Source organism: Onychostoma macrolepis, chromosome 02 (genome assembly GCF_012432095.1).
Source record: "Onychostoma macrolepis isolate SWU-2019 chromosome 02, ASM1243209v1, whole genome shotgun sequence".
Taxonomy (NCBI): Eukaryota; Metazoa; Chordata; class Actinopteri; order Cypriniformes; family Cyprinidae; genus Onychostoma; species Onychostoma macrolepis.
Genome location: NC_081156.1, coordinates 19,891,364 through 20,035,542, shown reverse-complemented (window position 1 = coordinate 20,035,542; position 144,179 = coordinate 19,891,364). Strand labels below are relative to the sequence as shown.

General features: G+C 37.0%; 7 protein-coding genes across 9 annotated transcripts; 2 read left to right on the top strand and 5 right to left on the bottom strand.

Annotated features, from left to right (window-relative positions):
- The first annotated feature begins 67,384 nt into the window (after positions 1-67,384).
- emilin2a (elastin microfibril interfacer 2a) lies at positions 67,385-80,004 on the top strand. Its single transcript, XM_058759622.1, has 9 exons — positions 67,385-67,730; positions 68,192-68,317; positions 69,975-70,162; positions 70,249-72,153; positions 77,084-77,434; positions 77,526-77,579; positions 77,658-77,708; positions 78,802-78,939; positions 79,102-80,004. The coding sequence occupies exons 1-9, from the start codon at positions 67,594-67,596 to the stop codon at positions 79,428-79,430; spliced, it is 3,279 nt and encodes a 1,092-aa protein (XP_058615605.1). The 5' UTR covers positions 67,385-67,593; the 3' UTR covers positions 79,431-80,004.
- A 371-nt stretch (positions 80,005-80,375) lies between these two features.
- lpin2 (lipin 2) lies at positions 80,376-103,397 on the bottom strand. 2 transcript variants are annotated; one of them, XM_058759637.1, is made up of 20 exons: positions 102,750-103,397; positions 96,704-96,904; positions 91,262-91,357; positions 90,808-91,112; positions 90,622-90,729; positions 90,317-90,446; positions 89,485-89,824; positions 89,090-89,189; positions 88,786-88,973; positions 88,549-88,642; positions 88,368-88,437; positions 88,155-88,247; positions 87,507-87,592; positions 86,759-86,909; positions 85,016-85,164; positions 83,948-84,034; positions 83,673-83,825; positions 83,172-83,286; positions 82,666-82,769; positions 80,376-82,474 (listed from the first exon to the last, which is right to left on the bottom strand). In XM_058759637.1, the coding sequence occupies exons 2-20, from the start codon at positions 96,893-96,895 to the stop codon at positions 82,327-82,329; spliced, it is 2,709 nt and encodes a 902-aa protein (XP_058615620.1). In that variant the 5' UTR covers positions 96,896-96,904; positions 102,750-103,397; the 3' UTR covers positions 80,376-82,326. The 2 variants fall into 2 exon arrangements, with proteins under 2 accessions (XP_058615620.1, XP_058615626.1); XM_058759643.1 differs by having other exon boundaries at positions 90,317-90,443.
- A 146-nt stretch (positions 103,398-103,543) lies between these two features.
- On the bottom strand, positions 103,544-126,672 carry myom1a (myomesin 1a (skelemin)). The gene is given in 39 exon segments (XM_058759614.1): positions 103,544-104,943; positions 105,036-105,091; positions 105,346-105,368; positions 105,616-105,652; positions 105,920-106,083; positions 106,295-106,400; positions 106,546-106,584; positions 107,111-107,198; positions 107,441-107,512; positions 108,568-108,693; positions 108,779-108,846; positions 108,921-108,980; positions 109,610-109,754; positions 109,867-110,003; positions 110,111-110,155; positions 110,419-110,525; positions 110,695-110,851; positions 110,958-111,072; positions 111,350-111,525; positions 112,506-112,632; positions 112,755-112,951; positions 114,886-115,007; positions 115,140-115,230; positions 115,233-115,313; positions 116,124-116,307; positions 116,393-116,517; positions 117,306-117,362; positions 117,842-118,041; positions 118,115-118,256; positions 119,471-119,632; positions 119,799-119,960; positions 120,139-120,174; positions 121,197-121,285; positions 121,496-121,588; positions 121,681-121,838; positions 122,045-122,222; positions 122,422-122,544; positions 125,634-125,833; positions 126,503-126,672. Coding segments are annotated over 38 exon segments (4,455 nt in total). The 5' UTR covers positions 125,780-125,833; positions 126,503-126,672; the 3' UTR covers positions 103,544-104,682.
- Positions 126,673-127,484: 812 nt separating this feature from the next.
- On the top strand, positions 127,485-130,094 carry myl12.2 (myosin, light chain 12, genome duplicate 2). The gene is made up of 4 exons (XM_058759683.1): positions 127,485-127,641; positions 128,225-128,432; positions 129,333-129,494; positions 129,641-130,094. Exons 2-4 carry the CDS (start codon positions 128,249-128,251, stop codon positions 129,811-129,813), a joined length of 519 nt encoding a protein of 172 aa, XP_058615666.1. The 5' UTR covers positions 127,485-127,641; positions 128,225-128,248; the 3' UTR covers positions 129,814-130,094.
- A 262-nt stretch (positions 130,095-130,356) lies between these two features.
- Positions 130,357-133,440, bottom strand: bag1 (BCL2 associated athanogene 1). 2 transcript variants are annotated; one of them, XM_058759664.1, is made up of 7 exons: positions 133,297-133,440; positions 132,838-132,963; positions 132,536-132,618; positions 132,346-132,459; positions 132,130-132,237; positions 131,883-131,945; positions 130,357-131,054 (listed from the first exon to the last, which is right to left on the bottom strand). In XM_058759664.1, exons 1-7 carry the CDS (start codon positions 133,331-133,333, stop codon positions 130,965-130,967), a joined length of 621 nt encoding a protein of 206 aa, XP_058615647.1. In that variant the 5' UTR covers positions 133,334-133,440; the 3' UTR covers positions 130,357-130,964. The 2 variants fall into 2 exon arrangements, with proteins under 2 accessions (XP_058615647.1, XP_058615655.1); XM_058759672.1 differs by lacking the exon at positions 132,130-132,237.
- Positions 133,441-133,545: 105 nt separating this feature from the next.
- On the bottom strand, positions 133,546-136,809 carry chmp5a (charged multivesicular body protein 5a). Its single transcript, XM_058759651.1, has 8 exons — positions 136,646-136,809; positions 136,428-136,532; positions 135,892-135,938; positions 135,620-135,713; positions 135,324-135,395; positions 135,107-135,215; positions 134,917-135,032; positions 133,546-134,804 (listed from the first exon to the last, which is right to left on the bottom strand). Exons 1-8 carry the CDS (start codon positions 136,709-136,711, stop codon positions 134,754-134,756), a joined length of 660 nt encoding a protein of 219 aa, XP_058615634.1. The 5' UTR covers positions 136,712-136,809; the 3' UTR covers positions 133,546-134,753.
- A 1,531-nt stretch (positions 136,810-138,340) lies between these two features.
- oprk1 (opioid receptor, kappa 1) lies at positions 138,341-143,397 on the bottom strand. Its single transcript, XM_058763808.1, has 3 exons — positions 143,150-143,397; positions 142,059-142,411; positions 138,341-141,072 (listed from the first exon to the last, which is right to left on the bottom strand). The coding sequence occupies exons 1-3, from the start codon at positions 143,392-143,394 to the stop codon at positions 140,537-140,539; spliced, it is 1,134 nt and encodes a 377-aa protein (XP_058619791.1). The 5' UTR covers positions 143,395-143,397; the 3' UTR covers positions 138,341-140,536.
- Positions 143,398-144,179: the final 782 nt, after the last annotated feature.

Sequence of the window (144,179 nt, the reverse complement as noted above, 5' to 3'; positions counted from 1 at the left end):
ATTTTTAAAGTGAAGTCAAATGTCAGGGTTCCTAATTAGGCCCGAGGATCGTTCTATTGTGTTAATTGGTGGAAAGACCGCTGACATCTGATCCAGTTCAGCAGGGCAGTGGTACCAGGACGGTGGGGGTCTCAGCAGTCATAACAGCCTTATCTCTAACAGTAGAGGGTCTCATTTAGCTTATGAACCAGCATGCATCATTGCCTAATGAGCGAGAAGATATGGAAGGGCAAACTGTGACAGCGGCAAACAAACAATTCAACGAGATCATCAAACTATCAGAGCGATGATCGTATCGTCTAGGTATCTGACGGCAATAAGGCCAATTAAGTTGATGGCGAATGATCAATACATTTGCGGTACTGAATGCATTTTCCGAGTGCATTATAAATATGTGAAGCATGTCTGGGGTGCAACAGTGGGGTGGGATTTCATCCAACATACTGCCTCTGCTTCCTCTAGACAATTGGGCAACAAAATGGGATGTTTATTTTGTTTTCGTTAACAAGACCACACTCTCCCCATTCGCAGCATGCATTACAGAGCAGTCTTGAGTTTCAGTCTGACACCCCTGCCAATTATGTGTGTTGGATGACTTCAATATCATCGTTTTATTAGAGGGATGTAATTTGTGCTATGGATTTACAGTCAACGTAATAAAAGTCCTGCCTTCCAGGTCTGTTCTGTGCTATAAAATAAGGCAGCTGTATAAATCTTACTTACTGCATTAGGCTGATTTGGGTGAGTGTGGGGACTAAGGTAAATTTGTTTTATGTTTTGGTTTTTGTTTTTTGATTTGCTAATTTATTTATTATTTATTTTATTTATTACTCGGTTTCGCTGCAAGGCTGTAATCTTTACCCAATCAGTAAATTAGCCACATAAGTAGCCTGTCTGTTCTGTTTCCTCACCCCTGAATCTCCTCATGAATGTTGAATGTTTCCTCTAGAAATATTTCCGATTTCCACACACTTTCTGTGCCTTAAAAGGCATCCCACACTGACAAGCCTTCAGAAATGAAACTGTCACTGTTATTGGTGAGTCACAGTATCCGGAAGCACATGGCCCATGCTGACAATTATCTCTCCAAATAACAGATCTAAATGACAGACACTAATACAGAGATACATTTCAGACTGGGAAGAGGTTGTTTCTGTGCGTGCTGGAAAATCTTCTGGCACCTGCGCTTTATTGGCATTAAGCTATCCGTATAAGATCGGCAGCCTCGCTTTAAAGGGTATTCAAGTTGCCAGAGTAAAGAAAAGTCAATATTGATCCAGAGTCGGTGTGCATTTTGTTGGGCAGATGCTAATTTGTAGGCCCTCTCTCCTCTGTTCAGGTCAGGAAGAACGGCTTGTCTTAGAATAGCGTGCTGAGGATCGAGCGCGAAATGCACACTGCCTATTTTAGTGCTTGGCGTGAAGCCGGTAGAAGAGCATGGGGGTTTGGACTGAAGACGCTGTAATCAATACTGCTGTTTTTCCAGAGGACTCTGGACGTCTGTGCTGGGATAGAAGAGTAGAATAATTACAGTTGTGTATTAGATAATTCTGACCACCTGGATGTAGGCCATGAGACTGACTGATTTGCACACAGAGTGACGCCGTCACTAAAATATTGCACACATCTGTCTCACACATATGGCTGAAGTAAATATCTGCCTTAAAAATTGGCTTTTGCCAATAAGATCCATTCATGCTTGCATGTAGACATGAAAGAAATGAGATGATTGTCTAGCATATTCTTAAAAAAGGGACCAGTTGGATTTATGATAGATATGGAATAGAATATTCAAGTTCGAGGGCAAATGTGCCCCCTAAAGAGAGCTAAATTTGACAAAATCTGCCTCAGTTGGAAAACTGATTCATAAATCTATGAAACGTACTCCAACAATCTTTATTTACAACTTTGAAAAATATTTTTTAAACAAGAAGTGTATAGAAGAAGTGCATTTAAATGCTGTGTTAGCTTTATATTATAAACATATTGGTACAGCTACATTCTTCTGTTATATATAGATATCTTAACCACTGCACAACAATATAACAAAGCATTGAGCAAATAAATATACAAATAAATAAATAAAAAGAAATAAAGTTATAAATAAAGTGGTGCATATGGCTTGTGTGCAATGTTACAATTCTTCAGAGCTTTGTTTGAGGAAAGGAGCAAAATGCCATTTTTGTCACGATAGTCGCTAATTCGAAACAATAAATCAACACTCTGGCATGTTGCAGTCACAAGATGCCTGAAAGCGAATGGCATTTGATTTACCTCACATGAAATCTGTCATAAAGTGTTTTGAGATGGCAACGTTTGAATGTTGACCTAAGATTTGGCAGAACAGAAGATGCATAAATGTAACACATAAAAAGTTTTTTTTTTTTCTCAGAACATGTATGTAATAGTTTAGAGTCAGTGAGATTATACTTTTATTCAACAAGGATGCTTTACATTGACAGTAAAGACATTTATAATGTTAAAAACAATTTCTTTTTTCAAATACACTTGAACTTTCTATTAATCAAACAATCCTGAAAAACATTAATCAGCACAACTGTTTTCAACATTTATAATAATAAGAAATGTTTCTTGAGTACCAAATCATCATATTAGAATGATTTCTGAAGCATCATGTGGCACTGAAGACTGGAGTAATGGCTGCTGAAAATTAAACATTGCCATCTCAGGAAACAATTACATTTTAAAATACATTAAAATAGAAATAATTTGTAATATTTCACAATATTACTGTTTTGGTGTATATACGTGTATGATAAAATAAATGCATCCTTACTGAACTATGAAGCTCACTGAAAAACACTTTTCGAAAGCTAGTGTACACAGGATGCGTGTGAATCCACATTCTTATCTAACACTGTTGAGCAGTTGACAGAGGCCTCTCTCATAGACGTCTCTCAGGGCTATCAAAGGCCGAGTGTAATTAGGCCTGTTGTTAAAGTGTGTTGTGGTCTCTGTGCTGCACCCTCGGAGGACAGAGTGATGGATGTAATACAAATATCCTTGTCCTGGTGAGATTATCCCTTCATCTTTTGACAGAGGAGGAGGAAGTGAAAGAAGTCAAGACAGAAAAACTGGGCATTTAATAGCTGTATGAACGAATACATACTCCGTGCTTCGAGTTCTGAATGGGGCAGAGGAGCAGTGTATGTATTCATGGGCTGTGATGGAGGAGGGAGAGATTTGTGATGAAGTGAGAAACTCCGGTGAAGGGCAGAGAACAATTTGAGATACATTAGCCACACCTCCTACCCCGCACTTCCTCCCTTGTTTCAAGTGATTGATAGCGCACCTCAGCAGCCTCTCCTAATAGAAAGCTCGGCTCTTCATGAGGGGAACAGCATATGTCTCATTTTACGCAAGAGAATAGAAAGGCTATAAATGGTGCGGCCAAAAGCAAGCCAGCAAAATCTGCGATGACGATCCTTCCTGTCTGCAAAACATTAAAAAAAGCAATTGCAGACTTTTTTAAAGCTGACTTTTATCACAGCACGTAATCATAACCCCCAAATCAGCAAAGATCTCCTGGAAACGGTGCTAAAAATGTTGCTTACCTAGTGCTGGATGCTGAATATTCGTCTTTTAACACTTTTGGACAGTTCCAACCTGGACTTTGATCCACGCTATCGAGTAAACACAGTTCAAGGGCGTAGTTGCTGCTCTGCGCAGTCTGTTGCATGCTGGGAGGGCTTGTGGTGTATGTCATCCTATCAGTCTCGCACATCAAAGAGTAAACACCAGTGTCTTCTCATTAGCAGCTTCTAAGTAATGATCCCTTTAATGATTAGGTATGCAGAGATGTTAAAGTGATAGGGCTGAATGTCACTAATGTGTTTTGTTGTCCGCAATGTCTAGTAGTCTAGTAGTCTTTCTGCAGCTGCACTGAAAAAAATGCTCTGAAATTGCTAGTAAATTTGAAAACTTACAAAGAGACAGCAGTTAACACAGTGAATTAAATATGACATTTTTACTTGGTCATACTTTGTTTTTATTTACAACTTTGAAAATTTTATTTTGCAACTTTGCTTTATTTGGTAAGGCTGAATTAGTGTTCTAATTTTTGTATGGCTATTATTAGAAAGTAAAGTACAATTGAATCTGTTTTATGATAAGAATTTTTTTTTTTTTTAATTACTTGATTAAAATTTGTTTTGATAAGTTAAAGTGATTTAAAATTTGGGATAAAGTAAAAAATATCATATGTAGAATTATAAAATATAAAAAATAATATAAGCAGAATTATTAGCACAGTTCTTTAAAAGAAACCTGTCTGACATAATATTTTCTTACTGTTTTCTTATTTAAAAAAATGCAGTATTTTCACTTAATGCTTCAGTGCTTATTAATATTTGGGGAAATATATTAGTCTGCCAAATCAAAGACATATGGTGCAGCCAACCTTCAGAAACTTCACTGATAAAAATGATTTTTTGGTGAAGTAAACACTACATAAAAACAAATGTAATTTCTACATTAAATAATTTAGTTCAGGCAAGAATTAAAAAATTTAAGTAAATTCTATATTAGTACTCAATTTAAGCTTGTAGAAATTAAAGTTTGAACTTATAAGTATATTTTGCTTGGAATTGTTTATGTTTACAAGGATTCTTTAAGTAAATATCAAAGTTATGATCCGGTTTTTCCCATCATGCACTGGGGCATGAATAATTAAAAAGGTTAAATTTGTCACTGTTTTTTAGTTGGTTGTTTCCCAGTGCTACATCGTTTGAGTAAATTTTAGAAGCCATGACTGAGTGAAATATACTTAAGTATTGCAGATTTAACTTAAAATAATCAAGTAAAAATTACTCCTCAAACTCTAACTGGCCATGTTAAATTTACTTATTTTGTTTGCTAATTTTACCTAACTTAGCCAAGTAGATTTTACTTAATTCAGTACTTATATTTTACTTTAAATTTATTTGTGCAAAAACTTGCCAAATAAAAATTAAGTAAATTTACTTATTGTTTTTTTCAGTGTTGCAAAAAATTTAAATAAAAACTAAATAAAGAAAATAAAGAAATAATAAAAAAAAAAAAAAACAGGAAACTACTGTATATCATATATTGGGCCCCTGCAGACATTCATGTGTCACAATCAATCTCTCAAAATACTAAATAATTGGACTTTTTTAATGACAAGTCAAGTTTGTGAAATGTCAAATGACTTCTCAAAAAATTATATTTCTGAATTTTTATTTATAAAATAAACACTTTTTACATTGAAAAGCACATTTTAAAATAATAAAAGGTTGATATGTATTCAAAATGTATGTAAAAAATTTCTTAAGTTTTACTTGTTTGTTATTGACCCCAATATCAATTGGACATTAAGAGAATGGTTAAAAACGTCTTGATGGATTTGTTTATTACTAACACACAGCTTTTCACTTCACAAGGCGTTAACTGATGGACAGGAGATGTGTGAATTATTTTCTGGATTTTTGTGATGTTTTTATCAGCTGTTTGAGCTCTGACAGTACTCATCCACTGCAGAGGATCCATTGGTGAGCAAGTAATACTACATTTCTCCAAATCTGTTCTGATGAAGAATCAAATTCATCTACACCTTGGATGGCCTCAGGGTGAGTACATTTTTCAGTGAACTATTCCTTCAAATCACTGCATTTCAGCATCTTTATGAAAATACCTCTTCTACTCAAAACAAAATATATTGTTTATAGATCTGAATATAAAATGTTTGTTTATATATATGTTTATATGTAATAGCAGTAAATTGCTGTCTGTCCATTCCAGCTTCAATTCTAAGTAAAGGAGGATCAAATGAATCATGAGGCCCTTCCCCACACACTCATAGGGATACATTTTTATGAAGTGCACATTCCAGTGTATTTGGACACATCATCAAACGCATTTCAACATCACTTGTACGAGCACAGCCTCCAAGCGAGCACACTTACAAAGCTATGAGGGATCGATCAGACTTTTCAGTAAGCAGTTATCTGTTGAGTATAGATGGCTCTTATGTGCAGAGATAGAAAAACTCCATTAAAAATACAGCTCTGGGGGAGTAAAAACCTTGGATTAAAATGCTAAATTTCTTAAGAAAGCAGTCCGAATATCAATTGTTGTTACAGAAAATATATTCAGTATGCAATGGATATCGTTCCTTAGAGACAATACCTGAGATCCAATTTCACCTAAAGTTCTGTCTTGATTTCTATACAAGGTCATGCTAAACACTCCATACACGCCACGCACACAGATAAATAAATGACTATTTATGGGTATGACAGCCACATTATATAAAATGCATATATGTCAATTCTGCATCTCCGTACACTAATATTATTTTTGTCCAAAAGGTTCTCAAGGTTCTTTATTATTTGTCACATACACAATCATACAGGGTATAATCAGTAGTGAAATGTAGGTACACCAAACAAATTAAATTGTCGGCATTCTTGCAATGGTTATTATCACTTCAGTTATCACATTTCGGAAGCACACACTTCCAAGGGTTATTTTGGGGTTTATGGTGTTGCATTATCATGGAAAAGGTCATCATTTTAAACATAACTTCATGCAGTAAAATTTCATGATTTTTTCATTACCATTAATATTGTTCACGTCTTTTGCTATACTGTTGAAATTGCCCCATTCGCTTTCATAAGTGCCTCACTATAACCCAGAATTACAGATTTTTTTATTTAAAACCATGAAGAAAACAATTGACAAGTGTCAATTATTTTTATAATAATCAACAGTATGTCACAAATGCTGTCAATTGAGTTAAACTTGTACTTAACCTAGAATATTCTTGTATGTCCCATGACCTAAGGGATCAGTAAAAGTAATTTTAAAACAACCTGTTCTGTGAAACTTTGAATATGAAGAGGAGAGTTTGTAGATTTAGAGTTTGAATTTTCATATTGAAAACTGCTTCATAAATTCTAAACATCTCTGCATGAATCCAGCACTTTTGATAATTAAAACAACATTCTCTAATCATTATAACAAACCATTTAGCACACTTACAAAACCCTCCTCTACTGGTAAAATCATCTCTCTTATTAGTTTTTCATTAATTAGTTAGTGCTCTCCGCCCATTCCTGTGATGTCACACAGTGAGTCACTCACACAGCTTGACAGAGAGCACATTTAAAATGAATAGCTTTTGACACCTCATTTATTTATTTTTTTTAACCAAAAAAGAAGCTGTTAAATTGCTTTCAAAGAGAAGACTGATCACAAGTGTGTCTTCTTAGCAGAGTGAGTCTTGTGATGATTTGTGACGCACAAATATCTGTATGTATAACCTTTGAAATACATTACAGTTTCATAACATAGGCTACCCAACAGATGTGCCATCTCATCACTCAGACAAACAAATTATTAGTTTGTATAATCTGAATTTTACAATGACTGGGGTTTATCTGACAGATGTGTGGGCTTCAGCACAACCAGCGAGGAACGGTTTTACAGCAAAGTCTGATTGCAGAGTCATGTCTCTATCAGACTGACCATGAAAATCTCGAAGGCCAGCATCTGTTGTAGTCTGTCCGCCAAGAACAGGTATTCAGATTTCAACCATTGAGCGCACACTGTGAATGCCATCTGTAGAGAGTCAGCCTTGGACAATCTGCGGCCTTGATGTGTGCTGCATCTCATCCGTAGAATAATTTCTCCAAAAAAATGCTTAGACCATAAAAAAGCAACCTTTCAGAATTATTCTATTTATTTTGCAGTCGTCTGAAAAGCAAATACTTCACTTGCTTTGAGAGTCAGTTCTCAAACAACCTTTGCCTTGCTCAGACTAAGACTGTAGAACGAAAAGGAATTTCAACTATTTTAATTGCCGTCGTCTGAAAAGCAAATACTTCACTTGCTTTGAGAGTCAGTTCTCAAACAACCTTTGCCTTGCTCAGACTAAGACTGTAGAACGAAAAGGAATTTCAACTATTTTAATCTTTTTTTTTTTTTACTGCTAAATTCTGAAAAAACAGAGGTGTTAATTATCGGACCTAAAAACCCCACATGTAACCTAGAACATTATCTAACACTTGACGGCTGCTCTGTCAATTCTTCTTCATCAGTTAGGAACCTAGGTGTGCTGTTCGATAGCAATCTGTCATTTGAAAGCCATGTTTCTAGCATCTGTAAAACTGCATTTTTTCATCTCAAAAGCATATCTAAATTGCGACCAATGCTCTCAACGTCAAATGCAGAAATGTTAATTCATGCGTTTATGACCTCAAGGTTAGACTATTGTAATGCTTTATTGGGTGGTTGTTCTGCACGCTTGATCAACAAACTACAGTTAGTCCAAAATGCAGCAGCTAGAGTCCTTACTAGAACCAGGAAATATGACCATATTAGCCCGGTTCTGTCAACACTGCACTGGCTCCCTATCAAGCATCGGATAGATTTTAAAATCTTGTTAATTACTTATAAAGCCCTGAATGGTTTAGCTCCTCAGTACTTGAGCGAGCTCTTATCGCATTATAGTCCTCCGCGTCCGCTGCGTTCTCAAAACTCTGGCGTTTGATAATACCTAGAATATCAAAATCGACTGCGGGCGGCAGATCCTTTTCCTATTTAGCACCCAAACTCTGGAACAGTCTACCTAACACTGTTCGGGAGGCAGACACACTCTGTCAGTTTAAATCTAGATTAAAGACCCATCTCTTTAGCCTGGCTTACACATAACACATTAATACGCTTCTATTATTCAAATCCGTTAAAGTTGTTAGGCTGCATTAATTAGATCAACCGAACCGGGAACACTCCCCATAACACACGATGTACTCGTTACATCGTAAGTTGAATAGCATCTGCGCTAATGTTTGTCTGTTTTTTCCTAGTCTGTTTCTCGGTCCGTGTCCGATCAGATGGTGGGTCGGCGCCGGAGGTGGCGTCTGCGGCCCTGATCGTCGGCGGAGACCAGGACGCCCGGATGACCCCCAGAGATATATCCCCAGATATATCAACCAAAAATAACAAAATAACTAAAATATAATAAAATACCTAACTACATAATACTACTATTGTTAGAAATTGCAACAAAATTAAAATAGAAATAGAAACTTTTGAACTGCGGGTTTCGTCTGGTCAGAGGAGAACTGGCCCCGACTGAGCCTGGTTTCTCCCAAGGTTTTCTCCATTATGTCTCAGAGGAGTTTTGGTTCCTTGCCGCTGTCGCCTCTGGCTTGCTCAGTTGGGGACACTTAATTTCTAGCGATTATCGCCGATTTGATTGCACAGATACTATTTAAACTAAACTGAGCTAGACAATGACATCTCTGAATTCAATAATGAAATGCCTTTAACTGAAAATTGAGTGTTTAATCTTATCATTATACATTACTGACACTCTATCCTCCAATTTGATACTGTTAAGTGCTTTGACACAATCTGTATTGTAAAAGCGCTATATAAATAAAGGTGACTTGACTTGACTTGACTTGCCTTGAGGACTAAACTCAAAAGAGCTGAACATTAAGCTCTGAGCAAAACCCTCTTCACGTTTTTCTTCTCTAAAAGTGATCAATTTGGGAGTAAAACAGGATTTTCGATTCTAAAAATGTAGGGCATTTTTCCATCGGCAATTAACTGAAAACATGAAAAGTAGTCGTTACACGAAAATACCTGAATGAGAGTTTGCTAAAACGATGCCCATTAGTAAACATTATCGAATAGTTATCCAAAACTACTTACCAAACATTTTGAACAATGCATTAACAAAGTAAACTGAATTTAATGTCGACTGTAGACTGTAAGTGCATCTACTTCTCTCTATAATGGTTTCTTGTTCACCACTACATACACTACCATTCAAAAGTTTGGGGTTAGTAGGTTTAAAAAAAAGAAAAGAAAATAATACTTTTATTTAGCAAGGACATAGGCTATTAGACTGGTCATCAATGACAGTAAACAACTTTATAAAGTTATAAAATATCTCTGTTTTAAATGATTACTGTTTCAGATATTTTAAGTTGTAAAAATACTTCACAGTTATTACTGTCAACTGTAGTATGCACATGAACACAAGCAGAACACAGGGTCCAGAGTCTATTCCTGTTTTGGGTAAAATTAATAGTCATTGTCATTGAGTTTCGACCTTGTTTAGTCAGCTTCTAAGCTCTGGAATCATTTCATCAAAACTCAGCCAACCCTTCCCACACAATCACGCAAATAGATAACCCAACCATCATTAGATCTGTCAAGCTCAACCACCATTTTCCCCTTTGCCTCAATGAATCAGAGCACAGTTCCCTCTCAACACATACGTCACAAAACAGTCGTAATTTCCCTCAGTATGAAAATGTCCGTATCAACATTTTTATTTAAAAGGGTAATACGGTTTAAAACAAATCATTAATTTAGTCTCACAACGCTTGGCAGCTCTATAATACCTTGAGAAACCTACAGTACTCGTTAGCATTCCCATTCATCTCATCAATGTTAGTTGCTCAGTTGCCACAGGACCCCATACCACCCCAACCCCCCGGAATTATGTGGTTTGAAATTTGCCGCCTTTGCTCATGAGAAGCAGGTTTTCTGAGCCGTAAACACTTTGTGGCAAATTGCTTAGGAGCTGCAAGAAAATAACATCATGACAACATTTAAAAGACCACAACAAAAAGTTAAAACATATATATAGTGTTGAAATTAAATCAAGTTGAAATTAAGCAGAGATGAAAAACTTTTCTAGAAAAACTAGGAATGTTGCCTTGGGAACTAACTGAAATAAATTATGTTAAGTTTTAAATATTAAAATTACTAAAATGCTATTTATATTTTAAATAATTGCATATATAACAGACTTCTGCAAAATATGTACAGCATTGTCAATGGAGAAACACCTTTCTTTTTTTAACAAGATAGCATGGTTAACTGGGGTTAACTCGGCTAATTTAACCAGCCATCAAAATATTAGTAAACACCTTTCCGATTTGTCATTTACTTCACATTCATTTACAGTTAATCAAAGTATTGTTTTACACTCATATTTACTGGACTTTCTAGGGATGGCTTAAACCACTGTCACCCTTGACAAAAAAAAGGTTCAGCTTTTGCTATTAAAAACCAGATTCCTTCAAAGTCTGAGAGGAGGAACGTCCGGCTAAGATTCCGATAGTGCTGAAAATAAATGGAAAAGCACCAGGAGGATGACTCACGCTCACTGACTGACCCCTCCTGAGCTCTTCGCTTTGCGGTGTTATATTAGCCCAGTGCTTCCAGTCAGCGCATTCTCTCATCTCCACCGCTCACTTTGTCTGCTGTTTCATTCTGAACTGCCTGCTGTTTCATTTGTGCTCCACCAATGCTTTGTCACAAAACAGACAGTGGTTTAAAAATAAAAATTCATGGGGAGGTGGAAGAAGTTGTGAAGTGACATGAAGAGTAGGACTGGTGAAAGATAGGGTTCTTGCTCCCAGGCAGCCGAAACTATCTACCAGAATATGTTCCGGAAATTAACTGATATATTGTGCGCACAGGGAGTCCCGGCGGTCAAGACTATATTTTTATAATCTCATATCAATTCTAAAAGAGGCCATTTCATATTCAGTGTGATGACTAATTAATGATGACTATTAGTTACTTTTATTCATATTAGTGTCCCAAATTGAAAATGAATGGGAATCGTGTTCAAAGGCAGAAGATGGGAGTATTTCATGCCCGTTAAATAAAGATCTCTGGGGGAAGAAAGAGTCGGATGGAATTAAGAGTGTTCCAGGAGTGTAACTAGATACATTTAACTTCAAAAGACGAGCACAGCCCTGGCAGTTGAAATGAATTACTTTAAGATAAGACACAAGGTCAGACAACAGCATGCAAGTACATACATACTGAGTCAAATTTTGGGAATTGTACAAGATTTCCAACTTTGGCAGTCTTTGATCGTTTAGTACGACATGCTCACAAATGATTGATTAATTGCCTGTGTGGTGAATCATTGGCCTGAAACATAAGTATGTGAATGCCAATGTGTCTGTGTGCAAAAGCAACGCGACTAGTGTGGTCCGACTCCCTAAAGAACTGACTCTCAGCTCACTTTAGTGAATCAAAAACATACAGATGTTTTTTCACTAATTAAACAAGTATATGTTCAACTCATTGTCAGCCTCTTACATGTATGCTTCTCAAAGCCAATTAGTGGATATGCAGATAAACAGCTTTTTAATTAACAGAGTAGAATAATCATGGCTGATAGTAATACATGCAAACGTAAAAAAAACCCGCGAGAACAGCTGTTACTTCTTGCCCAACTGGTTAAAGGGGTCATCGGATGCGACATGCACTTTTACAAGCTGTTTGAACTAAAATGTGTGTTGGCAGTGTCTGTACACAACCACACTATAATGATAAAGATCCACTCAAGTGTTTTTTTTTAAAAATCTCATTAAATCATTTCCCCTTTCTCAAATCGAGCCAATCTCAGATGCCTGTCTTTGTGACATCACAGAGACAGGCCCCTCCCATGATTGTTTGATTGACAGTAGCGTTTCAGCACAGACTGGACTGGTGTCTTACCTTAGACCCGCCCTGAGTGAGCTGTCATCAGTCCGCCATTGTTTCACCGCTGGAGCAGATGTAGACAAGAATGACTACTAAGCGACTACTAATGAACATAACAATCTTCATTTACTCCAGAAATCTGAGTCACTGAAGACGCAGTGGATTACATTTGTTTCTGAAGGGAATACACCCCTGATCTACCTTTAATGTGTATATCTTTGCGTGAATCATTCGTGATCCAGCTTCACCACAAGAAGAAGTGGGTATATGGTTTTTTAATGAATCTTTGCAAATCGCCTTTCCTAATAATGTGCGATGAGTTTCACGATGAATGTGGCTAAAGTTTACCATCTCTCAGAGAGCGAGCCGGCTCGGAAGAAAGTGTTGTTTTACACTACCATTGAGAAATTTTAACCAATCTATGTTACAAACTTTTCATTAAGACCCTAAAGAATCATATCAACTTGTGGAAAATGTGCATCCGATGACCCCTTTAATGAAAACAGGGATACAATCAAAGGAAAATTTGGAATTGGGGAAACTTCCAAAACCAAAGGTGATACTTTTGGTCATTATCATCAAATGTTTCTAAAATGTTTACATTCAGAGACAGATTGGCGGCAACAGCCATTGTAGGAATAGTTTGTGGCTTGGTCGTAGTGACTTAGGAGTCCTCTTCACTACTCCTAACCTTTCACAGATTTAGGAGCTAGTTTTAGCTCTAAAACACTTTGTGAAATACTCTTAGAGCAAAAATTTAGGAGTCCTAAATTTAGGATTGACACACCAATTATTTTAAAGATTTACTCCTAAATCGGCGAGTTATGAGCTACTTTTAGCCTTAAGGAGCCCTATTTTAACGATCTAAGCGCATGGTCTAAAGTGCACGGCGCAGGTGCACTTAGGGCGTTTCCGAATCCACTTTTGCTAGTTTAATGACGGGAAAAAACGGTCGGCGCTCCCGGGTCTTGGGAGATGTCAGTTTTTCCAATAGTTAAAATACTGAATTATACATGTTCTAATAAATAAATAAAAGAAGCTTTTGAATTATATGACACAATTACATTTATTATACTTTTTTTCAATATAAATAAACGTATTTAGCCCATAAAATGAGATTATAGACAGAGACCTTCTAATTCACCATTTAATTAACTGTATGAAAATGTAACTGATTGGCTGATGCATCATTCTGCCTAACATCTCCTTTTGTAAGTCATATGGGTATGGAACAATTTAAAGGTAAGTGGTAAGACATTTAATTTTTGGACAAAACTTGAGGTGGGTGATATGGCAAAATTTTTTCAGGAAAATCTGATTTGGGACAACATGAGAGTGAGTAAATAATGACAAAATAAAAAAATGTAGTTTGAACTATCCCTTACACAACAAGCAGCAGCAATGTTTAGTTGGTATTAGTCGGCGGTCACTTTAAGATCTGCATGCATCTAGGCTACTTAATATACAGGCACTGTTTACTTTCACTTTAGATGCAATCAACTGTTTATATGTTAACCATGTGTGTTTTTGACATTTTTATCGGAATCAGGCACAAAAGATAGCTTAGTCCAGTAATCAGGCACTGTTTGACAGGATTTTTTTGGAGAGTATCACGACGTATGTGCGTGCTTTGATCTGAACGTAAACAACGTGTATACGTTCTGTGTCAGCAGCATCACGTACATACGTTTTACGTTCAGATCAAAGCATGTGTATACGTTGTGATACTCTCCAAAATGGTGCCAGGGTGACGCGGAGGAAACGAATTGTTGAATAAAGTCGTTATTTTTGTTTTCTTTGCACACAAAAAGCATTCTTGTAGCTTCGAAAAATTACAGTTGAACCACTGATTTAACATGGACTATTTTAACAATGTCGATACTACGTTTCTGGACCTTGTTCGTGGTAGTATCCACACTTTTCACATAGTGTAGTTTGTCGCCTACTACTATATAGAGAAGTATGCGATTCTGTGTGCAGTTATACACGGTGACTAGCATAGCCTGATTCCCAAAACAAATTACTCTTTTTATTTTCAGTGAATCAAAAACAAAGCATAACCATTGTAGCCTAATTCTTGAAACGAATGACTCCTATGAGCTGGTTCTTCTGAGTAAATCATAAATATATAGTTTGACCAATGTAGTCTGATTCCCACTTTGATTCAGTAGCTGCCCTTTATCATTTCCAGATCATTTTAAGCAAATAATACATAAGCAAAATGGACCTCACAACTCAAATAAACCACTACTGAATTAAATCAAATTGAAATGCTTATGACTCAAAATCAACAGAATCAAATTGAAACAGGAAATATCAATGTTTCAATTCCCTTCCCTAACCAGGTGGAGCAAGATTTTGCTCTAGTAACATTTGCTTCACATTTCATTTCACAGTCTCATACCTCTAAAATCTTGCCCAGGTTTGACAGGTGATAGACAGGTGGCACAACCACTAACAGAAGCCGTGTTAAAGCCCACTGCAAGGTGCTCAGCACTTCCTGTTCGTTTCCTTTTTTTTTGGGTGTCCATTACAGGTGAGGAAATAGAGGTGTGAAAATCTGGTGGGATGTGTGACTCCACCTACCTCCTGCTCTGGATCTCAGAGGCCGTCCAGCACTGCTGTGACACTAAAGTCACACCACTTATCCCCCCTCTGCCACCTTGGCACTGGTGGGCTGGTCCTGCAGCGTTAATGCTCCATCACAGTCTGCTAGTTGTCATTAAGCTACTGTACCATGTCATGATCTGCACTGCTTTTGAGGTACATTAACAAGAAGCAAGTGATAATTTTGAGGTGATTTTCTTGTTGAATTATCAAAGGCGATCTGTTTTCATTTAATGTCACACAGCAGGAAGAGAATAATAAAGGAACTGGAAGAAAGTGACATGCAACTCTTGTTCATTGAATAGTGAATGCAAATCTGTCACACCATCCTCCAATAATGATGGCAAAACAGTTGCTAAGTTATAACTTTCTCTTTTTAGTGAGAAAGAAACAGCACAGTGCCACTAGTGTAGCCCGATTCATGAAACAAATGACTCTTATGAGCCGGTTCTTTTACATGAATCAAAAACATAAAGATTGACTGGCACAACCTGATTCCCAAAACAACCGGCTCTTACGAATCAGTTCTTTTTAGCCTATTCTTTTTAATGAATCAAAAACATGTGTGACTAGCGCAGCCTAACACCCAAAGAATGTCACTTATAAGCGTGTTCTTTTTAGTGAATCAACTGAATCAAATTTTGAGGCTATTTTCTTGTTTTATAATCAAAGGTGATCTGTTTAAGTCAATGACACAGCAGGAAGAGAATAATAAAGGAACAGGAAGGAAGTGAAATGTGAGTCTTGTTCATTGAATAATGAATGCAGATGTGTCACAGAATTGTCCATTAATGATGGCAAAACTGTTGCTTTAACAACGCTGACCAAGTTGTGACTTGCACAAGGATTACTGACATATTTCTGCTGAAATAGTCCTGGCTGGTGTTTCCGGAGCTCTGAGAGAGCTTGTAAATGGGATCTAATTTGGAGGGCAAGGCAAGCGACCGCAGTGTGGCTGTCACTGGCACTGCAACAACAACAACAACCAACAAAGAAACACTGTGAATAGTTTAGGTGCAAGTCAACAGGAGTCTAAGCTATTAGGATGCTGAAATGAAAGACTTTAAGTGCTTAGATCTCTAGCTGCCCAACTAATAAGGGAATATTTTGCCCTTAGTTCAAACCTCTGTGGAGGTGGGAGCAAGGAAGTCCCATTTAAGCACGTGCCATTATGCTAGCTGCTGACTGGCCCATACGTTACACAACTTTCTGGCTTTGATGTCACAGAGTTTCTATTAAAGATTTAGTCGTTTCCCCTCTAGCACTACCCACAGGATCCTGAAGCTGAACCATCTCCTTAAGGTTCACTCTGAATAACAAATCTGCCTGGCAGAGATTCATGTTTTATGTTGGGCTTTAAAAAATGCAAAAATGAGATGGCATATCACAGTATAAGAGAAGGCTTTCCTTTTCCATCACCCTTGTCGCTTTGAAGATTAATTAATATTTAATGCTTTCATGATTGAATTGCTTTTTACATGGTACATAATAGAAACAAGTTAATTGACAATTTTCAAAGCATGAATAGGGAGTGAATGCCTTATAACAACTAGTCAAATGCTTACTCTTTTAAGTGCTAGTTTTAGTTTATTTTACTTGTGGGTTAATGACAAGCAAGACTGTCCAAGATGTAAAAAAAAAGAAGAAGAAAAGAAAAGAAAAAGAAAGAAAGAAAACAAAGCTGCTTAAAACACATTAAAAACTTTTTATGGCCTTAGATGGTTATGAAAAAAAAAACTCTAATACAATTAAATTGAACTAATTCAAAGTAATGTCACGTGGTGTAACCAAGTAACAAGTGCCTCTTTAATCATAATTTGTGTAAAAAGGAATAAACATTGTTGTTGTTTTTCTGCCATGTTTATTTCAGCTGGAAACTGCAGTGGATTATATGTATACTGTAGGTACATTTTGGAGTTTCTCAAAAATATGTCCAGGCAGGTTTTTCCAATGAGCCTAAATATTATGTACCATATGAAATATTTCAGCTTTGTACTATTTTGTACATTTACAATACTCTATTAGAGGAATTGCAACATTTCTATTGTTGTTTGACGGGTCTAATTGGTGCATATCCAATTATTGTCCAAACATATAAGCAGCATTACACACTCCTGCATAGTGAAGGCATCAAAATGAGTAGAAATAAATGGTAAAACATGTGGTCAGGTCTAGAAATAACTCATTACGAAGTTCTCAACATGTATTCCTAACAAGGAAAATATGGATCTAGAGAGAAAGAGTCCAGATGTCATGGAAACACATCCACATGAACTGATCAAATGGCAGAGCCACGAGGCAGCATGAAGCTGCAGAACGCCATTGAGACAATTCCACATGAGCTACCTGATACCATGGAAACAAATCCACACAAAGCTAGCAAATGCCGTGCAAGAAAATCCACATAAAGTCAAAGGGAAATAGAGACAGATCCAGTGAAACAGTTCAAAATGACAAAAAATACCACAAGTTAATATATAGCCACAGGTCCCTGTTGTATGGAAGAAAACATTTATCAGAGACATTGATCAATAAACAATCTCATGGTGAAGTGCTGAACTCTGAAGGCTTACGTATTATAATATTTTATTTTGTAGATACATGCTGAACTAATTATCTTCATGTGTCCTGAAGGATATGTTAAATATGTTTTCCTTAGACAAGCTGATTTGCTGAGCTAATGTCACTGTGTCTGTTATGAAACAGTGTAAAAACGTCTTTTCAGTGCTATGCCAGCTGCAAAAAAGCACATAAAAGAGTGTACTTTCTACCTCTCAATCCATGACAGGATAAACATATTGCTGAATCTGGTCACCACCACTGGAGCTACTTTCCCGTCTATTAACAAGAGAACAGCAGGTGCCATTGACCCAACACCCACTGAGGCTTTCAGTGTTGCTTATATTTTTAGTAGTACAATGGCCAAAGAGCACAAGGAGATGTTATTTGCATATGTCAAGTAAGAATATAATTGAATCGGTGGCCTCCTATGACCCCAGCTATGATCACAGTCTCCTCAAGATTAAATTTATTAATGAGGGCTCCATGTGTCACATTCTTTGGGGGGGAAAACAATCTTGATTAACCCAGAAATATCATTAGGAATACTTTTTAGCAAAAGCTAAATATTTTTAAGCGTAATACATTTTTGATCCTCACATTCCCAGACACCTACTCAGAGGGAGGAATAAAAAGTGTACTTGGGTATTTTTGGATGCAGTATCTGGACTTTATTGATTTTCCCAGAATCCATTTTAAGACGTCTCCAGTCCAGTATATGTACTGTAATATGACCTATTATAGCAAGTTGGTGCTATCCATCCAAACCCAATAGTGAAAAGGTCTCGACTTGGATGCACAGTGTCCAGATAATTTATGTTCTCCTGATACTAGCCCAGGCACTTAGGGCCTTAAAATGGCAGAAAGAAAAAATACCTGGACTTTTACTGTGACCTGATTCTGGTGAGAAGTGACCTCTCGTTATTTTCTGTGCTAAGCCATCTCCTGTTGATCATGCACAGCTTTGCCATATGTCAGTGAGAATGTGCCTAGCCACAAATTAATTGAGAGCACAATGATCGGTGTGGCAAACAAACACACAATGGGTGTCTTCACTGCAGCAGATTTTAATGGAAATCATAGAAAGGGGGTCCATGATAAACAGAAATTTCAGTTATTTATACATGAGGTTAATTTGCTCTATAGCTTTTAAAAAAGACAAAAAACACTTTTATCAGCTATGGTTGATTTGACTACTTAAACCAAATGTAAATTTCTCCCTGACAGGAGTCAGAAAATGAAAACGAATGTAAGTATGTTTAAGAAACTACAGGTCAACATTAGTTTAGCATTGATGATTTATATATATATATATATAAATCACTGCAGTTTGCAGTCATGAAACTCTAGATGGCGCAGTCCAGTTCTAACTGTAAATCTGACATAGTGACATCATTATTCACATGGCACCGCTGATTGGTTCATTTCGTATCAGCAGCTTGCTGTTTAACATTCAAATACTCTAGCAGTTGCAGCATGCTCAGAAACCCTCCACCTTCCCTAGCTCCACCTGTATAGATCTGCTACAGGGTAATGTCATGTATGTTATATATTGGGGTTAGGGATGTGCAACTTCATAACTGAGGCCGATGCGATACGCATCTCGATGCATAGCCAACGATACAATACATTGAAGATTGGGGGTTATTTCATTTATGGTATATATGTGCAGCAGCAGTATCTCTTACATGCTCACAACAGCAGGTCTGTGGATATATTGGCCATAGCAAATCTATTTCGCCAAGACCAGACCCATTAACATTCTCCTGTACATAACCACAATAAACTAGAAAGTTGTCATGACAGAAATAAGTTAATATTAAGTAAATTTTAGACACAACATTTCCAGTTACCTTGTCTATTTTTAATCCGCCAACAAAAACATTCACAAACAAAGTCAAAGAGGAATAAATCGTTGTGAGCAACACACAGTAGTGCAGTTCCTGAATGATTTACTGTTCTGAACAAATCGGTTAAGTGAATGATTCAATGAGTCTCTCCTAAAGTCCATCAGCTGTTTCTCTCCTAAATTAATCAGTGTTTTGAAATGAATCACTAGGCTGAAAGAATGATTCACACATAAAGACAGTCGCCACCTACTGGCAAATCAATGTTATGTGCAGCAAGAGTCACTGAACAATCCGAATTATTAATGTACAAATAACCTATAAATGTGCAAAACACATAAAGATGAGTGAAAAGTGTGTTATATGCACACTCTCTGAATGCAAGGACCAGAACTAACTAGTATAATCTTTACTAATAAAAACATTAATAATGAAACTTATCATACTAATCTGTGATTTAATGTAATTGGGTCTGGAGAGTAAGAAAAGATCAATAACCTCCGGGTTATAGTAAAGAAAGCCTATAGTATTTATTCACATCTAGCAAAGGGGAATGTTAAAAGTAAATGTGAAGTTGATGACTTGCTATTCTTATTATTTATGGCAGCGTTCATATTGCTTATTGGATTGAAGAACTGTCACAGAGAGCTAATCCAATATTGAAATGTCAGCTGCTTGATATAATCTATGTACTGCTATGTTTCCGTGCAGAATTATGCATTTATGAGAAAAATGTTTTCCAACACGTCCAGACTTGATTGGTTGAGATGTCTTTACACCTTATGTTCATCAAATCGTGCCAGTTTATTTATGTCACATTCACCAAGTGTGAACTCCCCCTCTAGATCTGAACAGACACCGAGGCAAACACACTCCTGCTCTCTCGAGTAAAAATGCAGTCAGCGAGTCGGTGTCTAGATCACAGATAAGCAACGAACCCTTTGCATTTTACATTGCTTGATAAAGTCAGTGATTTGGCAAGCTGTGAATACAAAACAAGGCACATTGTCTCCAAGGAAAACCAAATGATACAGCTTATTCTTTGACACTGCTTATAGATGCCAGACCATCAATGCTTTTCCAGATCAACAGTGTTATTAATTTTAAAGTCAACATTCATAATATAACATACTTCCAAGTGAAACAGAACATTAACTGACAAAAAAAGTAGCATATGACCTGATGGGATGGTGAAAAATAGGTTTGATATACAAGCCAGAACGTATAAGAGTTTGCTCAAACGATGCTTAAATACCTCTTTGGCTTCCTTATTAGAGATCCAGAAGACAACAAATCTGTGCATTTAGAAAATGAAAGGGTCGATTTTGATTTCCAGTCAACTTTCACAGTTTTGTAAAGCAAACAATGTAACTTATCTGTATTAATCTTAAATTATGAGTCTCATATATGATGTAGAATTATGAGTCAGTTATGACGATAGTGCCGATTTGGTGGCATTGTACGTCCAACAAAGGTTCCTCCTCTTTGCGACATCGCAGGTCATAACGTGAGTGCTGTACTAGGAGTCAATGAAAAGAAACATCTTTATCGCTGAAGTTATATCAGTATCTGAAATATGAAACATCAGTTATCCACTTCAACAGATCACAAAAGACAGAGCCTGGAGTGAACTGCATAACCTTGACAGAGGCAAGCGTCATGCTCATGTTTTGTTTTCACCTAGACAAAGAAGTGCAGCACTTTTAATAATGTCTAAGGGCCAATACATTTGAAAGAGATGAAATTCAATTAGTGAAAGCCACATCTCCACCTCCTCTGACAGGAACTTGGTTGTTAGGCAACACCAAGGACATTCCATTCTCTCAGCCAGCGCAGTTACTTCCAAACGATTCAGCAAATAAAAAAGTCTCTGTGCGGTGGTAGCAGCCAGTCTCCTCCCAGACAAAAGAAGAGGCATTCAGACGCCACATGACTTCTCTTGCTGTGTAGCCTTGCTTGTTCTACCTAAGAAGTCCATAAAGTCTTTCAAAGTGGAGTCTTTCAGAGAGAAATCGATTCTGTCAATCAAACACCCAAGAGAGAAACGGACTCAAATAGAAGGAAAAACTCTAGATATGTAAAGCAGGGAATATAAAGTATGTTTAAAAAACATCCAGTGCTATTAGATGAGACATAAAAGTTCAATCAATCTGCATTAAAGATTTGAATACACTACTATTCACATGTTTTGGCTCAGTCAGATTTTATAATAAAAAAATGTCATTTATTCAGCAAGAATGCTATATAATTGTTGTGACAGAATGTGACAGAACATACTTTCATACTTTTAGAAAAATAGATTTATATGTCAGATAAATGCTGTGCTTTTGAACTCCATTAAATATTAAGCACTTTTTTCAACATTGATAATAATAAAAAATGTTTTATGATCACCAAATCATTATTTTAGAATGATTTCTGAAGTGACACTAAAGACTTTAAATAATGAGTGCTAAAAATACAGCTTTGCCACCAAAGTAATAAATTACATTTTAAAATATATTTAAATAGAAACCAATTATTTTAAATTGTAATTATATATTTATAATTAAATATTATAAATATATAATTTATCTATCTATTTATCTATCTATCTATCTATCTATCTATCTGTCTGTCTGTCTGTCTGTCCGTCTGTCCGTCTGTCCGTCCATCCCTCCGTCCGTCTGTCTGTCTATCTAGCTGTGAAACATATGCTGGAATGCAGTCTATGCAAATCATGTGTAATGCTAATCTTTTCTGCATTTAAAGGGCACCAGGATTTAACTTTAATTTCCTGCCAGTGCAATAACAGCGGTCCACATGTTGATGGACTGCATCAGCATAACCAAGTACTCATAATCACCATACAGTGTTGTGACTGTTTAGGGCCGGGTATGTTTTTCTTATTAATTATGCTAATGTGTGACAAGCCTCCTTTCTAATTACTTCACTGTTGGAGGAGTGGGCCTAAGCAGTGAGTCAGGGGGATATGGAGGCTGGGCTGTGGGTGGGTAGACAAAGAGATTGTTTTGATCATGCCATTTTAGGCATCTTCACTGCACATGGACTCATGCACATGCTTTTGAACTGCTGAAAATATGTTGGACTAAAGCTGTCAATCGAATAAAACTGTGCAAAGGAATTATGTGATATGTGGATTAATGGTAGTATTTGTCTGCAGTAACAGCTGGGCTGTACTGACTAAGGAGTCACACAAGCACAAAAATGGAACTGCTTTGATGGAAAATATACGGCCTTATAATACAATAAAGAGGAGAAAGGAAAGAGAAGTAAGACAGGGAATGGAATCAGCACGTGAAACAGGCCAGAACTGAACCAGCATCGCTATGAAAACAGCTCATGTGTCGCCAACATGTGCCACAACACCGACAGAGCAAACAAAAGGTGACAGACACAATGGATTTAACCTACAACATAATTAGTTCTGTTGTGTTGTGGAATAATTCTCTAGTGTTATGGACTTTTGTTTGCATTGCAAATGGTGCCTCCCAGGCAGGCCCGGCGCCACGGGGAGGGGGTGGCATTGCCCCCCCAGAAAGAATTTGTGCCCCCCCAGTTTTCTTAACCAACTTTAGTTATTTAGATCGGGAATAGATAATTATTTTGAGGAGCATATGCGCACCGTCTGAGCGCATATGATGCATTTTGATTTGCGCAGATCGATCAGCGTCTGACTTGAAGCAGTGTGTTTCATCAAAGTAGGCAACAGCAAGAGCGGCTCGAGCAGACACTGATTACTGTCATCGCAGTTTCTCTGGTGCTGCTGGCTGCACGAGCTCTGATGACCTCTAATTCACGATTTACCAGACTCACCGTATTTCATGTCGTGCTTTAAAATAGTAACAAACTCTTGTAAAAATTCTAGTTATATTAATGCAATCAGGGGCGAATTAATTTCTTCCGTGGGTACGCACTTGTCAGAATTACCTGAGCCCGTCTTCCCCTTCTCCCAAAACAGACTAGCTACTGTTATTAAAATAGTTCAGTTTTGTATGTAATGGAAAAGTGTTTTTTTTTTAATTTTTTATAAAATTAATTTAGAAAAACGAATGGAGCATTTTTTGTTCGTTAAATGCATTTTTTTTAAGCAAGGACCAAGCAGCCAGTGGCAGCAGTGAGTTAATCAGCCTGTGTTTGATTAATTTAGCCATATAAAATCATCACGACTTGCCTAAAATAAAATCTTTAGATATAAAACAGTTCAAGCAAATCCCAATGTTAGTTTAAATGTTTAATCTATATAAATGTGCGCTGTTAGACGCATATCCAACAGTTTGTGTGGAGAGTGTAAGCTGAAGCGCGCTGCAGGACATGGAGGCACCAGCACCATCACTTGCATTTTTTTCTTACAGTAGAAACAACTTACAACAGGCCTACACCGTAATTTTTGCTCATTATGGTAAGAGAAATACATCATTCGGAGCTTTAAAGGGTCTACTTTTATTTGTGTGCATTCACAATATCAACAATATAGGAAACAGAGGATGCGCTTTCTGCCGGTCTTGAACAGGAGCGCTTCACAATGATGAACCGAAACTCAGCGAAACTGACTCACAGATGTGATACATATATCTATAGAAAGCTTTAAATTACCATTTTAAAACGAAATAATTCAAATCAATAGTAAAAACCCTTTCATTATGTAATCCGTAAAGATGCATTTCTCTCTAAAAGCATGTACAATGAGGACATGGCAAGTCATTTTTCTCATCACCATGACACCGTCTAAAATATAAAAAAATGGAAAAGCCTAAAACAGGCCCGATTATAATTTGCGTTTTATTGTATAATTGTATACAATATATAAAATAAAACACAAATTATAATGGCATATGTAAAACTTTGTCCTTTAATTGTATAGCTGCGTATATTTTCTGATATTTATGTTGCTCTGTCCTGAATACCTTAAAATTTAAAGGATTAGTTTAACTAGCTACTTATAGCCTTCTATTTTTCATTAGTTTTCTGAATACAGTTAAATTTAAAGGATTTATCATCATGAGAACAACTAAAAAGCTTTTAGAAATGTTTATCTGTATTTATAAAGTAAGTAAACATTTAGCTTTATTTACCAGCATTTTACATTAGGCTATTCATGAATGTAATAATAAAATGTGACTTGGCCTTAGCCTACCTTTTTTTTTTTTTTTTTTAAAAATGCAGTTTTTTAAAAGTTATTTTTAATTCATGCAGCAAGCGTTTAAAACATATCTTTAAAACTTTACTTTAAAAAACTATTAACTTTTTTATGTGTGCGCGCTGTCGCCCGTGTCTGTTTTGTCATTGGGCATGTAAGAAGTGGCGCCCCCCCATGGGATTGAAATGCCCCCCCAGCCATAACATCCTGGCGCCGGGCCTGCTCCCAGGGAAACCATACAAAAAGGTTCAGTCACGATTTAAAAAAATTAAAATTGAAATAAAGCCTGAAAGCCATAACTGGGATTGAAAATCATCATCTATCTTTGCTAAATACCAAATCAGCTCCTTCCATGCAATGGTGAATGGAGATCCCTGTATTGTAAAAATAAAATAAAATACTGTATAAAACTACTGCACTTACCATAAATCTATGTAAATCTATTACACTACTATACAGACTATAAAAACATTCCAAATTATTTATTTCAGATAAAAAAAATAAAAAAAATATTCCCCCCTGGTGGAGTGGTGGCCTTAGTCCATAAAGGATGACACAGCCCTGTCACTATATCCTGCATGCATCATGTCATATGTCTGTTTGTCAATCTGGCTATGTGCATGCATAATGAGCAACTGTATGTCGTTCTTATTTTACGACTCATGGTACCAAAACATGAATCAGCCTGGCAGATGGACAAATAACCCACTCACTGGAGAATGGCACATTTCTGACAGCCTCACCAAAGGGAGATTACTGAAAAAAACAATGAATTTTCCTCCGTGAAAATAATTCACGAGTGTAAATTAAAAGAAAAAAAGTGCAACTATACAGGAAAATCAATTCATCGGCCCTAATGTTTGTTATAAGTAGCCATCATGTTGTCATTGAACCCACCATGAACCCAGCAGTTACTCGCCTCCTCTGCCTTCGACAAGGTCACCGGACCATTGAGGAATATGTTGTTGAGTTTCTTGAACTTTCCAACCAAGTGGATTTTAGTGAGGTGGCACTTAAAGACATCTTTCGAGTGGGTTTGAATGAACCCATTTGTTCTAGATTGCCAGGAGGTAAAATCCATTTTTCCCTGGCTGAGTACATTGACTATGCCCTGTTACTCTGTGGATCATCTTTTACTGTGGGTGTTGTGGAGGAGGAACACGACACTTCCTCTAAGCCTGCTCGCATCATGCCAGTTAAGTCAAAGTTTACTCATGTCGTGTCTACTAAGTCAAAGCCTGATCACATCATGTCTGCTACTCCAGGGCCTGCTCACGTTATGCCTCCCAAGCCAGAGCCTGCTCACGCCATGCCGGCCACTCAAGAGATTCTTCACAACATGGCCACCATTCAAGAGCTTCATTGCATGATGGCCACCACTCAAGAGTCTCTTCGGAAAATGGCCGCCATTCTAGAGTCTTGTTACGTCTCAGCTGATCTTCCAGAGTATCGTCACGTAACAGCTGATCGTCCAGAGTCTCGTCATGTCTCAGCTGATCGTCCAGAGTCTCGTCATGTCTCAGCTGATCTTCCAGAGTCTCGTCATAACATGGCCGCCATTTCAGAGTCTGCTCACGTCAAACCTGCTATGCCGGCCAAGATGGCCACCACACCATGGGCCACGACAGATTGCCAGTGTGATGGACCCACCACTAATGTCAGTGCGAGCAGCTGGCATCCCCAGGGCCTCAGCACAGGCTGTCACAAAGACTGTTCCCCTGACCTCAGTGCTTCCTGTTATGGCGGTCGCCATTTTAAGCGTGTGGGCTGCACACTGCACTCCTGCGGCCTCTCCTGTCCATGAATCTGCTCCTGAGGCCTCTTTTGTCCACGAGCCTGCCTCAGAGGCCTCTCCTGACCATGAACCCACTCCAGAACCACCAGAGGTGGCGGCTTCTGCTGCAGAACCTCCCGAGGTGGTGGCGCCCACTCATGAACTCACTGTCTGTCCTGTCACAGCCACGGGAGCCGTTCATGAACTCACTGCCTGTCCTGTCACGGCCAAGGAGGCCGTCCATGAGTTCCCTGCTCTGCCTGCTCCGCCATGGCTCCCTGCTCCGCCTGTTCCGTTTCATGGGCGTGGCCCTCCATCCCTCCCCCTGTTCCCATTGGTTTGTTCATGTCATGTGACTCTGATTGTTTGTTATAAGTAGCCATCATGTTGTCATTGTTCCGGTTTGTGTATTGACGTTGTAACCCTTCTGTCGGTGAGTCTAGTTTGTCCATGCCAAGTCAAGTCTCGGATTATGTTTGTATTTTGGATCACTTTGTAAATAAACTGCACTTGGGTTCTCACTACGCTCGCCATTCAGTGGACTGAATCGTTACACATAATTACAAATATGAGGCACTCCAATTTTGCTATTGCAAACCCTGGACAAACCCATGCAAATGCAAAACTCCCTGGGGGCTTCAATGAATAACTATGCTGCTTGATATAATTTCTCAGCATTAGGGAGAAATGGTCATAAATAATGTATTAAATATAAAGTTAAATGGAGAGGATATTAAATTAATTAGACTGAAATGACCTGCCATACTCCTGAATATTCAGTGAGCTGCTTTCTCTGTCACTTGAAATGCTACTTGACATAACACAGATTTATTTGAGAAAAATTCCAGACAAATAATTATCTTTAAACATATCCTAAGTAACAATTTAAATGTAAGGTCATTTAAAGTCATTTTGTGCGATACATATAATTCACCTACACTACCGGTCAAAGTTTTTTTTTTTTTTTGTTGTTGTTTTTGAAAGAAGTCTCTTATGCTCACCAAAGCTGCATTTATTTTTTCAAAAATATAGTAATGTTGTGAAATATTAGGCCTACTACCATTTAAAAGAACAGTTTTCTATATTCGTATTTCTATATTATTTTCTATAATATGTTTAATATATTTTTAATTGTAATTTATTCCTGTAATGGCAAAGCTGAATTTTCAGCAGCCATTACGCCAGTCTTCAGTGTCATGTGATCCTTCAGAAGTCATTTTAATATGCTGATTTTGTACTCAGTTATTACTGATGCTTAATTATTAACAATGACTCTGATTATCAATGCTTTTCAACATTGTGATACACTGTGATACATATTTTCAGGATTAATTGATTTAAAAAATAAAATAAAATAGGCTATTTTGTAATAATATTTCACAATATTACGGTTTTACTGCCTTAATGAGCATAAAAGACTTTAAACATAAAAAAAAAAAAAAAAAAACACAATCATTCCAAACTTTTGACTGCTAGTGTATCTTCATGTTCTGTTTTTGTAATATGTGCATAAAATCTGGTAAGGTCCAAAAAGCATACAAAAAGGCACCATAAATACATGTCTTGTGCATGGTTTTTTAAAGCCCTATAGGATATCTGTTCTCTGGTAAAATTGTAACATCTTTGTCTAATATAATTTGATAACACAGAGGCATTGTAGTTACAGTATGTTCATGCACCAAGAAGTCCAATATCAGTTAACAGTAGACTAACATGAATGCAGGGATATTCAGTTCCCCCTGGTATATGTTACTCTCTCCCCTTCTGCTGCTTTGAGCTATGCTCATGCTTTGATTCCATAATGCCTTACAGGCATGTTTCGATCCAAGTCAAAGGATGCACACTTGAGTGATAACATTCGTAGTCAATATTAATGTTTTCATATATGACAGCCATTGCAGCCTTTAAAATTTTATGTTATGATAATGATTCATGAATGAAGAATGCACTGTCTATTTGCTGTGCTCCATCTTAAAATAATCATGATTTTCGCATTTACAATTACTGGATTTACAATTAAGTATTTAGATTTGATTTCAGAACAGTTCGCTAACAGATCATTCTGATTTGTGAACATTTGACTGATTCATTAAAAAAACAGACGCGAAAGAATGATTAGCAATCATCTGGCAAGTTTTGAGACAAGAGCAATATCAAACAAACATATAAAATATCTAGAGCAAGTGTCTCTAGATATTATAGATATTAGAGTCGGATTTGTTACCCGAAGGTCACGAGTTCGAGTCTCAGGTCCGGCGGGGATTGTAGGTCGGGGGAGTGAATAACCAGCGCTCTATTCCGCCTTCAGTACCGTAACTGAGGTGAAACCCTTGAGCAAGGCACCGAACCCCCAACTGCTCCCCAAGTGCCGCAGAAATATGGCTGCCCACTGCTCTGGGTGTGTGTTCACAGTGTTTGTGTGTGCACTTGGATGGGTTAAATGCAGAGTACAAATTCCGAGTATGGGTCACCATACTTGGCCACACGTCACTTCATGTCACTTTCACTTAATTGTCCAGAGCTGAAAACAACGTTTTTGTTTTTGTTTTTATTTTATTAAATATACTATTTTTTTCCCCTTGATCTGTGAGCATTCATCTTTTGGGATACAGTAAAAAAGAGATGTACATAACAACTTTCAGATCTCACTTCATCTCCAGTCCACAAAGACCAGTTACAGAAACTACAACAAACTCCTGCAGCCTGACTTGAACTTGAACTTGAAAAACGGTGTACTGACGTCTTTCCGTGGTTGAAATAAAATATGTTCTGATGTTCAACTGTTTAACTGTTAAATTATGTTTTATTTGTAACGCTAAAGACACATTGTAAACATTGGTTACACTTTATTTTGAATGTCCACTTTAGACATTCTACTAACTATAAGTTCTTTGTAACATGTCAACTACATGTCAACTAATTCTCATTCATTTGCAGCTACATGTCTACTAACTCTCAGTAGGGTAGGTTTAGGGTTAGCAGAATAAGTTGACATATACTTGCAAAGTTTCTCATAGTCAGTATGTTGTATGTTGTGGTCCCATCAAAATAAAGTGTTAGAAGATATTAAGCAGACAGTCTACTAATACTCTAATGACTGCTAGTTGACATGTCTAAAGTGGACTATCGAAATAAAGTGTTACCAATAACAGGAGTTTAGTATTGTTGGTTTGTTGTAGTCATGAAACCCTAATGTTTAGATTTGATCATTTAAATAGATTTTGTATAAACAAAATTGTATTATTTTAATTCCATGATGTTACTGATGTCAGTCACAATTTTTGCCCTAAGCTAAGCTTAGTCAAAACCTTGCCATCTTCCCCATGTCTGTTAAGAAAAGGTTAAAAGCACAAAAATTGACAGACCAAACAGATCAATTAAACCCTTTCTGTCCACTTAAAGAATGCAATACAATTCATTTAGCTTTAAATGAGGCTTCTTTGAGTGATTGTCTCATGGGAGCTTTTACACACGTCTTATATTGACAAAGATCTCAGAGTTCATTTTTGTCACACATCAAACACCGTCTACTCAAAATAATCAAAAGAATAACTGTAAGAGTTGGCTTTGCCTGCTAAGTCTAGCCGTAGGGTCTCATTAATTATCTATAGCAGCCAAAACAAACTTGGCAACAGTACTATTAAAAAATATGATCCATGAGTTGGATACCTAGAGCTGCCCTCCAACCATGCTGATATATCATAGACCTGTATGTAATTCACTTAACTAAACCATGCATTCCAATACATTTCTGTTTTGTTTTTAACTCTCAATTTAAATTAGCCGAGTTATTTGACCACTCAAGTTAAACCAATATCGGGTGGAAAAATCATGAGTAATTTAAGAATGGGTGATAAAATAGTCATGGAAGAAGCCAGAAGCCATGACATCCAATCCGTGTGTATCTGTCCTTGCGATGGTAGGTCAGGAATCAAAGTCGTATAAAGGCCACTGAGGAAGAACCGGAGTGGGTCATCGCCAGACACCCACACCTCTCGCAGTGACATATCAAATCCGAAATTGTTTTTGCTTTGATAAATGCCTGATGTTATTTCTCCTCCACTGAATGCAACACCTCAAGGGCTGTTTACTTGGAGATGAGTCATGTGGCTTGTGATTTTGAGAAAGAGTCAGATGAGGGCTTTGTCAACAAGGAAAATTATTCTGCTTCTCCTCTTCCTTTGATTAACATGAATAACCAAGGAAGAAACTAATGCAATGTTGGCTTTGTGCTACTTGAATGAATATTTAGCAGTGATTTATGAAAATCAAAGCAATCCTATGGTATTTCAAGTGTTCTTGAATAAATAGGAAAACAGCAGAGCAAACCTAATATTGTGTGAATGTAATTTTCTTAAGAACAATTTCAATAAATCGCTTGCGCCTTGTGTATTTTTTCTTCCACTGCAGATCAATGACTGCGAGAGGTGGAAAAAGAGACTCATGAAACAGGATTTTCCTCAACTTAACGAGAGCGTGCGCTCCAATATCGAGCTTTCCACCTGAGCCTGTCTTATTATAATGACTAAAGTGAATAAACTATTTCATACCATTTGTTTGCTTTCTTAGCCCACCCTCAGCTTTATGGAACACCAACACCAATGGAATCTATTCATCTCCAGGCTCACCTTTCTGTCAAAATTATGTCCATTTCATCCCATGAGTTATTGGATTTCGTGTGCTTGGCAGTTTATTAAAGTCAGCAATGTTGGTCAGGGCAAGGACTTAATTGACTCGGTCATAAGTTGACTCATAAGCCTCTCGGTTTTCTCGCTCAGTGATCTCCCTCGTGCACCTCTGGGCCTGTCAGTTCGTCTTAACAGGCAGGAGTTTTGGGCTTCTTTTCGTCCTTTGTTGATTGGACTGAAAACATCCTACACCGGGTCTCTGATTGAGTGTCTCTTCGGAGCCCAGAGGTGACACTCTCCCCTTACCGCGCTGTCTAAAACAACCACAGCTCTCTGTTAAAACGAAATAGAAGTGTTTGAACGAGCAGAATATAAAGAGCTGTTTTAAGAACCGGCCAGAGGTGCCGGTCACCGGTGGAGTATACGGATGTCTCGTCGTATTGGAACGAAAACAAGTGGTTTAGATATCTTAAGGGTGCTTTCAATTCAATTACGAATTTGTCTGCTACCATTTAGCATGCATACGTTTTTTCAAACAGGTGTGAGGCTGTGAATAAAGGTTCACACTGCAGTAAAATGTGGAGGGTGGCTTCAAGCTTTCTTCTTCTGTCCCATTAAATGTTGCTTAAGTTTAACTGGCAGAAATGACGACGTCTCATTGCCATGAGAGGTGATAATTGGAGCTGCAGCCTAAAAGATCAAGTCAGTTCTAGTTAATACTTTTCAGATTCAAATAAAACAAGAGCACCGGTGTCACCGCAGTGTGTGTGTGTGTGTGAGTGTGGAGTTGGTTCCTGCGCCTGTGGGAGCAGGTATTCAATTATTAATGCCTTATAATGAATATTTGTCACGTTTGGAATGGACCTCAGGCAACATATGAACCCTTACATGGCGCCTCACTGAACCGACGTCGCTGACAGAAAGAATACAGATATACAGGTCTAATCTGACACCGTTTGCATAGGTTTTTTCATCATGCAGAGATTGTTAAAAACAGACATCGGCTCTTAATCTGTCTTTTCCTGAAATCTAGCGACAGGCTGCCAGAAAGGAATAATGTTGTTGTCAATAAAGTTCTGATGGGCTACAAAATAGCTTGTCTAATTGGCATTCTACCGCTTGAGTGTTGAATGGGAAGCTCCAATTACTGCAAGGAAACAGACAGTTCTTAGAAACAAAAACATTCTTCTCCCAGAGAGCGTTGGTAAAGTATGAGAAAGACAGATTTATGCCTCTTTATGTTTCTATATTCCTGGATGAGTATGCATCTGTTATCCTGCCTCATTTTACTTTTGATTTAGAGTGAACTCTAGTGGCATTGCCGTGAAACATCAGCTCCTTCCTCTGAATCAGCTTGATGCTTTTTATGTGAGAATGTGAGACCTAACATGGGAATTTTCACGTCGAGGTTTCATTCTCGCTTTTGAACACAGTTAGGGGGCTCATTCAAAATGTGCTCACGCTGTTTTAAAAGAATCAACATCATTTCTGGAATGGAATAATGGATAGAAGTGTCTAACGCTATAATTAGAATATCTGTAACATATCACACACACACACAGGTACTACACTATTTCCATGTTACTATAGTAACATAAATTGCCATTAACTCCCCAGCATTCTGAAATAGGTGTACAATTTAGGTTTTCATTTCATGATGGAAGGCTCTGAATAAAACTGAAACAGAGACACTGGGACTATCATGTATCATTTCTTCATAAAGCAAGTTTTAGTGAAGGGGGAAGGGGTTGCTAATGAGTGAAATTCATTTACAAAGCCACAAGGAATAGGGCGAGAGTGGGATTGTGCCGATTGAGCAGCACGTTAAGATCTAATAGGTCATTATATTGAGACAACATTGAGAAATCCTGGTGAGATTGCATCCTGCAAGCCTTTAGAGTTTCAATATGGGGATTTATCAGCGACATTTATGAATAGTAAACACATATGTTGTGCCACCAACCTGAGTTTTCTTTTTCATATAGAGCTTGAGCAGAATCACCAGCTAAAATGAGAAAATGTCTTCATCAGATCCGGATTTTGATTTGCAGTCTACCTGTATTCATATTACATCACAATGAATTAATTCAAGGATTTGGTTTAAAAATAACCACGTCTTTTCCATTAATAACTCTAAAAATGTGACGTAAGAAGGAGGTCATCATTTTTAATATTTTTCAGAATCTCAAAACGATTAATGAGAGGTTTCATCTTCCATGGAGCACACTGAACGCTCTCAGCTGACTAGCAGGATGATATCTGTTTAAATCAGTAATATTAATATATGGGGGGTGGGTCCCAATAGATTTTCCTCATATATATGTGTCTGTGTGATCACAAATATGCAAACCTCCTAGGATTATTTTCTTGGAGAAGTTGTTGTCATATTGCTACCAGTGCATCCAACCTCCCCCCAGTAAAGCCATTATTCTCTATAGACTGCCAGTGGGGATAAACACCTAGAAATGGCAGAAGCTGGTGGGGGGCTGACTGCACTGTCAAGTGATCTGTCTGACGAGGGAATATAAAGGCTATTAAATGCTTGTTGAATCGTCTATCAACCACTCTTTACAGAATGTCACCAAGGACAATTATGAATAAGATACGACTTAAAAAACCCCATCTAATTCTCTTGGCCTTACGTTTTTTCCTTCCTTATCTGAATTAATTAAGCACAAATGTCTTTTGTGCAAGTACGACAAGCACAAAAGCTTTCCTCAAATCCCTTCACCAAGGTGCAGCGGCAAAATAATTAATGCCAAAGCTAAATATTAAAAGCAATAATTAAGCAGCCTGACTATAGTTTGCACAAATAATGCAGATCAAACCTAATGTTGCTGAACTCTATTGCATGTCAGAGTCATGAACTGTCCATTGTTCACAGCCACTGCAGCTGTACAACGGAAAAGATTCACATTATATATGAGGGCCTTTAAGTAAACTCATCTGAGTCACTTGAACTCAAATCAAAGCTCAAGAGTCACAGATCCCACAAGGGTAGTTCAGAACACTCTTATCCTGTAGGGATTTGCCATAAGATTTTCCTAAACCTCCAAATCCTCCTTGAAAACTTGTTTGGAGCACAGCAGGTAACTTAATTTCCAACACAAGTTCTTGGAAAACATGTCTTTACTTCTAATATATGATTCACATGTATCTGCATGTGTTTCATCTGTGATAAATAAAAAGGGAAAAGGCCAAAAAGCAGTTTTTAAAAAGCAGATGGAAAGAGTTGATGTGACTTAGAATAAATAATAAATGAACAACTGACATCATGCTCCAGTCCGCTGAGACTATTGCTCTTCTTGATGTAGGAGTGTGATGTCATAAGCACTTTTCTTGTGAGCAATGCTTCCATCATCCTAATGTACTGTAGTTTTTCTTTGTATACTTTTCAGATGTCAGCCAATTGCTCATAGACAACATATAGTTATTTAAAGGCATACAGTGCTGATACAAATCTATCTATCTATCTATCTATCAGTCTATCTGTCTGTCTATCTATCTATCTATCTATCTATCTATCTATCTATCTATCAATCTATCAATCTATCAATCTATCTATCTATCTATCTATCTATCTTTCAGTCTATCTGTCTGTCTATCTATCTATCTGTCTATCTCGGTCTGTGTGTCTGTCTGTCCTTCCGTCCATCCATCTGAAATGAAGAAATAAATTTATTCACATTCAGTATTTACAGATTTCAATTCAGTATTGCACTCATATTCTTATGCGGATATATTTAGTATGTTATCAGTGTACTAGCTGTAAACACTATGAAAATGATTTTTTGACCAGTGGCTATACAGTCCTCACAGGAAGACATTATTAATGAGAGGGTCTGGAGATGCTGAAGTTTTGATATGCCGTCTTCTTCTCAACCCAGGACCACCTCTGTCTCCATGTCAAACCCTTCAGCCCTGAAATTTACTTGCCTCCGGCATGTTGAGAAGTGCAGCCTCGGGGGACAGAGGTGAGAACTGTCGTAATCCCAGAGTGGTTCTGACAGTGGCGCAGGAGTCACCGGAAGAGTCGGCATCTGTCATCAATTCATTTCCCATCAGTCAGTCATTCAGTCACCCAGTATCTCATGGGTCCTCAGAGTTCATAGTCAGCCCCACCCCTGCCAGTAACACGGGTCGGGCAAGAACACACTTTGGCCCACAAACCCCTCCCCAATGGAGAGTCACAGTGGTCTCATTTGACTTACTCACCAGCAAATTACTGTTAGTGTGAAATGGGTGAGACACGTTATCACTTCCTTCCCATTAATGGTGACCTCCTGATAAAGAGAGCAGTGTAACTTGCTGTCGTCCGGCTGTGAGTGTAAAGTGCTTTAAACGGGGTACTTTGGTAGAGGATGTTATTTTAAGGTGTTTTTAAACAATTACCGCTTTATTGGCAAGACAGTTTACATCGATTTAGCTATGGAAGGATGTTGAGACATGTTGCCTAAGTAATTATCTTTGACAGGCAATTAAGGAGCAAATTAGATGACTTGACATATTTAGAGAGCTTATCTTATCATTTCTGTTAGCTGCCATGCAGTTCAATTGTAGAACAGAAGTTGGTAATAATGTCAATCAGGAAAGCATCAAGCCCATTACGGAAATGTTTTAAAACACTTTCTAGTATCTATCTGTGGCTCACTGCAGTCATAACTAAGTTTCTCACTATCATATATAACAGGCAGGACAAGCAGATGAGTCATCACAGGGAGTGTGCGTGGACCATGACGGATTTGCTCGCACGGTTGGATTCTTTCTCTCCTGTCTTTCCCATTTTCACATGTGATAGTAAAGAGTATGGTTTGGTTTTTTGGATTCTTTACCAATCTCACATGTAGCAGGGTTCAGGAGTAATGAAAACAGGCCTGTAATGAAATCTGAAATAAGAGGAAACGTATTCAATTAGTTGCAATTTAAATTAGTAATCAGACATCAAACGCTTTATCCTTTAACACTGTATACAAGTAATATATTTAGTAGTCAAATGATTAATTGTGATTAATCACATCCAAAATAAAAGTTTTTGTTTACATAATATATGTGTGTGTACTGTGTATATTTATTATGTTTATATAAATACACACACATGCATGTATATATTTAAGAAAAATATGTCATGTTTATACATTTAAAATATTTGCATATAATATCAATTATATGAATCTAAATATATACATGGAAATATTTTCAAAATATATACTGTATGTGTGTGTATTTATATATACATAATAAATATACACAGTATACACACATATGTTATGTAAACAAAAACTTTTAATTTGGATGTGATTAATCGCGATTAATCGTTTGACAGCACTAATATTTAGTAATATATAGCTACAAATAATATATTTTCTGATAATAATAAATCAGGAAAAAGCCGTTTTAAATGCTTATTGGGTTTTAAAGTATGTTTTAGAAATAGTTTAACTCCTGTAAACTGTCATGTAAACATTTAGCCTTATGCTTAGCAAAAATGCTATTTCTTGCTCTTAAATGCAATTTTTGAGCTCCTGAGTATTTTTGTCTAATTTTCCAGTTAAAATATCAGATGTTCGTTAAAACATGAAACTTGCTTGCAAAACAACACTACATAAGATTTTATCTTCAGTAGTGTCTTGTGTCTGGCAGGGTTTTTTTCACCTGTTTTACTTCAAGTATAAACAAGTTTAAAATAACTTAAAAAAAATGTACCAGTGCTATAAAAACAGTCTATAAAACACACACAAGATACTGCACATAATATTAAAATGTGATTTAGACTGTTTCTTGAATATGTTCTTGAAGTGTTTCATCTTCTTGTTTCTCTAGTAAATTTATCTTGTTTCAAGTATATATCGGCTACCAAGGAAACCAAGTCAAACAAGACTAATTACAACAAAAAACTCATTGGGTGGTGCAATGCTGTTCCATGCATTCAGAGTTGTTTGCACTGTTAAAGAGTTGGATTCTCATGCTAAATATGGACAAAGTTTCAAAAAACAATTTGGACGTATAGGGGATGGGGGCGTGACGTCACTGCTCTAGCGCCGCGGTGGCTGATGGGAAAAATCGCCATTTTGTGAGGCCACTTGTTGCGACGCGCCGAGGAAGTTGTAATATGAATGTTTCAAATAGGATACAGAAATTGAATAAACTGTAAATCAACATATTAAAGTTATTCAACAAAACATTATTTAGTCAAGAGCAGTGAGGGATTTCCTCTGTCTTTTGTTGTTTGATTAACATTAATGACAGACGGCACAACTTTATTAGGCTGCTGTCACAAGACCTGTTTCACGGAACCAATACTTATACATATGCGTTCGCAACTTAAGACAAAACCGACAATGCTTATGAGGATATTTGCCATGACGACCATTTTGACGCTATTTTGTGTGTATTTGGCCACTTAAGCGCAACAAGCTTTGTTTGTTCGCAGTGCGCGCTTTGGATGTGACTGCAGAGCACAGAAAAGCGCCTCTGGAGCGCACAAGTACAGAAAGACTTAAAAAGACGTGCAAATAATACATTTCTGTGACGATGCAACAATGACCGATTAGGCAATTGACAATTCTGTCAACTGTACCGAAACGCGAGCTAAAGATCGGGTGCGGTTATCTAAATCAGACAAAAATATAGGTGCGGGTGGTTGGCCATCTTTTCCAGGTACCATTTTCTTGCGTCCGGTAGAAGTTTGTCTCTGTATAGTACATTTCATTCTTTTAATCGACTTTTCAACATTGTTTTTCGTTTTAAGTCTCGCCCGATGTGGCCTCACAATATGGCGGCGCCCTCTTGTTTACGTCCCAGAATGCACTGCGCAGTGACGTCGGTTGCCAAGCTCTATTACAGAGTATCTGTGCCAACAATTCTTACTTCCGGGTTCATACAAATTTCGGAGAGTTTTTTTCGATCGTGGCTCTTGATGACGTAAACGAGGGTGGAACTCCTTATATGGGCATTTCTCCAGGAAGAGCGCGCCGTGCATCGACCAGCTCCAGAGCTAAAGGACGCCCATCAACGCGCTTCATTCGGCTGCACTGCACTGGACTCGTGCAGGGCTCGGGAAGAATGTCTCTGAAGAAGTGTGTTTTTGGTTGTGAGGGAAAGATGACCTTGTTCAGCTTTCCGAAGAACCCAGCATTATGTAAACAGTGGATGCAGTTTAGAGTTTCTCAAGTGTGTTTGTTGACGAACGTTTTATAAACAAGGGCTGGATTTGCACATCGTTTGATACTGAAAGATGTAGCAGTCCCGGCTATAAAAGATCCCGGTCATGATTCAGACCTGCAGATGATAAATGTGTTTTGTTGGTGATGGGCGCTCAAGTGCTCGTCACTCTTCAGCTCCGCCCACGGCGAGCCTCGGGAGCTCGGCTTTTTTCGGAGAGAATCGTAAAGCTGTAGGCTATCTTTCTTTTATAAATATGATAAAACTAAAGACTTTTTGGATATATGAAGGATACACTATCACTCTATTGGTACTCGAGATTAACATGAAATTGGGTGAAACTGTGTGTGTTATGTTTGAAGTGCAAACTGTAATCAGATTGTAAATGTTTTTCGTATAGCAACACATTTAAAAGGGGGGGGGGGGGATGCACACAAGAAATCCTTCATGAGGATTATTGTCTTGTAAAAATACAAATATATAAAAATCAATTAAACAAGATTTACTTCAAAAGCAACAGTGCTTAAGATGTTCTAGGCTTGTTTTCAGAGAATATATCTTTAATGTAAGTGTACTGGGGTGTATTCCAGAAAGCAGGTTATGTGACATACCCGGGTATGTTTGAGGATAAGAGAGCGGATAACCTCCGCTTTCGGTTCCAAAATCGGAGGTTACTTTCAGGGTATGTAAGTAACCACAGTAACTTGCTCTCTGAAGATAACCTGCTCAGGAGCAGGTTATGTTCCAGGGTTAGTTCACTTCAGCGCTATCAGCGCACGCGTGATCTACTGACGAGCCTTCAGTGGGCGTGACAGATAGCGCACAATATTATATAATATTAGATTATGTAATATAGCCTATTATATATATACATATGTATATATATATATACGATTAAGCGCTAATATAAGTAATAAATAAGGTAATAGGCTATATTATTGTAATATAGCCTATCTTATTATATTTATTTTATTGGCATATATAACAGTTATCTGTATAAATTATAAAACACTATGACAAGGTAATGTTTAATTTACTTATATATTTATTACATTTTATATTATCATCTCACACATGGATCTGCATTTTCTATAATGTATTTCTATAATAAAAATATGTAGGCCTGTCTGATATAACCTAATATATAATTTGCATCAAACAAACAATATAATTCATATTCAATCTTAAGGATTAAAGATTAAACGGGGGAAAAAATTAGAAATGATTGCACAACCATCAAGTAGGTGGCGGTATACACTAAGCATGTAAATGACCATTGAACAAAAGAAGAAGAAAGAAACAGCATGGCGCGCTTTTTCTTAGCGTCCATTTCCATAGTGATTCGTCGATTCGTCGCTCTGTTGAGAAAGTCTTGAGTCTTAACCAGGAACATACTCTAAGTTGAATGAACTTACTCCACTTTTTTTTTTTTTTTTTTATATTTTCTCAAAACAAGAGAAAAAAAAATCTGCCTATGTTAAAGACACAATCCAAGTATTCCAATCACTTGCGAAATTGAATGGAATACATTACACATGACATTTCACAGGATGTATTCTTTAATCTGTAGTAGAATATATTTTAAAAGAAACTCTTCCATCACTGCGAGTGGACATACTCCCACGCGCGCAGGTTCGTGGCTCTGGGAAAGGATTAGCTTTGAAATCTACCGCCCCCTTCATTCTCACGGGGTAAAGCGGCTGAAATGAGAGATTGAGTCAAAGGAACGTTCCTGCCAGAGAGATCCAGTCTATGGGGAAAAGACGGCTGACGGGCTGAGAAACGATATTAAATACGTCCCTGTCCTTTATTGATCTTGTGCATTGACACTGGCCTCATCAGCCTCCCGAGCTTTAGAGCTGCAGGCCAGTTCTCTTGTACAACCTCCCACTCTTATCACACTAATGATTATTTAGCGCCAATCCAGACCGGATGATTTGTAAATAAGTACAGTGGACGATCCATTTATTTTGGAATATTCATGGAGCAGTCAATTCCCACGGGAGTGCATAATGATGTCTGTTCTGGTAAGAAAGGCAATGGCTGGTAAAAATAGTAAGCGCCTTTTAAGGAAGTGATGATGCTTACAAATCCTTCAAATGCATGCATGAATTAGGTAATGTAAATGTAAGATGCAAATGAAGTTGTTTGATGTAAGTGTGTGCATGTATTAGTAGACAGAAATAGATCTTCTAAATACTCAGACAGTATGTAATTAAAGAGGTGATTCTCCCAAAAATGCTAATTCTGTCATCATTTACTCACCCTCATGTTTTTTCCAAACCTGTATGACTTTCTGTTTTTTGCAAACACAAAAGAATATATTTGAAGAATGTTTCAGCTGTTTTTGTCCATTTTAGCTCCTAAAAGAACATATGATTGTTTGACTAAGTATTTAAAATTTATTTGAGAGTTATTTATTCACTCTCAAATGAAAACATTAATCAGCTCACACATACCAAGACTACATCAAATATGGTGACACAAACCTCAAACATCATAAAGTTTGGTCAATGCCATTTGACTTTAGTTTAAGTATTGGAACATGAATAAACCAAATTACAGTGTACAGAAACATCTACCCAGTTGGTTAAAAAAGAAAAAATATTAGTCTGTTTCATTCTTATTCGGAGGTGAATGTAGCCACCCAGATCCAGTCCGTATCCAGATCAGATGGTGGATCAGGACCTAGAGACGACGTCTACAGCCCTGAATGTCAGCAGAGACCAGGACAACTAGATGAGATGCAGAGACAGATCCCCTCCGAAGACCTCGTTGGCCATCGGGACAAGACCACGAGAACCAGACAAGTCCTCTGCTCAATCTGACCTATGTTGCAACCTAGAATTAAACCACACCATGCTGGTTTCCTCTGGCCAGAGGAGAACTGCCCCCCAACTGAGCCTGGTTTCTCCCAAGGTTTTCTACTCAATCTCTGTCACCGATGGAGTTTTGGGTCCTTGCGGCTGTCGCCTTTGGCTTGCTTGTTTGGGGACGCTTGGCTGATTGCATAGACACTATTGGAAGAGAGCTGAACTGGATGATGTCAACACTGAATCACCAATGAACTGACTTTAACTGGAAACATGACTTGTTATTGTCCTCTTGCATTATTGACTAACTATTTTCCTGTTTGACTCTGTAAAGCTGCTTTGACACAATCAGTATTGTATAAAGAGCTATGTAAATAAAGGTGACTTTATTTGATTTTATACACTGTAACCTGGTTCATTTGATTTATTTTTTTAACTTCTCCCTTATTTTAAAGATGTAATTGTGAACAGTAATACTATTTGTAAATGCTTGTTTGCTACCATTTTGTTTAGCTTGTTTTAGTTTTTTCTTAGTTCATTAAATAAAGTTTAAACTGAATTTTGCAGTTGTTTTAAAGATGTAATGTTTGTCAATTGGAGCTTTAAAGGGATAGTTCACCCAAAAATGAAAATTTGCTGTTAATTTACTGACCATCAGGCCATCCAAGATGTAGGTGACTTTTTTCTTCATTCCTTTATGTTTAGTTTATATGAAAAATGTTATAAATGGAGATTCTTATTAAATAAAGGCTATTGTGTGTCGTAAAGTGTCTTTTTAGTTATTGATAAACACCAGTTAATCATTTTTAATAATTTTGTTAAACTAGAAAATTTTACTACAGCAATTTCTTATGATGCCCAAATAATAAATCTTAGTTGAGGTAATATATAAAGCACATAGAGTAAACAGTTAAATTTTAATTGACATAACTTGCTGTAGTCTTCTAAATGTTTGACCAATTAAAACATTTTAGTTGAATGGACTATAAAACTAGTTAACTAAAGGTTGAGCCAACTAAAAAATAACAATTCGGATAACATTTTGAAGTCAGAAATTGACTGAACGTAAAATTTCTGTGGAACTAGTTACTAAATAATAATTAGTTGAAACCGCTTGAAATGTTTTACAGTGTAGCCAAAATGTTATTCAATATATTTTTGTGTTTTGCAGATTAAAGTTGTGCAGGTTTGGAATAACATGAGGGTGAGTATAATGACAGAATTTTCATTTTTGGATGAACTATCCCTTTAAGAGCCTTTAAATATTAGAACATAACTTTAGTTTAAAGGAATTGTTCAACCAAAAATGAAAATTCTGTCATTTATCATTCACCCTCATGTCGTTCCAAACCCGTAAGACCTTCGTTCATCTTCAGAACACAAATTATTTTTGGTCAAATCCGAGAGCTTTCTTAACCTTCATAGACAGCAACGCAACTAAAACGTTAAAGGCCCAGAAAGGTAGAAAGGAGTCGGACATTGTTAAAATAGACCAAATTAAAACCAAATTACGGTGTGGACAAACATGTATCCATGTGGTTCAAATTTAAGCATTTATGATCTGTGTGAACCAGAAGTTGACTTACTTGCAGCTGACTTACTTCAGTATTGTGATTTATTTCCAAGTGAAAGGGAATATTGAATGAGAAAAAAATTGAGGTTGGGGCTTGATTTTGGTGCATCTCCTTGCCATATCTAGCTCGCAGCAGATTGCATATAATTGCTTAAGGATGTTCTGCCCAAGCAAATTTTGAGAGTTTAACTAATGATTAAGAAGACAAACACATTTGTTCTGTGGATTAACTAGACTAATAATGCGCACTAACAAAGTAAATAGAATCAGTTTTGATTTAATGCTGACTTTAAAGGTATGTTCACCACTGAATTCCTTCAACTGTTCATATATTGAATGTGAACAGTTTTCTTGAGTTCAAACATCTGTTCTGAAAAGGCTCGTAACAGGTGTAAAAGTCGGTGACAGGTCTGAACTGAGCCCCCTTCACATATGTTTTCTCAGACCGTGTTAGGGTCCCTGCCTGCGAGGTATATTTATAGTCAAAGCATATCGGCTCAGTGAAACCTGTCTTACTCTTCGGCTGCTTTTGTAATATGCCTCTTTTAGACTAGTGTGATTATTTCCTGTCCTGAAAGCTACATTCTGCTGAATCCTCATATATTTTAAGGAGCTTCCAAATGTGGCATGTCAAAATGGCCTTAGGCAAGTCTGGCAGAAAGACAAAACAGGATGTGAGCTTTCAGCACTCTTTAGTGTGTGATGCACCGCTTGCAATAAGATGATTCTTTCTTTTACAGAAACCCATTTTATAGGTTCATTAGATTACGCAGCCTCTTTCCCTGTATCTATTTTTGAAATGTCGTTCACTGTTGTCACACAAACACTCTTGTGACATTTTTGCCAAATATCAGAATGCAGCTGGATGAGGTTATACACCGGAGACCCAAATAAAGATCCAGCTTTGTCAATCTAGCAGCACAGCATCACCTCTCCTAATGTCACTCTCTGCCCTCCCTAGAAATTAATTAAACTCACAGTCCCCCTAATTCCTCTTGACGTCTTTAGCAATGACGAGGTGGAGACTTGGTTCCTGAAATTAAGGGCACTGAAATGAATTGTCTTTTACACCCAGACTAGAACCACTGGTGGCGACCTTAAGCTAAGCCAAAGGGGAGTCATGTCCGCCTTTGTATTCTGCCGCCGTGCAAGCCATCCATCAGATTTTAAGGTCACTGTCGATTCTTAGTCATTCTTGTAAAAGACCGAGACACGTGTGTACACAAAACCACACACTTTCTCTCTCACACACATGCACACATTAGGTTAACATTATATGCAAGCTCACTTGAACACACACACACACACATACATATATACATATATATATATATATATATATATATATATATATACTGTATATTATATGAGATCCACATCTGAAACCAGTGAAAATGCTTGTGTTTTGCATTTTTTAATACTTTATTTTCCACATTTAAATTAGATTATATTTAAAATTTTGAATATTCAATGGCTGGGTTTCATCCATTTTGTGTTGCATTAGAACTAGATTGAAGCTGTAATATTTACAGAATATAATATTTACAGTTCGTAGATGTGCATAAAAAAAAAGCCATGCTACTTTGTCTCATGTGACTCAAATTTTTAGATTAGTTTTAGATCCTTTTTTGTCTATGGGCTCTAAAATCATTTATCAAAAGATTTTTGCAGTATTCTGATTTTTTTGCAATTAAAGTGGCATATTGAATGGAAACATGGATAATATAGGTTCAGATGTGTGTATCCCACTGTAAAAGCTCAAATTTCATATGTATCACATGTTTTACAAATGTATCGCCTAAAGAACTATGTAAAAATGCAAAATACTCAAAAAACGCAAAAGAAGCCATGCATGTGGTGCTGAGTTCTGTGATCAAAGTTTATAAAAGGCTGTATATAGGAGCTATTTCTGGTGATGCTTGCTCGGGGAGATTTCTACCTGTTTAGTGGCAGACTGAGATGCTGAGAGGTTCCTTTGGTGTGCATAGAAGCAGAGAAGAGGAGGATAAAGAGGAAGATGCCAGCGCAGGCTTCTGATGAAACCAGAATAAGGGATCCCTCTGTGGAGAACACATAAAATCTCACAGTATTCACTGAAGTCCCACTCCTTACTCACCTCAGCAGCTCCCCAAGAAAGAAGAGAAGAAAGTGGCTCTCACGTTCACAATAACAAGTGACAAGAGGCACTGAGTCCAAACAAAGTACACTGCCAACACCCCCTACAGAGTGCGAGTTGATTACGAAGAGTGTGATATATGTACAGTATCAGCCTGCTTTGTAAATCTGATCTTGCAATATTTTTTTTTCTGTATCAGCCTGAGAATAAAAAAACACTGTTTTCTTGATGAATTAAAAATTCTGTTTCTTACACAATGTGATTTTTTTTCTTGTAATTACAACCTTATATTTCACAACTGCTACTTTATTTGTCAGAATGTCACTTTATATCTTGTAATTGCAACTGTTCCTCATCATTCCAGCTTTATATTTCACAATTGCATCTTTATTTCTCACAACTGAGTTTACTTTACACAACTGTAACTCTGTCTTGCAATGTGAGACTTTGTCGCAAATTTGTCATAAATTTATGACTTTTTATCTTACAATATGGCTTTTATCTCACAACAGTTGCTGTTTTTTTGCAGTTGCAACTTTTTATGTCACATCACTTTTTTGTGTCTTGTAATTGTGACTTTATATCTCACAATGTCACTATATCTCATATTGTGACTTTCTCATAATTGCGACTTTGTCTCGCAAATGTGATTATATTTCATATTGCAAACTTGTTTCTCATAATTGTGACTTTAGATCACACATTGTGACTTTATGTCTCATATTGTTACTTTGTTTCCAGTAATTGTACTTTATATCTCACAATGTGACTATATATTTTGACTTTCTCATAATTGTGACTTTAGATCGCATAATGTGACTTTATATCTCATATTGTGACTTTGTTGCTGGTAATTGCAACTTTATATTTAACAATGTTACTATATCTCATACTTTGACTCTCACAATTTTGACTTTACCTAACAATGTGACTATATTTCATATTGCAAACTTGTTTCTCACAATTGTGTCTTTATATCTCATAATGTTATTGTGACTTTCTCATAATTTTGACTTTGTCTCACAATGTGACCGTATTTCACATTCCAAACTTGTTTCTCATAATTGTGACTTTAAATCACACAATGTGACTTCATATCTCATATTGTGACTTTGTTTCTCATAATTGCAATTTTATATCTCACAATGTGACTATATCTCATATTTTGACTCTCATAATTGCGACTTTACCTCATAATGTGACAAGATTTCATATTGCAAATTTGTTTCTCATATTTGCGACTTTATATCTCATAATGTGACTATATCTCATATTGTGACTTTCTCATAATTGCGAATTTGCCTCACAAAGTGACTTTATATCTCATATTGTTACTTTGTTTCTGGTCATTGTAACTTTATATCTCACAATGTGATTTTCTCTTAATTGTGACTTTAGATTGCACAACGTGACTTTATATCTCATATTGTGACTTTGTTTCCGCTAATTGTAACTTTATATCTCACAATGTGATTTTCTCTTAATTGTGACTTTAGATTGCACATCGTGACTTTATATCTCATATTGTGACTTTGTTTCCGCTAATTGTAATTTTATATCTCACTATGTAACTATATCTCATTTTGTAACTTTCTCGTAATTGCGACTTTACGAATCTCGCATTGTGACTTTGTATCTCATATTGCAAACTTGTTTCTCGTAATTGGGACACCGTGGCTTTATCTCACAATGAAACTTTATTTCTTATTTTAAATTTTCTCTCACAATTGCCTTCTTTAAACTCTGAGATTGAAATGGGCTTCCATAGAAAGAGACTTTCATTGATATAGACAAGCAGGGAAGATTAGACAGTATAATCAGTTGTTTTTCCATTTCTCACTTGCTTTACCAAACAAAATACGATAACATTGACACATTGAAAGAGAGTCATCAGATTTTCTTTACCGCTAAATCGGTGAAAGTGGGAGAGAGCCGATATGATTTTCAAACAAACTCTAAGCTTACTTTCAGTGTGTGTTTTCTGATTAGGCTGATGAAGTGAGAATGTGGGTATTTCTCTGTACTGAAAATTGAGTGTTTAATCTTGTACATTACTGACACTCTATCCTCCAATTTGATACTGTTAAGTGCTTTGACACAATCTGTATTGTTAAAAGCGCTATAGAAATAAAAGTGACTTGACTTGACTGCTGTGTAATTCTGTGTGAGAGAACCATTAAACAGAGTCGTGTCCAGTTATAAAGCATGGTGATGGCCAGCACAGCATGCAAAAATGTGTGAGAGATGCTGGCTCAAAGGCTTAACCCCATGGCTGTCTGTGTGATTGATAGATGACCATTACAGCCACAGCCTGTTATCCTCAGCGCCTCTGAGACTCGGCAATTTATACACCCACATGCACACATAACTACATAGACACATACACAAACAAACAAAAAAGTCATACACACTATTTTAAACATCAGTTATTAACAATGGATGTTTGTTTTCAGTTTCATGTAATACTTTGGAGGGGACTTGTATCTCTGTAATCTAACTATGGTTTATTGGAGATGTGCGTTATATTCTGGATGCATGATGAAACTCATTGAAATAAGATGCTTAAATGTTATATAGTTATATAATTAAAATATTCAATATATGCAGTAAAGCAATTAATTAAGGTGAAGATTGTACTTGACTCTCACAGCTATTGATGCTACAGAGGTTGATCAATTTATAATGAAGTTGCACCAGGCAATGCAAAAAGAAATTTAACATCAGTTACAGTTTCCGACAAAGGTCAAAATAAATGTGGAGAAGCATTAAGTCAAAAAGTATGTTTGTGAAACAAATTCAGTTGACATCCTCAGGGAAAACTATAGAGCTGTAGACAAAATAACAACAAACAGACACTGTGTATGCTTTGGAAGAAAGGTTGCTTTCAATCTTAAACTGTTTTATTGAAAGTTTGTTCTTTTTATATCACTGACTAATTCAAGTGCAAATGCAGTCTCCATTTTAAATAACAGAGCCTGCGTGTGATGCTGAGAGCAGAAGATCAGTATGATTCTCGCTGTAAGTAAATTCTGTTAATGATCATGCCCTCAAGTCTCTTGAACTGTTACTTTACTGCTCCACATAATAATCGTCTGAGTGAATTTCTTAGGGGTACTGGAATAAAAATCAATGTTTTATTCAACTTTTGTTTTTTAAATATACTTTTATTCATGTTTTATGTCAAAATACTTGAGTCATTTGAAGGTTGATTTCCGTCAACATAGTTAACATCCTCTGCTGCAATTAAAGTATTGATCTGTTTGTCTGAAGATCATGACACAGTAACATCAGCGTGAGCTTGGGGCAGGACTCAACTCTTTCTATCTTCTGTGATACACAAAAGGAGTAAAGATTCTCGCAAATTTCAAGTACACAGAGACACCATAAAAGTATTCAATTTTTTTCCTGTGCATTTTAGGCATTATTTACTCACCTGGCTCTCCAGAGATCTATATTTCTCCTTTTATTTTTCCACAGAAGAAAGCAGAAAATGAGGGGTGAACTACCCCTTTAAACAATTAAACATACTTCCTCATGGTGATTATCATCATTTATACTTTATCTTAACAATCTTTGTAATTGGCAGTATGGTCATTTATTACAGGCATATTACCTGTAAAGATAATAGAGAGGAATGTTCAGATAATACATGAAATTTCAAAGAGATTAATATATTAATGTAATCAAATGTTATGCACTGCTAATCTACAGTCCATGCACTGCATCTCTTCTGTCTCAGGCTGTAGTTAACGTTGTTGTTCCGCATGCCTCATAGTATCACAGACTGCCAGCCTAATGATTGCTCTAATTAAAGTGAATGTATTTGTGTAGTGTTTTCATGCCAGCCAGACAAGCATGATGGTGTCAACAGCGTCCAACCCGTCTCCTTCACCAACGACTAGTGATGCATTTAGACAAATATAATGATTATTGCCGTTGCCTCACAAATGGGCAAACACATTTGGTTGAAAATGAGAATTAAACGGCGAGCTATCAATTTCACTTTCTAAAAGATCATATTGTCGTTTTGCAGAATGAATACACAAGTTCTTTAATACCTGCAGGAGTATTGAATAAGAATTATAGGCCACTATAGTCTCATCTGATAATTGAAATGAATCAGCCATTTACAACCACATGGCAGTTTAAAAATGAACAGTTAGCTCATACAGACACCTGTTGGGACTGACTAACAGCTTGTTCTTACTCATTGTACTCATCTCAGGAAGAGAGAAGACTGACTTTCTGCCAGTTAGCCAACGAGGGCAGAAGGATAAAAGAATGTGACTTTCTTACTGATCAGCTGAAAAATTACAATAGATTGATGTTGGTTCAATTAGACCTTTTAAAAGAGATAATTTGGGCCATTTTAAAGGAGAGAGCACTTCATTTAAATGTTCTTTTGAGATAATGCGGGTGACATTAAATGGCATGTGATCTTCCACCTGAAGCATTTTAAAAGCCATTTGGTATTTTTCGGGTGGGAGGGGTGCAATTAATGATTCTTTTTGGAAGTAATTATAATAATCTGTGTTTCTGTGATTAGTGATAGCATGCTAAATTGTTTCTTGGAGAAGAAACACAACTTGACCTTTACAGAAAAGCACCTTTGAGAATTCAGTGGGCTATCTTTGAAAAAGAAGAAGAAGATGTAATTTTGAAACATTTAAATCAGCTTTCCAGAAAAAGAATCTACTTTAAGTATCTAGCACTTGAGCAAATATGAAGCTGATAAGATATAATTAGTCAACTAAAGTATGAAGATCCTGTTTAACAGGCTACTACTTCTAATCCTAATAGTTGCACTAAAGCTGTCATAACGGTAATAGTGATTATGTTATTAGGGATCAAACATCCTGTGTGAAGAGCTGAAAGGGAATCGGGTAAATTCATTCAAAACACAGTCCTATTTGACTTACTCCGCTGTAAATTGTGTATTAACACTTTCCAAATCTGTTATTGTCACATAATACTAATGTTTCCCAAGTTTTAAATTGGAAAAGCTAGTAGGCACTGATGAGCTGAACAAAAGGATTGAGCTAGCATCACGTACATTTGTTGTGTTTTTCATTTTGATGGAAACATTGCAGATGCGTTGTTTTTCGCAAATGAGGCTTTGAAGTGCATTGTCGTGTGTAGAGAATCAGGATCAGAGACTTTGCATCATTATATCAGACGGTGGATAAGTGAGCGTCCGTGTCTCCGGGGGGCCTGGATAGAGCTGGGCGGGAAGAGAAACAATGCAATTATGATTGATGTCGGGATTCCCCTGCTCTCGAGCAGAAGTGAGCTTTTGATGACCCGCTGAAGCCAGAGGCCTTCCTTCTAGCTACACTTCAATGTAAATTTCTGTCAGTTTTCTGCTCTGTGCATCAACTCAGATGAAATCCTCTCAAAGGAGGAGATCTGATCTAATGAAAGCCATCCCTCTTTGTGATGACTGTTAAAATGTCACCAGCTTCTTTTTAGGAATACCCTTTATGACATTAAAGAGAGGGAGAGAGAGAACCGCATTTGGTTATAGGGGAGAAGATATCAGTTAGACAGTGAAAACAACCCGGGTTTGTCTGTTTCATTCGGGTTTTTGAGGATTCTCGAGTTTGCAGTGGGTCAGCAAAGGGTGGCAGGGGAGCAGATATTCTCACAACTATGAGAGATCTTCACACTTCTCCAGAAATGTGTGAATATGTCTGGGCGATATTCACACATCTCCGGGAAATGTGATTATCTTTGAATGTGACTGCACTGAATCTTATCAAACCACTGACCATCAAAGCCTGCTATTCTCCAGGGTGAGCACGCAGATACAGCTCTCTTATTATCTTCTGTTGAGAGCGGCGTGAGTGGGAAATGCCTTGTCATTTATTTCATGACTCCCGGTCGAAGTCATTTAAAATAGGATTCTGACCCTGAAGATTCGCTGTGGGTTCTGAGGCAGGAAAGCGAGGAAGGTCTGCTCAAGGCTAATGTATTACTGAAGATGATCATTTCAAAACCACATATGCCTGCCATCGTATCGTAATTCAAACAAAGTAATCACTGCTCATAAGCATGACTCCTATTGGTTAGAAGGTGATTATTTTTCTACCCAGCAACCTAAAGGAGTTCTGGCATAGTGGATTTCAACAGCTTGTATAATGACTAAGCTTTTGGAAAAGAACATGTGATGATCCATTATTGTTTTTCTCTTCCTGTTTGCAGATCAGATTGAGAAAACACTACGCCAAGACATGGGTACATCCTGTTTGAAGTCAGCATGTCCTGTTGATTTGTCTTCATTTTGAAGCACATTGCCCGAATGTGGTACACATTAGCAGTGTATTACTTTACAGAGCTTCAGAGGCACAAAAAGCTTCTTACAACAAATATTTTTTGTTCTATACTGAAAACTAAAAAAAGAAAATAATTGAGACACCCAAATTACATTTTATATATATATGTAATTATATATATACAGTGGGTAAAATAAGTATTGAACACGTCACCATTTTTCTCAGTAAATATATTTCTAAAGGTGCTGTTAACTTGAAATTTTCACCAGATGTCGGCAACAACCCAAGTAATCCATACATACAAAGAAAACAAAACAAATAAGTTCAGAAATTAAGTTATGTGTAATAAAATGGAATGACACAGGGAAAAAGTATTGAACACATGAAGAAAGGGAGGTGCAAAAAGGCATGGAAAACATGGAAAATTAGAAAGCAATCCTGCCCCTAGTCAGTGGAAATTATTAATAGCTGGTTCAGTCCCAACAACTACAGTACCAAGATGATGAAAATGAAACAAGGGTGGACATTTCTGCAAGACAATGATCCCAAACACAGCCAAGGAAACTCCCAATTGGTTTCAGAAAAAAGAAAATAAATCTGCTAGAATGGCCCCAGCCAATCACCTGACTTGAATCCAAAAGAAAATAATAACTAAAGATCGGAGTTCATAGAAGAGACCCACAGAACCTTCAAGATTGGAAGACTGTGTGGAAGAATGGGCCAAAGTCACACCTGAGCAATGCATGCGACTAGTTTCTCCATACAAGAGGCGTCTTTAAGCTGTCATCACCAACAAAGGATTTGGACAAAGTATTAAATAAATTTCAGTAGTTCATTACTTTTTCCCTGTGCCATTCCGTTTTATAACATGTAACTTAATTTCTGAAATTATTTGTTTTGTTTGGGTTGTTACCAATTTCTGGTGAAAATTTCAAGTCAACAGCACCTTTAGAAATATATTTACTGGGAAAAATGGTGACGTGTTCAATACTTATTTTACCCGCTGTATAAAATGACTAACAAACTATTGACACCCAAAGAAAATATTATTTATAAGAAACTACAAAAAATAACAAAAATTATATGCTATTTACTTTAACCCCCTTTTTTTTTTTTACTTTAACTTTTTTTTTGGAAAGTACCTTAAAGTTCAGGGATACCAGATAATACGTTTTCACTCATTTTTTGTTCTGTCACTGTAAGTTGTGATGTTGCTTATCACACACTGACTTTTGTAAATTTCTCTGGGGAAATTAATCATAGTGAAAGGTTAAATGTCACAGCATATATTTTTCTGATCTCGATGAGATTTTTTGTTTGTTTGAATGTCAGCATGATCTTCAGATTCCACCGTAAAAGAACTGAATCAATCTAATCTGTCTCTGACATCAACTCTACAAAAATGTATATTCAAGTACTAAGTGACACTAATCAGTTAACTGGTGAATCGTATTCCCTTCCTAAATCTACTGCAATGTAATGCTACACTGATTGATTTACCTACTTTCAGACCAAGATGTATTAAAAGTCCATCAAAACTTTAGTCATTGTTGTTATTGTGTCACCCTCCTTTTGTTCTCTTTTCCCATTCTCATAACCAGACATTAGTGAGAACACATTTAATGAGTACAACATATTGATCTGATTTATTTGATCGATCACAATGTCAAGACTGGCATTTTCTTGTCCACTGGGATGACGGCATTAAGAGAGATTACCCACAAGAAATCTGATTTTAAAATGTTCATGTTTTTTTCCTACCCTGAAATATTTAATCTAAAATCAATAGCATTCCTGTGAGATAACATTCATTCATTTTTAATGCATTGGGTGTTATTTTGGATCATGTTGCTTCTGACTGAAATGATCGCGCACCACCTATTAAACAACACATTCTTAGATTTTTAACTGATTTTTCCATTGCACTTCATTACTTATTTCATTAATATGCTGTTTATTCATTTCAGAAACCTTACTTGACCGCTATTTCTGCTTTGATAAGCAGCTCTTAGGAGTCCATCATCATTTACATGATGTATTAGTTAATAATTGAATAATCTATCTATCTATCTATCTATCTATCTATCTATCTATCTATCTATCTATCTATCTATCTATCTATCTATCTATCTATCTATCTATCTATCTATCTATCTATCTATCTATCTATCTATCTATCTATCTATCTATCTATCTATCTATCATCTGTCTGTCTGTCTGTCAGTCTCTATCTATCTATCTATCTATCTATCTATCATCTATCTATCTATCTATCTATCTATCTATCTATCTATCTATCTATCTATCTATCTATCTATCTATCTATCTATCTATCATTTTGTCTATCTGTCTAATCTTTAAGGCCTATAAAACTTTGAAAACTATAAAAAAAAAAAAAAAAAACCTTGACTTTCTTAAATATTTCAAACTTCCAGAACTTTCAGAGATTTGTCGAGCTCAAACTGCAATTCTGCATTTCAGGTTAATGGCATAATTAATATTTTGCTGAGCGACTGACCTCTGAGTGATGGAGCACATCACTTTTGGTTTGTTAAATGAAACTCCACAACTAGTGTCACTTGCTGACAGAGGTGCATACTCATGAACCGGTGCATGCTCAGAGCCGGGGTGTTTTGACATGGTCTGCAGTGCAGACGGTTAATCGGCTTCTTGACCTGCAGCATGTGATATGGTGTCTGGCCCTTAACTGGCTCGGGCTCTGGCTTGGGATTTGTCAGGCCTTTTCAAGAGGTCCCAGTGGGGTCTACGGCACCATTGACCCCAGCTCAGATGCGCTTGATTAAGGCATGGGTCAATGTTTTAATTCAGCTTGAGCTATAGTTGCTATTCTGCCCTTCACACAGAGATCAGGGCCTGGAATAATGAGATTTTCTCCTGCAGGTGATTATATGGAGCAGTCAGCCTGAAAGGCTATGATCCTCGGGGATGTTCACCCTTCAGGTCTGGACACCAGCATTACCCCAGATGCTAATTTTAGGCATGCCGTTTTTAGGGTGGGCTGTGGGAGCGAATGTAATCACTTCCTTTTCTTCAAATACGTCAGTCTGACTGTCTGCTCCAGTCGGTCGATCATTGAACTGTCCATGGACCATTGCTACTCCCTAAAATTGTTTGCAGATGAAAAATCTTTGATAAGTAGATTACGTTTTTACCTTTTCGTTAAAAAATTATGACATGACGTCATCGTAGAGTATTCGTGGTTGTACTATTTTGGACGGGAAGCAAGAGCTGCTTAAAGTCTGGCTCAATAAAGATGACGAATATGACAGCACCTCTCGGAGCGGTGTCAGCCAATTCGTCATCCTGTCTGATGACATGATGAACAGCCCCATCCACTAGTCCCATATGACTCTTCACACAGCGCCGCCGAGGCGCATGTCTCGCCCAAACGCTGCCTGCCAGTCACAGCGTTGCCTTCGTCGCAGATCTGTACCTCGGAGCTGCATGTGACAGTAGGGGTCACATCTGCAGTCGGGTTTTATTGTGTTAATATAGCCACTTGACTGATGATGGCAAAACCCTGCGGATGAGAGAATTGAAGTTTGATGCAATCTGTCCAACACAATTGTCTTATTGTCATTTTACTATTATGGCTATTGTTTGCATCCCAACTAATGTCTTAGCCTGAATAAAAATGCCTGACCTGTGTCAGAACAACTGATATAAGTATGATGCAAATACTAAGAAATTTGAAGAGTCCAAACACATTAGGAGCATGTAGCTGGCTTTATTATAGCCAGATAGAGAGGCACTGCAAAATTATAGTTTTTTATGATGCATCTAGCAGATATGAAACTAAATTTTGCTGAATTCTTTAAAATGATTTAATTTACAGGACAAAAACTATTTTGATGTGCAAACACATTAATGTCTCATAAAGGACAGCTGATCCCTAGTAAAAAAGTAATATATTTCAAATAAATTCATTTCATACTAAGTATAGTTCAAACCTATTACTATACTTACTGACATAACACTTGAGATTTATATATAAAATTGTCTGAAGTATACTTGCAATAGTTCCACTTTAGCACAATCAAATATGCTTCAGTATATGTTTAGTTGGACTTCAGCACTACTTCCGCACAATTAAAGTGCATTAAGTACAAAATTTAGCAGACTTTATGTATACCAGTTTAGTATACCAAAAGCACAGCTGCAGGGTATTTTAATTTAAGTACATATTAAAGTAAATATATTTGTAGTATACTCAGCATGAAATAATGTATTTCAAATCGATTTATTTTTCACTAGGGAAATCATCTGTATCAGCAGATTCTCTTGTTTAATTTAATATATAACAAAACTTTAACCAAAATGTAAAAAAAAATATCAGGTCTAATATCAGATCAGCCATTTATTACCCATTTATTTCTAATGGACTGACAAAAAACACTGAACAAAATGGAACAGTGTATACACCATATTTGGCACAAAAATGTCCTTTAATTGGTTAACCCTTTAATGTATTTGTTAAATTTAGTTTTTTTGTTTTCTGTTTTACTATCATTTTATTATTTATTAATAATAATAAATGTTATTATTATTATTGTTGTTGTTGTTGTTAAAAAAACCTCCAGCTTACTGCAACTCATGAGGGTGTTAAATAAATGTATGTATACATACATACATACATATACATATACATACATTTATTTTATTTTACCCTCATGAGTTGCAGTTGGAGTTGGAGGATGTAACAACAGCACTTTTTGTACTTGACATTAATTTACACATAAACTGTCATTTAAAAAAAAAAAATTTAATTTGCAATCTGTACAAATGATGGGAATTTCTAAGATAACAATTCTCACACTCTTTATCAAAGTCTGTGTTACAGATGTTCAAGCGTAGCGAAGTGTTACAGCCATAGTCTCCACTACAGATTAGCAAAGTGAAATGTGGCAAGGCTGGAGTTACTCATCACATTCATTAAAGCAGAGAAGTGATTTAAGTTCAAATAATGAGAATGATTTGTTTGTGATGCCTTGAAAGCATGCTGCCTTGATTAACAACCAAGCGTTCCAATTATACTGAGATGCACATTAAAAAACAACCGCATTAGCTCAAAGTATATGTTTCATATGGCTCTATTTCTGTAATTTCCTGATGCCATAAATCATGCACACAGTTAATTAAATACAAACACACACACTTGCACACAGTTTCTACAGTGCTGCTAAATAGCACAAGATGATACAACGGATCAATGGTAAGAGCCGAGAAATGAATTACTATCATAATATCATATAATCACGTTTGGCTTTCAGTTATTTATTACGAAGGCATAAAGCTTCTTCTAACCAATGAGATAACTCCATGAGCACCCATATATTCCACCTGAGCATATTTCACTGCAGCGTCTGCTGTCCTTTATGTGGATTCATTTATTTCATAAATTTTTGTTGTCTTGTTTACTTGGTAAACCAAAATATACTTTTTGAGATCAGGTTTGAATATGACGCAGGCTGAAATGGTTTCCATGGTAACACTTCAGAAGAATAGACGGATGAGAGGGGGAAAGTTATGAGCAGGTGTGGCGTGAGGAAGTACATCAATTACTGTTCCCTAGAGTGGATCTTCATCTTCAAACACCGAGAAATAATAATGCCGTGAGATATTGGCAATATTCACTGAGAACAGGCTAATATTGATCACAGTTATGTGTTGTAAACAGAGTAAATCTCCAGGTAGACTAAAAAGACAGACAAGGAGACTTACAATGACAATGTCTCTGCAGTGTGGAGTCTTCAGTAAGAAGCTAATGAGGCCTGCTGGATATTAATGTGATATGTATTCATTATTTAGTATTCAGGTTCACTCAATCATGTACTGAAAATAACTTTAAATGTCTTTGGGAGGAAGTACGCTGTCATGTTTCTGTTACAAGGATATTGAATTCAGCCATGATGATGATGAATGTTCTTAGTTTTTAGGTGATTATCTTTTAGGGAAAATATCTTTTAACTTAAGCAAATTATGTGCTTTTTAAACAGTCCAGGTGATTTACTTTTAAAAGGAAAAAAGAGCTGCAAACTATCTCATGACCAAGAAAATATTCATTCATTTCTTCTGCTTCATGAAACTAAAAAGAGAAGCGCGTAACATGGAACACAGATGTTGCCTCCCACGTGCATGCAATAATCTTAAAACATTAAACTCAAATAAATCATTCTGCCACCGCTGGATTCACGTGAAATCCATTTGAATACAGCAATTCATAAAAACAATAAAGACTTTTTTGCTGAAATGCTAAGCCATCTCCTGCTATAAGAAACATAGCTTTCTCTACGACTTTCATTTGCGGCCCTTTAATTGTTTCTTGTATATCTTGCGATATGAGGCAATAAAAGACAGACATTTTATTTGTTTAATGAAGTTTACAAATGTAAAACCTAGCCTAGTGTTTCCACCCATAGGAAATATTCTTTGATTATGGGTTTCAGAGAGAGAAGGAAAACAGCAATAAAAGTAATTTTATCTGAGGCATGAGGGAAAATGAAAAACTCTTAGTGACACGCCTCTCTGTAATTGCTCTTACTGAGATGGCTCATGTTGTCTCATCCTTGGAGAAACATCAGGGAAAATTGCAGCAGGGGATGAGAAGAGCGCGGTTAAGAGAATAATGGTATGATTGATAGCTCTCAAGAAGTGATTAGCTGATTTTGTTTTTATTTGGTTTTACTAGCCATTTCCTTTTTATGCTTGCTGGGTTTGACATGCAGGACAGAACATTTTCAATCGAAAGGGTTTCAAAAACTAGACTACCCAAGACTCATTTCAAGCAACAAATTTGTTTTCTTTCTTTAATTATTCTAATTTATTTAAATGATCTGATTGGCAATGGAACTGAGTATCCTTTTCCAGATATTTATTCCTTACAAGTACCAAAAAGAATTGTTAATTGAACCACTAAGGGATTAGAATCAAAGCCAGATTGTTAAATTCTTTACAATTCCCATCCCTATTCTTCTTCCTATGCTTGTGCATCTAAATGTCATATTTTCATATTTATGTTTCATGAATATGAATAATCATATTGCGAAATGATGAAAGATAAGGCACTGGGTTTTTCAATTACCTATGAACATGTGCATTTGAGGCATGAGCTTCACGACCAAACGCATCCTTTCTGTTTGGAATGAACTAAAATCCATCATTCAAAATAGTATAAATATTTGTCATCCTTTGGTGGCCTAAAAATAGGGCTATTCAGTGGAAATGGCAACATTCATCTAACAGAGATTTATATCCGGTTGATGAACAGATTTTGCATATCAATGCAGGCATCAGAGATTGAAATCCATTCCGTTTTACAGATAGCTTTTTGATGCCTTTCCATTATAAGGATGTCAACCTAAGGTCGAATGAAAATGCCATCCCAGTCTAAGCCGGGCAGTTTGCTGATGGCTCAGAGCCCACTCTAAGATGGAGAAATATCCCCTCATAGGTTAACCTCAGTCTCCACAATGATAACAGAGAAGCAGACGCTGCCAGTGTTTTGTAATAGAAGCTCCTTCATTGTATGCTGCATGTTAATAAGCAATAAGATTTGCATTTTGAAGGGATGGTTGTGTAAACAGTCCAAATTGAAATTCAGATCTCACTCCCTTGCTTACAAGTTTGCAATGACTCTGCTACGGTTTGAACTGACATTGCCTTAAAAATATTTTTTCAGCATCAAAAATTAAATGATGCATCATTGTTGTTTTGCTTCACTCTGTAATTTAATTTCTTTTTTATCATATATTTAAAAAAAAAATTACATTAAAATACACATGACAGTCTTTATTCATTTTACCTACAAGTCAGTAAAAGCTAAAAAGTGGCATCTATGCACATAATTTGTGCTGTCTTTCTATTGGCAATGGACAGGGGAATAAAATGCTAGCGTGATTCTTCACCACCTGACTTACAGATGAGAAAAACCCAAGGTCGCAAGTTGAGCCATTTCAATAGTTTTACCTGCGTTTCCCTGGGAACACTTTTTTACACTTAATCAACCTGTACAATGGTTCTCTCTGCCTAAGCAGCGAGTCCCTGATTGCTTTTGTTGCATGGCAGCACAATCTTCTTCCCTGAACAAACCCACATCTCCTGTCTCGTTAAAACACTGCAAACAGGTCTGGCTTATGTAGACCCTCATATCAAGAGTGTGATAGGGTAAGAATCACATAATCCTGCAAAACATTTTTTTAATGAATGCTAAATTATCCATTTGTTTTCATGTGGGATTAGAAAGGAATTTTTTTTTTTTAAAATGAAAGAAAAAACTCTAAAAGTAGTCAAAGCAACAAGCTCTGATACACATGGAAATCTAAAAAAAGCTGTCATCTGAGCAGGTAAGTCCTATGACGTTGTTTTGAGAAACTGAAAACACTGATGTTTTTAAATTAATGACGTTACAAAAGTTAAAGGTTGTCAGCTCAAAACTTCTTTGGATGAAACTGCAACCAAAAACAGAGATTTTAGATGGTAAGTGTCACAAGTTGACACCTGAAGACATTAATTTGGGGACCCATTAGGTTTATAATTTACACAGCCTATCCCTTGATTTTAAAATCACCACAGTACTACGACAAAAATGAAATTACCCGTTACTAAAGCTAACACTATATAATACCCTCACTGTTAAAGAACTACATGAAACAAAATATCTACCTGTTGAGTAAAAACAAAGCCATCTATCATAATGGGTCGGTTTTAAATCCTTTCAAATGTTTTGCTCCTCTAAAAAAAGCCAAGGTTTTATTACCTTTCCCTTTTTGCTTGTAGACTCTGCTTTTTTCTGCATTTCTTTGTTTTTACAACCGGTAATTTCTCATTCTTAACTTTAAAGGGATATTTCACCCAAAAGTGAAAATTCTGTCATTAATCACATACGTAAACAAGTTGTTTACATATACAGTGCTGCTGACACAGAACAGCATGCAGCACCGTATGCGGATTTGTTTACATTTTCATCTGAACCTAAACAACGTATCCGCGTACGTTTACATATGTGATACTCTCCAAAATGGCGCTATAGGGTTATGCGGAGGAGACCAATTGTTGAATAAAGTTGTTATTTTTGTTTTCTTTGAGCACAAAAAGTATTCCCGTAGCATTGTAAATTACGGTTGATCCTCTGATGTCACATGGATTATTTTAACGATGTCCTTGCTACATTTCAGAGCCTTGATCGTGTAAGGATCTTTGCTGTCTATGGTAGGGTCAGAGAGCTCTTGGAATGCATCAAAAATATCTTAATTTGTGTTCCAAAGATGAACGATTTCATTTTTGGGTTAACTATCCCTTTAATTAAGCTTCACGCGCCACACATACAAAGGAGCTACTTCTCTTTGATTACGGATATGACAAGACACGCACGGACGAATGACGTGTATGCAATTTCCAAAAAATATGTAATGATTTATGGTAAGACACTATGATGTAGCCTACTGGTTCATTATTTGAAGATTGGTAATTATAGCAAAATTGCATTTTGTGTTTACCCTGCTGAAAAAAACAACAGAACCCTGCCCAAAACACAGAAAATGTAATGGTTTTAATGATTATAATGGGAATTGTATTGGTTTTAATGGAAACTATAATGGTGTCTACTGGTATGTGATGGATTCTATTGGTGGGATGTTAAATCCTATTGGAAAAATACCCAAAACACACTACAAAAAGGAATTTTGTAATGGTTTTACTGGAAAAAGCTAATGGTTTATAATGGTATTTTAATGGAAACCGTTGGAATTTCTGTGATGGTTTCTATTGCGCTTCTATTGTTTTTTTTAGCAGGGTACGAAATAACAACTTCAAAAGAAGTATACAGAGAGTAGGCCAATGCGATTTTGGACGCAGCCAGTCACTTTGTTTTGTTCCTAAATGATTCAGTGTTTGGACAAATTGTTTCGGTGAATGATTCTATGAATCACTCCGAAATTCAATTAATTTGTTGCTGAAAGAAAGTGTGTTTTGAGAGAATATAGCTGATCAAATCAAATTCTAGAAAACTTTGGTCAGGAATGAACGTAGGATGGTTTTGACATAACAATTCGGACAAAATTCGACGATAAAGGTTGCACAACGCGCTGCTGCTGTGTTTTTACGTGACTCTTGAAGTGTGAGACTGACTCTGACCCGCTGACATAGACTCAGCTGAGAACACACCGCTGCATGCTCACTTCCTCTGCAGCGCGCTGTGTGATGGCTTCTAATTGTGGACTAATGGTCTAAAAAGAACATGACACAGACATGTCCAGTCCTGGAAATGAGACAGGAAAACGGCCCGAGAAGAGGAAACAGACAGTTGGACCGATCAGCACATAATGAGATAATCAAACTATTGTCTTTTTTCGTGTGATCTGGCATTTCAGATGGCGTGGCCTGACGTAGCACTGCGCTGCTCTGGGATCAGTGATGTGGGAAATGCATTAACCCTGCACTCACTGGCCGAGGGAGAGGAGCAGTCCCACGGGACAGTGGCGCTGGCTTCTGCCAATGTTATTTCCCGGACAGATTGCACACTTATTGCATTTTGACCTGTTTGGCAGCCCAGTATTGATTTTTGAAGCATTACAGCAATATGAGGATGAAAGCGTTTCTCTGAGGGAAGGCTGCAATAAGCTTGTTTGCTACCTCTTCTCACTTCTTTTGGCTCCGTTGTTTTTGTGTGTTCGCCGCTAGTCGATAAAATAAATTCTATGAAAGTCTCGGAAATATCACCCGGCACGTGCCTTCCTCTTTGGAACGTTAATCAAATAAAGAACGATCTCATTTCCATAACACATCACGTTTCTGCTCCATGTTGTTCATGGGCTGTAACCTGTTGCTTGTCAACGCCGGCTTCACTGCTTTTCCCATCATACTTCTTTGATTCGGTGTGTCTTAGATTGGATATTAGCCACAGGATGAACAAATGGTGTCTGTCTCCATGGAGCATTAGTTGGTCTTTAGCATGTATTATTGATTTGACTCTCCTAATAACTGTCTCCACTGTCAGAAACCACATAGTAATGTGGGCAGACAAAGTGCTTAGAAAACATTTCAGACATTACCTTGGCTGTGAATGTCACTTTTGTGAACACATTGCAGTTAACTGTGGTAACAATATTTTCACCTCTAAAATACACAACTTAAAACATATATAGACTGTATTGAAGAACTTTGTGTTGATGAAGTTCATTTTCAGACTGTGCTGGCATTTACGATTGTTTCTTTTTTTTTAGTGTGGCACAAGATTTTCATTTCTGAAATACACAGTGACAGAAAACATAAAACACTCAGATTTTAAAGAAGAACCTAGTATAAATGAAAAAATTTGGTAACACTTTATTTTGATAGTCCACTTTAGACATTCTACTAACAGTAAGTAACTTTGCAACTACATGTCAACTAGCAGTTATTAGAGTATTAGTAGACTGTCTGCTTAATATCTTCTAACACTTTATTTTGATGGGTCCACAACATTTAACATACTGAGTATGAGAAACTTTGCAAGTATATGTCAACTTATTCTACTAACCCTAAACCTACCCTACTGATAGTTAGTAGACATGTAGCTGCAAATTAATGAGAATTAGTTGACATTGACATGTACTTACAAAGTTACTTAAAGTTAGTAGAATGTCCAAAGTGGACTATTGAAATAAAGTGTAACCAAAAATTTCTATTCATACTGTACTTCCATTTAAAAAGCATTTTGGTCTAATGTTGTTCTCTTTTTATCTCCCCATTTAATCAGTGTTTTGATAAATGCTATAATATCGTTCAGTCTGTGCAACAAGACATATTGATGCTAATAAACAACAGTGTTGTTCTCATGCTAGCTAGATTCACGTCACCAAAGATTTAAAGGGATGGTTCACCGCAAAATTAAATTCTGTCTTCATTTACTCATCTTCGTGTCATTCCAAACTTGTACAAGTTTCCTCTGTGGAACACACAGATGATATTCTGAAGGAGGTCCATACAATGAAAGTCATTACGGTCCAACTTTCATTGTGTAGACAAAAAAAAAAAAAATCTGAGGCATGTTTCAAAACATTTTCAAAACATAAACAGCATGTTTTTGGCTGAACTGTCCCTTTATAGACATTAGACCTCATGTCATCTTTCTTCACCGTCACTTTGGACCTCATGCTTATTTCTTATTTTCAAAAACTTAATACGAATCAAATCACAAGAATTCCCATGAAGTTAGCAACTCATAGTTACATTTTTTCATGAGATTGGGTTGGCACGATCAGTGGCACCTCTAGGGTTTTGGGGTCCCCTGACTAGATTATTGCACCCCTTAGAATCATCCCACAATTGTGGTTTCCCTGGGTGTCGATTAAGGTACCAAAATCAATTCAGTACATATTCTTTCACCATAAAGTGTAATGTTGCACCTGAGCTTACCTGACGCCTCTATTCTTGCCTGACCAGAATGCATCCCAGTCCTCCAAGGCCTTGCACATGCTTCTCATTCAAAGCTCAATTCATCTGTACACATTTGCTTAGATATTTGATTAAATAGACAGATGGTGGGGTGGTATTTGAGTATGAAGGATTGCAGCTTCTTTCAAAGTCTTCCACTTAATTGCAGCAAAAGAGGAGAGCAAAGTCACGTCATGCCGGCGCTCAAGGTTATCCCTTTATCCAACATTTGAAAGCAGCAGAAAAAAAAGTTTCTTTTTAAATTCATTTATATATTTATTTTTTGACACCTGAGTCAAATAATTTGAAAAGATGAGGAATGTTCTAACAGGTCAAATCAGGGTGTGCAAGTAATATAGTTGAATTATAGTAAATGAAATCAAAGCGTGGAAGATAAAGCCATTTAATTCAACAAGATGCATATAAGGTAACGAATGTCGTCAAATAAGAAAGTGCTAAAGACATGGAGGAGTGACAACTGTGAGTGCTGTGAAAATGTGTGGGAGGTTTAAAACAATGGATTTGTATCAGTGATGGATTTGTCGAGTTCACTGAGCTGGAACATTAGGAATGTAATGATTTGAGTAATCAACAAAAAAAGCTCCCTAGACGTCATTCCCCAACAACTAACACTCAAGTTTTAGAGGTAGGCCTATAGATAATATATTTAAGAACAGATTAAAGTTTTATACGTTAGATCAATTCTGATGACGTAGACCTCAAGAGTAGGATAACGTGCTCAGACTACATTTGACAGGCGGAGATTAATTAAATGTAAGTCGTGACCCATTTCAGACATGTAGGTGGAGCAAAAGACCTGAAAAATAACATTACATTACACAAATGATTCATTATCCTTGTGCAAATGCACTTGGTGCAATTCATTATCTCCATTCTTCATCATCATTTTGGCTCAACCTGAATAGATGCCGGTGCCCTTTGCTTGTCATGTTCTAGTCAGAAAGTCTTATAAATTCAGTTCATCGTTGCTATTTGTTCAGTTGCTGACAGAGACCTTCCCGCCCCAATGTAATCTCACCTCATTAACATTTTAGGTGACAAGACTGCCATGGCCCTTATCAAGAATTCATGAGTAAGGCTTATGGCCATATTAACATTTTAGAGCCAATAATTTACAGTCCTCTGTATGTCTGTTTGGGCGTGTGAGGGAGAGAATGAGAAACTCTTGCCTTGTTAGTTCTCAAACGCAGTGGGTGAACAAAAGGCAAGTAAATTACACACACATTGCATTTGGAACAGTCTCCTCAAGGAGTAGGCAGTACTTCCTCAAGTAGGACTAGAAAGGTTACCTGGAGTGTAGTGCTAATTAGATTCAACTTAACACATCTATGCAGCTTTTGTGCTAAAAACGCTGCATTTTATCCTAATTAAAGCAGCGAGATTAAACTCTCACGCTCCACAAAGACAGAGCAAAACCCCAAAGAACACGAGGCTGCTTTCTGCCCTTTGTTCGCATGGAGCGAGATGCTATCCATTACCTAGCCATAAACAGCGTGAGAGTCTCCGTCTCAGCGCCTCCCGTTGACACCCGCCTGCCTGAGAGGGGGCGTAGTGCTGAGAGGAGGATTTTCACACAAACAACAGAGACTAAAGACAAAGCGGCGCGGAACAAAAAAACACGTCGAGGTGACGGTGTGGGCACAGACTGGTGCCGCAGAAGTGTGCGAGCACGGTCGGTCTGTGGGCCAATCTGTGGCGCCGAGTCCTGGCAGGGAAGGAGCAGCCTCGCGCGGTGACTCACCTTCTCTGTCAGGACAGCGGCATTATGCTGCGGTGAATGTGGAGCAGTGATTACACACCCGCCAATTACACCGAACTCAGCTCACTTTCTTCACCGTGACATAATACTGTCAGCGGCACGCGGGCCAAAGGTGCGCCACATGCTGCCACCCTCGGTACAACCTGATCAGACACAAATTGGACAGTCGCAGCTTTAGTGAGCCCACAAAAAGGTGCTTCGTTCCAGATGCGCGAACACGGGTCACTCACGAAAGTCTTCTACAATCCATCATCAGCGTGACATGTCTTAACCCACAGTTTACCGAGAGATATTTTCAGTCGATTTATACATAGCAGCCTATCCAAAAACTAATTAAGATGTCAGGTGCATTTCTGAGTAAACCCCCAGAAATGGCAGCATGAATTAAACACCTGACACATTAGCCAGTAAGTTGTCAAAAGCTCCGTAAGGTTTTCTCCCTGAATGCCAGTGGTTTTGAAAGTAAATTTATTTGCCCCCAAAATATGTACAGATGAATAAAGAGAGGTAGAGAGTCTGGCAATTTTAGTTGCCTGTGGGCCCAAAGTTCTAGACCAAAGAGAAAACAATGTATTACAGAATTTAAAATGTGATGATATAATCTAAAATAAACCATTCACTATTTTAATAAAACGTACTGTGCACACTCCTTACATGTATATGATTTTTACAAATGTAAAAGGATATATTTCATTTTTAAATGACTTTTATATTTTTTAATGTTTTCGTTTATATAACTTTTATATATATATATATATATATATATTGATAAACAGTCAAATTTATTTTTATAATGTTGTGTTTGTGGCCATTTCTGTTCAGGGTGATGTTGCTGTTCAATTCATGTAGCTAACCTATGCAATATGCTATTTTTATCACAAAAGGTCTGGTCTTATAGAAGATCTGTGATCACATGCATCTTGAGTCGTTTTCAGCTACGCAATACATGATGTGCAACAGCATAATTTCGTAAAGCCGAGACGCTGAGCGTTTTTTGACGTTAGCCTCATGTGTTGAATGTTTCGTGGGTGTGCACTGCCCTCTGCTGGAGCATGAACACACGGACACAGCTAAAACCAACACGAATATGAGAGGCCGATTGCCACTTCGCGTTGAAAAACTGATTCGTTTTGTTTAATCCCGTTTTGTGTTAATTACCTCGTTAACATTCACGGAGAATAGACCAATTAATTGCATCTGCTGTGATTTAATCACGTATGTTGGTTAAATTTGTCATCTGCCTTTATGTAGCCTACTTGACTTGACAGTGCATTTTTAAGGAGTGTGATGAACCAGTCATAGACAATACCAGGCAGGCGGCTACTTTATGTAACTCTTCGAGGCTTTGAAGTTAGGTTCACAGAATAAGTTTACCACCTGGTCAACTGTAGTATTTTCACTCTCTGAAAATAGTTTACATGTTCTTCCAACTAGATTCTTTATTTGTATTAGATCATGTGGGATCACACATGTACTTTGAAATGGTAGCACACACCTCACGATTCTCAGTGAGGTCATGAAAGTTTCCATTTATTATGTTATTTAGTACTTATGTCATAAAGAAATTAAAATAGACATAACCTCATCCTCCACCCAAAGCCATGATCTGTGTGTGTGTGTTTCTGTGGGTATATGTGAGTCTTCTCCACCTACAGTTTCACTTATCTCAGAAATGTATCCATCTCTGTCAGCAATGGGGAGTTTCAAATCAATCATCTATCTATCTATCTATCTATCTATCTATCTATCTATCTATCTATCTATCTATCTATCTATCTATCTATCTATCTATCTATCTATCTATCTATCTATCTATCTATCTATGCATAAATAATGCATCCATCTGCCCATTTATCTATATTACTCCAAATGACCTGATCAGCATTTTGAAGCCAAGATGTTTTTCTTAACCACTATTATATCCAACCCATGCAAAGCATATCATCCAATGAGCACAAACAGTAACGTGGTTGATTTGTGTGTAGTGTTTTTGCAACTGTGTAAACAAATCGAACGAAAAGCATTTCTCTTCACTTATTCGCTGTGTTTTTGACGAGCTTTACGTTACGTGATCACCAAGTAATAGTTTCATGTGACAGAAATAAAGGCAGATGTTTTCAGTTGAGCTTGGTGGGGTGTGCAGGGGCGCTATTGTTTTTTTGATGACTTCCCCTACCCCCATCTACCCCCTTCTTTCGGATAGGCGGCGAATTGAACCCCTGCAGACTAGAGTCCACCTTCAGTTTTTCGGACTTCCTCGAACTTTGTCAAACTTAGCAGTAAGTTGGACGCGCGCTCTTTATCCTCTGGCCTCCAGAGACTGAAATACTGCTCGACTCTTTTCACTCCGACTCTGTGCAGGCTTTTGGCTGCTTTGTCTTTAGACAATGAATTGCCAGCCACCTTTCCCCGGAGTACAGTTATCAGTTTTATTTATCATAAGCGTTTCTCTCGCTCATGGATATCCGTCAAGTCTGTTTCAGGGCAGCGCATATTCAGGAGCCGTTCACAGGCACAGAAATAAGTAAGTTCTCCAGAAGTGATATGTTTACCGCGTAGAATTCGTGTATGATGTTCTCTGTATCTCAAAATAGACAAATTATTTAACTCACAGCAAACTCCTGGGGTGACATTTGCTTTTGTTGCTTTCGTTTGGTTCTCTGATTGCGGTAAATCGTTAAAGTAACAAGAGGTCAATCGATTTATTGAACATTCCTCCGCGGTGTTTAACATTTCAATGGCTCTTTTCAGGGTGGTAAAACATTTGCTTTTATTTGAAAAGAACACCATTTTCACTTTAATTTCACTTTAATCATTTTCACTTTTCAATTTAGTCACATTCAGAGTTTGCTGTCAGTGATTAAAATAGCCAAGTATGGAAACAACGCTCAATTTATGTTAGGTTTTTGCTTTGCTGTAATAAAAATACCCACTCGAATTATTTTTCTTAATACTGTTATTATTTTGAATCTGTGTATTATACAGAAACTGGTGCGCTTTTATAGTCCAAAAGAACGTAAGCTGCGCAGTTCAAGGCAGCGTGGAAAGTCACGTTGAACCTGAAGCCGCGCGCTGTCCCGAGCATCAGCCTGACTGTGAGCCACAAATGATGTAAGTACTCAAGAGACCGGGAGGGGCGTGTGGAAGAACTGATGTTCGGTACTTCTCCTGCTCCTTATGGACTCGAAGACACTACACCAAATACATGATTCACGTTTACTAGACCAGTTACACATACCCTAGTCCCAGACTAAAATGTAGCCTAAGTCTTAGCTGTTTCAACTGAAAGGCATTTGCACTGATTGATCTTAAAATATAACAATGCCTTTGTTTTGTCTCAAGAGGGACAGGCCATAGAGTGTTAATAGACGATACTAATGTGATTTTGCTTTTACAACATAAGATCTATAAACAAGATGTTAATATTCACTGGCCAATGTGTTAAAATAATTGCAGCGCAAACACTGAAAAGTGTTCTGGAGCAGTGTGTGATTGGAACGGATTGACAGAGGGTTACCCGCCCTGATCATAGCGTTCTGTAATCACTGGATTTTCCAGAACACGTTTTTTTTTTTTTTCGATTTTTTTTCCCAGAAAGCACGTGCTCTGCTCCTCCTCAACACTCACATACTCTGGTCTGGAATGACTCAAACTCAAGCAGAGTTATATAGTAAACTATATCACTATTCAATACTAAATATCAGCACTCTGGAACTGTTTTTTTTTTTTTTTTTTTTTTTTTTTAAAATTGATTTAGTGCTTTAACTTTTAAAGATTGTGCCAATTCTGTGGCAGTGCCTAGAGTTTGGTGCAGGATGTACTCAAGCTGTTTACTTTAGTTGGCTAGCTAACTTTTTGTTTCAGATGTCACTGACAGTATGTCAGTTTTGCTTATTAATGTAGTAAACAGTTAGATTAAAAGAACATTGAAGATATTTGCTTAGTTCTATTCTGGATTGTTATGACAGAATTGTGATGTTTTATGTAAAATGTTGCTCACACTATTTCACAAACTTACTGCACAACTGCCACAAGAATTTATGTAAGCTGTTGTTTGCTTTAAAAGGCCATTGAGTTAGACTAGTGTTTGATTAATTGAATATGTGGAGACTGGGAGGAATTTCAATATATGGCCTACATTAAATTAAGCATCAAGATGAAATCATTATAATGGCATTATAACATATACTGTGCATACACTCAAAGCTTTTAAAACAGCTTTTGAGCAGCCAGTTTAATATAGATTATACTTCAGTGATGAATGTTGTATGATTTCATTCTTTTTGTAAAGTCATGTGAGGAATTTAATGCTGCCATATTTGGCTTTGTCCAAATACTCACTTTTGTTCTTGAAGCATTTCACCAAGAGTTCTAAAGCAACTGTGATATTAATCGTTTGGCTCAACTTGTTGTGGCATAAGAACTAGAATGATTGCACTTCTAATTGCAGCATTATCCATCAGAAGTAACAAGATCAACATCATTAAGTGAAGCTGAACAGACTAGGCCAGAAGACTCTTCTTATTAATCCCTCTCAGTCTGCGCAGGTTAATGCTTGCCTTTACCTTTGCTTTTATCCTATAATAGGGGCAAAGCTTCATGGTCCATTACTCACAGTTCAAAGTTATAGCAATAAGTGGCCTAAGCCTTATAAAGGATGGTGCAAGCAAATCAAGATTGTGGAGTCAAGTTGTTTCATTGTTTGTTTTTGTTTTTCATATTTCAGTTCATGTAAAGGGCCATCTTAATCATGTTTTTTTTTTTTCAGATACCATACTCGGTTTCGGCCGACTTACAAGATAGCATACAAAACTGTGACTGAGCTAGAATGGAGGTGCTGCCCAGGACACCAGGGCCCAGACTGCAGAGAACTGAAAGGCTCTCCAAATGGACAGACAGCATATCCACAATCGTATCCACAGCCACAGCAAACTGGACAAACTCGACCTGCACAAAGTATGTCATCAGGATATGTTCCAGACATCGAGGAGCATTTAAAAAAATAATAATAATACGTTTTTATTTGTATTTTGTTACCACAGGGCCAGAACGACGAGAAACGGGACAATATGAAATCAGACGAACAGCTGACAAAACCCGCATATTGGAGGAAGAAGTGCAGCGCCTTTCACAGACAGTTCTGGATCTTCAAGCAGCCATGACAGGTATGGCTGAGAACCTGAGGACAGACTTACAAGAGGACACCAGCAAGATGCTCATTACCCTCCTCAATGACAGGACTTCACCTGACAGTGCAAGAACAGGAGGCACGGAGGAGAGTGTGGTGCATCTGGATGGCCACCAGGCAATGAGAGGCCACACCCATGGAGAAAGAGAAATGGAGACACTGTTGGCCAGATTCAACGATATGACAGATGCTCTCAAAAGCAAAGACGAAGCTCTTGAGGAACTGCGGGGAACAGTGACAGGGCATGACGGGCAGATACGAATGCTTATGGATAGTTCCTCTCAAGGCCTACCAGTCACGGGTGCTGCTGCTCCAGATATAGACATCCTTCAGACTTATATTGATGGGAAATTTGAGAAGCTCAAGAAAGAACTTGTTGTAAACATGGAAGAAGAGATGGCCAAACTGAAAAATGCATGTGATGAAAAGATTCATTCTCTTCAAAAAACATGTGAAGACGGAAAGGACAGCAGCTGTGTGAGCCTTGCTGATCTAGTGCACAACAAGGAAGCTGAGCTTAGAAAGGAGATCCGTGAGCTCCGGTTGGATTTGTCAATGTCAGATGGTGTAGTGCGCACAAACCAACAAACGACTATTGGAAAAGATGATGGTGACTACAATGACTTGAAGAGGGAACTTATTCGAGTGGCAGAGGCCCATCGCATCCTTAATGCCAGAGTGGACAATGAGCTAGAGCATTTGTCCTCACTGAAGATAGATGATGTACTCGGTTCGCAATTAGAGGACCTGGAGGACAGGATGAACGTCACTGAGAGGAATGCGGAGACGTATTGCTTCTATGTGGATGAAAAACTTACCAAGGAAATTAAGGATGAAGTAGCTATGCTACGTCAACTCCTAGACCAGAAACTTAATGCTGTGCAGGATCACTTCACTTCCATGTTGATCGAAATGAACAACAACTCCTTCCCAGGGATGTCTAGCGATTCTGTCGATGCACTGCAAATTCAAGTCAATGCTAACAGGTACCTTATAAAGGGGTTGGAGGACAAGTTTAATGCAATTGGACAGATATGCTCAACCGACTGCAAAACCAACCTACCCACTGATTCCCAAAAGCCAGAAGGCCTGGATAGTCTTGTAAAGGACGTAAGACTTTGTAGAAATGATCTGGATGTCTTACGTTCTGATTTTGTGAGCAACATAGCAAGGCTTCATGCATTAGAGGATACTGTAAAAATGTCACCTGAAAAACAGTTTATTAATGCACATATACAGGACACCCGCAAAAGAATTAATGCTTTGACTGACAATGTTAATGGTTTGACTGGAGCTATAACGGGACTGGGAGACACAGTTAGCAAATTTAGCCAAGACATTGACACATTGAACTCCTCATGTTGCCAGCAGGTAAGCAGTTCCCCTCTTTGGGTAGAAACTGGTAAACTAAGCCACAACCAGATCAAGGAGCTAAAAGACCAAGTGGATGCACTGAACGCTCGAGTGACCACGGAATTGAGTGTGTGTAAGTTCAACACAGCTGGAGTAGCTGAGGGTGTCTCTGCGGTGGACGGCAGGGTGACTGCTCTCGAGAAGATCTGTGGAAGCCTTGATGGTGACAGAAACAATATCCAAGGCCTTTCAGGGGAACTGGAGAGTAAGGTGGCACAGATGAACAGCACTCTGGGCAGTCATTCAGGAGCGATCTCAGCTCTTCAAAACTCCCTTCTGAATTTTCAGAGTCAGCTAGCAGGAATGGCTAAGCAGATCCATAAGGACCATGCAAGTAGAAACCAAGGTAAGCTTTCAGATGTTAATTAAATGAGAGAAAATGAGGGAGCCACAGAAACCTGTTTTTATGTTTTTAGCCAGTTAGTGTTGGAAAATGGAAATTGAAGTACCTGAAAGTCAGTCTTTGTATTTGCCTTCCAATTTGTAACCACCCATTTTTATTTTGTTTACATTTTTTGGGATTTGCTACCAAATGGTATTTTTAGTAACCTAACAGTTTGGGGTTTGTTGTATGCTATGTTTTGCAGTGTATCCTTTCGCCATACTGAACCAATAATACAATAACCTGTATGCCCCCAAGCCGTTGAAAGGCAGGGGGCCAGAAAAGGTTTCCTGTGCCTTTTGTATGTGCCAGTAATATGTCAAAACAACAGTTGGGCACTTTGGAATGGATCCCTTTGCTTTTTATGTTCACAAATCCATAAGCAACATAATCAAGAATCTTTTTTTATTTTGTTAACAACATTACATGTCTCTTGATAGCATGAGTGATTTCCTATTCATTAACTTAATGCTAAAATGTGTAAGTGTACTTAGCAGTACATTTGAACCTATGTCTAAAAAAATATCTCGGTACATATACTGTCTTTAGTGTTCAGTGGTTTTATGAGTGGAGGAGTTGTGTGGTCTATCTTTTTGTAATGCCCAGCTTTCTTCGTCTATAACATTTAGAACTGGCGAGCGAGTTCAGTTGCAGGCAGGTCTGGTACTCATTAAGCTCCAAAGTCAACTTGAGGGCCTCAGGAGGTGATGGATTCCCACACCCCTCTGCAGATGTTCAGCTATGAGACGACTGTGATGTCACTAGAGAATGCACATTCTCTTAAACTCCCGTTAAAGGGTGATGTCATCATTCCTGATAAGGGTGGAGGTCCGTCTCTTGCAGAAACAAAAGCTGTTTTCCCAAGAACTGGGGCTAAACAGTAACTGTGCCAAAGCGGCCATTGCTAAAGATCTATATATATACATTTAAATGTAAGTCACATTTATGCAGTGACAATGCACAATAAATGTGTCATTTAACCTCAAATAATGAATAAAAAAACTTCCAGCACTAATTATTCAGCAGCGCTGTAACAACGTTACAATATAGGCCTACGTCCAGTGTGAAATAAGCCAGTGTATATTTCTTTTTAGTGAATCAAAAGCATACAGCGCAATGTGTTGTCCTACTCCCTACGAATCACTCTTTTCACTCGGTTCTTTTTAGTGAATCAAAAGCATACAGCTCAACCTGCATAGTCTGATTCCTGAACGAATGATCCTTATGAGCCAGTTCATTATTAGTGAATCAAAAGTATGCAGCACAACCTTTGTAATCCGACTCCCGAAGGAATGAATCTTATGATTCTTTTTAGTGAATCAAAGACACACATTGCAACCAGTGTAGACTGTCAAACTAAAGACTCTTATAAGCCGGATCTTTTTAGTGAATCAGACACATACAGCTGAATTATGAGACTTAAATCACCAGTTACTGTCTGGTTGTCGATATGACAATGTGTAATTAAAGATGTACATAATGAGTTTTAAAAACTAATAAGTTACCTCAGATTTAGTTTGTTTAGTGTTGTGGTTTAATGTATTGTAAAACATTAAGGACAATTATTGGACTGCATTCAAGTACTAAAATAATCTATAATGGAACAATTAAGGAACTGGAATCGTTAAAAGGAATCCATAGATTTGTTCTTGATTCCTATCCCTACTTGTGGGACATGATACAGTTAAAACTTTCAAGTCAGAAACACAATAGACCTTATCCCTGAATAGCTTCAGCATTACTCAAACTCTTTGGCCGCTGATCATGGCAGAGGCATATTGCACAATTCTAGAACGGCCCATCCAGCTGCGACTCCGTGACAAAGCGACCAAGCTCGGTTTCTCTAGTAATTTACTCTAATGGCTCTTCATTGATTTTTCATTTGTTTTTTTACATTGTTCAAGGCATCAATTAAGCCTGGGAATATTTGAGGGCCGCATAGAAAACACTCTCAAACCATTATTCTGGCCGCGAATCAGAAGTGTTTGCTTTGGAGACAATGACTTAATTTCAGTTCTTGAATTCATCTTGATCCATTTCCAACATTTGCATTTGCAAGACAATGACGTTGTTGTTTAGCATTCTACTGATACCCCCAAAAATGGATGTGAACTTTGAATAGTGTCCCTTTCCTCTCCACACTCTTATCAGCCGTGTCCTCTCTCTTTTCTCTCTCTTCCTGCTGATTGATATCTCTGGGTCAGAGGATGTCAAGGAAGCTCTTTCCTGCTCTCACCAAATGCGTTTCTACTCTTGTTTTATATTATGTAACATTGTGTGAAGATAAACAGACTTTTAAGTGCCAGACTTTCCTGTTGAAAAAACCATATGCTGGTTAGGTATGTTTTGAAGCATGGCAGCTGGTTTGAGCTGGTTTAAACTGAGCAGGAGCTAGTTGCTTAGGACCAGCACGTGACCAGCTTAAACCAGCTCATAACCAGCTTTTAACCAGCTCAGGACCAGCTTAATCCAGCTGACATGCTTCAAAACAAACCTAACCAGCATATGCTGATTTCTTTCAACAGGGTTGAAGGTATTCCCAGCTGATTTCAGGTCAGAGTTTCTCTCTCTGGGTCCAGGAACCCATGTGGAAGTTTTCAGATTGGATCAGGCCTTGTCATTACAGCAGGGTCCAACTTTAGTTGTTTCACTTGGTGTGTGTTTGTGTTCATGTTTCCATGCACAAAATCACCACACCCCATGGAGCTTTTTGCCTTCCAATCCTAAAACTGTCAACAAAAAGACCATTCAGGAGAACCAGTCTTCCGTTCATCAGCTAAATATGTTTTAAAATATGTCTCTCCACATCACAGAGTAGTGAATCCCTAATTTCAGTTGAGTGTTTCTGACTCATTAAACCCACAGTTCTGAGTCTCTACATCCAGTATTTCAAATCAGCATGTCCGTGATTTACTCTGAAACATGTGTTTGTGTTGCTGCCGTTAGGCATTATGTGTGTGATGAGTCTGTTATTTGCTCAGAATGCCAAACAGACTTGTGGGAAACACAAAGATAGATGCCTATTATCCCTTGGGAGATGTAATGTATGTGGGAGGGAATATGTTTGTGTGAAATCGGATATTTGAACAGACAAACGGTACTGACGCATTATTTTAGCCATGTCCATTTTGCCAGTATGAGTTGATTATCTTAGAAATGAACCCATGGGACTCAAGCTCCGCCCCTCTTTTGAATCACTTCCTTCAACAGCCAATCAAATTCAAAGTCCAAATAGACCCTAATGTCAGGAATGACGCATTACACTTCTCAATTTAGACAGCAGCATCTGGTAGGACAGGAAAGTTGTTTTCTCGCATCGCTGTAGAAAAGCTTGTAACCTACTGACAGCAAAAAGGGACTAAAAAGGTTTTGGAAAAGAGTGTGAGATGTGCGAGATGTTTAGGGCTGCAAGTGTGAGCTGAAAAAAAGATTTTCTCCCTCATTAGACTCTGAGCTGACAGCCACATGTAAAGACCGAAAGGCTTTGTAAATAAGGTGCACTGTGAAGTTCAAAAACACTTGAATTGAACATTAAAGCTCTCTGTGGTGTTTTATTTAGAAGCACTGGCACGATTACTTTGGCAAAGTTTAGCTGAAATCAGAGGTTAACAGCTTTTACACAGGTTTGCGGAATGGGTTAAATGCCATTAAAATGCTTTATAGATGTTTTAAAATAAGGGGGCTGGCAAGCTGACATTCCTATAACCTTAGATTTTTGCTCTTTCTTTATTCTATGGAAGTTCAAAACTGTTTACCAGCATTTTTCAATATATATGCTTTTATAAAAGAAAGTCATATGGTTTCCGAATAAAATGACTGAGTAAATGAACAGATTTTTTTTGGGGGGGGGGGGGGAGTAATTATACCTTTCATCTATTAATTTATTCGAAAACACATTAAAAAATATTCTCATATTGAAATTACACCTCTTATGATGAGCATGTTTGAAATTACTCAATGAGAATTTATTTTGATATTTTTGGATGGGTATAAAATAATGTCAGTTTCACACATTTGCCCTAATGAAAAAAAAAAAAAAACTTATTAAAAAAATGAAAATAAACACACACTTACCTTTAATAATTAAAAAACAAAAACTGTAAAACATTATTATTACTTTTTAGAAATAAAAGTATGTATTTTCTAGTGTAAGAGTGTTATTTTGTGCTACCAAATGAGTCATTAAATTGAAACGTTTCTTGAAAAGTTTTGCAAATCCATTTGAAACCAATAAGAATATGAAGCAACACATTTCTAAGAACTTGACACGTGTTTTAGATATTTTTAAAAGGTTTTTTGTTTTCTTTATTGTGGACATTCTTACACTATCACTAAAATATGTAGGGTCAGCAAGATTTGTTTATTTTATTTTTTTTAAATTTTAAAGAAATTATTAATAAAGCAAGGTTGTATTAAATTGATCAAAACTGACAGTCAAGACATTTATAATTTTACAAAAGATTTGTATTGTAAATAAATGCTGTTCTTTTAAACTTTATATTCATAAAATATATATAAAAAATGGTTTCCACAAAAGATTTAAGCAGCACATTGTTTTCAACATTTACTATCTTTACCTGCAAATTACGAACTTTACCTCATGTAAACAATATTTTGATCAAACCATAATTAAACCAAAAATATGTGCTGTATGCTAGTATCTGTCAATTTATCAGTGTGTAAGAAAATCCACCATAAAGAAAATGAAAAACCTTTTAAAAAACACGTGTCAACTATTTGGTCAAATAAATGCAGACTTTGTGAGCATAAGAGACTTCCTTTAGAAACATGAAAAAAATGTTACCAAGCCTAAACTTTGGAACACTGTGTTTTTGAATAGTATATTTTTTGTCCTTTTGGGTTTTTTCATCCTAAATCCCTTTCTTTTTCGCAGGACTACCTGTTCGGCACGAGAGACCCGTGTCTGGCCCTGACACTCGAGCTCCTACACAACCCTTGAGACCTTACGTTCCTCACATCCATATACCTTTGATCATACCACACAGAACAGTGCCAGCCCCCACCAGCCGCCCTCATGTGCGCCAGCCACACGTCCCACACAAGCCCCACTTCCCTCTGCCACCAGGCAGCCCCAGGCATCCCATCTACCCCGTACCACCCCAACAGCCAGTGGTGGTCACAGGGCAAGCCGGCCCACCTGGGTATGTGCGCAGGGTCACGGTCAGACGGGATCAAAGCTCAGAGGACTCAAAAACACCTTTGAAAGGATTTGCAGGTGCTCCAGGTATGAAGTAGAATTAATAATATAATTTTTTGGAAGCTCATGCTTAAAGTGTCAAAAAAAAGTGTTTGATTGTTTTTTTTCTTTTCCATAGGTTATCTTCCTGTCAATCCGGTCTCATATAATACCAAACAGTCTCAGCCAGAAGGTTTTTTTTTTGTTTATTTTTAGTGTTTGCATTATAACATATAATTTACAGAATTATGACTATTAATTCTCGTTACAGCTGCCCATGTCCCATGGAATCCTGCATATCAAAGACCCATTGCAACTCCAGGTAACAAGTTATAATGTACAGTAATTATATTGTACAATTCAGAGGCTACAAATTAAAAAATATATATATTCCAACTGTTCACAATTTTGTCACTTGTGAGTCCAAAATTAACACTTGCCAAGTGCAAATTGGACGTAAAAATGGGCTTTGGAAAGTTCCTTGACAGTGTCTCCTAACTTTATTAGGAACTGTAACATAACACATGGGAAACATAACACTGGAACTGTAAGAATGATAGCCTAACCTTCACTGATGAAAGTGATGAGCATGAATCATATAAAAGACATACCGTCAAGAAAACTTCTGTCTCAGCGTGGGTGTCTTCTGTCTTTACCTCAATGGAAATTTCATTAAGGATGCCTATTTTTTTTTACAGAGCATCGATGTAGAGACTACAAAATGAAAGTATAAGAAAAAATAATCACATTGTCGTCATGTTCTTGAGAAAGGTGCTGTTAGAGACATCATGCTGATCACTGCCAAAAATCCTTTTCTTAACCAGAATTTTTGTCTGTTTTAATCATTAAAATTAAACTTTAATTTCTTGTATCTGATTTCTGCTTAAAACAATGAATCTGTCAGTTAGGTAAGTAATAGAAACATGTCAAAGGCAAAACTGTAGCAATATACATCAATATAAGCAATGTAATAGAAATATATTATATGAAAAACATACAGAACTTCCATTACTTACACCAACTAACTGAAATAAACTGTATAATAAAATAAAGCTACATATTTAGAAAAATATTGCCTAACCCTAACTAAAATTAAAATGACAATATAAAAGGTAATTTAAAATATAAATAAATGGTTCTATATAAATAATGCTAAAATAACACTTAATATTAAGATAAAAAAATACTACTTAGGAAAATGATGCTGCTTTGTTGTGCTGTTTGGAAAAAATCTTTTAATAAAAATACTGCAAATTACAGTTTCATGGCCAATAAAGATATTTACTGCCAAGTAAAGTTTCTCAATTCACTCACCACTGGCAGGTGTGGCAAAGTTAATTTTGGACTCTGTGTGTAATGATCAAAACATACTATTCAAGCATGTGATGTTGATACACGTCTCTTCTTCACAATAGCATCGCAGCAGAACTCCTTGACAGATCCATTTTCTTTCTCGGCTGGCCTCACAAGGCAGATGTTCTCAGGGGACTTCGGTATCATTCGCTTTGATAGGGTGCTTGTCAATGATGGAGGACACTATAACCCTCAAACAGGTAAACTGAAACTATTTAATAAACCCCGTTTGTGAGATAAACATGTTTAGATTAGCTGTTTTACTTCAAGAAACAGATTTAATAACTGAGGTTCCCATATGGGTTTTCAGTGTATACCCTATATCCTATTTGGCCACTGATGTTGCTCCTCCCTCTCTGTAGGGATCTTCACGGTGCCCGCTGACGGCCGTTATCTGGTGAGCGCCGTTCTAACAGCTCCGCGGGGTGAGCACACAGAAGCCGTGCTCTCAGTGTCCAATCGCAGTGTGCAGAAGTTGGACACAGCGGGTTACTGGAGTGGCCACCCACGGCTGGCCCGGGATCAGTGCATGTGTGGGGGGTCTGCATCCTTCAGCCTCATCCTCCCACTCCGGCGAGGTGACACCGTGGCCTTGGTGCGTACTGCCGGGAAGCTGGCGATCTCTGAATCCAGAGAGATCCTCTCCACCTTCAGCGCTATATTCCTCTACTCGCCTCAAGCCAAGAGATAACCCCGTCACTGAGAGGGGTGCTAACGTGACTTTTAACGCAATTCTAACTATTCACAATGCTGCCTCGTTTGGAAAGGTGTGGTCACATTAGCAACATTTCTGCAAAAATAGAGGCATGTTGGCATGACCAGCTTGAATCCATTGCAAAATCTTTATGGGAAAAACTTTAAAATTGAAATCACTGGAGTTGGTTTGCGGAAATTTGCAGAACAATGGTAAATGTGACCATACCTTGAGACAATAGTTTGGCTTTGGTTATTTATCAGACGAAAGTTATTTAGATTTTTAAAGGTGGAATGTGTTTGAGGTGGTAAAATATCAATCACGAATGCACTCGCACAATCACGAAGAAAAAGAGCATACCATTAGATTTTAGTAGTATATGTGCAACAATCTATATAGTTTCTTTTAAAATTGTGATCTTAAAATATCTATAAAATATAAAAGGTTTATATATTTTTTGCAACATTAAATTAACAAATGCATATTTTTTAATCAGTTCAGTTTGACTATCACTTCTCTTACAGACAATATTTTTATCTATAAAAAAAAATTAATAAATGAACTACCTTGATGTAAGGGCTTGTGCACATTATTTTTTATTGTTTTTTTGTTTTTGTTTTTCTCCCAAATGATGATCAAAATATGCACATCTCCAGTATAAAATTGATTTAGCGTAGTTTGTTTTAAATGCACTTTGGGTGAGACAATAAAAAAAAAAATAGATACTGTAAAATACACATTTGGGCTTGTAAATTAAAAAATGATCTGTCGTCTTTTGCAGTAAGCCTACATTATTACACATTTAAATAATACATTTAAAATGAGTAAAACAATAAAACAAATTTTCCCCACAAACTGTTTTTGTAACGCATATTAAACACCCTGAAGATTAAAGCAATTACATTTACATTCATTGTGACATAAACACAGTCCACACAGCTGTATTAAATACATCTTTAATAGATTCATAAACATTGTCCAAACCAGTTTTTTTTTTTTTTTTATCTATAGTACAATTATCCATTTAAAGGTATTTATGCTGGTCAAACGCAATCCTATAAAGCAAAACCGAGAAATACACCAACCCACTACAAATAAAAGCAAGTAAAACAAAAGGCATCAAAGATCAAGAGGAATGACAAAACACATTCAGCACTTACAACAAAAGAAAGAGTTTCATTTTTTTCTGTCTTTTTTACTATTAATGTTAGTTTCATACAAGATGAGTGTGTTCATCCCACACAAGAGGTATTACTTTCATAGAAAGAATGGGATTCCTTTGTTAACAATTAACAGATTTCACTTCCAAACATCATAACTGCAGACACAAGGCGCAACACACATATATATTAAATCACAACAGTCAGCTGAACCATGAAATGCCCCAATTTTTCCCTAAACAATGATTTGACTCAAAGAAATGATTTGTGCTCTAATTCTGTACATCTATTTTAACATCCAGCACACAGTGCTCTTAAACTTACCCTTACGAGATTCGAAAGCAACTTGAACAAAGCCCAAAGATAGGGGTCAAGACCATAGTGACGACTTCAGTAGAGTCGTTCTCATCCTTCACTTGCACATTGGCTTCAATATTTTCTAATAATAAAAAAAAAATCAGCTTCCTGCTGCTCAAAATCATCCACTAATAGTGAAAACCTACAAAGTCAAGACCCTTCAAACTGTCTAACCCAACAGAAAGCATCAATGCCTGTGTAAAACATAAATGGTCATATTTATATTTCAAACTAAGCATGCAAAGGCCTAACAAAACGTTAAAGACCATTTGATACTCTCTCACAGGCCGCAGCCTACTTAAAGGTATAACATGCCTTCATTTTGAAAGCCAATATATACTACACTCTTCTTAACTTAATACAGATCTCTTGCCAAGGTTTACATAAAGGGTCTAAAAGCGCTTAAATCTTCGCATTGTGCACAAATGGCTGCTGAAAAGCTTTGAACGTTATTGCATTTCTGTCGTGAGTTAAGTGCAAGACCAGCTGATATTTTTCCTTTCTTGGCTGCAGCTGAAAAAGTGCGATCGGTAAGGCATTCTGCAGCAATCAGATGATGAAAATGTCAACAATTGGGAAATAAAAAGAAAGCCCAATTATGATGAACTCCTTGGTGTACTTTTCATACGAATCCAGTCGACTGTATGAGGCCGTGCACGCTAAATCTGCTGAAATGTAAATGATGAGCTGTGTCCTCACGTGGCACGGCTCATTCTGTGCATACTTTCCAGTATCTACGAGATTCAGCTCATTTCGCACCATCTGGCAATGCATATTCAAACTGTCATACCGTCACCACATCTTTGAGGCAGTGCATGTTAATTAGTTAATTCTAACTAATGCCTTTGTATATAAATAATCTATGCTCTAAAAATGTAAATTAGCGGTTGTAAGGAATATCTTTGTTAATTACTTCGATCATAAGCATACCTGTATGCCACCTTTAACCTTACACATACCCAAACAAACAGCTGTGCATTCATTCTGCTGACCAAGAGGCCATTGGTCGTCTAACTAATACTGTAAACATTAGCCCAATAGCCATAAATTCCTTCAGAGCTGAAGCAGCCTAACTCATAGCAGCTAATCAAAATGATATAGATTAGAAATATTGTTACAGAGCAGCACCAGGTGTTTCAGTTTGTGGAAGTTCTACCTACATCCCATTAATGTGACGCTGGGGTGCGTTTTGGTGTTTTCTCTCAGACTGGTTCAGCTTTGAGGTGCTGTTGTGCAGTTTGTATTTCCTAGGTGGGATAGGACGGCCTCTTTATTTGTCTTTAAGCAGAGATGTGAGATGTGGAAGGGTACCGGCTAAGTGCTTCTGATGGCAGAGATGACTGTGAACGTGTAATAGATGGCCCCTCTGGGATGGTCTATAAAAGCAGGTCCTCCGCACAGATCTCAGGGATAGGTTGACGCCAGAAACAGAATGTGCTGAACTCTGGGAAACTGAAAGCTGAACTTTGTTCTTTACTCAGCAAGGGAAAGACGTGATCCACCAGCTCACTCAATCTACTGTACCTACACACAAACAGAGAAAGAGCGTGAGACAGCTAATCGAAAACATACAAAGGTGTCCTTCAACTCTCAAGAAGACCTTGAACAAAGTTCAACAATCAGCTCTCCACCTTTGAATCAGCATAATCTTTGACAGCTGAAGTTGACTTCAGAGATACTTTTATGTAATGCTGCGGATCAATGTGCCCACTTACGAGGACTTGTTGCCCTTGGTTTGCTCCTGTATGAGTTCTCCTTTGGGATTAACCGTAAAGATTCTGCAGAGTGGCACTCCAACCTCCTTGTAGGCAAAGACGTCCTAGAAGAAACAGTCAGAAGATCAGGCTTCAAGCATCAACTTAGGACAACCTCTGCTGTTTTTTCCACCCAGTCCACAAACAAAAACATTATTCTATGTTAGTTCTTGACATTAGCAACGGTTTTATGATGAAATGGATGCATTTGTGCCTGTATAAACATTCAGTGTTTTACTCCACCCAAACAATATAATTTATTCAGCTGGAAGCGATCAGCAGGCTGGTTCGTTGGCAGCTGGTCATGCAGTCCGTGACTGTGCGTGTAGCCTGAGGGGACAGCGCTTCTAAGTTCTAAGCCTCAAACATGAATCTTCGTGCTGAACTTTGACTCTGCTGCTGAGGTCAGTGTGCGTTTAAAAAATAAATAAATAAATAAATAATAAGTTAACTGCATTCCAACTCACATTTGTTCGGTTTCCAAATGCGGCATAAAAGGGATGTTTGTTGGGCAGGAAAAGGTTCTTAATGTCAGTAAGGCATTCGATTTTGAAGATTTCTGGCTTCTTCTCAATCACCTCCCTTTTAGACAAAGAAAACATTTTGAGTGAGTGAAATATCAGTAAGTATATGTATCCTGCTTTAATGGGATTTATTCATTAATTCAACTTATTAAAGGGATAGTAATTCTGTCATCATTTACTCACCTTCATGTCCAAATTTGTATGACTGACTTACTTCTGCAGAACACTAATGAAGATATTTTGAAGAATGTTTGTAACCAAACAGTTTTGGATACCACTGACTTCTATTGTATGGACAAAAATATATACATTTCTCAAAATATCTTCTTTTGTATTATACAGAAGAAAGAAGTACAGGTTTGAAATGACATAAGGGTGAATAATGGTGACAGAATTATTTTTTGGGTGAACTACCTCTTAAAAACAAAGACATTTTTATAATACCTGTGAAATGCAGAGAAGAGGCTACTGGGAGAGAGCATGAGTGGTCCACGGGGCAGGATAATGCCTCCGTCATTTACCCATTGCAGATATCCTCGCGTCATGTCTGCCATGCCAATTGCCCTTGCTGAGCAGTACAGGAATTTATATCCATTTCTGGGGGGAAAAAAAATAAATCAAATGCCCTTTTATCAAAACATCGTTTAAAGCCTGCTTGTGTCCTTTTAGTGAAGAAAATGTGTCTTCAAGGAGGTTGAAGATTAAGAATGCAAACTCACTCAGCCACGGAGTGGTAGAGTTTAGCAATGCCCTGATGCGTCCAGTCCTTCCCAAACTGAGGCAAAATCTGCCCGAACACATCTGATCTGAAAGCACATAAACATACGGGTGAGCATGGCACGTACTAGAAAAACGAAAGGCGCAAAATCCTCTAGTGCATATTTGTTCTACTTGGAAGGAAGTCCAAGTCTCATTCAACTGGGTTCCTAAATATAGCTTCTGACATTCTTTTTATTCTTAGAACTAATAGACTTGTGAAGGAGAGAGATTTTTTCCTCAGCTTGGGCAAAACTCTGTGTCGTCTACTAATGAGGATCCTCTCCCCGCTTTAGCGTTTTATCTCCGGCTCTTTCTGAGTGGCATTATGAGAGAGCAAGATTTAAATTGGCTCATTATGGTGACATCCTCCTCCTAGTCCAACCTTGGTCTAGGCGCACCCCACAGTCAGCCGCCCTGCTTCACAGCCTCAGTGAGATGTGTCAGGCAAGCGGGTCAGACAAATAATAAGCGGCAGTCAATCTGCCCGTTTGATGTTTGCCACCCACCAGCCACTGAGGGCACGAGTCTGGAGGCGGAGAGCATTCGTTTGCATAGACGCGTTGATATTACAGCCGGCTTTGCAGTAATTAAAAACCAAAGACGGTGGAACGGTATCGCACTAATATTAGAGCTGTGAACTCCATCAAACAGCCAGTAAAACTCAGGGAGACATTGTCCATTAAATGGTGCATTGTCTTCGTCACTGAAAGTGTTAGTGGAGAGGGCTGCAATGCAAGATCATTATTAGTGGTTCATTATTTGCCACATACTCAGAATGCTTGTTTTGATGAAGCAGACTCTGTCTTGATCTATAAACCTCTTTCTGTTTTGGCAGTAAAAAACCTGGCAGTGAGTGAGTCCTTCTGCAGTAACTAATGGAAATGTTTATGCACACCTAAGCCTTTTTCCCCTTTCATGACTACAGTAAAATATGAAAAAGAAGAACAAAGGTGGATTTTGCACAAAAACAACCCAGCACATGACTTTCATTAAAGGAAACATGTGCCGTGTGTCAGAGAAATACATACTTGGTGATGGTTCCATCGATGTCTGAGATGATGACTTTGTCGTCCCAGTTCCAAAGGTAGATGGTGCCTTCACAGCGGCACGTGCCCTGGTACTGCGTTGTGATACTGAAGGTTACATCATTGGGTCCTTCCTTTAGTTTCAGACTAGCCTGCAAGTCAATACCACATTATCAATGATTCTCTTGACCACTACATAACATTAAAGGTGCCATAGAATGCATTGATTCAATATTTTAAATTGTTCTCTGATATCTACATAGAAGGTAAGGGCAAAAATTATCCAGAAACTGTTTTACATGTCCATTTACAACCCTAGGATTTCTCCCTAGAATGAAATGGTCTGTTATTATCTTATTTGGAAGGGTCATGAATAATAATGTTGAGCTTTGCTCTGATTGTCTGTTTCACAGTGCTGCTCATTTCAGTAGCTCACAGGAAGGAAACACAGGGAAAATATATATTTCAATACTTTCTCGCGGAGTTATATCGTTGGGTATTTATACTGTAAATAAAATGCGGGCATCAGGGAGCCATTATTAACATGCTGAGCATTGAAACTGCTTTCAAATGCACGGCAGTACTTACCACACATTTTACAAGATCAGATGCTTGTCAGTGGTGCTCAGGATCTGTAAATCATTCGCCATCATCCTCAGTCATCTCTCCTTACTCTGTTTATGTGGTAAGTGAAATCTTATGTACTGTAATGTAACAGGCTACCGCTAGCAAGAAGCTAACCATGGCCAATCATGAAGCACTGTCGGAGCTGCCGCTGCTTTTAATAGTTTTTCTATGTAAACATGCGCTAGCCAAGACAGATGCCTGACCATTGCATGCCTGAGACCCTGCCTTCTTTTCTATTCATCAGCACCACAGCTCTGCAGTTAATACTGTCTGTAGTACTATAGTAACTATTATGTGTCTAATGTCTTTAAAAGCAAAAACACATAATGTGTGACGATCCCCTCATGGCTGTAACTCAGAAGTTAAAAAAAAAAAAAAAGATTGGACAGATGGATCAAAGTGGATGAAGAAAATGGTGCAGCTTTTAAAGGTAATATTACTTGATTGACATGGTTTTGATGTGTGAACAGTATCTTACTGGTAAAAAGACAACGCTGTTCTTGCGCCTTTGTGTGTCCTCCAGAAAAGCAATTCTGTTAATTTTACATTAATTCACCAGGATTACTGTGTAAAAAGGGTTAATATCTGTATAGTTAACTAATATTAATTGACTAATTGATCTGGAATCCTTTGCACTACACACTTGACTGCTGAATGCTGCAAACTGAATGAATGAACTGCTGAAACCTGAGCATTGATAATTAAATGATTAATGAGATTAAAATCTTAATTTATGCAATGCAATCAGTTCATCTACACCATCATCTTCATTAATTTATAAAGTCATGAATTTATTAAAAGACAAACTTTCTTAAATGGAAGATTTTCTGTTGCGCAATAGGGGGCAGTCTAGTGCTAATCAATTGCAAGACACTACCCTTTCAGAATGAGTCACAGAGCTTTTACATAATTTCCTGGAGGAAGCTTGAGGGACAGCTTTAAACAACTGCCTTTCACAGAGCTGTTGCACTACAGGCAACAGAGCTCTGAATCTTTCAGTTAAAACCACAAGAGCAAGTGTTGGAGCTGCTTATGTAAATAATAATCGCTGTGTGGTTTAGCATGGAGTATGTTTACAGAACTAAATATTTCTGTCTCCTAACAAAAGCTTAGACTCACAATCTGGTCAGAGGAAAGGCGCAGGGACTTGCGGTAGGCGTGAGTAGATGTGTGGCCGTGGGGCTCAGACTGGACCTTGCGCTCCATTGATGATGCGGCAGCGCTCACCTCCTTCCCCTCCTCATCGCTGGACGAGTCCCTGGTGTCCACTCTGTGCTCAGAGCAAACAGGGAATCAGTGAACTAAATTTGCAACCACATCCAGATTCCTAATTTAGACTACAACAGCACCACAGAGAATGAGACAAAACAGAAAGTAGGCTGGATCGTCCTGATTCACTTCTTCTGCATGAACGGGGGGGGACTGTAGTCAGCGATCAGAGGAAGGGTCAAAGGTAAAACTGATACTTTTATCTTTTACTCATTTTTTACAACTAAGCCAGATGACAGAGCTAGTTTTACACTCCCATATATAACATATAGGCCCGGTTTCACAAACGGGGCTTAGCTTAAGCCAGGACTAGGCCTTTTATAAAAATGCCTTAGAAGAAAACATTAAGGTGTGCATCTGGACACAGAACAATGACACTGACATATTTTAAGACATGTCAGAGCAAGATATTTTCAGTTGAGACAGCTCAAACATGCATTTTAGTCTGGGACTAGCTTAAGCCTTGTCTATGAAACCGGGGGTTGGTTGCATTTTATTAGTTTCATTCAAGAATAACAACCAGTCTTAATATAAATCTCCACAACTTCCAAAGGTGACAGGCAGGAAATGATGCTGCATCTGTCAGGGCTTGACTCACTTGCGGGCATGACTTTCCATTGACAAAGAGGAGCTGCCTTCCTCCATTTGGGACTGCTTTATCTCCAGCTTTCCAGTGCTTTCTGACTGTATAACAAAACAAAAGAACATTAGTACATCGGATCACACGTATCTATAAATTGCAAAAACAAATTTGTGTAAACATGTCATCATTTAATTTTGTTGTTGTGACTGGCTACATGATCCTGTCATCCGCACATGCTGTCAGGCTATTACTGAAAAGTCTGATGAGCTGCCTGGCCTATTTCTAGGCTGTAAAATTCCACACCGCAGAGTGGTGCTAATTACAGACACGCCAGATGAGGGCAGCGAAGGAGCCTGATGTATGGTGTCTGAATGACGGCAGAAGCTCTAGAGAGAAGAACTAACTTCAGAGGCAGCATGTTTCATCTTCTTTAAAACAAAGACTTGCCTCGTCCTTTTGTTCAGGCAATTACGTGAATGTTGATGCTTGCTGAAGTCTAAAGACAAGTACTGGAATGCAGTGGGATTAAAAGACCAATAACCGCTTAAAGGTTTTGTTCCTACTCCCTAATTACAGCTCGTTAAAGACCTTTATGTTTAAACAGAAAAGTTTGTCTTTACAGAGTATTGTAAAAATCTGAATGTTACACCGCTCTGGTCTTACCTGTTTAATAGTGCTATCCGCTCTCTTTCTCCAGAACCACCAGCGGCCTGATTTCTTTGGCATCCTCTCTTTCACCCAAGCTTCCTCTGTAGCCTAAACAGAACATTGACATAAGCTATTTGACCTACTAGAGTACACCACAGCACTGCAAAACAAACTTTAAAGTACTTAAACACAGCAAATGAAAATATCCTATTAGGTAGAACAAAATACCTTGGGTAAATTCTTCTGAAATGCTTGCAAACTTAGGATCAAAGGGGCAGCCAATGTCCAATTGTAATACCTAAAATAACAAAAAGGAAAAGTCATTTATTATATAATTTTATGTGAGCATTTTGTCAACTTTAAACAACTATATTCAGAATATACCTGTTATATTTCAATTCAAACCCACCTGTTTCCTATTTTAACAACTAAATTCGGATTGTCTATGATAGCTGGATTTTCTGCAAATTCATGATATGTGATGATATGCTCCATAAATTTTTCTAGAAACAAGCAGAAAGAGAACTTTAAAATCACTTGTATTATTCCCATTTGTAAATCTCTTGAAATAAAATCATAAATCCATAAATGTATTTTGATTTTCACACCATGATAAAAGGAACACACACCAGAAAGATTCAGATACCTTTGGAAATCTCTCCATTCTCACTGAGTCCTCCACATAGAGACAGAGTGACGTCAGGGAGATCACTGGCAGAGTCAGACAGGCACTCAGTGCCACTGTCGGCCGCAGCACTGCCCACAGACTGCGGGGACTGAGAGCCTGAGTGCATCCCAGAATCCATCCAGTGCTTGGAGCCACCATCTGAATCACTGCGAATACATATCAAGGTCACCTGACACCTGATAAACTTGTTATGAGCTGCTTTCCAAGTGCCTTAATCTAATCTTAAAAGCAATATAGGTCAGATGAGCGATTCTCTTTCTACCTCTTAGGAAAGTAGCGAGCAGCAACAGCAGGCTCCAGCACATTCAGGTCATCCAGGTAGATGTCCTCTGGGCCCTGGTGCTGACTCCTTTTTGGAACCCCTAAACAAATTTACAATCAGCAAACAGTAATCATACCAGAACAGCAAGCTCTAAGGTTCTACAACAAGCTCTCCGCACTGAGACAGCACTAAATTAGATTGATTTAGGTGCACGATTTTTAGTTCTAGAACACACTGATATAATCTTGTTAAACATGAATCAACCACAATTTTATTTCAACTTTATCTACCCCCAACACTTCCACTATCAAATAGAGATAACGTGCACTGGCAAGCCAATCAATCAAACCAACAACCGACAGAATTTCCTAGAATGAGGTGCTTAACAGGCCCACCTTTCTTTTTGGAGGGCGAGTCAGTCTTGGGGCCAACATCTCCCAAGTCCCCACCCATATGAGCAGCAGAGGCAGCAGCTGAAGCAGCAGGAAGGCTGTTTGAAGGAGTGGAGGTCAACACTTCACTAGGCACCATCTCCAAATCAGACTCAGCGGGAGTTTTGGGGGTCACAGGGTTGCGGGGTTCAGGCTTGACTATGGTACAGCCAGGAGTCCCTGAGGCCGGTTCTCTTTCATCTGTCTGCATGGCCTCTGAGCTCAGGATGACTCTGAAGTGAGTGTTCTCTGAAGGCGTTATGGTCACGGTCTTCGGCAGCTCCACCTTTTCCTTCTTAGACACCTGGGAATTACATTTTTGATGAGTGGTGGTGAGCTGAAATTTAATCAGATCTGTTAACTCAAAGTCATAGCATAAAACAGAAAATAATTTTACATTCTATATTCAGTTATTACTAGGCCCAGGCAGAATCTAGGGTTTTTTTTTTTTAATTCTGTACTGATTTTTAAGGCGAAAACTGCAGAATGGATTTAAACATGGTAAAATGTGTTAATTTATTAAACAAACAAACAAACACACACATCTAAACATTATGAACAGTACAGAAAATATTTCATTGTCTGAAACTTTGTATTACTAGCACTTTGGTCTCTTTTTGATCTCATTCATAAGTCACTTGAGACAACAGTGTCTGCTAAGTGAATAAATCTAAATCATGAAGGATGAACATTCAGATTCCATGGAAATCTTCAGTATTTTCTTCACATGAACAAAATATAAAATATAAATAAATGATATGAATTTCACAGAAAAAAAAGTTTCTGTGCAATTTACCCTGGTCGATTCTGGAAACTCTCCCCATGTCCACTGCATGTGTGACTCCATTTTCAGCAGGCTCTCTGAGGGCCGAACGACCAGTTCAGAGTCACTCTTGGGAGAAAAGGCCTCTGACATGGCATGGCTGCTAAAAATACAATAACAAACAGCAACTCACATGAACTGTTCTCTTTCATTTTCACATTCACTTTTGTCTCAGAGTCTTCAATTCTTAAAACATATTTTTGGAAGTCCTCAAATATGATAAGGATCAAAAACATATCTTGAAGTGCATATGAGAGAGACAATAAGCATATACAAACCTATCTGATGGAGACCAGTCCCCGTCAGAATAAGGGTAGTTGTCCAAAGAATGACGAACTGTTGGTAACTTGGGTTCAACTTCTCTAACTGTACTAATTGAAGATGATCTGAAAGACAGGTTTTCCTTTAAACCACATGTCCGCTCCATCAGATACGATGTCTGATGTGCATGCATCAGTTAGTACCTGGTGTTGGAAGCAGGGTCCTCATCAGAACTCAGGTCCATCTCAAATATTTCATCTGTTGAAGGGGTCGAGCTGATGACGGCAGGAGGGGTCAGCTCCTCTCGACGTGGGTCGCCTTTATGCTTCTTTCTCCGTTTCTTCTTCTTCTTGGCTGCCCCGGTGCTGGCAACAGGGGGATCAGGAGGGTCCTCGGGGTCCAGTGGATCATCATCCAGGTTCTGACTTGACCTGTGATCACCTCCGATCCAAAATAGGTGACTCTCAGTAGGGATGGGGGAGGTAGCCAGGTGAGCTGGTACAATCTCCTACAAAAAAAAGAAAAAAACATTAATGCATGGCAGATTGACTGTCTTTTTTTTTTCCAAACATAATGACATTTTCGTACCAAAATATAAAGATGTTTGGTGCAGTCAGTCATGTGAGTGACAATACCTGTGAAATAAAGGACACTTACGTTCTGTTCCTCAGTTTCCTGCACAAAGAAGGCTTCTCCATTATCTCCCAGCTTCATATGGAGATCCACAGGCTCACCGTTGATCTCTATGTCAATCTGAAGGAGTTGCAGAGGATTCATGTAAAACAACCTTAATATAGAAGCCACCAACAGACCTAGCTTCAAACTTTCAATAAAGTTACATGCCATAACTTATCGTATGATCTGTGCTTTCATAATTATCCAACACCACGATTCTAAATCAAATGTCTGACCTTTGCAATGTCCCTTTTTATTTTATTAAAACATATCTATGTACGGCATATGTGTTAGATGACCTTAAAAATCCAATATCTGTTGACATTTACCCTGTGATTCCCTTCTGAACTCGTGACTTTTCACCCTGCACATCCAAACTGAGACAAACAGCAGGTTTACTCTCCTGTCCACCAATGCAGTTTTAATCGTTTGTTCACAGGAGACACAATACCCATTGAGGGGGATCTAGCCACCAAAACATAATTAGTAGGGATGCTCCGATCAGGATTTTTGCAGCCGATACAGAGTACCAATTTCGTGTCATGGTGATCGGCCGATAACGATGCCTATTCTGATGCTTAAAGCTTTATATATAATGTTATATAATTAAATCACAAAAAAATATTCCTTATACAGTGAACATTTTAATATGCCTTTAAAATGGGGTTTATGCATAACATTATGTATATCAGGATACTTAATATAAGACAAAAATAAATACAAACAAAATGGAGCAGTCTGATGCAACCCACAAGATTTATTTAAACAGTATCCAATAGTAAACCGTGCAGAACAAAATAAACATTTAAGTCCAAAAGTCTGAGCAGGACAAAATAAAAATTTTAAAAAATGTAACTCCTAAAATAACTAATTGGAGTAGTTTGATGCAACTCATTAGGTGTATTGTATTATGTTTTCCGGGTCAATTTGACCCACTTTGATTTTCAAGCTGTCGGAAATACCAGTAAATCTGTAATTTTATTCTTGATATTTTGTGACTTTCTCATTTAGGGCCATAAACATGCATGCAAATTGAGGATACACTGATGTGTTTTGAAGTGCACACAAATAATTTTCTGACGATTTTGATGTTCGCGGGTCAATTTGACCCACAAGGCAACTGTACAGACCCAAATTAAATATATTTCTTGGATATATGTTGTTATTTTGGTGTTTTACTACCATGGAAAGGGGGGAAAAAATTTGCTTTTTCTCATTATTTTCAATGCTAAAAAAGACTTTCTCAGACTCAGATGGTAAAAGTGAGCTCTAATTTCTATTTTCAATGTATATGAAATACTATTTAATTTATCTTTTTCTTCCAGAAATTTTTGTTACTTAAATGAGCACATTGACTGTGTGCATCTACAACAGCAAGTTATACACTTGTATATCTTTGAAAATTCATTGATTATTATGGTGAATGCAAGATGGCTGACGCGTCAACATATCTGGAGGTGTCGAATAGGGATCTACACATATCTATGGTCTGCTCGTCACTCCACGGAAGAGAGGGGCAGAGTCAGCAGAGCTAACTAGGATTGAAAGCAACATGGACTAGATCAGCGTGCTGAAAAAGAAGCTGATCTAAAAAAAAGCTGATCTTGACAGGGTAAAGGAGGTGTTTTTTACACTACCATTGAGAAATTTTAACCAAAGTATGTTATAGACTTTTCATTAAGACCCTAAAAAATCATATCAACTTGTGTAAAATGGGCATCCGATGACCCCTTTAAACTCCAACATGGAGAAGTCTGATGTAACTCATTAGGTTTAATACTGTCCAATATAAGACTGAAGAGGAAAAAAGAAATAGAAACCACATGGAATAATTCGATCACGGTTATATCCACTGGCGCTGCGGATAATCCACGGGTTGGGTAATAAAATAATGCTTCTGATTATTTGCGGGTGGGTTGCAGGTGCATGGATAAAATAAATCATAAATTATGCAAATATATAACTACTTTTTTTTAAATACATTTTTTCATCAGGCAAACAATTTCATTTATGCGTGTTTGCCTGATTGGGAAATTGCAGTGACAGAAACGGTGACATTCCAGATAAAGTCTGAAAGGAGTAAAGCCTGTGTTAATGCTATTGAGTAGGTTAATATGGCCAAAGAAGATACAGGTGTATCTCAATAAATTAGAAGGTCGAGGAAAAGTTCATTTATTTCAGTAATTCAACTCAAATTGTGAAACTTGTGTATTAAACTACTTCAGTCTGTGTGCATTGAATTTATTTAAGTCTTTGGTTCTTTTAATTGTGATGATTTTGGCTCACATTTAACAAAAACCCACCAATTCACTATCTATTAGAATACAAATTAGAATACTTCATAAGACAAATAAAAAAATATATATTTTTAGTGAATTGTTGGCCTTCTGGAAAGTATGTTCATTTACTGTATGTACTCAATACTTGGTAGGGGCTCGTTTTGCTTTAATTACTGCCTCAATTCACATATTGGTCTCTTGTTTCTCATTTTCCTCTTGACAATACCCCATAGATTCAGGTCTGGTGAGTTTGCTGGCCAGTCAAGCACACCAACACCATGGTCATTTAAACAACTTTTGGTGCTTTTGGCAGTGTGGGCAGGTGCCAAATCCTGCTGGAAAATTAAATCAGCATCTTTAAAAAGCTGGTCAGCAGAAGGAAGCATGAAGTGCTCCAAAATTTCTTGGTAAACAGGTGCAGTGACTTTGGTTTTCAAAAAACACAATGGACCAACACCAGCAGATGACATTGCACCCCAAATCATCACAGACTGCGGAAACTTAACACTGGACTTCAAGAAACTTGGGCTATGAGCTTCTCCACCCTTCCTCCAGACTCTAGGACCTTGGTTTCCAAATGAAATACAAAACTTGCTCTCATCTGAAAAGAGGGCTTTGGACCACTGGGCAACAGTCCAGTTCTTCTTCTCCTTTGCCCAGGTAAGACGCCCCTGACGTTGTCTGTGGTTCAGGAGTGGCTTAACAAGAGGGATACAACAACTGTATTGTCTGTGTGTGGTGGCTCTTGATGCCTTGACCCCAGCCTCAGTCCATTCCTTGTGAAGTTCACTCAAATTAAATCGATTTTTCTTGACAATCCTCATAAGGACGCGGTGCCAACTCACAAAAGACTATTTTTAGCCAAGCAGCACGGAGAGACGCTTCAGAAACACGCCGCGGCTGGCCGGTATGCATACAAGCACTGACCAGAGCGGCCACGATCAGCTCCGCTTCCCGTGGAGCCGTAACACGCCGCAAATGTGTGCAGTGATGCGCAGATCAGCTCTAACGTCACTGAATCTGCTGTTAAAAATGAACTATCCATTCATCGTATTATCATGCAAAACATACGATAAATAGCGAATTTTTCAATGTTTCTCGAAACATCATAGCATTTCCACATCGACAATGACATGACTGCGGCGCCAAATCATTTATGTCCCCACGCATCATGTACGTCCTCACGCGTTGACATCATCAAATTGCGATCGGTTCGTGAGATCGGCTGAGTGTAGCAAGTACCGATCGAGTCATAAAATGTGATTATCGGCCGATCGATGGGAGCATCCCTACACTGTAAAAAATATTCAATTGAGCCAACTTAAAATTTTAAGGCAACCAGCTTCAGCAGATTTTTCAGTTTTCTCAACTTGTCGTTTTAAGTTTATACAACAAAAATTTTACAACAATTTTACAAAAGTTGTGCAAACTTTTTTTTTTAACAGTGTAATGATTATCGAATTTGTGCCGCTCTGAAAGCACTGCAGCCAGCTGACCCGTAAAGAGGATCGCATCACACACCTGATACCACGACCCGGCACAACAGCAGCCTGATATTGAGCTGTTTGAGTCTCAGATGACATCCACAGAAACATTATCCTTCAGTCAGACCTCCAAGGAAATACAGATTTACTTCCCTGTGTTCTGTGTTTTTTAGTTTTTTCACAACTGTTTCTTTGGACTGCTCTTATACCAACTCATTTTATCTATCCAGGGGCCTCTGAGCCTCACTTTCAGGGTTGCTGGGTGATTTATGCGTGCAGAGTAATGGGCCAGAATTTTAATGTCGGTATAAATCATGACCCTGAGTAAATCTCGAACAGAGAGCTCTCTTACGTGCGTGCTCGTGGACAACAAGATCTGGATTTCATTTCACAGCATAGCAAGAAGAGAGGGACGGATGCTGATTCTGACTCTTAATGACTGTTTTGTATCAGCAATCTAATTTGTTTACTTTAACAATCCAGATCTATTTCATAATGGTGGTAAGAAAGCGAGGTCAACTGTCTCTTATCGGCACTGTGGGTGAATGTGTTACACCACACTCTCTGACACGAGACACTGGGATTAAAAATGGCTAAACTGAGCTTGAAACAGTTTTCAAAGGTTGCTGAAGTGAATCTACTGCCATCTTCCAATCACAGAAGCAACCTTGACAAAACTCTCACTCCTCTGCCTCCATTTCCTATCTCTTTTTAGTCAGAGAAACCTGTTGCCATAGCGACCACTTCTTTCTAAACCTCTTCACACATCCTGTAGATAGTGAGAACCACTCCATCCCCCATCCACTGCTGTTTCTCATGCACACTGGTAAATGTTTTATGCTAAATACTGTAACACATTCTGTCTGTGTACTATAGATGATTGAAAACATCCGAATGGCTTCAACATGGAATGCTTTCAAATGTTATTTATTGCCTATAATCTTATTATTTACTGCTGGAGATAAACACTTAAGAGTATCACAGAATGCACAATTTCAAAAGAAAAATTCTCACTGATCATGTCTACAGCCCTCAACAACTACAACATTTCACTATTTAAATGAAAAGAATTGAACATAACACTTTCACACTCACACGGTAATAGATACCGTTAAATAATGATTTTCCTGTCTTTCCATTCGAGCATTTATTTAGCCTGTTCTGTCAATTCTCCAGGTCTGTTTACATGCAGTACCCTCTGCTGGAATCTTCTGTCATGAACACGCCAGCAGAGAAACATGTTTATAGAGCTGCTACAAAGGCACAGGCCTGCATACGCATTGTTGAGGGTTTTCAAATGAACCACCATAGACATGCACAGATGAAGGCATATTTGAAGACAGCAGAATCATGAGGACATTTGTGGATTCAAGCTGAGCTTCTTTGATCGTACTTGTGTTTGCTCTTTCATCCAGTCATTATGGTGCAAGATTAATGCTGCTATAGGCTCCAGACTGGAAAGCAGAAAAGCAAATATTGTCCAAAGCTCAGATCAATTATATTGATAGTGACCTGTCTGTGGATTTTTCTTTATTCTGTTTTGAAAAGTTTTCAGAAACTCAGTTGCTTGACAAAAATCTATATGCCTTGGACTTGTTGATGGCACTCACTATTTATCTTCATGTTTTATTTAAAAATCCTATTTGCACTTCAACACTCACCACTTTCTCTTTGGAGCGCAGCACACCCAGTTTTCCGAAGCGCACATGGAAAGGGGAGCACTGGTAGGTGCCGTCCTTCTGCCGGACCACCACTACATCAATGCAGCCTGAAAGCGTGGCCTGGTTAATGCCCTTATACAGCTCCTTCATGGTCACCAGCACCTGACCGGCCAACTGCCCCACGTAATTCATGGTGTCCGCCTAAATAGAGGAACAGAAAGCAAAACAAACTTAACCTTAAGACATCACACAGCGAACAAGAACTACTCTTTCTTTAATCTTTCCCACTGTATCTCTATATGGCAAAATGTGGCACGATCTCCCTTTAAGTCAGTAAAAATGAAATTCTAAGTTCTCTTTGGCTGCCTGCCTTTTTAAAACTGTTATCAGCAGACCAGCAGACGGCTTAATGCTGTTTCACAAGTGGTGGTCTGAATGTGCTCCAACATTACTGTCAAATTATCAAATTAACAAATTAATCTCAAATAAGGACACAGGATGAACAAAATAAATAAATAAATAACAATATTTATTTATTTATTTGTTTCCTGATATACTTTGAATGTGAAGATCAATGCATTTTTGTGGAATTGCTGGCATTCTTCTAGTACCTGTTTAACAAGTATAAAATACCACAGCAGGATATGGTTGCACAAGCGGTTGCAAATTTAAGAAAACTGACTGACATGTTTATCTATGACAGCAAATTATTCAAAAAACAAAAAAACACCCGGTCTAAATTTAAGGTTAATGCCTAGGGTATGAGGCGACATGCTAAATTAATCGCCAGCAGACTATGTTAGTGAAGTTCACAGAAACGCTATTTCTGGAATTAATTATTATGCTAATGACAATGAGTAATTCTGATTTAACAACATCGCTCATTTTAGTCTTTATGAGGTCTAACAATGTGAAAATAGGCAAGTTATTTTTAAACATCAGATCAAGGAAACCACAAGATTAAATACTGTCACAGCTTGTATAAAATGCCTGGCGGGGAAAAGGCAAATAGCTAAAGTAGAGCATTCTCTCTAACCATAGGGGCAGCCAAAAAGGTCTTAACAAACTTTGCACCCATGGCTAACCTACTTTTTCCCCAGCACAAGAGTCACTATTTACATGAACCATTTTCTCTAAACCATTCACACATGCAGCTGCCTTTAAGGAGAGAAAAAGGGACATGCAAAAAGCTGAGCACAGCATAACAATAAATAACACTTAGCCCAACAGGAAGTGCATTTAAAGTATAAAACATAACATGCTGCACATTATTGTAAAAAATGGCAGCACAGAGTATGCTTTAAATTCACAGTACCTTGTCTGTAAAATTGGTCATATGGGGTAGAAAAGAAATTGTACTAGACATATTTAATTAATTTACCCTCATGAAAAACAATATCGTTCAAACAGTTGGGGTCAGTAGCATTTGTTATGTTTTTGAAATAAGTATGATAGTAATGATAACATTATTTGATCAAAAATACAGTAAAAAAATATTGTCACATTACAATTTAAAACAACTGTTTTCTATTTTAATATATTTTAAAACGTAACATTCCTGTGATCACAAAGCTTAATTTATTGGAATCATTTAATTTATTTAAAAAAAATCTTTTTAACCTTATAATTTTGAACAGTATGTATGTATGTATATGTGTATGTGTATGTGTATGTATATATATATATATATATATATATATATATACACACACACACATATACATATGAGGACTGAACACTTGTTGCAAAGTGACATTGTAACTGCATGATATACAATTATTATTATTGTTACGAAAATAGTGTTTTTCTGCAAAACAGAACAATTGACCTCAACCTCACATAACCTATTTGTAGCGCAATTTATAGAGGACATTGTGAACATGGGTCATCTCTGTGACACTCATATGAATCAAATATTTGATTCTCAGAAAACAGCCTGAACAGAACAACAAACATATGATATCTACGGTCAACCAAAGCTCAGCCTTTAAGAATTACTGTGATAAGTTAAGTGCATAAATTTGTGTGAATTAAAACTTTTCATTGCTACAACACATAAGCCCCTGAACCGGATAACTATTAAAATATCATTATCTAATGCCAATCTCTTTTTATAGCTTCTTTGAAAATTTTTTTTTTTTTTAAATATAAGCTTTCAATGTGAGTTCATAAGTTTTTGAAGGTTGCAATGTTTTAGCAATTAAGCAAAGAAGCAGCTAGAAAATCCCATCCCAATCCTGACAATGGCATTTTAGTTCAATCTAAATAAAAGTCTTAAGCCCTAACATAAGCAATTTGTTCAATCGTTTTATTGACTAAACTGTAACTATTCTAACATCTTCATTTGTAAAATACACTGGTATGCAATTTTCACCCACTGGCAATCAGCGTAATGCTAAAAACTAGCATAAAGACTTAGATTCTCAGACCAATATTAATCAGCTGAAGAAGCATCTCCAGTTTTAAATTCAAAGTGTAAACAGAAGTCGTTGCAAATGCAAAATTAGATAAAAAATATAGGTGTGCCGGTCTGTTTTTCATAAACTGTTCATAAGCTTTACTTGATAAAAGAACACATTTTAAGGCATTTACATGACTTAACACATTGTCATGTTATTAGACATAATCAATGCAAGATTGTGCACGTAAACACTCAGTGTGTGGTAATTTATGGAGTTAATTGCTAATAATAATAGTACTTAACTAATGCTAAACTGGACTCTTAACTCTACATCTAGATAGCAATGAACTGTCTCATTCGCATTTCTCACTCACCCAGGACCATGATGCCCTAAGGGATGAGGACTCATCTTGTTCACTGTTGTCCTCCTCAGTGCAGCTGCCAGTGGCTTCTGATTCTGCCCAAGGATGGAGTCTTTTCATCACTGTTTACCTCTGGTCTTTGCTTCCTTAGAAATATTCTCTTTACCTGTGTCATCCTAAACACTATGTCAGGTGGCCCGCCTACCTGGTCTGACTCAATGCCCTTATAGGGCATAAACATAAACTACTGTAACCTTTCTGACACCGCATACACTTGAAAAACAGAAGCTGCATTTTAGTTTCGTCAAATCACGTCATATTAAAGAAGACCTAATAAATCAACCAATTCGGTATAAGAACCTACTCTCACTAACCAATGAGGCAAGAGTAAGAGGTCAGCAGTTGTGAAACAGATAAGACTTGTTTCCGGCGAGGGTGCCGGTGAAGTTGACCGCTGATAAGGGCCTTGAAAAGGGGGGCTGGAGGAAAACAGTAGTTGTATTTCACCCATCTGTGCAATCACATGAGGAGAACGTCCTCCATGCTGATTCTGACAAACATTCAGCTTACTTTAGTTAATGATTCAACTAAGAAGATCTTCTATATAGGCATAGGAGCCCACAAAGACACATTGGTGAAATTTATTTCACATAAATTCTGAGTCTACATTCATGATACTATTTTCATGTTATAGCAAATAATTAATTAAAACTGCAGTCCGTAACTTTTGCCGGTACCTATCCGAACCAGTCTAAAATAGTCCGAATATAAACACTTATTAAAGGTGTACACTACAGTAGTGATTCAAAACAAGCCAAAAACACGGTTTGGAAAATGGATTCATGGTGTACTCGCTTATTATATACATTTTGTCAATTTTAAACAAAAAAAAAAAGTTACAGACTGCAGCTTTAAATTGGGAATATTATAAATGTATAAATTTTGCCAAAAATACAAATAAATAAATAACATACAATAAAATCATATGCAACAAGCAAACATATTCATCACAACATTACAATGTAAAGTATGAAAGATGGATAATTTCATTTTGAGATTTGCTTAAGAAAAACAAGAAAAAAAATATTAAATTGTCATTATAATATATATATGGCACGCTAATCCAAGATGTTCAAAGGTTTGTATGTTCACCTGCTCTGTTTAACTGACAAACAAGACCTAGTGTAGAATCAAATTGGTTTGTGTATCTGTGGTCTCTCCGGGAACGCCTCTAATTACAGACAGCACGTGTATTTGTCAGGTACATGTTATCAGTACTCCTGTACATAATGAAAATATTAGGTGTAGTACAAAAAGTCTGTAATTTGCCATGACGGCAGACCAAGTAGTAAAGGCTATTGATCTTTAAGGCTGCATGACTACTGCATAGTCATAACTAGCTGTACACAAAAACTCTTAAGCTAGACTGTAATTATGAAGCACAGAGTTCTTCACAATAAACAAGCAAAAACCTGCAAGAACTTAAGGCTACTTGGGTGGGGATATGAAAATTATTAATGTACTGTGTTGCTCACACAAAGTTGCAGGTTAAGTCCTAAAATGTGACCAAGGAAGAAATGAGTCAGTTAAAGGAATAGCTCGTATAAAAATGAAAATTTGCTTAAAACATTCAAGATGTAGAAGAGTTCGTTTCTTCATCAGCACAGATTTGGGGAAATTTAGCGTTGGTTTACCAGTGGTTTGAAGTTAAAAAAAAAAGTCATATTAATGGATTTGTTTATTACAAACACACAGATTTTCGCTTTACAAAATGTTAATTGATGGACTGGAGTTGTGTGGATTACTTGTGGATTATTTTGATGTTTTTATCACCTGTTTATCACTCTCAATCTGACAGCACTCATTCACTGCAGAGGATCCATTGGTGAGCAAGTGATGTAATGCTAAATTTCTCAAATGTACAAACAAACTCATCTACATCTTGTATAGCCTGTGGGTGAGTAAATTTTCATTTCTGGTTGAACTACTCCTTTAACAAAACCACAGTCTTTTTTTCTATAACCCCTTTGACCTTGAGCAGCCCACTTTAGTCCATTTTACACTGGTGGGACGGTCAAATTCTGTAATAGGAGTCATTCTGAATGGAGCATTTACTAATTGAGCTAACTCTTATGTTCAACCACCCACTTTGCTTTACATTTCTTGTACTTTGCTGTGTCATGTGATGTGAGGCAACATGCCCAGCATGAGGTTTTTCACTTACATAACATAAAAAGGTGATTCAGTTCAAGTTCAGTTACAAAGGGCAAACAAGCCAGCGGAAATGAGCAGTCGTACGCATTCTCTCCTACTGTAAAACAGTTATAGATTTATATCAAATCCAAAACAAATCTGAAATGTCGAAATATGCACTTCAGATCCTCAATTCTTCAAACACACTTGAGGTTTCATTTTCAGTTCTTTCATATTTAGTAGTAAACAACATGACGATCGTCAGTCAGGAGAGCCATATCAAGCATATATGATAACAGCGGTGTCATACTAAGATATTTCAAATGGTCATGTTACATAACTCGAGGCTATAAAAGGTAACCAAGAAAAAGTTAAAATGGTGACTTGCATTTATTGACTTAGTTAAAATCAAAAGTGCTTTTGCTCACAGTAAACAAGTTCAGACAAGTTTGTGTACAGCTATATTTATCAACACTAATGCTCACTAATACTGTACAGTATAAGCATGTTATTGCTTAATAGTCCTCATTGTTCGTAGCAGTTATTACAGCAAAAGTTTATTTGTCAGGAAAGGAAGTGATGACTGTTGTCATTTTTCCTATAAAGGAGTCGAAAATAACAGTGTTTGAACAAAATAAACTGCTCTTTTTCAAACAGCAACCATTCATACACTAATGGTCAGTGTGCAGAACTACTGTTGGCCAGTGCAATGACATAATGCTGCTGTTTAGTGAAACTGTAGTGTTTTGGATACAACAGCAACATATAATACAACATATAAGTGACTTTTTTATATTTTACAAAATGTACCATTAGCCAGCTCTAAATGATTAATAGATAAATTAATTAAATTAATGATGTTATGTTTGGTTTAAACGAGATGTTGGGTTAGAGTGAGTGCTCCTGTCAGAGCATCAGCATTGTGGTTCACGTTAGCTCGACTAACGTTAGCCGACCAGCTAAACTGACATTTACATCCCTATGCTATCAAATTACGACATGTTTGTGTCATTAAAACAGGTATTCTATGCGTTTATATGGTAGATTTGGCCAAAATGGTCACTCAGAAATGGTGTCGTGTAATGTTTACCTTTCAGCTGCTGCTGCTGCTGTTGTTGTTGAGAAATTGGACGTTGTGTCGCCGTCTGCTTGTCCGCTGCTCTCTCTCGCCGACGTTATTCATTCATTTCTGAACGAGCACCGCAGACGGCAGTGAATATTTACACCTCTCAGCGCCGACTGGAGCCCTCCTGGTTGTCTCGTGTATCATAACAGTGGACAGGTTTTCGGAGGGTCACTTGCGTCCACCGCGAACCGGTCAGGCAGCGGCTCACACACAGCGGCGGCGGTGGTTGGCCGTGACGCGACTGAGGCACTTCAAAAAGAGGCCTCTCACGTGACCGCCACAGCAGAATTCCCCCGAGCGCAGTCTAGAATTCGCTAGATAACCACCACAACCACTTCCTTTTAGAAATTTGTTTGTGATTGTTTTATTCAGTTACTTGTCAGTAAATAACTGGTTTCATTTTCTAATCTTGATTGATGTGCTCTTACTCATGCACTTGATGAAATAGCCCTAGCTTATGTTCACAGTGCAGGTCCTTACACTTAAGTCAAACACATTTTCTGCATTGCAACGGGTTAAATTTATTGCATAGCACTTACTATTGGTTTTCTGATTAAGATCTGCGTCAGCTGATATGAGTACAAAACAACAAATCCTTAACAATAGCTGTGTCTGTGTTATCTAAAGAACCTATACAAATTAAATTGCCTTGCGACAGTGCCAACTGACTTTATATGGTTATATGTTTACATATAAGACACAAAAATGCATTAAGCAAGATTCAGCAGACATACAACAATAAATCATAAAACTACAAATGAGATTATCCAGAAATATATATTTTTTTCAAGAAAGGATTTACCAAATCACATTATTGGTTTAGTAACTTTTAACGTTCTGTTGTCAACAGTTAAATTTTTCACAAAGCAGTAGATTGACACCGGAAACTACACAACCAATTAGAATTAAAATGAGACAACAGTTAAGATACATTCTAATGTTCCAGTTTATGCTTAAAAATAAAACAAGACCCAAAGCTTTTTAATTCAAAACATGTTAATATTGTTAAACCCAAGTGTCTTTATTACCTGCAGGTACACTGCAGTTACAAAGCAATGAGATGCATATAGCTAAATGGGCTTTGCAAACTTTTTTAAACCCAAGATTAAGAAATGACCATATTTTATAAGGCTTATACATTAGAAATACCCATGGTACCTCAGTGTCTGCTTTTCCATACAGTTCATACATTATCCTGGGTTAGCAATTCACACTGTATAGTTTTGAAGTCAGAATGGCAGCAGGGCCTCAAAACCTCGCTCCCCAAATTCAAAATTATAAATGTGAAAAACGCATTACAGTAGAATTAACTCAAAATTAAAAAGATGTTAAAGGGAGATTTCACCCCAAAATTAAAATTGTCATTATATACTCATTCTCAAGTTTTTCCAAACCTCTATGAGTTTTTTTCATTTTGAAGAATGTTCATAACCAGATTCGGCAGTAGCCCATATAAACTATGGGGTGGGGGGCATTTGCATTTCTAGAGGGGCACAAGGACCGAAGTGGCTGGGCCAAGCCCCCTCATGGCATGAACACGATTGGTAACCAAACAGTCAACGGTAGCCACTGACATTGACAGTATAAAAAAAAAAAATACTATGGAAGTCAATGGCTACCGTCAACTGGTTACCAACATTCTTCAAAATGTTTTGGGTTCAGCAGCTTGGAGGTGATTAAATGATGATAGAATTTAGATTTTTGGATGAACTATCTCATTAAACCCTGTGTTAAGTATAGTGTGAACAGCCTAGAAGCTTATATCACTCACATAAGGAAAATTTTTATTTAAGGGAAAACCATACAATATTGCACTTTGGGTGGGCATGCTTTGAATTAAAATGCTTTGGAAGGTATACTGGTCATCTGTTAAACCCCTCTTTCCCTCTGTGCGTCTTTACTCCTTCTTCACCGCTTCATCCTCTGGGATGTAGACACTGACAGTAAACTCTGCCGCCTCTGTGCCATACTTGTTCTTCACCAGCAGGGCGTATTTGCCTGAGTCGATGGTCGTAACAGCAGCGATGGTGATGCTGGCAAACTTGCCGTGTTCAAACTTCAGAGTGTAGTGATCGTCAGCCAACAGTGGTTTATCATTCTTCACCCAGCCGACCTCAGGAACAGGATCACCCCATACGTTGCCGGTGAGGTTGAGGGACTGAAAAGGGTGAAGAGGGATAAAATGTCAGACCACATTATCAATAGACTCTTTACAAAATATGATGCACATATATGGTTTGCTTGTATTACCTTGCCCTCCTGAATGGCGACTACATCGGGCAGGCCGCCTACCACACGAGCACGGTCTACAGATACACAAACCATTTAATGAGCTGCAGCTTCAAGAAGTTTTAATATGCGATGAACCAAATCAATATCTGTTCTCTCTAAAGAAATGAATGAGTCTGAAATGTTTGTTCAAGCATATTAATTTCATCTACTGAACACAAAATAATAATTTTGCAACTGAAATATTCAATTGGATTGCTTTTATGGAATGACATTGTGAATCTGTACACACTGTCAGAGCACAATAATAACAGCATAGACAATCACTTACTTCTCTCTGCTATGGCCGCCGCCCTGAGGAAGGAAAGACAGATAAACACGCTGTTATTTAGGTCTTTAAATAGTGACTCCAAAGGTGATACATGTTTCTCACACTTTTCAATATCAGGAAATGCTTCACTGCAAGCCTACTGTGTGGGTGGTCTATTTTGGGATTATTCTGATAGCTTATGCAAGGAGGTCTTGACCATAAAAAAGTAGAAAATTAACAAATCCTTGTTACATTAATAGGATATGAAGGTTTTCATTAGTTTAAACTTACTTCAGCCTCTTGAATTCTTCAAATGCTTCCTCCCATACTATGTAATGGAATGATAGAGGGATAAATAATTAAAATATAATATAAAAATATAAAAGGTAATACCAGGTACGTATATGGAATTATATATGTAAAAATTATATATATATATATATATATATATATATATATATATATATATATATATATATATATTATAATAAAATAAACACAATAAATACAGTAAACTTTAACAAAAGTTCACCATATCTCTAATGAATGCAGAAGTACTGCAAGGTCCCTTGTGCTGGAACACCTGAGCTCTTACCTTGTCCTGATAGGTCAAGAACTCTCTTGACGCTGCCTTTGCCATCAAAGACATCAATGGCATATTTGCCCTTATCCTTCTCGGTGGGCTCGTTAATTTTGAGCCACAGCTGTTCTCCGGTGACTCCACACTGCACTCTGTCTGAATGGGAGATCTTTGATTCTCTAGAACCAGTTAGAAACAAAGGGGCAACACACAAGGTCATTGGCCATGGTGATACGGTACAGTGAGCAAACAAATTGGCAAAACTTTGGATTGGATTAGTTTTGGGAAGAAATTTAGTTTGAAACTGTTTCAATGTGGCTAATGTGACACTGAAGCCCACACACACACACACACACACTGGTAGATAGAGAAGGGTGCCAGGAAGCCTACTTGTGAAGCCAGCCAACACGGAGATCTTCAATATAGTGTACAACGAATGAGTAGAGAATGATTCCGTGTTCTGTGCTCATAACCTTGAGCTCGGTTGAAGAATTGGCTACAAGAACAGAGAAAGAAAGGCATGAAAATTACATGACATGCACTGATCGGATTCGAATGCATGAGAACACATTCCTAATGGAGCATCATGTTACTGTTCATTCAATAACGCTGTGGTGAAGGACTGATGGCATGACACTCACCAATAACTCTAAATACTTCATTCAGCACTGCTTGATAACCTGTTAGGAAAAAAATAGATAATAAATCACATTTAAATAGCCTGTTGATCGAAAAAAGATAAAACAATTAAATATGCATTTACTGATAGGCGAGTTGTTTTAAATCGGAATTTAATAACATAAACATTCAAAGAATAAAAATTATGCATTTAATTTTTCAACATGATGCCTTAATTGCATATTAAATATGTATATGTGTGTGTGTGTTACAAATTTCTATAATTAATAATTAAATATTAAATATAAGCTAAATAAGTTCTTTAAATAAGTCTTCATATAGAGCAAAGTAAGCAAAACACCTAAAGGAGTCGTTTTTCCGGTTTTGTTTCTGTGCTAGACTAATGAAATTCTGTTGTATGTCTGTGCTGAATTTCTTTGAATTGCAAATCAGTAAATTCCACAACCTGTCATTCCAATTCAAATTCCAATTCAACATCCTATGGGATGCAAATTCCATCTCAACTGAAAGGATGCCAATCCTTAAATTCAGAATTTTGATCAGGCCCCTTGACAAAGTGTCTCCTACCTGCATCTGTCAGGTTCAGCAAAGTTTTGTCCTTTCCTCTTTCATCCTTCAGTTTAACCTCATACACTCCTGCATCTTTCTTTGAAATCTGTTAGGGAATTGTGGGAACAGTGAGGCATAGACATGGGACACTAGTTTTATCAATACGAATCAGAAGTTAAAAATTTTTTTGAACAACATTTAAAAACACGAAACAGGAAAGACCGAAAAGCCAAGCTTTTCTCCTGCAGAGGATGCTGCAGGCCAACAGAGTAAGAGAGGAAAAGACAGCACCATCACAAATAACAACATATTGACACTGATGGCAACTTATAAATCAAAGCTCCAGACTTTTGGCTTGCTTGGGCTTTCTTCGGTTGCTGGTTTCTTTTTCCGTTGTGCCTTTTCGCTCTTAATAACAAGCTGTGAATCAAACAAACATTGCAGTTAATGCCAGTGCCCCCTACTGGAGTGGCAAGGGAGTTTGCCCCTCTTCTGCAGCATGCATTAAATCCACCCCTCTCTCAGTCCAGCTGGACTGGCACCTTATTGGTAGGTGAATTCAGACAAACTAAGATGGCTTTCGGTATTTATAACCCATTAATATTACAAAATGGAGGACAGATTGCACATAATATGATAATTTGCATTACTTTACAAAGCTGCCATCCAAATCTGATTGAATTCAGGAAATGGCTTCCTTTAAAAACCAAGGTTCACACACGGAAGAATCATATATTTATGATATATGGACATAAATGTTGATAAATGTTATAAATAATTGAATAGGTTTTGCATCCTGTCCGTTCAAAGTACAGGGCATGATAAACATGATCTAATCCAACAGGTGGCATATGCAATTATATATTTCTTCAAGGGCTATTTTACTTTCATAATGTAATTTTTTGCTACTATATTTACTACTTTTAATACATTATATTGCTGCGTTAAGTATTGCCAAGGTTTCTGAAATATATCATTACGTAAAATGTAGCCTAAAAAAGCCTAAGCAGCTATTTTTCCAACGTAGGTGATGTCGGACGAAAATAAAAGGCATTTTAGAGGCAGAGCAAGTTATTAGATTTGGATAAAAGATTACGAAAACCATTTTCTCATTGAAAAAATATGGATGAATCAAGCACAATAAGACCAGGGGCGTGTATTAAGAAAGTAAATTTTCATTTCATGCTGATTTTAAACACTATTACTTTTCAGGAAGGTTTTTGAGATATAATAAAAATAACTTATATCTTCTTAAGTCTAAAGGAATAAAGAAAAGAAACATATTCTTCAGTACTATGCTAATATCTCATCATTTATGAGTCCGTGTGTCAGAGAGGAGAGTAGCTTTTAGTGTAGCAAAGCCTGTAGCATATGTATAATACTGCATTCAGCAAAAATGCATTCGTTATAATAATCATACAGATGCTGGAATCCCAGCTTGAACACAGCCTTATCATTGCCCGACCAAGTCTGACCTTGCCAATGTCAAAGATCAACACTTCATCAGATTTTCCGATCTTCTTAGCATCCTCATCATCCTCTTCAATCTCAATTCCATCCTTAAACCAGGCAATCTCAGTGGCAGGTTTGATGTTTCCAACCTATAGCAGGAGAAAGATGGAAAAAGGGATTTTAACAAGTACCTTTTCAACCTGTGTTCCCCATCTTTGATTCCTAGAGTCTTACCTTGCATTTCAGATGCACATCACATTCTGGAGTGACCTCGAAACTGAGATACTCCACAAAGTGAGGACCTGTGTGTTTGAGAATATTTTTAGATATTCAACAACTAAAATGTGATTTAACGCAAACAATACAGACAGCATACCTTGCCTTCTGACCCACTCTGCTCTCTCAAACTCAGATTTCTTCTGAAGCTCAGCAAACTCTGTAAAACAACATGATTAAAAATAGAAGGAAATGATCAAAGCATGCAGAATACAGCTTATTTTGAGTTTTGAATTCTGTTTAGAGTCCATTCATAATATTCCCCTGAGCTAGATCACAAAAAACATTTCTGGTCACCCCACCTGTGTAGTTAATTTGGATTTGGAGTTATAAACGGTACTCTTCTGCCCTCTAAAGGACATACTGATATAAAGCTCTGTTAGGCTGCTGTACTAGCTAGATGTACTGGTTCACTGGTTTGCATAATGGGTTGAACACATATATATGGTGGGTTTCAAATCTGGGATTGAAAATCTAATTTGAAATGATTTAATAACAAACAAAAGTTATGATGTAAAAGGAATGAGAAATACGTTAAGACTCTGTTTCTGTGTCACTAATTATTCACTCAAATTCACTCAAATTGTTATGCTTATAATTATATTTATTAATTATTATTATTATTATTTTCTTAAAACAATATGAGTGAAAAATGACATGATTTATGAAATAGAAGCAATTTATCTAGCGGTTTTAGACTTATATATATACACATATATTAGTTTGTACCATTAACCTGTAGGAATGCTAAAGTGATTAAAAAATAAACAAATTTAAATATGATCTCACCTTCTCCAATAAGCACTAAGCTGGTGCGTCCAGTTGCTTTGCCATCAACGAGATTGAATGTGAAGGTTCCTTCATCAGTAACCTCCAGTAAGTCCATGAACATCTCAATAATGCCAGTGGTTTTGTTAAAGCTCATTGTGTACTTCTGAGTTTGACAAAAAAAACAAAAAAAACATCATGTATGCTGTTTAAGTTTACATGATAATTAATGTTAGTCTGTGAAGTCCACTGGAGCTAAATGTTCCAATATGTCTTACCTTTCCTTCATGGATGATGTTATCATTGAACACATACTCCACTTGGCAGTTAGAAGTGAACTTGCCAACTTCGGCCCAGAAACGCACACGGCCCTTCTCCTGCAGCTCAATGGCCATTTCACTTTTGAAGGGAATTACTGCAGAAAATTGCTCACGATTAACATATAACAGCCTACTAACTGGTAAATGCATATTAAGTATGCATATTGACTATACTATATAAAAGTCTAGATAAACCACTTACTGGGGAACTGGTGGTCATGGCTGATGTCCAACAAGCGCTTAAGTCCTACAAAAAGTAAACAACATTGCATGTAATCAACAAAGCTTACAACATGTAAGCTTTCAACGAGAAAACAGATTATTGATGTGAATAATTTGTTGTGTGGAATCATTTGTTTGTTGTTTATGGAACAGGAATCGGTGGCTGCTGTACTCTCAGTTGACATTAAGAAGTAGTAATCTCCATGTTTTCCCTTCTTAAGCATGAACATCACTCAAAGAAATGTAATGGGATGGAATATCACCGCAGATTAAAGGAAAGTGACTCACCTTCCTCAGTGAGTGTGTAGCTGGCAGAGACACCATCAGTGTTGGTCACAAAACAGGAGTAAGTGCCCAAGTCTTCCAATGATGGGTCATTAAAGATGGCTCTGGACCTAAATAAAGGAAAATGAATGGATCTGTCAACAGTAATACATACAAATCACTTGCACATCTATTTCTTTACATTAAGGTTATTGGGTATCCAAACATGAAGTCAATCTCAACAAAATACGAAAGTTAATAAAACTTTGCACAACTGTTTTATTTCAGAAGTCAACTTACCTGCCCCCAGCAGTCTGAATGGTGAGACGAGAAGTGTCAGTGAAGGCCTCGTAGTTTTTAGACCACACAAACTGAGAGTTCTCTTTAAGATCGGAGCACTCAAAGATCAGAGAGATCACACCATCGTCGTCCACATCCACCACAATCTCATTGGTTCCTGAGGAGAACCCAACATGTGTAACGAAATTAGAAGTGCAGGTGGTGAGTGACATATGTTTTCCTCTACCACATAGCAGTATCCATGTCCATGAATAAAATCTCACCAGGGCGGGTCTCAGCCAAAATTGCATCAGTTGCCTTTGAGGGTCCGCCAACACCTGCCAGATTCTTAGCATGGACGCGCAGCCTGTAGGAAACACCCTCTTGGAGACCAGTTACCTTTATCAAACAAAGAAAACTAATATGAGTAAACTCCCTCTGACATTTTGTTCTTTCTCTTTTTTGAATAACAACTAAATGTCTCAACACAAAAAATTAAAAACATCATTAAAAACAAAAGCCAGTTCTAGGAAATTGGTTTGCGATTAAGCCATGGGAACAGTTCTGTCTTCTTTCTAAAAACAGAACTTGAGCTACATACTGTAAAAATGAATGACTAAACTGTCAGAACTAAAACATCTAAATTGTGAGAACTAAAAAAAATCTAATTTATTACCTTCAAGTAAGTATTTTTGGTGGATCTCTCTTGGACACATCTCCATCTGCCATTCTCTTCCTTATAGTCCACGTAATATCCAGTAACAGGACTGCGGCCATTGAATGTAGGTGGGTCCCACAGAATCACCATAGAGTTTTTACGCACCTCCTGGACACGGAGGCCATGAGGAGGGCCTGGGTTTGTTAAAAAAGTCAAATGCACACAGAGAAACACATGTGATACATCGCAGGTAAAATGGACAAAAAACCTGTGATTATTGTTGACTAAATTAAACCCAAATCAGCACCTTAAATAGTTAATAGGCAGTATAGCCTCTTTCAATCCTAAGAATCAAAATTATTTCTAAATTTCAATAACATTTTTAAATATACATTTATTTAAAATCAGCAATAAAATTAATTTCCAAAGTGGGCTCAAGAACTGACAATTTTTTAACAAATCAAAATAAATAATTACATGAAAATAAAATAAAAAAATTTGTTTTTTAAAAAGCATTAAAATAAGCACAAATAAATATATAAATTACTCTAATTAATTATTTTTTTTTTCAAGATAAAGTTCAAAGTTTTGTTTTAATAAAGAAAAGGCATTCCCACTGTCGTGAAAAACATGGATGTATGAGGCAAATTTTAAAAGTGCGATTTCTAAAGCAGGCAAAATTAATAAAATCTTGGTCATTTGGACAAAACTCCATTGCTCCATTGTCATTTGTATATTGAAAATTTTTTTTCCAGTTGTGCCAAGCTCTAAAATATTTTAATCAGGCAGAAATTCTGAAAAAAACAAACAAAAATAAATAAATAAAAAACAATTATCCGTATTCCTTTTTTATTTCTTAACCCTAATTTATTAAATAATGAACAGCTGGAAAAGTCATTGGGCCTTGAATACTGGTGTGGACAAAAAGGGGCCTTGGAGTCAAAAAAGTTAGCAACCACTGTTATAGAGTAAACTAACTCAAAAAGGCAATTTACACTCCTCTAGGTTATATATCATATTGAGCATTATGATTTCTTCTCCTTGATGTCTTGATCATTTTCCTATGAGTGGTATGTCTCCTCCCCATTATAATCTCTCCCATATACTGATTTAAACAATGATATTATACGTCTATAAAAGTCCCATTGCCTGACATATAAGCTGACTGGTTTACCTGGAACAGCCACAGTCCATTCCTTGCACTCCAAGGGGACAGTGGGTATGGAGGATTCACTTATACCAGCCTGATTGACTGCACGCACCTGGAACTGGTAGAATATGTTTTCCTTCAGGTCTGTCACCTAAGTCAATGGGACAGAAATAGGGACAAATAAGTCTTCAGCACTGTGCACATTGTGATCATAATTCTTAACTTTATCAATGTTATCAATTCATTTGATAAAACTGTGGTATCATGACCTACTTTATAAGATGTGCCAGTGACTGCGTGGAGGTTAATTTCATGCCACTTGCTTGTGACTCCATCCTTCACTGTTCTGTAGTCCAGGTAGTAACCTCTGATGTCGGCTCCACCAGTTTTAGCAGGAGCTTGCCAGCCCAGCACCATGTAGTCACGGACCCTCTCCTGCAGGGTCACACCGGTGGGAGGGCTTGGGACAGCTGCAGAAAGACAAGACTTAGTTTAGCCCAACAAAACATTCAAACATTGGCAGTTTTACATCTGTTACTCAAACAAAGAATTAATGCACATTCTCTTCTTGAAAGAGCACAAGATCCATTGTGTATCTTCACAGTAGGACATCAGCATATCAAAGTCTGATGACCTGAAATTGAGCTGTTATGTGATCTTAATACAAAATCATGCTACTTTATACACATTCTGCATTTTATTGAACAATGCAAAGGCAAAATAATAACTTCACAACATTTTCATGTTGTTCAGACTCTGCAGACAAACAGTCAGTCAGTAAGCAAGCAGGTTATTACAGGTAATTACAGGTTTTTGTTAGAAAACAAAAATCCTGTTAAATATCATATGCTGTCTAGGTTAAATGCAACCACAAATTCAGTAGATCAAGTCTGTCCTTGCTAGCCTGCTGTAATGTGAAAAACTGATTTTTTTTAAATTGTAATACAAATATTTATATATATATATATATATATATATATATATATATATATATATACACACACACATAGACCACTGGAAAATGATTAGTTTCTCTGGATTTACTATTTATGGGTATGTGCTTTATTCTAAAACATTTCTTCCAATTTTCAAATAAAAATATTGTTTTTTAAGAGCATTTGTTAGCAGAAAATGACCATTGTGCCCAAGATACATCCACCTGTCCATGACACATAATGATACATAGATTCATCACAGTCTGAACAGGTCTATACTCACTGTGCTCAGGACGAAGGATGACCTTTGCTCAGCTTGTTTTACCACCCATCCTGCTCATGCATAGGTTTGCATTACACACCCTGCAGTTATTCAGCAAACAGACACACAGCACAGCACAGACACACCTGCATGACAACACAGAGGCACACTGTCTGATTTTCAGTCAACGCGCATTCTGTAGTCTGGGATAGTTAACAAGATACCCCTATTGTCTCTTTCACATGGCTGCTTTGTTAATCTTAGTACCTGGATGTTTGTGTCACGCAGGATACACTCAGGTAATGACTGTGTGTTTCTGAGGGAATTAAAGGAGTTCTGAGAGCAGGGCATGCAGAGGCAGGTCTCGCTTTAATAAGATGTTCATGCAGCATGCAGGCTTTATGTTTTTAGCTTCTGAGCTGTGCAAAGTTTGAATAGCACAGCCATTATATACAGTATAATGGTGACTTTTCAATGGCATTGAAAGCTAAGTGAGAGGGTAATGCACATATAGAGTGAATCTGGACGATGGTTTTGTGCTGATCAAGGACAGTATGGTGCTAAGTGCTGGCACACATCAGGGAAAGAATGAATCACAGATATGAAATGCTTTTTTAATGGTTTTGTTCCCAAAGCTACAATAGACAACATGAAATCTACACACTGGATGCCTTACACACATAGTTCAAATTAAAGGGAAAGTTGACCTAAAAACGACAATTCTGTCATCATTTACTCACCCTCAAGTTGTTCCAAACCTGAATGAGTTTCTGTCCTCAGCTGAACACAAAAGATACTTTGAAGAATGTTGGTAACCAAACAGTTCAAAAGAAATGGATAAAAATACTATGGAAGTCAATGGCTACCGTCAAGTCTTTGGTCACCAACATTCTTCAAAATATCTGCTTTTGTGTTTAAACTAATACAGGTTTGGAACAAGTAGACAGTGAGTAAATGTTGACAGAACTTTCATTTTTGGGTGACCTATCCCTTTCATTTGAACAAAACCTACAGTTCAGAAAATATTTCATTGTGCCTCTGAGATTAAAAAAAGAATATGATGACTATTTTAACAGTTTTGTGATGAACACTTAATTAAGTATGTAAATTACAGGCCATGCTACTTGTTAGTTACCTGTTCAGTCTCTATATGGGGTCCTTGGCCTGAAAACATTTCAAGACTTCTGCTGTAGACAGCAATACTCACCAATGCTTGCTTGTACAATGCAGACCTCAGATTCGGCACTGCTTCCACTGTATCCTGCAGCGTTCACAGCCTTCACCCTAAACACGCATTTGTCCATAGTGTTCAGACCATGGCACACAAACCTGCACACCAGAACACAAGTTATGACCAGTTACATAATAATAGCTCTAAATTACCTTATTGTAATTCATTAGAAAAATATCTGTAGTTTTAATAACAATGCACATTTATAGCAGTTTTCCTGATTGACATACCTAGTGCCTTTGACTGGTTTGTTGTTACAGGGAACCCACACGCCACTGCCATTGACGCTGACCTCGATGTAATAGCCCACCAGATTTTTACCTCCTTAGATACACCCCAGCACACAACCACAGACGTGTCAGTGTTTCTGATGGGAATAACAGGCCCTGGGACAGAGGGCAGGTCTAAAAACAACAACAACAAAAATAAAAGAAACAGAATGGGGTTCATATGATTTCAAAGGCAAGCCGTACTCACACATATATTTACAGGATCATGCCTATCATTAAAAACCTTGTTATTTTGAAATAAAACATTTCTCTCTGTAGACATACATTACCATTCAAAAGTTGGTAAGGTTGGTAAGATTTATATTTTTGAAAGAAGTCTCTTATGCTCACCATAGCTGCATTTATTTAATATCAAAACTTAAGTAAAAAAAACATTAATATTGTGCAACATTTTTACAATTTAGTTTTATGGCTTAAGATATTTTAAAATGTAATTTATTCCTGTAATGGCAAAGCTGAATTTTTTAGCAGCCATTACTCCAGTCTCACATGATTCTTCAGAAATCATTCTAATATACTGATTGCAGCTCAAGAAACATTTCTTATTATTATCAATGTTGAAATCAGTTGTTCTGCTTAACATTTTTGTGGAAACCATGACACATTTCTTCAGGATACTTTAATAAATAGAAATTTTGAGAGAAATAGAGAAATCTTTTGCAACATGTCTTTACTGACACTTTTGATCAACTTAATGTGTCCTTACTGTAATGAAAATATTAATAAAACATTAATGACCCCAAACTTTTGAATGGTACTTTCCTGAACCGATACTGCTGGTCTCATCCCAAATTCATGCCACGTAGGATTAGAACCCCTTTGAGGCACTTGTCACAGAAATCTTGAAACATACTCTGTGTCATGCAATTCAGAACATGTGTCACTAACCCATTTTCTTTTTTTGTGTCAAGTGCTAATACTTACCCAATCTGTCTCCCACAGTAGTCGCCCCAGTTTCTTCCGACGGCTCTCCAACTCCAGCAGAGTTGCAGCTACGGACACGGAAGCTGTAGGATTTGCCCTCAGCAAGGTCGAACAGGGCAAAGCGGGGGGACTTCACTGGCATCCCTGTGTTCACCCTCTGCCATGTATCTGTGCCCACCAAACACTAAGAACAGACTTGTTAGTCTCAAATACATTAAACTGATACAAAGGGTAATCAAATACTTTATAATGTTTACATTCTGCCTCACCTTCTCCACATAATACATGACACCCTCATGTCCTCTCTGGATGGGTGGCTTCCAGCTCAGTACCACGTAACTCTTAGTAGCCTCAGTGACAGCAAGGTCAGTAGTTGGACCAGGAATCACCCCCACTGAAAGAGACAAGAGAAATAATACTGCCGTGACCTCCACACATTATTTCTCCTCTATTTTTACATTTTGATTAACTTTGATTTTCTAACACTTACTTAAAGATAATCTTTAGTTAACAACTTAATAAAACTGTTAAATGTAACGTAGAAATCTATAAATGAATATACATTTTTATAATACCCATTATAATGCAGCACTGCCTAGATTAACTTGAAGAATTTTCTGTATTTTATTTAATTAATTCCCACTACTGTTCAAAAGTTTGAGGTCAGTAAGAAAAAATTTATGAACATTTATGAAAATGACTCATTAAATTGGTCAAAAGTGACAGTAAAGACATTTTGAAGAGTTACAAAATATTTCCATTTAAAATAAATACTGTTCTTTTGAACAAATAATCCTGTTTTTAAGAATCCTGGGGAAAAAGATACTGTGATAATAATAAAAATGTTTATTGAGCACCAAATCAGCATATTTAGAATGATTTTTTCTGAAGGATCATGTAACACTAAAGTCTGGAGTACTGGTGCTGAAAATTCAGCTTTGTCATCACAGGAATGAACTGTATTTTAAAATATATTCATATGGAAAACATTTAAACTTTACAGTTTTTACTGTATTAATGCAACTACGTATATAAATGCAGCCTTGTTGAGCACAAGAGACTTCTTTTAAAAACATAATTAACAAAAAAAAAAAAAAAATCTTACAAACCCCAAACTTTTTAACAGTAGTGTACTTAGACAAAATGATGAAAGACTGTTATCAAGTTAGTGTGTTATTTTACCTGTTGGGTCTTCCTCAGTGAATTTGATCATTCCAGTCCATGGAGCTGAGGGACCAGCTGTGAAAACACCCCCCCCCCAAAAAAAAATTTGATTGATTTGATTGGCTTTGTTCTTCAGTTTTAATTCTTTGTTCTTTTATTTCAAAACTGTACACAAAATGTATTGTACCCCATTTAAGCGATACTTGATTAAACTCTCATCAAATCCTAATTGCAGTCTGAGTAATAATAATTCTAAAGGTACTTTTTTGCATATGTTTTGGGATTGTTTAGTCATATCCAATTTCTGGAAACATGTAGTTCAAGTGCTAAAAATATCACAAAGTTGCAGTTTGATCTTATGTTGTTAAATGATGATTCTTCTTACAAGTTTACATTAGTTCAGAGAAGATTGTAAATGTCTGGCTTCACTGCAGCTAAAAAAAACAATTATACAGCAATGCTTTACACCTGACATGTGTCTTAGAAGATTCTGGCAACACTGCAAGGATTAATGCAGTGACCACAAAAAAATTCTTTATTCGTATATCCTTCACCTCTAAGGCGGGCACGGTCTGATGGATCCATGGCAACTACAGGGTCAGAGGCACGGGATGGGTGGCTCACACCAGAATTGTTGAGGGCTCGGACCCTAAAGGTGTAGGAGCGGCCCTCAATAAGCCCAGTGACAGGAAAACGGGCATACTTCACTGGAGTGTCATTACACTGAGTCCAATGATGAGTGCCCACCTCCAACCTGTACAGAAATATTTAAATGATGAGCACTGATGTAAACTCTATGATCTCACTGCTGATGGTATATGACTCACCTGTCAATTAAGTAGCCAATGATGGAACTGGTGCCCTCCACTGCTGGCTGCTTCCAGGTGACAACCACATAGTCTTTATTAGCGTCATGACAACGCACATCAAGAGGAGCAACAGGAACCCCCTCCTCCTCCACATCAGCATCTGATACACACAAATCAGCTTGATTTGCACCCTGCTGTCACATCTAATTATGGCAAAGTAAGATACATGACAGCGCCTCCGCTCTGTGAACACAGCTAGCTAATTTCAGCTCTCTCTTAACTTAGGAAGGGTTTTAATGATCTCATCATGTAAGCCTCAAGGGTTTATAAGATGATGTCAAAAACAAACATTGATTTCTATAAACATTTATTTTGTACCATTCACGAGCTAACAACAAGCCTAAAATAAAAAAATTTGATTTGAACAAACTGAGACAGACTAAATCCAGAAGAACTGTGGCACCGTCTCCAAAATGCTTCAAGAAACCTACCTGCAAAGCTACAGTATTGTTAAAAGTTTTAGGCACTTGCGTAAAAATGCTGTTAAAAATTTATGTCATAAATAGATTTTCTTTATCAATTAACTTCTATTAACTAAATTAAATCAACATTTGGTGTGACCATCCTTTTGCCCTCGGTGCATTTGCGCAGTTTTAGTTTTTCAGGTAGATTTGCACTGTTTAAATAAATAAAACTGTTAAATATTAACATTTTATTTCTGATTTTATGTATTTGATTAAAAATGTACACTGAAATTTTAGACTTTGGGGTCAGTACAATTTTTATTGTTTAAAAAAAAAAATCACTTACGCTTGTTTATTGCATTTATTTGATTAAAAATACAGTAAAACATAATATTATGGAATATTATTAAATACAATTATATATTATTGAAGTAATTAAGTCATTACTTCAGTCTTTAGTGTCACATGATCCTTCAGAAATCATTATAATATGCTGACATTTACACTGACATGCACACTATTATTATTTTTGTGGAAACCATGATACCTTTTTTTCAGGATTCTTTGATATATAAAGCACAAAAAGAACATTTATTTGAAATATAATTTTTTTTAAAATTGCGTTTAACGTCATTTTTGATCAATTTAATGCGTCCTTGCTGAATAAATGTATTCATTTCTTTCAAAAATAATAAAAGTTACTGACCCCAAACCTTTGAACGATAGTGTAACTTGTACTTCACACTGGCTGCCTTTAGTGCCATCAACCAAAGATAGAAGCAGAATTCCCAGAGAGAAACCTAATACATGTGCTAACTCTTAAAGATGCAGTGCACACAGCTTGCAAGGACAATAAGACATTGCCTTCAAACTTAAGAGTACCCTGCAAAAGCATACAGACAGCTCTCACCTCTGACAAACACATAGGCAGAGTGGGTGTCGAAGCCTGACTTGGTGTTGACACGCAGAGTGTAGAGACCCTCATCTTCTTTGTTCAAATGCACAAGGGTCAAAGTGGCTCGCTCACCACTCCAATGCATGTGCACCCACTTAGAAGGTGACAAGGCGACACCTGATAAAGAAAAGGGATCATTATAGACTGTAAACTGCACTTTAATTAATAGCTACTGCATATAAAGAGCACAGAGGAGGACAATGGTAAGGAGGTGTTGACTTATGCTTCAGTAAATTTGTAAGTAGCTTTTTTAAAATGCACTTTGCAATGCATTCATACTTGCCATTTCTGTACCACACTACCTCTGGCTGGTAGCGCTTCACAGTGGGGTAGACAATGACTGTACAGCCCAAACTCATGGTCTCTCCTTCACGGCCAAAAGAAACGTCAAACTGGTCAATGATGGTAGTGTTGAAGGTCACACCATATTCAGGGCTGAAACCATCTGAGCGGAATATGAACAGAAACAGCTTAAAGACCAAATCATTTCTATAATACACATTCAAATGAAGAAACTAGCCATACAATTTATTGTAAAGACCAAAACATTACATTTGTACTCATATACACTATGCTTTATATGAGTGAGCATAAAAGAGAATTATATGGTATAGGAAACTTACGGGGTCTTTCAGTCACCTTTTCTCCTTCTTTGAATCCTTTAGAATGAAAATGCAAATGAACTGTTTTAGTGTATTCTAAGTGAAAAAATGTATAATGAAACTGCATAACTGCATGGTGCATTGCAAACAGAACCAACTGCTTCTCTTTAAATATTCCAATTGACCTTGTGTACATGATCACCAAGCAATATTAAATAATAAAGACCCAGTCAAGATATTTCATAGCATTAGTCTGCGCAGAGGCAGTGGAAAGATGCTCTAGAATAACACAGGGCAAACTGAGGTGCTGTAAGGGCCTTAAAATAGAACGTCAAGAGGACAGCAGCTGTAAACCAGAGCAGAGTGGCTTACACACAAGTATAAGCACAGTTTCTACATTCAGTAGAATAGGAGTACAACTTATGCCTGTGCTACAGATGACCCCTTAATTATGTCCTTCATTAACTAAAAATATATGTGACCCTGGACCACAAAACAAGCCATAAGGGTCGATTTTCTGAATAAAGCTGAATAAAGCTGAATAAACAAGCTTTCCATTGATGTATGGTTTGTTAAGATCGGACAATATTTGGCCAAGATACAACTATTTGAAAATCTGGAACCTAAGGGTGCAAAAAATCGAAATATTGAGAAAATCGCCTTTAAAGTTATCCAAATGAAGTTCTTAGCAATGCATATTACTAATCAAAAATTAAGTTTTAATACATTTATAGTAGGAAATTTACAAAATATCTTCATGGAGCATGATCTTTACTTAATATCCCAATGATTTTTGGCATAAAAGAAAAAAACCATAACTTTGACCCATACAATGCATTTTTGGCTATTGCTACAAATATACCCGTGCTACTTATGACTGATTTTGTGGTCCAGGGGCACATATATAATTTCTAAAATAATTCAGGTTAATAAAATATGTTCAATCCAATCTTCATTATTTGCTTCTTATTTTTTGAAGGCCAGATCTGAGCCATTAACACACGACAGTTTGATTTTGAGCACATGCAAAACATTATTCAAAAATCATTCAATCCATTTCAAAGAAGTGAAATACTCACTTTTAATAATGACAGGGGCAGACGCAGAACTTTCCCCCTTCACGTTAAGTGCAGAGATTCGGTACTCGGCAGTGTCGCTAAAATTACAACTGCAACCCACAAGAATAATTTTAATATAATTTAAATATAATATAGTTATATAATATATCATTTTAAGAGAATCAAAAATAACAGTCATGCCTTTAATGTTTATCTTTTCCATGCATCTGATATTACTAAGAAATTAAATCATCCCGCGCATTTAGTGCAATATAATAAAGAATCACAAACATTATTAAACAAATAAAAACTTTCTTTACTTCTTGATTTCCAGAGAATGCATGTTGTATTGGCTCTCTGTGAAGTATTTCTCAGGGTGAGATTTAGCATCAATTAAAACATTGTTTTTGTACCTGAAAAGTTAAGGAAACAGAACAGAGTAAAATTAAACCTAGGTTTAATGATTATTTCTATCCAATACTGCTGAAACTGAAGTGTTTCTGACCAGGCCACACGGGGTTTGGGCCATCCAGCAACCGTACAGTGCAGTGTCACACTCTTCCCCTCCCACACAGTCTGGCCACGTGGTTTCACGATGAACTCCGGGGGGTGAGTCAAACTGTCTGGATTCATCTTCTTTTGGAATTCTTCTTTCTCATGCATCTTGTGTAAAAAACAACATAAATTAGGTCCCTAAGATAAAACAGTCATACAAATACTGGCACTGCTGGAATAGTTAGTGTGACTAACTTCTGTTACAATAAGCCTCAATACACAATTTTGGGATACAAAAAGTTGCACCAAACTTTTTTAACAGTTAAAGGCACAATGTTTTACATAAGCATCTCGTTAAACATTTTAGGTCAAACCTTCCTGCTCAGAGACAGGCGTTCAGCAGACTCTCTCAAACTGGTCTCTCTGGTCTTCTTCACACTTCTCATCTTGAAGTCAGTCTCCCTAGAGAACAGGTTCCTCATGACGACATACCCCACACCCTCCTCCTTCACCTCCTCCTGAGTCTCCATCAGATCCCGGGTAGCCAAATGACTAATGGAAAATATTAAGTTAATGAGCAGCCTGACCCAATATTGACTAATACTGTTTGACATATGAGATCCATGTTAGTCTAGACGTAGTTTTTAATTAGTCAGCAAAGGGACATAGGATCAGCTCCTGACTTAACTTAAAAAAGGTCTAATGAGTTTCATAGACATGAAGGATAGACGCTTGCAAACTATGCAATCACCTGCTTCTGAAGACTGGCACAACGTATCCAATGATCTCGTCTTCTTTGTCCACAGCCAGGTACGAGCGCTTTTCTTTCTTAGAGAGAGTGCTCAGTTTCTTCTCCTTCTTTGAAGTCTTGTACCTAAACCACAGTGAACATCAACAACACCAACAAACACACAGTTGGATTATATGGCAAAATGCATCAAAGATTTTGTATACAGCTGAAAACACTTTATTCCATTATAAAATGTCAGTTGCATTAATTTTTTTTCTTAAACCTTCCTAAAGCTAATGGAACAAAAGGTTCAGTATTTCTGCAGGGTTAATGGAATACGATGGAACAGTCACTTAAAAGTCAGTCTTAGTGTGTTAGTGGAAAGTAAATATTAGCAGAGAAATCCACTATACTAAGCATTTATTAAAAAATAAATGAAAAAGCCTGAAATAAGCAGCACTTTAGAAAAAGCAATTAAATCAATATACACTACTCCAGGATATTGTTACTGTGAGTGCGCACATCACCCTTGTTACAATGTTCCTCAATAGCACACCAAAAAATATTCAAAAAAGTAATACTACTACATTACATATTTTTTTCTTTTAATTTTGTTAATTGAGATCAAGAAAGATCATGACCAGCTAGAAACAAACATTACTTGAAATGTCATGTCAGCCAGAGATAAACCATTTAGTATGCATATAATCCTAACAGTCAGCCACTCACAACTGCCACCGGCATTATGGGCTTTGGACTGATTTATAGATAAAACATAGAGCTCTGTCTGCTATTTGAGAGGCTGATCTCTTACACTGTTACAAAATATTTTGGGATTACAGTGGCTTCCGAGCCATCTGTGGATTGTTTCATAAGTAATACAATAATACAAAGTGCATATTTTGCAAACTGTTCTCTTGAACAACTATAGGCTAAACAGTACAAGAGTAAATGGGAAGATTATAACAGTTAATTCATGCCAGAAATATTTAAATACTTTCAGAACCATTCAAAAATTGCTGTCAGGAACATATTTTACAACTATAAAAAAATTAATTAACCGTATCAGGGTTTGATTTGACATATTCAAAGCATACATTTGGCAATTTCTGCACAAATAACAACCATCAGAAACACTAATAAATTGTCATAACTGGCGAATAGTATGACTTCTTATTTCTGAGATTTCTCCAATACTGTTCTACCTTAAATGGATAGTTCACCCAAAAATGAAAATTCTGTCATTAATTCCTCACTCTCATGTCGTTCCAAACCTGTAAGAACACAAATTAAGATATTCTTGTTGAAATCCAAGAGCTTTCTGACATCGTTAAAGTAGTTCATGTGACATCAGTGGTTCAACCGTAATTTTATGAAGCTACGAGAATACTTTTTGTGCGCAAAGAAAACAAAAATAATGACTCTATGCAACAATTTCTTCTCTTCTGTGTCAGTCTTGAACGCGCGGTCACGATAGTACCACAACGCATGCGTGTGGTGCTGCTGACGCAGACGCCAGCGTTCTGATGTTCTGACTATTTTAAAAATGTCCTTACTATCTTTGTGGGCCTTGAACGTTTAAGTTGAGTTGCTGTATATGCAGGGTCAGAAAACTCTCGGATTTCATCAAAAATACCTTAATTTGCGTTCCAAAGATGAATGAAGGTCTTAGGAACAACACGAGGGTGAGTGATTAATGATAGAATTTTCATTTTTGGGTTTCATCATTTAGCATTATGTCATTACAAGCCTGTATGACTTGCTTTCTTTTGTGGAACACAAAAGAAGACATTTTGAAGATGGTTGGGAACCAAACTCAAAATGTCTCTTTTATGCCCCAAAAAAGAAAGAAAATCATACAGGCTTGAAACGAAACAAGGGTGAGTAAATAATGACAGAATTTTCATTCTTGCATGAATTATGCCATTTAGCCACCTCAAGCAGCAAAGTGACGTACAGTTCATGTACAGTTACAGTCCAGCTCAACTACTGTGATTTCAAGTTTCAGTGACCATAAATAATCTCTAAGACCATTAATAACTTTGGCTCACTCCCACAGAGGCTCAAATTCTTCCAGCCACAGGGTCATGGCATCACGAAGTACTCAACAGCACATATGCTCCTCCATAACAAAAGATTCTGACCTATATATTTATAAACATAGTTCCAATGACTATGACCATCAAGAAAGCACAACAGCCACAGCACACTCAGCTGGCTTATTTTTAAAAGTATTTGTTTCCATGCATGTTCTCCATGAGGATTTAAAAAAATATTCAATAAAAAATTATAAGCTATGAACCAAAACAACTAGCGAAGAGATAAATCACAATATTAGAAACTAATTATAGTGTAAACAAAGTTTGAACAACCAATGAAATAAGTTTGAGGCAGTGCATCTGTTTGTACAATCAGATACAGATCTATACAATATATAAGCAGCTAGAGTGTAAGGAAAATCTGCTTTGTGTCATGGGAGTGGGCGGTCGCTGCTGAGCACTTTAGAAGCAATATTCATTCCCATGGCTACAGCAACTTCTCTGATTGGTGAAATGATGCTGAAGTTAAGTTATTCAACAGGAATTTGGCTTAAACACCTTAAAAACTAAACTTAAATGATACTGACTAAAGGCTTCTACAAAAGCATATATCATTGTTTGAAATGTTTATAAGTTTGTCTATAGAGAAAATGACGTATTTTTGCTTGTTAGACTGCTGCACACTACAGCATACACCACCAATGATTATTTACTCAAAGCTATCCAACTATAAAAGATGAAAATACATATCTCATATACCATAGATGACTTGATTTTAGAATCTATGTTGTCATTGGTCATAGTTATTGTTTTGTTATTGCAATAAGCTCTGATGTAATTTGCGGTCGTCACAAAATGAAACGGATAACAGATAATGAAAGAAAAAGCATCAGCGTTCTTTGTTCTTTGCAACATTAGTGAAACAGAAAGGCTTGTAATTTCCAACACAAAAACGACACAGATTTTCAGAGGTACTTTGCTGATCTGTTTTATAGCAAACAAACATCATAAGGTTATAATGAAAGGGTTATGATGTAGGGACTTCATATGATGCACACATTTTCAAGTAAGCAGCATTTAATGTGTTACAAAGCACTGGTATCTAAAAAGCAGCGCTTGTGAGGGGGTTGCTCTACAGGGGCCATTCTTCAGGGCAGCATGAGCACAGGGACAATGTCCCCTATGTCCTCTTACCCATAGCTGCTGCTGCTGCTACCCACATAAGCAGCATAAGACTGGCGGCTAACAGATGATAGGGAGCCTTGGTGATAGCTGCTCTCATAGCGCGTCTCAAGGTCCCGTTGCTGCTGTTCCTTTTGTAGTTTTAAGGATTCTGACATCCTGAGGTGCTTTTTAGATCGGCCCAAGGACCCCTTTCTCTCTCCGCTTGCAGTCTCAAGTACAATTCCCAATGAATGTTAATGCAAATGCACAAAAAAACCAACACCTGACTCCAAACACAATTTTAATCATGATTATACACTGTCAGAAAAAAAAGTGCAAAAACTTTATGGCCACAGGGGGTATAGCAGCTTGTCACTGGGGCAGTAAGCTTAAAGGGACATCAGTAATATGTACCCTTAAGGTACTACTCTGAATATTTGGTGGTAAATAAGGTACATTGATATTCCTTTAAGGGTACTGCCCCAGTCGAAAGCTTTGCCTAAACACATACTTTTCCTGAGAGTGTAAATTCCATTATTTGGCTTATTTTGTTATTTTTCAGAAACACTGTATAGGCCAACACACATATCCAAGATATTTGTCTATGTATATTTGTTTACTGTTCCAAAAATAGTAACAGACACATTCTTCTTCAAATTAAAAGGACATAAATAATTAAATTGGCAATATCCTACAAAAACTTTCCTAGTATTCAAAGTATAATGTCAGTCACCATCCAATTATATGAGCAACTAGTTTTGTCTGTTGTGATGGTAACTTATTGATAAATTTAGACTAAGCTGTTACAGACAATTGGATGACTTTAACACACTACTTCCTTTATTTAGGCCAGGCCTAGCGTCAATTAGAAATACTAAGAATACTAAGAAGTCACTTACCAAGTCAAAGTTACTTTTTGCAAAAAGAAGAAGGGGCAAACTCCAAAAAATGAGAAGCCAGTGAAAATCCAGGCACAGCTGCGGGTATGGGGCAGCCGACAGGACGGGACTTCACTGAACAAAAATAATGCTGCCACTCTGCAGATTGCAACGTCTAGCCACGACCTTGTATGGCCACTAGGTCTGTTAAATATAGACCCTGACTAGGGGGCAGGCAGTTTCAGCATGTTAACTCTGGGAACGCGCGTAATTCAATTTATAAACACAATTAGACAACAAAATCAACGTAACCACATTTTATTGAAGGAATATCAGAAGACTGTTGTTATATAGGCCTCGTGTCGCAATCAACTCTAGTTGAACAGAAGTGATTGAATGTGATATTGTTTTTTTTTTTTTTACATTCCATTAAACAATATGTTAATTTGCGATTTTACCACAGTTAATATAATATTTTCCCGGCAAACGAAAGTTCCAAAAGAATCCTCATAGAGTGCGTTAAAATTAAAGGATCGAAACTAACTGTTGTATAATTTATAACAGCTATATAGATATCTGAGATATAAAGGATGGTACTGATTATTTCAATAGCGTCTTTAGAAACTGTTTGCTGTCCCTTTCAGTGTTTTGTACTTGAACGTCCTGCTGTCCTATTAAAATAATACATGAATATTTTGTTTTTTTAACACAAGTAGCCTATTATATTAGCCCAAAATAAAAACTACTTTTAGAAACCTATCTTTTTAAATTATAAAACAAAAATATTTTCAAATGAGCTTTATGTCATTTTAAAAAATCCATTATTTTAATGACATTGATACCAGTTTAAATTGTAATTTATCTAAATTAACTTAATTAAAGGATAATTAAACTGACGTTAACGCATAATACAATAAACACACCCGTTACCTTACTTTAACAATTCATTCATTTTAGCAGTCATTCTGGCATTCTTCCTAATTTTGATAATTTGAACCTACCCCTGCAGGATAACGCATGGGCTATTCCAGTCGGTGATGTAAGGATCTGTCGACGGGACTTTCCCATTGCACTAATCTACAGAGGGGTGCTGTGGGTCGTCAGTAACCAGCGTGGCAGCCGTTGTTTAGGTGTCCTGCCTTTTTTTTTTACTGGGATAGGTATGTGAATTTTTACTAGATTTACTGCATCAGTATCTCGGATCTAGATGGACATATTTTTACGAGTTTCATAAGACGTTAGAGTTTTAGAATATTTATTTCAAACGACAGACTGAAGTCAAACAGCTCCGTTGCTAGCTAGCTTATTTGTAATTATGTGTTATGCTGCTTCTTGTCAGCACAACAAGCTTTATTATTGACCATTAGTGCTCTTTAAAAAGACACTATATTTGAATGTGGACGAAGGAACTAAAATAATCTATCAAAATACACGTAACGTCAGCTATAAAGAATTTAAGTACTCAGTTGTTGACAGTTAACGTTAGCTAACGTTAGTGGACTGCTCAGCTAATGTTAACGCAGTTAACAAAACAAACTCATAACCACAGTCTTATATACACAATAGTTTGTCTTAAAAGTAAGTTGTTTAAAATAAACCAAAAGTCATTGTGGTTTATATTGACATGGTTGCTGGATGACTTTTCGTCATTCTTTTTTAAAAGCTCATGTATTCGTATAATGTTTGCTGAACGTTTTTTACTAATGTACAAGCCTAACGAGCAATATGTCTCTTCTATTTCAGTTTTAATATCACAGAATTGTCAAAATGTCTAGCAAAAGGGCTAAGGGAAAAACCACCAAAAAGCGCCCCCAGCGGGCCACCTCAAACGTGTTTGCCATGTTCGACCAGTCCCAGATCCAGGAATTCAAAGAAGCCTTCAACATGATCGATCAGAACCGTGATGGCTTCATTGATAAGGAGGATCTGCATGATATGTTGGCTTCATTAGGTAAGGACAAAATGGAGTTGGCAAGGCAGAAAGGTTAAATCTTTTATCATTGACCTTGGCCCTTAATGACCCAGTTTCCTTCTAATGGACTTCACTTCATCTTTTTTTCCACATAAATACTATTAAAAATATTAGCATAAACTGAATACTAAATAATACTAAATAATTTTGCCAATATTATATTTTAAATAGCATTTATAGAGTTCTGGAAAGGTTAAAGAGAAGTCTCAATCAGGTACAAACTTTATCTTTAGAAAATCAATATATTGCAAGCCATTTAGAGAGTTTTATGGCATTCCTTTTTTTCCACTTGTATGAGTTTCTTTCTTTTGCTGAACACAAAAGAATATGTTTTGAATTTTTTTTTTTTTTTTTTTCTCCAATACTATGAAAGTCAAAGGCTACTGTTAAATCTTTTTGTGCTGTCAAACGATTAATCGCATCCAAAATAAAAGTTTTTGTTTACATAATATATGTGTGCGTACTGTGTATATTTATGTATATATAATTACACACACATGCATGTGTATATATTTTGAAAATATTTGCATGCATATGTATATTTGTATAATTTATAAATGTATTTAATAACATTTTTCTTAAATATATACATGCATGTGTGTGTATTTGTGAATATATATATATATATATATATATATATATATATATATATATATAATAAATATACACAGTGCACATGCATATATTATGTAAACAAAACTTTTTGAATGTGATTGTTCGACAGCACTAAAATGTTTAGTTACCAACATTCTTCAAAATATCATCTTTTGTGCTCCGCAGCATAAAGAAACTGATTCAGGTTTGGAATTTTCATCTCTTTAAAAGCTACATTTGATCAAAAACAAACAGCTTTTGACTGACAGGTTATTTCATTGTTAGGTAAGAACCCCACAGATGAATACCTCGAGGCGATGATGAATGAAGCCCCTGGTCCCATTAACTTCACCATGTTCCTCACAATGTTTGGAGAGAAGCTTAATGGCACAGATCCTGAGGATGTTATCAAAAACGCATTTGCTTGTTTTGATGAGGAGGGGACGGGTAAGCATGAACAAACCACTGAAATAAAATAGCAAGTAACACTGGTGATCTGTATTAGTCTGAAGTACCAAAATTAGAGGAATATATGCTGTATTTGATAAACATTTGTTAGGTTATTAATAATCAGGTTGCCTCATTTATCCTAGGTTTTATTCAGGAGGACTACCTGAGGGAGCTCTTGACCACTATGGGAGACAGGTTCACAGACGAAGAAGTAGATGAGCTGTTTAGAGAGGCCCCTATTGACAAGAAAGGAAACTTCAACTACGTAGAATTCACACGCATCCTGAAACACGGTGCTAAAGATAAGGATGATTAGGACAAGGCCAAACACTACTGAAACTAATGAAAACTACACTGTAACACTACAACATGTTTAATTGTCTTCTTTTCCCTACATTCATGGGCTAGTGCAAAGGGATACATTCATCAGCAAGGCAAAATCATTTGACTCTACTGGACCTTCTCTTAAACAGTCTAAGTAGACTTGTACATAACTATGAAATAATTAGACATGTAATTTGTGGTAAAGCTCAAAGTGAACGAATGCTGTTCTGGTATGTAAATGTTGAGAAATAAATTCTGGAATTATTCAATGTAGCCTGGAGTTGCTGGATATTTGCACTTTGTAATAAACAATTTGAAATAAGTCATCAAGTTAAGTCAATTTTCATTACAGAATGTGGGACATTGTATGGAGAGAAAAAAAAGTCAGTAAAAATTTCTCCCAACATTTTTTACATTTAAAAAAAAACAAAAAACGTTTTTAGCATTTTAATTCATAATATCATTAAAACCTAATAGATATAGGATTTTACAGAACAGGACAAATTGCCAAAGATTTACTGAGATGACACAAAAGTTGTCTTCAAATGTTTAATTTCTCTCAATAACTTCACAACAGCATTTGAGACAGAAATTGATGGGGAAAACCACCAGTGGTTTGAAGCACCCTGAGATTTAATCATGATAAAAACAAAACAAGGACTATCAATTCTGAAATCTTTTGCTTCGCATAAGTTCACTCTTTTCATAAATAGAACATTTTTTTTTATCCAAAAGTTTTACTGCACAAAACTGATTTATTGAATTAGACAATTTATTTATGTTAGATCCTTTAAAAGGATATTCTTCCAGCACCGTTTTTCTCTTTGATCGAAATTAGACTATAAATCCAACATCTGTCAGGCTAGATAACAAAGTTTAAAGAGAGAACAGTGTGGTCCAGATGGTCAAAACTCCTTAAACCTAGCCATAAGTATTTCCAAAAATTAGCATGAAAAATCTAAACTCATAAGAAAACGATTTCAGAATGTTTCAAATGCTGCCTGCTCTTCTCTGCATGACAGGTGCATGTGTAGGTTGTGGGGTGTAGACGAACTGCAGGACCACCTCCAGTGCCAAAGCTCTCAGTGAGGTTCTTCATTTGCAGCACCAGTAACTACTGATGTCAGGAGTCTTACTTCATGATCAATCTGCTAAGGCTAAGTTTTTTGTCTGAATCTTAGCCAAGTGATCTGATATTCCAGCTTCAATTTTGTCACACTGAGCTAAGAACCCCTGAGCATGAGGAAAATAAAGAAAACGATATTTAAGATATGAAATCAAATAATGGTCATAGGTATGTTAAAGTCTAAGATACTTAATTAAAACCCAATATTAAAGGAATAGTTCACCCAAAAATTTATATTTACATCCAATAACATAAATGGGTTTGTTTCTTCATCTGAACAGATTTGGAGAAATTTAGCTTAACATCACTTGCTCACCAATGAATCCTCTGCAGTGAATGGGTGCCGGCAGGATAAGAGTCCAAACAACTAATAAAAACATCACAATCATCCACACAACTCCAGTCCATCAATTAGCATTTTGTGAAGCAAAATGCTGCATGTTTGTAAGAGAAAACTCCATTATTAGAACGTTTTCAACTTAAAACTGTTGCTTTCTGCAACATTCTCCAGGAAAAATTCATCTAGTCTTAATCAGAAGAGAAACATGCACAGATCGAGCATTGCTTACAAGTGAAAAACAGTCCAAAATGGTTATAAACAAATATGTTGGTTGATTTTGATGTCAGAGGATGGACTTTTTCACTGGATGAATTATGGACTGGTATTTTGGCCAGAAGTGACAGTTTAAAGTTAAAACATCTTAATGATTTATTTGTTTCTTACAAACATGCACCTTTTCACTTCACAAGGACTGGAGTCGTGTGGATTATTGTGATGTTTTTTATCAGCTGTTTGGACTCTCATTCAATGCAGATGATCTATTGCAAGTGATCATCTCCAAATCATCTCCATCTCAGATGGCCTGAGGGTCAGTAAATTTTCAGCAAATTACAATTTTTGCGTGAACTATTCATTTAATAAGTCGTAATCATACCTGAACAGTTTTCACAAGTCCTTTTTTCTTCATCCTGCAATCACTAAAACTCTCAGGCAAGCCCTGTAAAAAATTTACATAAAGAGGCACAAATAAGCTTTACGGAGTATCGGAAGCAGCAAAATATTTTCTTCCTAATTGTGTTGTACATCCGAGTATAAAACAATGCATTTACAAAATAGGTAAGGTGAATTTTCATTTCATGCCTACTTTAAGAAACAATATAACAACAACAAAAAACAATTACCATTCCATCTATTTCCTCTAGGATTTTCATGAACTGCTCAGAGGCAACTTTCACCCTCTGGTCCAGTTTGTTAAGAGCCTCTGCTTGCAACTCTTTTGCAAGAAAACCCTGTAAATAATCCATTAAATTATGAAATTACCATATTGCCAAGCCTATTATAACACGTACAGTGCTCAAGAAGAAAAATAAAGAGATTTTTATCCATATTTCACTTACATTCTTAAGTCCTGTGAGTTCACCATCCACCTTCTCAAGCTTCTTGGCAGTTTGTTCCATTGACTTTTCAATGTCTTTGAGCTTTTTAAGTTCAACTTCCTCCTCTGGGCTGTTCTGTAAAAATAAAGCAGCTTGTCATACAATACAATTACAGTTCTATCTGTATGAATTAATGAATGGCACATTTTACCCTCTTTCCAATCATCATCAGTTTACAACCCTGCTTTATTCCAAAGCTGGACAGAGGCTCCTCCATCTCCTTCAGTGATTTCCCTACAGCCAGAACAACATAACATTACAATTCCAGTGATCCAGATATTCGGATGTTACTGTTGCACTGGCACAGAACAATGATGCTTTTATTTCAAAAACTGCATCATTCTATTGAGTTAAACTAATGATAATTACTGTAGTTTATACCCAAAACACAGGTGGCCTTTTACAGTTGAGTAAATATCACGCATGAAGCACATGAGGAGTATACTGTGTTACCTTTAAATATGACTTTCTGGGATGGTGCTGGTACTCCTGTGGCATCTGTCAGCGCCTCACACAAATCCTTTAACAGTGGTTCATGTCCATCCTGTGCTGTTAAAGTGATGTTGTGTTTGGTTGTGCCTGGTGCAAGAAGAAAAAGACAGGCTTAATACTCAAAATGATTCAGAGAGCTAACTAGCACCGTTATCTGCAGATCCAGCATTGACATTTACACATTAACTAATCGTAATTCGATTACAATTAACCTGGAAACTCAAAATATACATTCTTAGCCTCAAAATGTAACTAATATTGGAATAAACGTCTGTGGTTTAGAGGGATGTTCAAATAATGGTACAGTAGCTAGCTTCAACACTGTCGTTCCGTATAAAGCCTCAATTAAAATATCGACAGCATTTATTTTCGATACATCTTAATCTTAGTAAATATAAAAAGGTAGTCAGTTATCTTTACCATAAGCAACTGTCACTGTCATAGTGTTCTCCGTCATATCGGCACACTATTAGCTATCGCTTCACAACTTTACACTGTATACACATGCAACCGGAAGTGACGTGTTTGTGCGTGTACGTGTACGTCACGCCCCTTTTCCGCGCCTCATCCATCTGTCCTTCTGTATCAAGTTGGCTTGAACAAGCCATTTTTTTTTTGTATTTACTCAAGCACAATTCGGAAGGATTGAAGAAAATATATATATATAGAAAACTGGGGTGTGTGATTTTTTTTTTTTTTTTTGAGAATGTAATTTTAGAATGTAAAAAAATATATATACATTACGCAATTTATTCATTTATACGCAGGAAAAAGTTGGCTTTTTGCAAATCAGACCACACATAAACATTTTGATCGAACTAAATGCACAAGAAAAAAACCGCTGAAAATATAACGTTTTGAAGGCACCAAGTTTTATGTAACTGTTTTTGTTTTGTTTTGTTTTTTAATGTTGTAAATAATGCAACTGTGTAATACTGCTTCTTGTTCAGTCTGCCTTTCTTCTGAAATGTGTTATTGCTGCATGAATAGCCTAATGGTTCCACAAAAATGCTCTGCAGTTTTCAAATACCACCATTTATTGCATCTCTTACAGACTCGTGATGCATTTCACATTTCAGAATATTTCAGATCTTGATGTATAACAATAATGAAGTTTTTTATCAAGAAAACCAGGTCATTTTAATAATCCAAGCAATATTTGGACTAGTTGATGGCTGCTCCACGCAGGTTCTTCATTCATGCTACCCAGAACTATGGACTTGATCAGTCTCAACAATAATTCTGTCGACATTTCAACAAGATTCAGAGTCCAGAGTGAAGCGAGACACACAAGAGCATAGACATTAATATTAATTGTTAAATGTAAAATAATATTAAGAATATGAGTTTATATGTGTTTATATGCAATTAATATAATTAACAATTTAACATGTAATTAGATGTTGTAATGTGTGTAATTTTTATAAAAGAAAATCCCCATGCTCTAAAAATGAGTTTCTTCAATAACTCGACTTTCCCCAACTGTTTGTATCTCATATCATCCAGAATTATTTTTGTTTGGACATGCATTATAATGCAATATAAAGGTATGTTCAGATATAATGGAAAGTAGGTGATCTAAAATTCTAATAATAAATAATAAAGGGATATGCCATGAGTTTTACTTGGATATCTAAAAACTGTAATCTCGTCAGAATTTACTGGGTTATGGAAATCAGGCGAACCTGTTTACATGACCAAATTCTAAATAAACCTGGAAAATCAAGCTTTGTGAGATCATGTTAAACATTAAACTGAAGTTACAATGCCATGTGCTAGACTGGGCAATGAATACAACACAACATGTTCAATATCATCAGCACAAGAAAAACTTCCCCCACCAGCTGTAAACAAAACATTGATCAGAGAACAGATTCTTATGTGGCAGGGATCTGTGGTAGGCCAAACTCATCCACCAGAACGCCATCCTGAGAAATACAAATACAAATATGCACTGAGTAAATCACAAAGACAAATAATGACGAATGATAATGAATAGGAATATTTTGTCATTGACAATTTTAAAAATGTAATCTGCACCTTATTGGTTTTAGTGTCGCTGGGCATTCCTTCAGGAATGGAGGGTGCAGACGAGGCTTCATCCAAGTAAGAGCTGTCATCATCCAGCAGTAACTCATCTCCCAGAGCATCCAGCTCTGCAACAGAGAAAAAAAGTGAAGCTCTAAGCTCCATACACACACACACACACACACACACACACACAAACTACCTGCTTCTAGTTCATCCTCATCGATCTCTGGTGTGCCATAGCTGCGACTGAGAGCTTCCTGCACCTCGTTTGCCTCTTCCATCATGTCTTCCAGTTGATCCTGCAGGTCCTATCAGTCACAAAGATTGGTAATGAAAAGTGTACCTTATTTACCACTGATCATCAATCAAAAATATTGCTTAAAAACAGCCAATATCAAAATGATTGGTGTATATACTTCAATCTGATCCATTTTCACTTGTTTATATGCTTTCTTCATTTCTTTTGCTCCAATCTTCATAGCCTCCACCTACAAAAGAATAAAATATCTGTAGAATCATCTGTAGAAAAATTAAAAATCCAATAATTATAATATATTTTATTACTGAAAATATGGACACCAGCAAAACAGAATGACATTTTACAAAGTAATTATATATATATAATGAATAAATAAATAAAATAAATATTTTTATGAATTAATATTGCTGGGAATAACATGGACAGCAGTAAAGTTAAATAACAAGACTTTACTGTTGTTTTTGTGTCCCTTAAAGACTGGATTGTATAGTTGGCTTGTTCCATATTAAATGACTGTTGGGAAAGCTGATCTCTTTGTCCTTCATACCTGCATAATACAGTGAAAAGAAAAGCAAAAACAGAATTTAACATTGTTATTATAAATGTTATTGTTATTATATTTTTATCAGTTTTATCCTTTTCCGATTTGAAATGAAAACAATCTTAGATATTGAAATAAACATTTCACACATTGCAAACGAATATTAGTGCAGGGAAAAACTCACATTCTCTTTTGTTTCAGCACTCTCATCGCCTTCTGTTTCACTGCATTCTGTAAAAAGATTGTTCATCTCACGCTTAGAGAACTGTGTATGATTTATAGTGGAATCCAAAAATTTGAGACCACTTTGAAAATCTGGGATTCAAAATACCAAACATGTAAATAAAGTAAATTTGTGAACTAAAGGACAGATGATACACAAGGTGCTCTTTGGATCATCAGGTTTGACATAAACGTGGAGTTAATAAAGCTGTAATATACATAATGTGAAATGTCAGTGACAACATTCTCAAGGACACTAAATTTACACTGATTTGAATGCAGCTATCAGAGGGAGGACATACAAAATTAAGATGTTAATTTTTCAATTAAAAATGAAAATTGATTCACAAGTTGATCATATTATTTGTAATGAAAACAAATGTATTGAAAGTGCAAAACAGACTTTTGGATCTCACTGTACAGCTGCCTATATAGTTAGAATGAGAGATTGCATTATTGCATGTTGACATGATATCAACTCGAGTCTCTGATCCTCACTTTTGATGGTCCTTCCCTCATCTTTTTCATCTGGTCCTTATACTTCATTAGCTCTGCGTCGATTCTCGCTATTTTCTTATCGACTGATTCGATCCTCGTATCCACCTATAACGGGAACAGCACACAGCATCCACAGTACATCCATGTCTGACATGCAAACACCAATCAGGATGCTGCACTCATGTTCTGGGAGACAGTCACAACAATGCACTACTTACATTGCCTATGCAGTCAGAAAGGTTAGGAGTAGGCGTTTGTTTGCTCCGTCCGAAAATTCGGTTCATTTTTAAACGGGACTGACACTTATTTGCTTTGTTAAAGGATTTAAATGCTGTTCAGAGAGAGCTTGTTCCGGTCGGTTGGAGAATACACACCATAATAAAAGTCACGGCTATCCGCTGTTTTTCTATTGGTTCCCACAGGTAAAGCTTTAGAAATTCGGTGCTTCTTGTGTAGGCAATAGCTGTATGTGTCTCTTTCGTCTCATTTTCCCCTTGAAATTGTTTCGTCACATCGCTTTAAAGTTTAAACCAACTAATATAGGGAGACTAATAATCAAATAAATAAATGGATTACCTACGTATTAAATGGATTTACGTATTAAATAAATAAATGGATTAACGTTATTTACATTCATTTGTTGGTATGAATGTATCTAAATGTATGTTAATTATTGCCACTGGCTACTATTACCAGGCTTTTATATAGTTCATGACTGATTTGATATATTCATGATTGATATTTTTGTTGTTGTAATAATTATATATATATATATATATATATATATATATATATATATATATTATTCTAGCAACATTCAGTAGGCTTCACTTTCATGTTGCTATAACCACAATGATATGATAATATAAATTTACCCGATTCCAGTCAGGAAAGATGGTAGACAAGTATTTCAGTTCAAAAAATGATGGAGTGTGTAAATACAGACAAGTCATTTTCTGTCAAAATATGTTTGTAATTACACACCTCACAGATTCCATGTAAATGAATTGTACATGCTCCTTCTCTAGGGCTGTTCTAAACAGATGTTTCACAGTCTCATATAGAGTGACCTTGAAGCGCTATGTTTATCCATTAATGTCTACCATGGCAACGTTAACACTTCATCAGACTCACCAAGAACTAGAGTACTGATAGAACCGTCTCTGAAAAGTGTTAATGTGCACATAAACTCTTTAAAAAAAAAAGCCTGCGATTTTCTGTTCCTTGAAGCCTACCATCATTTTAAGTTGAAAAGCCTGGTGTATGAAAAATATTTAATGCACCTTTGTAGGGACTGTTCAAAAAATGTAAATTCTGTCATCGTTTATTCTTCTTCATATCGTTCTAAAGTGAGGAATTTAGCAGAATGGTTCCACTTATACTGTATTTGCAAATGAGCATTTGGACTACTAAAGATCTCTTTTGTTGGTTCCGTGAAAGAAAGAAATCAATGAAATCGGAGTGAAATCTTTGATGAAGTAAAATTTTGTATAATCTTCAATGGATATTTTATGTTACAAATATCACCAGTTTACCGAGAGAAAATCTTTCTCTTTTTTTTTTTTTCTAAATTAAGGCTATAGATGTAGTGTCCATTGATTTCAAGCCCTCATGTCTTCCTCTATGCCATATCTGAGATGTTCTCATTATACTGACAAGCATCAAAGGTGTGGAAAAAAGAATTTGTCTCTTGCTATTTGAAATAGGCTATAAGATGCACAATAGGTTGCCATGGCGATACTGCCTTTGTTACATGGTTACGCTTCTTTCATCTGGCTTTGTTGTCTTGAATGATTTTTCGGACACATTCAGTCGTGATGGATGAAAACCCCATAATTGACATCTTTGAACAGAACATGACTTATCTCAACACTGATTCTTACAGTTCAATTTATTGACGATATAATTTTCAAATACAGGTAATATTATACAAGCAAGGTACAACTGATGGCATAGCAAAGCTCATTTCATTTTATTTCAAATGATTTTATTTTTATTTTTAAATTCCACATATTGAAACACAAGCTGAGAAAGAAAACTTGCTAACACATTCAAAAAGCGCCGTGATATAATAGTGTATAAGCACATTACTGAAAATACAGTGGAACTTACAGAAGCTTCTCTCACTCTGCCTGCACTTCATAGTCCTATAACACCATAAAGCATCTAAGATGACCAAATATTTGCAATAATGTCATATATATATTGATTTACAAAAAACCAAAGGCACAAAGGGCATTACATTTTTCAAAAGAATTTTGCCATTCCTAATACTGTTGTGGCAATAGAGCACTAATGATTTCATAATATATATTTGATGAGTGAATCTTAGTCACACACACCCAAGGAACAAAACTACAGTAAAAGATTACATTTTTACGAACGTCAAGACAATATATATATATTGCCTTCACAACCTAAAGGCAACATTACAAATACTTACAAAAATCAACTGTTACATCAATAATATCAAAAACGATGCACGTTTGAACTGTTTTCTACGTTACCACAGAAATTATTTTGTATTTTCTTTTCATCGTTACTCAGAGATTCCCACATTTTCATTGTCAAACATGCAATAGAGATGTACATCTTTTTTGTTGGTCTAGAGAAATGATAATACACTGTATTAAGCACGAACAACCTGACTAAGTAGATTCAGTCCTTTAGTTGGTTGTTTTAAAGCCCTATTCCCAAAAACAACATAAAAATCCTTAGACTCCCTCTAAGGCAACTTAGATACATAATCCTTCATACATAATCATTCATAATCCTTTTCAGACGTAATCCTTCGATCTAAATCAAATACAGAGAATATAAAGCACTTAGACAGTAAGCAGTTCTGAAAGCACTACACTCACTTTGCTCAAACTGCTGTAGATTACATTTTTTTTTTTTTTTCACTTTTCCACCATTACAGGTATATACTAGTTTCCTGAGTGATAATTATGTGACACTGCTGATTAATATACATGGATTTATATATATATATATATATATATATATATATATATAGCAGGATTGTTTTACAATGCAAAATACAAGTTTATGTACAGTATTTACAGTACAAACAGATGCATACATACAGTGTTTTTGTTTGCTGTTTTTGGCTACACTATTTTTCATCATGTCTACTCAAGCGAAACTGTAAGTTAGAATTAAAATATGGTGCCTAATATATTATATATCCCAAAGGACGTATTACGCAAAAGGATCTTTAAGCATGACGTTTGATTGTGAGGGACCAGATTTGAATCATACATCATCTTTGGTCAATGGACATTCAAAAAAGCAATAAACAAAGATTTGAATGAGGTGATGCACTGTAGTTAAAAAAAAAAAAAAAAAGATCATATTTGAATGGAAAAAGACTGTAAAAAGACAGTAAAAACCCAGTGATTTGTTAATGGTAATTCCCTTACTATATACCAGGAAAAACTGTGATAATGGGACATTAATAAATTTACAGTTTTTGGAAGTGAAAAAGAACAAGTGATCCTATCATTTGTAGTGAAAAAACGTAAATTGCCATTCCCAGAATACCCTGCGTGACACTTCGCATTTGAAGGCTTTTGATTGAAATAACTGTTTCTTCTTAGTTTTTTCTTATCAGTTATGTACACTAGGACTTTACTGCATTATTTTATAGTCATGAATATTAATGTATATCTTCTGTATATTAATATTAACCCCTTGTGGAAAGGTTGTGATGAGCTTTGATTCAACGTGTGGCTTTCTCATGAACACTTGTGTTTTTGGTGGTTGTCAACATATTATAAAAGCATAAAACATATTTTAAAATTTCAGTAGGTTGGTGTTTTAACATGATATCAGTTAGTAAAATATCATATATGGGTTTTTACTTTAAACATAAAAGTTTAAAGTTTTATAGTAATTTATTTTTGTAGTGTACTATAAAAATCTGAATATGGACATACAAAACAAAACAATGATTTTGCTAAAAGATCCCCTTTTGCTCTAGCAATAGTTAGCCCATTTTTCTAAACGTAAAGGGCACAATCTCTTCCTCAGATGGCGGTGGTGATCTGTGTCAGTCCCAGATCATTTGAGTCCTCTCGACCATGAAAGGAAGACAGCTCCACGGCTAGTCATACAGGTCGACCTTGCCCCCCGTCCCCTTTGGCCTCTGCTGGGCACGTGTGCTCACGAAGAGTGCTTCTGACCCGACTGACGCCATGCCCGTCCCTCAGGGTCCGACCTGGACAGCAGAAGTCCCTGAAGCAACGTTTGAAGTTCTCATCAAGGAACGCATACAGGATGGGGTTCAGGCTGCTGTTGGTGTATCCCAGCGCCACACAGAAGAAGTAGGCCGCCATGACCGCAGTGGTCTCCGGCACTCCGGGCGCAAGAGCTTTGACTAGGATGAAGATGTGTATGGGCGTCCAGCACACCACAAACACAGCCACCACAACCAGCACTAGACGGGTGATGCGTCTCAGGTTGCGGTCTTTCTCCCGGGAGCCCGACAGCAGACGTACGCTCTTGAGACGCAGGACCATGAGCGTGTAGCACACCGTGATGATGAGGAGAGGAGCCACAAAGCCAAAGATGAAGACGCAGATCTTCATCAATGTGTCCCAGTAGATATACGGGTCTGGAAACTGCAGAGCACATTCTGTAGTGCCTGCAGAAGAAATATAACAACAGCGGTTAATTATTAATCAAAAGTGAGGACAGCTTAATCATCTGTGCTGTAATGAAGCCACTGTGGAAAGGAACAATAAACACATTAGGATGGAGTAGAGAACTCACAGTTCCATCATTTACTCTAAGATATTTTGGATTTCTTCCTAAATTATAATTAGATGTCACTGCTGATTATAATACATTGATTTATGGATAGATAGATAGATAGATAGATAGATAGATAGATAGATATAAAAATACAATTGTCCTAATAAATAATTAAATAATTAAATTCAATCAATCAATCAATCAATCAATAATACACTAGAATGTTTTAAAATTGTATACATAAATTATTGGTATTTTTAAAGATTAACTTAAAGTGAACATTAGATGATGGGTGACTAACTAACCCTAAATACCTAATATTACCAAAAGAAAAAAAAAAAGGTATTAAACGCCAACTACCAATATGGGTTAAAAGGGGGTATTTTATTTTAAGACATTCATAATCTTATTCAGCAAGGATGCATTAAAATAATCAAATGTTACAAAACATTCATTTTATTTCAAATAAATGCTGTTCTGTTCACCAATGAATCCTAAAAAAAGTATTATGGTTCCACAAAAATATTAAGCAGCACAACTGTTGTCAACATTGATAATAATAATAAATGTTTTTACACACCAAATAAGCATATCATAATGATTTCTGAAGGATTGTGTGAAACTGAAGACACAAGTAGTAATGACGGCTTGAAGATTTAGATGTGCCAACACAGGAATAAATGACATGTTAAAACACATTAAAAACAGAAAACAATTATTTTAAATTTCAATAATATTTGACATTACAGTAACTGTATTTTTACTGTATTTCTGATCAAATACATGCAGCTTTGCTGAGCATAAGAGAAAAATATTTTTAAAAATCCTACCGACCCCGCACTTTTGAATGGTAGTGTATATATCATTCATACCTACCATTGTTTGTTTGAGTGCTCCCAAGAACCATTGCAGGGATTCCAGCAGCCGAGGACAGCACCCAGATGAGGATGTTTATGATCTTAGCTTTCATGGGTGTCCGGAAGTCCAGGGCCTTGATGGGGTGGCAGACGGCCACATAGCGGTCCACACTCATCATGGTCAAGGTGAAGATACTAGTAAACATGTTATAGTAGTCGATGGAGATGAACACCTTACACACCACCTCTCCAAACGGCCAGGAGTTCAGCAGATAATCTGTGCTTTGAAAGGGCATGGTGGTGGTTACCAAGGCATCTGCAACAGCCAGGTTGAAGATGTAGATGTTTGTGGCGGTTTTCATTTTAGTGTATCTGTTTGGAAAATCCATTGAGACAGAGAGCGTCAAAATAAATCAAACACAACCCATCAGTGTGATAAATTCATGTATGAGACTGCTTTCAGACTGTATACTAAATAAACTGACAGCAATTTCCAAAACGTTACCAAACATTTCTCTTTCACTGGTTGTGTAAAGACATTATATATATATATATATATATATATATATATATATATATATATATATATATATCATTCACAGCTTAAACCCATCTATTTTTGTGATTATATTTACAGTATGACAGCTTGTGCTGTGATACATTATTCAACAAGCACAAACTGTGCAGTTCTTTATCTCAAATGTCTCAAAAACCCCATATTGCATCTTTACACAGCACAGTAATGCCATCTAAATGCCATATACATGACTGCCCTGTTTTAGTATGATTTTTATTCGTCTATACACAGAATGTGAGCAGACACAGTCCTTGCTCAAAGCAAATATATTTACTGTATGTCAAGGTAATTTTGACTGCATTGTGCATTCATATTTCAGTCCACCGGGGGGAGCCAAACTGCCGAATTGGACTTGAACCCTTGACTAAATGTTTTCCATAAAACAGGTATTTCGTCCAAACTATCCCATCAGAAACGTCTCACATGACTGTTTATAAATAAACTCTATTAAAAATTAGATAAATATTCTCAAAATGATATTTAAAGACACTCGTATGATAATCAATGCATCTTAGGACAATGCAGTTTCTTACCTGATAATGACATACATCACCAGGCAGTTTCCCACTAGTCCTACAACAAACACCACGGAATACACGGCAGTGATGATCGGAATAATAGGAGACATAGTTTCCTGCTCGTTCGTCCAGCTTTCATTCAGTGAATAGTTATAAATGTCCGAGACAACAGATTGCCATGTGAAGTTGGGTAAACACTTCTCGGGGTGTGATGAGGGGCATTTGTCCTCCTTAAAAATCTGCACCACGTTGCTGTCCATCGTCTGTTCATTTGCAAAATGAGAGCAAATGTCTAATTGAGTCACTGAAAAAGTTCAGTCGCTTTAGAATACATGCAGCTTATTAAAACGGTAAAATAATAATCAGAAATAAATACATGAATAAATAAACGACGGATATTAATGCCGACAGCTTTTTACAACATAATAATTTAGTGTGCATTTATTAAAAAATATATATACAGTGCATATATGCTTAAAACTGAATATGTTTTGCACTTTACCCCCCAAAAATGTCTAAAACAGTTGGTAAAACATCAAATATAAAAGTCTTACCTTATTATAAACCGCAAACCGCTAATTTAAATTGAAAATCCCAAGGTTTTAAAACAACAATGATGTCTGTGCGCAATGCGTTGATTTCTTTGGCCCGCTCCTATTCAACTGATGACTGACTGCCACCTTACGAGAGCAGCTGCCTCCGCCGCGCGAGCGTCCCGTATGACATCAGCTCTCATGTGACGGTCTCCATCTGAAACAGCCCGTGAAGCAGCTCTAGTCGTGTCTCACTGTGACTCTTCGCCTGTATCGGCGGCAATGAAGTTGTCTTCTAAATGTGATAAATGTCTTGAAAACATAAGCCACTTCTGTCGGTTAAATAGTTTTAATGTCTCATGAGATGGCGCGCGCCAAACTTCATATCAGGAGACATTTCACGCGCACACTGTCGCGAGAGAACTCAACAGGCAAAACCGCAGGTTCAATAAAGACAGCAGCAGGTGAAGTTCTCCAGAGTGAGTGGACATGATCTTTTATTCAAAGAGAGA

Bases quoted from the DNA above. Each gene is read 5' to 3' on its own strand.
- bag1 (XM_058759664.1), bottom strand. From the start codon at position 133,333: ATGACGGAGAACACTATGACAGTGACAGTTGCTTATG. The intron at 132,238-132,345 runs GTAAGTGAAATA...GATTATTTACAG, and splicing joins AACTCACAGGACTTAAGAAT to GGTTTTCTTGCAAAAGAGTT. The intron at 131,946-132,129 runs GTAATTGTTTTT...AATTTTTTACAG, and splicing joins TAGAGGAAATAGATGGAATG to GGCTTGCCTGAGAGTTTTAG.
- myl12.2 (XM_058759683.1), top strand. From the start codon at position 128,249: ATGTCTAGCAAAAGGGCTAAGGGAAAAACCACCAAAAAGCGCCCCCAG. The intron at 128,433-129,332 runs GTAAGGACAAAA...TTTCATTGTTAG, and splicing joins TGATATGTTGGCTTCATTAG to GTAAGAACCCCACAGATGAA. The intron at 129,495-129,640 runs GTAAGCATGAAC...CATTTATCCTAG, and splicing joins TTTTGATGAGGAGGGGACGG to GTTTTATTCAGGAGGACTAC.
- oprk1 (XM_058763808.1), bottom strand. From the start codon at position 143,394: ATGGACAGCAACGTGGTGCAGATTTTTAAGGAGGACAAATGCCCCTCA. The intron at 142,412-143,149 runs GTAAGAAACTGC...TTTTCCAAACAG, and splicing joins GTGATGTATGTCATTATCAG to ATACACTAAAATGAAAACCG. The intron at 141,073-142,058 runs GTAGGTATGAAT...TTTCTTCTGCAG, and splicing joins GAGCACTCAAACAAACAATG to GCACTACAGAATGTGCTCTG.
- lpin2 (XM_058759637.1), bottom strand. From the start codon at position 96,895: ATGAATTACGTGGGGCAGTTGGCCGGTCAGGTGCTGGTGACCATGAAG. The intron at 91,358-96,703 runs GTGAGTGTTGAA...CAACTCCTTCAG, and splicing joins TGCGCTCCAAAGAGAAAGTG to ATTGACATAGAGATCAACGG. The intron at 90,730-90,807 runs GTACTAACTGAT...CCTGTCTTTCAG, and splicing joins GACCCTGCTTCCAACACCAG to ATCATCTTCAATTAGTACAG.
- chmp5a (XM_058759651.1), bottom strand. From the start codon at position 136,711: ATGAACCGAATTTTCGGACGGAGCAAACAAACGCCTACTCCTAACCTT. The intron at 135,396-135,619 runs GTAAAGTCTTGT...ATTCTTTTGTAG, and splicing joins TAAGGGACACAAAAACAACA to GTGGAGGCTATGAAGATTGG. The intron at 135,216-135,323 runs GTATATACACCA...TGTGACTGATAG, and splicing joins TGAAAATGGATCAGATTGAA to GACCTGCAGGATCAACTGGA.
- emilin2a (XM_058759622.1), top strand. From the start codon at position 67,594: ATGAATTGCCAGCCACCTTTCCCCGGAGTACAGTTATCAGTTTTATTT. The intron at 68,318-69,974 runs GTAAGTACTCAA...TTTTTTTTTCAG, and splicing joins GACTGTGAGCCACAAATGAT to ATACCATACTCGGTTTCGGC. The intron at 77,435-77,525 runs GTATGAAGTAGA...TCTTTTCCATAG, and splicing joins AGGATTTGCAGGTGCTCCAG to GTTATCTTCCTGTCAATCCG.